The 141,270-nt window shown below is 53.1% G+C and overlaps 1 protein-coding gene, 2 long non-coding RNA genes and 1 other non-coding gene across 5 annotated transcripts; 3 read left to right on the top strand and 1 right to left on the bottom strand.

The window, feature by feature from the left end:
- The first annotated feature begins 17,286 nt into the window (after positions 1–17,286).
- Positions 17,287–17,392, top strand: LOC112204837 (U6 spliceosomal RNA). Its single transcript, XR_002938593.1, has one exon. It is a non-coding gene; the product is annotated as a U6 spliceosomal RNA (small nuclear RNA).
- A 4,584-nt stretch (positions 17,393–21,976) lies between these two features.
- Positions 21,977–90,421, bottom strand: NECTIN1 (nectin cell adhesion molecule 1). Of its 2 annotated transcripts, none has more exons than XM_016922150.4 (6): positions 89,474–90,421; positions 39,456–39,806; positions 38,596–38,898; positions 38,143–38,260; positions 36,188–36,339; positions 21,977–26,310 (listed from the first exon to the last, which is right to left on the bottom strand). In XM_016922150.4, exons 1-6 carry the CDS (start codon positions 89,550–89,552, stop codon positions 25,763–25,765), a joined length of 1,551 nt encoding a protein of 516 aa, XP_016777639.3. In that variant the 5' UTR covers positions 89,553–90,421; the 3' UTR covers positions 21,977–25,762. The 2 variants fall into 2 exon arrangements, with proteins under 2 accessions (XP_016777639.3, XP_016777640.1); XM_016922151.4 differs by lacking the exon at positions 21,977–26,310 and adding an exon at positions 35,418–35,676 and having other exon boundaries at positions 89,474–90,415.
- On the top strand, positions 70,878–80,927 carry LOC107967234 (uncharacterized). The gene is made up of 3 exons (XR_008538166.2): positions 70,878–71,009; positions 73,895–74,015; positions 74,601–80,927. It is a non-coding gene; the product is annotated as an uncharacterized LOC107967234 (long non-coding RNA).
- A 156-nt stretch (positions 90,422–90,577) lies between the features above and the next one.
- Positions 90,578–105,132, top strand: LOC101059011 (uncharacterized). The gene is made up of 5 exons (XR_001707584.3): positions 90,578–90,805; positions 94,542–94,635; positions 97,693–97,804; positions 100,415–100,672; positions 103,755–105,132. It is a non-coding gene; the product is annotated as an uncharacterized LOC101059011 (long non-coding RNA).
- Positions 105,133–141,270: the final 36,138 nt, after the last annotated feature.

A 141,270-nucleotide genomic window follows, 5' to 3' on the forward strand; every position in this document is an offset into this window, starting at 1 on the left:
TGCTGTGAGGATAAAATGCATCTTTATGAAGCCCCTCTGAACTGGGGCGGTGCCTGGCACGTAGCAATCGCCACTCAGGAGGGTCAGCTCTTCCTGCCAAAGGGTTAGTTCCTGGTCCCCCAGGGTGGGGAGGCCCCAGAAAGGCTCTGAGCTTTCACAAGTTTAGGTGCTTTAAGTCTGGGGCTCCCAGGGTGGTGGGGAGCAGACCAGTGGGAGTTTAGTGGGCAGAGTCCTGCCTGGCTCACCCGGCCCCATCCGTCTCCAGTGGGCTCTTCTGCTGCCGGTTGTACAGGAAGAAGACAGTGAGCACAGCACCTAGGATGAGGAACACGGCCACGGTGCCCGCCAGGAGCCTGACTGCACTTCCCAGACCCCTCTGGGGGCGGGGCTTTTCTGGAAACAAAAGACAGGGAAGAGAATTAGAGAGAGAAACTCAAGTGACCCAAAGAGATTCAGAGATGTGAGAGAGTCAGACCCTGAGGCAGTACTCTGCCCTTGACATTCCACCCCCAGCTCCCCTCCCCATGGTGCTCCAGTTCTAGGAGGGGCTCCCAGCCAGTGTGGGATGGAGGCTCCTCCTCTACTTCCCTATGACCCTGTAACCCCAGACCCTGCTCTGATCCTGGGATCTGGGGCATGGAGGTAGAACGAGGGTGAGGGTATCTCCTGGACAGGCAGCAGGTGCTGAGATGGGGTCCCCACCCTGTCATTCCATTTCTGGCCCTGCAGGGAAGATTCCTGTTGAGGAGTTTAATTTCTTTCCCCTCCCTGTGCAATTAAACAAGCAAATGAACTAATTGGTGCTTCACCCTCCCAGCTCGGGACAGACGGTGAGGATCAGGAGGGAAAGGCAGGAGCTGGGAGGGTCGATGAAGAAGGGGCACCTGGGGGTGCCTCCCGGGAAACCAAGCCTCTTCAGTACAGATAGGTGAAAAGCCCAGAGGGCTGTGGTCTAAGGTGAGGGGGCTGAGCCCACCTTCTGGACCCACCTGGCCATGGACCCAGAAGATTGCTGGGCTTGTTGAGGTATTTCACAGTCTGAGCTGGAGACACTGGTCTGTCCCTGAAGCCCAGGAGGCTGCAGAGACTGACCCTGTGGCCAGGGGCACATGCTGCTTCTCAGCAGTCCAGGCTTGGCTGTGAAGCCACAGCTGGCCCTTCCAGTTCCTCCTTCTGCTGGGCTCGATTTCTCACCTCTGACCTTTACAACCCCAGCGTGGAGTTGGGGGTAGGGACTAAGGAGAAAATCACACACTTATGTACTCCTTTCTCTCCTTCCTCTCCACTACCATATTACATATAATTAAACACGGAGAGCACCTGAATAGAGATGCCAAATTGCAGTTTGCTGTAAACATCATGGAGCCAATTTTCCTAAAGTGGAATTGACAAGTCCCTTCCACTCACTCACTCACTCACTCACTCACTCCTCATTCACTCCCTCACTTTCTGTCTCTCTCCCCTTCTCTCTGCTCCATTCCAGTGCCCGGAAGGAGGGGGTATCTTGCTCCCAGTAAATTTGCAACCCCTCTCTGGCCTGTCTGCAAAGGCTCTGGCCCCAGCATCCATCCATCCACAGCTGGTGGCTGTGGCCGCCTTTGGAAGGCAGTTTCCTGTGTTGTCCAGGCTGGTCTCAAACTCCTGAGCTCAAGTGATCCTCCCGCCTCAGCTTCCCAAAGTGCTAGGATTACAAGCATGAGCCACCGTGCCTAGCTCCAGAGTGATCGTTCTAAACTACAAATCAGATCAGGCCACCTCCCTACTTAAAATCCTCCAAGAGTTCTTCCAAAGGTTTGTGGCCTTTATCAAAGCGTTAAGGGCTGAGGCCTTTCACGACCTGGTTCCTGGAGGAAACGCCATGCCGCCCCCAGCCTGGACCACTTGCAGCTCCCAGACAGGGAGCCCCTGCTTCCTCTCATCCTCAGGTGCTAGTAGGAGCCACTCTGTCTGCCAGGGTCTCTCTTCCCTCCCCCTTGTTTGCCAGGCCAATCCAGCCTGCAGGTTTAAGCTGGACGTGCTTCCTCTAGAGAGCCCTCCCTGCCTCCTCCACTGGAATGGGGGTCCTCCTCTGGACTTCCCCTGCACTCTCTTTCAGTCTCTTTTCTTTTCTTTTTCTTTTTTTTAGACGGAGTCTCACTCTGTCGCCCAGGCTGGAGTGCAGTGGCGCGATCTCGGCTCACTGCAAGCTCTGCCTCCCGGGTTCATGCCATTCTCCTGCCTCAGCCTCCCGAGTAGCTGGGACTACAGGGACCCGCCACCAGGCCCGGCTAATTTTTTTTTTTTTTTTTTTTTGTATTTTTAGTAGAGATGGGGTTTCACTTTGTTAGCCAGGATGATCTCGATCTCCTGACCTCGTGATCCGCCTGCCTCGGCCTCCCAAAGTGCTGGGATTACAGGCGTGAGTCACCGCGCCTGGCCTCTTTCAGTCTCTTTTCTACAGACTGTGATTGCACGTCTGACTTGTCTCCCCAGCCCTGCACAGTGCCTGGCATGCAGAAGTGCTCAGTAAGTGTGAATGAATGAAGGCTTGACTGAATGTGCAGTGGGCAGTTCTGGGAGAGGGTCCACTGGGCCTCTGGAATCTCACCTTCCACTAGGGGGAGCTCTCACCTTGAGTCCAGCCACCTCCACGCTGGATGCTACGAATTCAGTTTCCCTGGACACAACTCAAACCTATATCCCCTTTTCTTCTCAGCACAGCTGAGGCAGGCTGGCATTTCCAGAGGGCTAGGGTGGGAGGGGGAGCAGTAGGGAAATGAACACATACCCTGTCCGGCTCACAGAGTTCAGGTTTCTCTTCTACCATGGTTGGCCCCACATGGGATCCGAACAGGAGGAAGAGACAGGTTCAGGACAAAAGGTTGGGATTTCAACCCCTACTCCCTGCCTCCAGGAAACTTCTCTCAGAGGCTTTCACCCATCATCCCCTCATGGACTCTGCAGCTACTTTGCCAAGAGAGGGTGGCAGCTGTCTCTATAAGGGCCCTTTCATCATCCTTACAGTGCAAACAAAAACACAGCCATCCCTCGGTATCTCTGGGGGATTGGATCCAGGACCCCTAGCGAATAGCAAAATCCAAACATGCTCAAGTCCCTTATATAAAATGGTGTAGTATTTGCCTATAACCTATACACATCCTCTCATATACTTTAAATCAGCTCTAGATTACTCATAATACCTGGTACAATGTAAATGCTGTGTAAATGGTTGTAATACTGTATTATTTAGGAATAACAACAAGAAAAAGGTGTACATGTTCAGTACTGACACTACTCTCCATTTTCTTTTTTTCTGAGTATTTTTGATCTGCAGTTGGTTGACTCCACGGATGCAGAACCCATGGATGGATACAGAGGGTTGACGGTATAAGAAGTGAGTCTGTGAATGCACTCGTGTGGGCATTAGGAAAACCAAAGGCTAAACAGGGTGGGATGTGGTGGGCAAGGCCTCACACGTGCCAGGGCCACAGTGGATGACTCTGATTTTGTTCCCTCCAAATTGCCCTCACTCCCTGTCCCACCCTCTCAATATCTGAGTGCAACTTCCATTGTCACCGTGGGCCTTGCCTGATGCACCTGGAGGGTCGCGCCCTGGTGGAAGAAATACTAGCGGAGAGAAAATGAGATGTGGGGACAAGAAAAGGGAAATCCAAGGAGGAGAAATTGGCCTCAAGTCTCTGGCATGCAAGGCACTGTGCCAGGTGCCTTTGCTGATTTGGGGCATATTTGATCCTCATATTGAGCCTGCAAAATGAGATAATGTTATCCCTGATGAGCAAGATAAAGCTCAGAGAGGTTAAGTAATTCGTTCAGGATCGTCCAGATAGTCAGTGGCTGAGGGCACTGGGATCTGCCCCTGTGTGCTGTTCTCCCTGCCTCAGGCTGTGGGGTCTTAGTATTCCTCATCCCTCACTTGGCATGGGCCTGCCATCCCCCCTTTCATCCCTTATCAGACATAGCCCTGCCTACCCCCTCCCTGAATAGGGGGGCCCTGGTTGCTTTGTCTCTGAGCCTCCCCTTGACAGCTGTGAGGAAGAGGCCTGGTGCTGGCCCCAGCCAGAACCCTGGCATTGAGCCCCCAGACACTCTCTGGTTACACCGTGACAAATTGGTTCCCCCGCTCCCAGCTCCGCAGGCTTGAGGGCAGGCCCAGTCACCTGCAGGCAGCCGGGTCTGGCTGTGAGCCGGGAGAGCTGGAATCAGTGTCAGGGGGTGGGGGTGGGGCCTCCAGGGAGCACTTATTGCCCACCAGGCTCCGGGCTGGACCCTGTCCTTACAATGATCCTGGGAGGTTGGCTATGTGCCTCTTGCTGTACTGCAAAAGGGCAGAGCAGTGAAGTCAGCAGTCCAGGTCCCACAGCTAGGGCCGCCACAGCTGGACTTGGGTCCAGTTGACCACTGAAGTCTCTGTCCTGTTAGTCCTCAGGGCCTGGGCTCCTCTCAATGGCTTCCCTGGGAGAGCCCGCACTCGGTCCTGGCTCACGCCGCAAGGATGGCCTCTGGGGGTCACACCAGTGACACTCCCTGGGCCTCAGTTCTCTCACCTGTCACATGGTGACAGTGCATCTGGTTTTCCTGTCCCTCAGACTGAGATAGTGAAATCCATGGTTAGGGGGTAAACACAGACGGGTTCATTCTGGGGGCTGCAGGTCGCGTGCTGCTGGGGCTTCTTTGCTCTTCCAGGAACAGCTCTACTGGATTCACTGAGGCCTCGTGGTTGGGGAGCCCGAGGAGCTTTGGGTCACACTGAAGTAGCCAGCAATCTTCACCTGCTTCTCCCGACCACCCCCCTCTCAGCCAGATGTCAGTGTTCCTGCACCCCAGGCTTCCCTCAGGGCGGGAAGCGAGCCCAGACATCCAGCTTCACAGCGTGCTCCCTTGCCCTACCTGTTGTTCCTCCTTCAGTTAGACAAACGTGTGCCTCACACGTCTATGTGCCAGGCATTGTGCCCGGTGTGAGGGGCTTGCCCCCTGGCTAATGGAGGAGTCATACACGTACGCAAATAAGTATGCTATTTTGTGATTCATGCTGCAAGAGAGGTCTCTTCCCACAGAGCAGGGGGCCTTCTGAGCAGGGTTTTGATAGCATAGTAGGAGTTCACCGCGAGAAGAACATTGTAGGCAGAGTGAGGAGTGCTACCGGGGCACGTGTGTGAAATGTGGGGTATATGAGGGAAATTCCAAGTATTGGATATAGCTGGGAAATGGGCTGCAAAGGGAGAAAGACAAGGAATCAGGGGGCTGGGAGGAGGGGGCAGAGCATGCTCAGAGGTTTAGATTTCTAATAGGTGGTATTAGGTAATAGTAATGCCCTCTCTCCTGCCGCCTCTCCCTGGGGACACAGACACTACCTTTCTCATGAGCTGGATTGATAAGGGCTGTCCTGGAGTCACCTCCTCCAGAGCTCCCCAGGGCAGCCACTTGGCACTTCTGCCCCTGAAGCTGTCCTGGGTTGGTCTGCCCTCTGCTTGTCTCCTCTGATGCAGGCCACACAGGTGTTTGCGGGGAGCCAGGAGCTCAGAGCAGGCTGGGTGTTTGGACTTGGTGCCTGGAGGTCAAATTGGCTGGAGGAAGGGCTGATTTTACCACCCAGGGCCCATCCAGTGGCTGAGTCTGCCTGGCCATGTCTCCAGCCCACGTATGCCAGACTGACCTTTCCCCCAGTGACCAGAGAGGCAAGGGCTGGAGGCAAGTCTTCCTGGCCAACCCTCCTGTGTTCGGAAGGTCTGGGGCAGACTCCAGCGGTCTCACTGCTGGGAGGGCTCCCAAGTCTTATCTGAATGTCATTGTTATGTTGAAACCCAACTGTGAGAGCCCAGGACCCCATCCACAGGGACAGGAAGCTTCTGACTTCATAGGCTGGAGCCAGGGGACCTTGCAGGCCAGCAGGACTTCTGGCACACCCTTCATGCTCAGGGACCAACAGTGGCCATCCCTGCACTCCTGTAGCATCAGCATCCAGGCTAAGCTCCTCAGCCTGTCCCCGAGGGCCCAGTCAGGCCCACGTTTTGTCCCACACGTGCCTTGCTGGATGTTTCCAGCTTTCTCTGTCTCCGTCTCAACATCGCATTTCCATTCCATCTCCCCAGAACTGCAAGCTGGGCTGGCTGCTGCACCGTCACACGTGGGGGTTGTGGGACTCTCCCCTCCCCTTGCTCAGGAGGGGACATACCCCTCTCCTCCTCAGTTTAGCTCATACATGAGGGAACTCTTTCAACTGCTTTCCTCTGAGCCAGGGTGGCGAGGGAACCCACCTAGAGATTCAAAACCGAAGAAGTCACAGAGTTCTTTCCTTGGCTCAGACTCAGCCAGGCCTCTGTCCTCTCCTTCTCTTAGGCTATAGGGCTAGGAGGCTCAACCCTCTTGTCTACAGCCTGAGGTGGCCTTCGGTGGGCTCTGTGCTGGAGCTGCTGGGAGTCCCCTGCCTCCCGGCCTTTTCCTTGAGTTGGGCTCCCGGTCTCTTCCTCTAGCCTGGACTGGGTTGCATTTCAGCCTTGTGTCTGTTCTGGTGGGCCCCTCAGTGCAAAAAGCCTTTTCTCCTTGGCCACACAGAATTTGCTCTGGTTCTGAACTCAGGTGGAGGTCATCTTGAAGTCCCCTTCTTCAGACCTCCTGGATGGAGGCTGGAGGCCCTGGGCTCTGCAGTCCTGCCCTCTTTCCTCCCTTGCCCGACTTCCAGTCTGTCTTCCTGGAGCTGATGTAAAGTGCTTAGTACAGTGCCTGGCACATAGTCAATATGTAATACATGGTTGCTATTTTTGTTATTAGCTGTTCAATAAACGGAAATGGATGAAGTTGCTGCTGACGGTGACGGGGATGATGTCGGCCCATCCCCCCTCCATGGAATCTCGGCTGCTTCCCTGTGCTGGCTCTCTGGGCCAAGTTAAACCCGTGGTTACATTATCATAATATAAATTATAGGTTTCATGTGCTTTTACTTAAATTATTTTATCTGATGCCCCCACCCCTTTGCCTCTGTTGACAGATGGTAACTGGAGCTCAGAGAAGGTTGGTGAAATGCTCAGGGTCACACAGCTCACTGATGAGGGGGGTGAGGGAGGAACCCAGGCATCTTGGTTTTCAGTGCAGTGCCTGGGGCCATTTTCATGCCCCCCACTGCCTCCGTCTCTCAGTTTATCTGCAGAGGAAGATAGCTCAAGGTTGAGCTGGCCACCTTCTTAGCTGTCTAATCTTGGGCAAGTCACTCAAACCCTTTGAGCCTCAACGTTTTCGTCTGTGAAATGAAATAAGAGCAGGACTGTTGTCGGCCATGAGTGAGGTAATACTGCATGTTAAAGCATAGTGGCTGTGGACAGTCAGTGCCTAGTGAGCGTTGGTTCCTGAGGGCAGGGACACGCCTGCTCCTGAGGCAGACCTGCCAAGCAGCTGGGGCTCGCATCCCTGATCTCATCCTGCCTGTCGGCCTTTCTCGTCCCTGCTCTCAGCTTTCCTTAGTCCCTTCACCATCACCATCCATGGGCCACACACCCCCAACTGGTCTAGGCCTGTGCAGGCCTCAGGATGAGGGGCCAGAGCTTGCGCGCGGGTGCGTGTGCGTGTGTGTGTGTGTGTGTGTGACCGTGACCCCCTTTGGAAAGGGTTGAGGATTGTCACTTCCCACTTCACCTAGGATGTTCCCTCTATCTGGAATGCTGTCTCCAATGTCACCAGCACCCCCGCCCCACCACTCCCTGCCCTCCACACCTTGAGTTGTCATTAGGAGTAAGAAGGAACCTGAGCAAGGCCGACTCTGAACCCCCTGCAAGCTCAGGCCCAGCTGGAGAGAGTTACTGGGATTTCATGCACATTCCTGAGGGGAGAGGGACTATCTCCCTGTTAGGGACCCTGCTGCGCAGGGACCTGACCCCCAGTCCTCTTGGAGGGGGTGGCTGATCTGTCACACACCCAGCCTGCCCACCTCCTCTGGGTGCCCTCTTCCCTCTCCTCTGCCAGCTCCTAACTCTTTCCTCCCTATCTGCTTCTCACAAAGACCTTCCTTAATGGAGGGGGTGGGGGATGGGAAGCACCAAATCTGCAAAAGCACAAAGTGTAGTGGGAAAGTCATGACTGGATTCTCCCCTCACTAGCAGTGTGACCTTAACTGTGCTGAACCTTAGTTTTCTGTAAAAGGGAGAAAAGGGACTGGGCACGGTGGCTCATGCCTGTAATCCCAGCACTTCGAGAGGCCGAGGTGGGTGGATCACCTGAGATCAGGAGTCCGAGACCAGCCTGGCCAACATGGAGAAACCCCAACTCTACTAAAAATACAAAAAATTAGCCAGGCGTGGTGGTGGATGCCTGTAATCCCAGCTACTCAGGAGGCCGAGACAAGAGAATCACTTGAACCCGGGAGGTGGAGGCTGCAGTGAGCTGAGATCGTGCCACTGCCTTCTAGCCTGGGTGACAGAGTGAGACACCGTCTCAAAAAAAAAAAAAAGGAAGGGTAGAAATAAATGAGGTAAGCACGTGAGAGCCTGGCACTGAGCGGCGCCCAGAAATAATAGGAATAGGGTCAGGGTGGGGTGATGGTGGTGGTGTGATAGTACTGGTGCAGTGGTGGTGGCAGTGATGATGGTGGAGATAGTGGTGGTGATAGCGGTGGTGATGGTGGTGGTGGTGATGGTGGTGGTGGTGGTGGTGATGGTGGTGGTGATGCTGGTGGTGGTGGTGATGGTGGTGGCGGTGATGGTGGTGGTGATGGTGGTGGTGATGTGGTGGTGGTGGTGGTGGTGATGGTGGTGGTGGTGGTGGCGGTGGTGGTGGTGATGGTGGTGGTGGTGGTGATGGTGACGGTGGTGGTGGTGTTGGTGGTGGTGGTGGTGGTGATGATGATGGTGATGGTGGTGGTGGTGGTGATGATGGTGATGGTGGTGGTGGTGATGGTGGTGGTGGTAGTGATGGTGGTGGTGATGGTGGTGGTGGTGATGGTGGTGGTGGTGGTGATGGTGGTGGTGGTGATGGTGATGGTGGTGGTGGTGGTGGTGATGGTGGTGGTGGTGAAGATGGTGGTGGTGGTGACGGTGGTGATGGTGGTGGTGATGGTGGTGGTGTTGGTGTTGGTGGTGGTGGTGATGGTGGTGATGGTGGTGGTGATGGTGATGGTGGTGGTGAAGATGGTGGTGGTGGTGGTGGTGATGGTGGTGGTGAAGATGGTGGTGGTGGTGATGATGGTGATGGTGATGGTGGTGGTGGTGATGGTGGTGGTGGTGATGGTGGTGGTGGTGGTGGTGGTGTTGGTGATGGTGGTGGTGATGGTGGTGGTGGTGATGGTGATGGTGGTGGTGAAGATGGTGGTGGTGGTGATGGTGGTGGTGGTGATGGTGGTGATGGTGATGGTGGTGGTGGTCGTGGTGATGGTGGTGGTGGTGGTGGTGGTGGTGCTGGGCCAGCTGCATGAAGATGAGCACCAGACTCTTCCAGCACCAGCAGGATACTTCATCACCCACCATGGCTGAGACCTCCTGCAGCCACTGTCCAGCACCCAGCAGGACAACTGGGCAGAGCAAAGGGCCTGAGACTGTTTCTGTAGAAACGAAACATCACTGGTTTGGGGTTATTGTGCCCTGAAGAGCTCTAAAAACAGCCATGTTCCAGGGTCCCAGCCAATGAAACCCCTGGGGCAGAGCCCAGGAAGCTGCCTGTTTAGGGAGGGCTGTGGGAGTGTCTGGGGTCTTTGTCAGGTCTCTCCAGCCCCCTTCCCTCCCTCAGTTGCTGGCCACTGCACAGGGACTCCCCACACCCAGGAGGCTTCCATTTTCCCCGAGAGTGGGAATTCCAGTGGGTCTAGGTGGCCCTGAGGGAGCCTCCTCTCACCTAGGCTGGCAGGGCTCTGACACTCCTGGCCTCCCTTCCTGGGGTTTGGGTCTGAGGCTGGGGCAGGAGGGCATGGGTGGCAACAGCACTAGAGTAGCCGAGTGGGACTCCTGCCTCACTGGCACTGTGTGCAGAGTCAGAAAGATGTGAGTTCAAGGCCCACGGAGACAATCCCTGGGCATCTGGGAGCTGGGCCACAGTGCTGGATTCAAAAGCAGGCTCCAGGCCGGGCACGGTGGCTCATGCCTGTAATCCCAACACTTTGGGAGGCAGAGGCGGGCGGATCACGAGGTCAAGAGATCAAGACTATCCTGGCCAACATGGTGAAACCTTGTCTCGACTAAACATACAAAAAAATTAGCTGGGCATGGTGGCGTGCGCCTGTAGTCCCAGCTACTTGGGATGCTGAGGCGGGAAAATCGCTTGAACCCAGGAGGCAGAGGTTGCAGTGAGCCAAGATTGTGCTACTGCACTCCAGCCTGACAACAGAGTGAGACTCCATCTCAAAAAAAAAAAAAAAAAAAAAAGAAAAGAAAAAAAGGCTGGGCGCAGTGGCTCACGCCTGTAATCCTAGCACTTTGGGAGGTCAAGGCGGGTGGATTACATGAGCTCAGGAGTTCAAAACAAGCCTGGGCAACACGGTGAAACCCCGTCTCTACTAAAAATACAAAAAAATTAGCCAGGCATGGCAGTGTGGGCCTGTAATCCCAGCTACTTGGGAGGCTGAGACAGGAGAATTGATTGAACCCTGGAGGCGGAGGTTGCAGTGAGCCAAGATCGCACCACCACACTCCAGCCTGGGTGACAGGGTGAGACTCCGTCTCCAAAAAAAAGAGGAATGTTACCAGGAAAATAAGAAAAGCAGAAAATATAAAAACACGGGAATGGCAGAGTTTCTGGAGCACCTATTTCTTCTCCTGATGTAATTGATCATCCAGCCGCAGACTCACTAGAAATCTGTCAAGGTCAGCCCCACCAGCAGAGTTGGGCTACTCAGGAGGAAATGAAGTTCTGGCCACTGAGGGTTTCATGCGTGTCTGTGTGAAGAGACCACCAAACAGGCTTTGTGTGAGCAACAAGTCTGTTTATTTCACCTGGGTGCAGGGCTGAGTCCAAAAAGAGAGTCAGCGAAGGGAGATAGGGGTGGGGCCATTTTATAAGATTTGGGTAGATAAAGGAACATTACAGTCAAAGGGGGTTGTTCTCTGGCGGGCAAGAGTGGGGGTCACAAGGTACTCGGTGGGGGAGCTTTTGAGCCAGGATGAGCCAGGAGAAGGAATTTCACAAGACAATGTCATCAGTTAAGGCAGGAACAGGCCATTTTCACTTCTTTTGTGGTGGAATGTCATCAGTTAAGGCAGGAACCGGCCATCTGGATGTGTATGTGCAGGTCACAGGGGATATGATGGCTTAGCTTGGGCTCAGAGGCTTGACAGAGGTCTGTGCTCCTTCCCAGTGCTGTGTATTCTACAACTTCTCCAGATCACTTCTGTTCTACAAAATCATCTTCCATAGCATCTTTTCCAGGAAGTCTTTCCTCATGAGCCCGGCCTGCCTCTGATGACGCCATTTGATACCAAACACCGTTCCCACGAGCTCAGGTTTCACCCTACCTGGGGCATTTGCTGATTCACGGGTGTACAAAAACTTGTATGGGGCCTGGGATCCCCTGTGGAGTTAGGCTGGTGCAGTCTCCTTCCTCCTTCCCTGATGCCAGGGCATATATGGCTCTGCCCTTCACAGTTTCTATGGCAGCAGGCAGAGGGTAGGGTTGCAGAGTGGTTAGAGACACGGATTCTGGGGCCAGACTGCCTAGGTTTAAAGCCCAGCTCCTCAGTGGCTAACTGTGGGACTTTGGGAAACTCTCTTCATGTCTTCATGTCCCTGTGTTGGGAATGATAGTAAGAGTAATAATACCTACCTCCAGGGTTGGAGGTGAGGATTCAGTGTTATAAAGTATGTTGAACACTGCCTGGCACTTAGGGAGTGATATTGTTAGTCTTAGCTGTTTTTAAAATATCCTGAGTCACTTTGTAATTTCCAAACATCATATAAATGTAAAGAATTCTTACTGTTGTTAGGCTCCTGGGACTCAATTTCCCCATTTGAGAGTTGGGGAGAATGATCTTTGAGGTTCCATCAGGTTCCAAAGGTCTGTAATTCTTGGATAGGTAGTTAGACCTCTTGCTTGGGGTTTGCATGAGTTGAACTACAGGGACAAAAGAATAGGGCGTGGAATAGGACACCCACGAGCCCAGGCTTTGGAAGGGAGAATTTGACCTCTGGGAGGTAACAGCAGAAAACAAGAGGAGGCAGAGTGTTTCAGAGGGAGAGCCTTCCCAGTCAGGGAACTTTGGGTACTGTCCTTATCCCAGAGCCTGCAGGAAGGCCAACACCAGCCAGCTGGGGGCTCCAATTCCCATTGGGGCTTGGGTGTGTCTTCAGAAAGAGTATTATGTGAGAGACCTATGGTTTTCATTGATCAAGCCCCCAGATCTTCCTAGGGTGAACAGATACTTCTGTGGAGGAAATCCTGGAGACGGACAGCCCCAATCTTTCTTGGGGGGATCTGTCCTCGCCACCCCATACTCCTTAAGTAGGCTGTTGGAGGAGACATGGGGAGCCTGCTCCTACCGTGGTTTTCCCTGGAGCCCCTTCTCTGCTCCCCTCTCGTGGGGGCTTGGATTGTTTATTTCGTTAGCAGGGGAGCTCCTTCGCTTCTCTGCAGGGAGGGCAGAGTGGGTCACTCTCACAGTGAGGGATGAGACCATGCCCACCCCAATCCCCCCACTCCCACTGCAGCTGCCGCACACCAGGCTTCTCTGGAAGCTGCCCTTGGCCACTATCACCCCAGGCACCTGGGCTCAGGATCAATTGCAGTAGATCACGGAGATGGAGTGGGGTGCGGTGATTCATCACTGTCAGTGCTGTCTAAGAGCTCTGGGGCGGACCTGCTACCCAGCCCTGCTGCTTTGTCTTCAGGAGCAACTTGGGAGAGGCCACTAGGCGCCCATCTTCCATTGCCCAGGCTCTTTGTTCCACATGCAGAGAGGGGTCATGGAATCAGAGAGGCAAAGGGCCTTGCTCAAGGTCACCTGGTGAGAAGTGGCAGAGCTGGTTGCAGAGCCCAGCCCCCTGCCTCCTAGTCCAGGCCTCTCGCCAGCATATTACCTCCCTCCCGTCGGCTGCCATCCAGCCCTGACTGCCTGCCCTTCTCTTCCAACCCATTATAGTCAACAGGGAAAATCCCATTTGGTGTGCCTTGCTGTCCCCTGTCCTTCTTGTCATTAACGCCCCAGGAAATTTCCATTGCTTCGGGTCAAGTGTGGGGACCAGAGGAAGGTTTTCCGGCGAACCCCACCTGGTGTGGTCACCATGACACCTCGCGGCCTCATGCCAATCACTCTGTTGTGCCCCACTACTCCTGTTTCCTGATGGCTGGCTTGTCCTTCCTATTCTTCTGGGAATCCCCCCGCCCCAGCACATCTCCTCCCCCTCCGCCTCTGGCTCCACCCATCCTGTCCCAGCCTCTCCCGTGCCTCCTAGGCCACCGGAACAGGATTTTCTTCTACGAGGGCCCCCACCTGGCAGACCAGATACACACCAACCCTTCCTCTTGAGCTCCAGGGAATGTATGACAATAGGCCTTCAAACATTCTTTTTTAAAAGCCTTGGAAACTTTCAAAATCCTACATCTCTGATAGTCATATGAAAAAGTGCTCAACATCCTTATTCATGGGGAAATGCAAACCGAATCATAATAACATACCACTATGCCCTTGCCAGAAAGACTAAAAGATTAAAGGACGGATGGCACCAAGAGTGGGCGAGAAGCAAAGCCATGGGAACTCTCATACGCTGTTGGTGGGAGCGACATTGGCACAACCACTCTGGAACACTGATTGTATCTACTAACCCTAGTTCCACTCCCAGCAGAAATGAGGGTGATGGGCCCCAAAGTTACATACAAGAATGTCTGTAGCAACTTTAATTGTCCCAAACTGGAGACTGCTCACATCCCCACTGATGGTACAAGAGAGAGGCACACTGTGGCCTTTTCACACTTTGGGATAATAATACACAGCAATGGACAACAGACCTCATGGATGAGGCTCACAGACATCATGTTGACTGAAAGAGCTGCAAAAATAGTATACTCGATTCTATTCTATGAATAGAATAGACTAGGTATGACTCCATTTCTGTGAAGTTCCAGAATGGGGGTCATGCCTGGGAGGGCGCATGAATGACTCACAGTCTTGATCCGGGGGTGGTGACATGGGTGTGTACAAATGGAGCTGAACCCCTAAGATCTACGCACTTTACTGTTGTTACCGTATTCCTCAATAAAAAAGCTTGAAAATGAAAAATAACAAAGTACCAAAACCTTACACAGGATCCCGGTAAGTAAAAATGATCACGGTTGAGACCTATCCTCTCGCTTCCCATGTCAGGTGGCTCCTGGGGCATTTCTGTGGATTAAACTGTAGAAGGCACTGGAAGCCTTTGCTCCGGGGTGAATGTGGCCTCACGTTCCTGCAGCTGGCTTCAGTGTCCCCTGCAGGAGGGTGGCCCAGTGCGGGGATCCCAACCCAGCCCTGCCCTGAGGGACACATCCCCGTTCCTCCAGACCCGCGCCCCTCCAACAGGCTGGTGGGTCGTGGTGCGAGACGACGTCAATCAGAGAGAAAATAAGGGAGTGGTGCTCACCACGTAGCCAGGAAGGCACAGAGCTGGGATCCTACCTGGAACTTGGCAAGTGTCTTACTTCTTGATGTTGTTTCCATGACGAGTTCTGTTTCCCTGCTTAGGGCAGATACCCAGTGGTGAAAATAACAATAAGTAAGAATACTATCCTAGTTCAACGCAGCTGAGCACTCAGTCTGTTCTAGGTGTTCTGTTGAGTGCTTTACAAGGAGACAATTCTCCTTTAATCCTTATAGCCGTCGGTGGCAAGTATCCCTATTACCTGTTTTACAAATACCTTACTCCGTATATGAACTATCTTTATTCATCCCAGCAGTCTACACACGTAGATTGAGAAATAAAATTCAGAGAAGGCAGGCACCTTGCTGAAGGTCTGCAGAGCTGATAGGTGGTGGAACAAGGGATTGATCAAGGTCAGTTTGACTCTAAAGCCCTGTCTCTTTCCTTTCACCAGGTTTTCTATAAATGTCTGCTGTGGACTGAACTGATGGAATAAGCATCCAAAAGGAATGCCACAGGCTGAAATGCTGACCCTCATCACCAAGATAAAACATTGCAGAGATGCATGAAAATTACATTTGGGGAGTAAATAGGCAGCCCAAGTACAGAGTGAAGAAGACCTGCTTAGAGGTGGCACACATGAAAACAACTCAAAGGTTTACTTGCCCATCCAAATATTCATCCATCCATCCATCCATCCATCCATCCATCCATCCATCCACATATCCATCCATCCATCCATCCAACTATCCAACCCCCTCTTGCCCTCAGGAGTTTAACCACCAGGATTGAGCCCCTCTGTGTCCCATGCCAACCTCCTAAGCTCAGATGGGTTGGCTGTGCCCACTGTGTAAGAGGGGGTAGGCCAGGTTCAGGGAGGACACACAGACAATTCCTCACCCCTCCACCCCCATTCCCTGCTGGTCAGACCAGTTCCAGGGATCAGTATTTAATACCTGGCCCTCAGAATGGGAGGGAGATGACAATGTGTGTGTGTGTGTGTGTGTTTCTTCAGGAACACCTTTTTTTTTTTCTTTTTTTTTTTGAGATGGAATCTCGCTCAGTCGCCCATGCTGGAGTGCAGTGGCACAATCTCAGCTCACTGCAACCTCCGCCTCCCCAGTTCAAGCAATTCTCCTGCTTCAGCCTCTTGAGTAGCTGGGACTACAGGTGCCCACCACCATGCCCAGCTAATTTTTGTATTTTTAGTAGAGATGGGGTTTCCCATATTGGCCAGGCTGGTCTCAAACTCCTGACCTTGTGATCTGCCCACCTTGGCCTCCAAAAGTGCTGGGATTACAGGTGTGAGCCGCTGTGCCCAGCCCAGGGACTTTTCTTTAAAAATAGACTTACATCTATTTTTTATTTTTTATTTTATTTTTGAGATGAAGTTTTACTCTTGTTGCCAAGGCTGGAGTGCAATGGTGCAACCTCGGTCCACTGCAACCTCTGCCTCCTGGGATCTAGCGATTCTCTGGCCTCAGCCTCCTGAGTAGCTGGGATTACAGGCGCCCACCACCATGCCTGGCTAATTTTTTGTATTTTTAGTGCAGATGGGGTTTCACCATGTTGGCCAGGCTGGTCTCGAACTCCTGACCTCCGGTGATCCACCCACGTCGGCCTCCCAAAGTGCTGGGATTACAGGCGTGAGCCACCATGACTGGGTAACAGACTTTTTTTTTAAAGAGCAATTTTAGGCTCACAATCAGATTGAGTGGAAGGTACAGACAGTCTATGGGAAATAGACTCCCTACCTCCACATAGGTATGGCCTCTCCCACTATCAAAAATCCCATACTAAAAATAAAAGAAAAAACATTCTACACCAGAGGCGTCCATTTGTGGTAGTTGGTGAACACACACTGACACACTGCGACTGGTCCGTAGGTAAGTGGGGTTGTTTGATGTTGGTGTGAGGGCTTGCTCTGAGCTGGCCATTGTGACAATGCTTTCCCACAGCTACTGATCAATGGACTCAAGACTTGAAACCACGTTTGCCTGACTCTGAAGCCCAGGCTCCTAACAGCTGTGTTGCTAAGTGGCCTGATGACGATAGCATAGGTTTAAATATCTGAAAAAGTGGTTTGGTGACGAGTAGCCATCTTCCAATATTTGAAGGACTATCCCAAGAAGGCTAGGTGGAGTTATTCTGTGTAGCTTCACAGGGAAATACCTAGGCCAATGGGTGAAGCGTAGGGGAGGGAAATTTTGTCCGCATAGAAGGGTAGCCCTGTGGCATCAGGGCTTACTTTGAGAGGTAATGAATTGCCCAGCACCAGAGGCTGGGCACATTTGAAGGAAAACCCCTGTCTTGGGGAAGGTTGGGCTTCACCACCTGAAAGGTCTCTTTTATTTTGATTTATTTATTTTAAGACACAAGATCTCACCCTGTCGCTTATCCTGGGGTGCAATGGTACAATTAGAGCTCACTGCAGCCTCCAACTCCTGGGTTCAAGCGATCCTCCCACCTCAGCCTCCCAAGTAGCTGGGACCACAGGTGTTCAACACACCTGGATAATTTTTTAATTCTTTGTAGAGATGCAAGTCTTGCTGTGTCACTCAGGCTAGTTTCAAACTCCCGGTCTCAAGCGATCCTCCCACCTCAGGTCCCCAAAGTGTTGGGATTACAGGCAGGAGCCACCACACCCAGCTAAAAGGCCTCTTTTGACTCTCATTTTGATCAGTTCAATTTGGTTCAGCCTCTGTTGAGCATCCACTCTGTGCTAGCTCTGGGCTGGGTACTGGGGATGAGTAACACATGATCCCAGTGCTTGCTTCGGCAGCACATGTACTAAAATTGCAACGACACAGAGACGATTAGCATGGCCCTGTGCAAAGATGACATGCAAATTTGTGAAGCATCACATTAAAAAAGAAAAAGACAAGATCCCAGTCCTCAAGGAGCTGCCAGCCTAGATTGGAAGGCAGCTTGTGCCGTTCTGTTACTTGCTGTCCCTTTTTGCCCTGGATGCCATGGGGGCTTTCAGGGATGAGGGTCCCAGGAGCGTTGCAAAATGAAAAGAAGCTGGCTACTGAGGGGATGGTGGGCGTGAGCAGGAGGTCAGGCTGGGGGACCCTGGCCAGCTAGTCTCTGGGTCAGTCATCCCCAAGGAGGTCTTTACTTACTGTGGAATGGAAGAGGCCTTTGTTAGGGATCTTCAGGCCCGTACTCAGGCAGAGAGCGGAGGACTCAAAGAGCACAGGCCCTGTCACCCTCCCCTTCCGCCTCTCTCCGAGGGTCCTCCCTCATCTGCCTAACGGGGATATAGGGGAACTGCCACCTTCCTTCATGAAGCACATTCACTTCTCCTAGGTTGACAGCAACATGGAGCCAGGAGCTCCACTCAGAGAGGGCTATGGGACCTCCAGCCTGGGCTCTTTCATAATCCCTCTTCCCCTTCTGACAGGTGCCCAGGGAACAAGCGCCTATAGGTGGTCTAAACCCCAAAAACCTGCTTCACGAGGATTACGGGTGTGGCTCCGTCCTGCCCCCTACTTGCCTCAGGTGGTGACCTCCATTGCAGTCACTGTCATCTGGGATCCCAAGTCTCACAGGTGACGATGATGATGAATACGAAAGTGATGGATGACAACAATAAATAGCATTGTTCGGCACTCAAACCCTATGTGTGTTAACTCACGGAATAACCCAACTTCCTACCCCTTCAGTCCTATTTTCCTGTCTCAAGACCCACCTCTTCCTCATGACTGACACCTGGGGCGGCCTCTGCCTCCACGCTGGCTGTCTATTGGAATCTCCTGGGTAGCTTATTAAAAATACGCCTGTTAGGGCCAGGTGCGGTGACTTACGCCTATAATCCCAGCACTTTGGAAGGCCGAGGTGGGTGGATCACAAGTTCAGGAGGTCGAGACCATCCTGGCCAACATGGCGAAACCCTGTCTTTACTAAAAATACAAAAAATTAGCTGGGCGTGGTGGCACGTGCCTGTAGTCCCAGCTATTGGGGAGCCTGAGGCAGGAGAATCACTTGAACCAGGGAGTCAGAGGTTGCAGTGAGCCGAAATTGCACCACTGCACTCTAGCCTGGTGATAGAGTGAGACTTTGTCTTAAAAAAAAAAAAAAGCCTGTTACGGGGCTCACACCTATAATCCTAGCACTTTGGGAGGATTGCTTGAGGCCAGAAGTTTGAGACTAGCCTGGGTAACATAGGGAGACCCCTGTCTCTATAAAATAATAATAATAATAATAATAATAATAATAATAATAATAATAATAAGACTAGCTGGGCATGGTGGCAGGTACCCATAGCCTACTTGGGAGGCTGAGGCAAGAGGATTGCTTGAGCCCAGGAGGTCGAGGCTGCAGTGAGCCGTGATTGTGCCACTGCACTCCAGCCTGGGTGACAAACCAAGACCCCGTCTCAAAAAAAAAAAAAAAAAAAAAAAAAGTCTGTCTAGGCCCCAATCCCAATCCCAGAGGCTCTGACCCTATTGGCGTGGGGCAGGGCCTGATTTTTAAAAATCCCCAGATGATTCTGGAGTGTAGCCTGGGTTAAGTTCTCTGCGCTCAATGGGGCCTGTGATGTATGTTGATGCCCTGCGGCTGGTTCTCAAGCCGAGAGGCCAGCTATGTGCTTTTCTCCATGGAGCTCAAGATGAGCTTGGACGCAGAGTTGCCAGAGGGGCCAGCATAGATGAGGCCCCAGCTCCTGGAGTGTGTATGTGCTGTGTGTGTGCTGTGGGAGGTATGCGTGGCAGAGGGGAGGCTGGGATGAGGACTTTGACTGCAGCGCCTCATCTGGGAGTAGTTCTGGGGATGGGGAGTGGAACCGCAGTCCCCCATAGAGCAGGACTTGGCCTGGCTCTGCCATCAAGCCGGTAAACCCGGGGAGAGAATAGGCTCTGGGGTCCAAGAAGCCAACAACTAGGTAGAACCCAAGGACTGCTCTGCATCATGCTGCTCAGCATAGTGTCTGGAGGATGTGGGGACAGAGCCTCCAGCTGTGGGCACCGGTACAGAGGTGGTTTCAGAAGCAGGTCTAGCTGGCACTCACCTCAAGCGTTCAGAGGGCTTTCCTCCTCCAACTTTCCCACCCAATCCATGTCCTTCTCATTCTTCAAACCATGTCAGATAGCACCTTTTCCAGGAAGTCTTCCCTGATGAGCCCCATGTGACTCCGACAACTCCACTTAACACCAAATATGGATCCTGCAAACTCAGTTTATATCCCATTGGGGGTTCTTGCTACTTTGTAAGGGAACAGAAGTTTGTACCAGATCTAGCATCCCCCCAGGAGTCAGGCCGGTGCCACCCCTTCCCCTGGGTTCCTCCCCTCCTGCTGCTCTCAGGATGTGGCTGTGCCCTTGAGCGTGATTGGCGCATGCGTGGGCCAAATCATAGTTTCCTCTCTAGATTTTCATTCTCCATGTGCAGAATGAGTGTGTTGGGGTAGGATGATGTCTTTTAGAACAACTACTGTAAGATGGTAAATTCTCAAGGCTGCCCGAAATACTCTTAACAGGTCTCTGTCTGGAGAACTCCTGCACATCCTTCAAGGCCCAGGTGAAATGTCACTTCAGATCCTCCCAAACACAATGACCCACTCCCGTCCTGTGCTACCCCAGTGCTTTACACACAGCTCTGCGACAGCCTGTGGCCGTTTTGGAATTGGGGATACCCAGCGTTCGGAATTCCTTAGAGCTGGGATGCTGGGTGTGGCTGTCACAGCATTGCAGTGCCAGAGTGGCCAAAAATGTGTTGTAAGTGAATAAATGAATTCCTCAATTCATCAAGTTTATCTCCTTAACCATCTGCAACCAGGAGTGGGTAGGATTGGGAATGGAGAGAAAGGCCTCCACGGTCTCCAGAGAGGAGCTTAGTCCTGGGTCCACCAGCCAAGATAGGGATATGGTGGGCACATCCCGGGGGGGACCTTAGACACTCAGACAGGTGCTGCTTCCAGGCCTTTGGTCCTCTGCTCTGCTGAGGGTGGTGCTGGAGGGATGGAGGCAAGGGTTGTGGTTTGGGCAGAAGGAGCCACAGCCTGGCAGATAGTTCTTCCAAGGCCCAACTGGACTAGAAGACTAAGAGTATGCCCTTGGACTCCCAGTATCCTTTGGGCCGGGATGTCTGTAAGGGGACATCCTGGCACCAAGGCCTGGGGAAGGGACTGAGTCTGGCTTCTCCAGCCCAAAGCTCTGTCCAGAGGGGTTGTGCCTGAGACTAATTGGCTTGCCCTCCTTCCGCTGCTGGAGAAAGTCTTGGCTAATTTGCCGGAACGCTCTAGTTAAATGCCAATTAGGACGTTCTGTCCACTGCTCTCTTCCAATATATTAATAATGTAATTACGCATTTATTGCCTGCACAAATTAAAAATTAACTTAAACGGACAGCCTGGAAAACTGAGGAAGTGACCGCTTAAACAACCAATTTGCATCTCATTCGAATATCAACATCTAAACACAGCCCCTTCTAGGATGCTGGGTTTGGCCTTCCAGCGGGGGCTCAGCCAGCTGCCAACAGCTGCTGGCTTCTCCTTCTGCACGCCTACTTCTGCCCATCCAGCCCCAATCCTGGGTGTGGAGGCTGTGGCCTTGCCCACAATGGGCAGGAGGGTTTTCCGCTAAGCAGCCATCTTGGCTCTATCGTTTCTACCCCCTCCCTTTCCCAGGGGTCGTTGGTGTGGATTTCAGTGAAAGGAGATGCTACTGGGTGTGGGGGGTGACGGAGGGATGGCTGGGATGGGGCAGTCTCTGAAGCCCCTGCCACTCCCACCCCCAGGATCGATTTGTCCTGCATTCCAGCCCAGGAGATGGGAAGCAGATGGTGCTGGTGGGGAGAGCGGGGAGGTAACTAGGGAACAAGAAGACCTTCTCTCCAAACAACCAGCCCCCTGGAGAGAAATGGGGGGCACAGGAGGGGTGGGTCACAGGGAGAGCTTGCAGGGGATGGGGCGGGGCAGTATCTTCGAAATAGAAGATGAAAGGATAAAGCTCTCAGCATTTCTCCGTCCCCAGGGACCTAACACGGCAGGCGTGACACTGCTGGTTTTCTTCTCCAAACAGCCACGGGAGGGGATGTGGCAGGAACAGGACAGCAGGAGTAGGTGATAGGGGAACTGGAGTCTGGGGCAGGAGGCACCCGTACCCCCAGGAGGGCACCAGCCGGCACAGGGCTTTCCCTCTCTGCTGTGTGCACCCCCAGCCCTCTCAGGCCTTACTTTCTTAAAGGCCTCCCTCCTGTGTCTGTGGATGCCCACTCCTCCCTCTGCGATGCTGTCGTCAAAGTCCACGGTCTTCTCACTTGCATGGAAGATGGTTCCAGGGCAGCCTGTGAGCAGTCTCCCTCAGGGCTCCTGCTCCTCTTGAACCCTGGAACCTGGACATGGGGTGGGGGGGTCCCTTCCCCTCACTATCCCTCTGTGCCATCCCCTCCAGCTCCACGCCTTCCCTGCCCCCACTGCCATGGAGCAGGGCAGTGATGGGATGCAAACCAGTTTGTTTTAAACACTTTATTTATAAAAAAGTACATTTTTAATCCTCAGTACATTTTCAACCCATCATTTTTTTTAATACAAGTAAAAGGGGGTGATGCAAACACCCCCCAGGTCAGAACCAGGAGGATCTGCTGGGCTGTCCCTGGACCAAAGGCGGAAAGGGCGACAAGACGCCGAAGCAAGGTAGCGCATCACGCTGGGAGGGGAGGGTGGCAGCTTCTCCTGGATTCTTTTCGTTTATACAAAAAAGGAAAACCAATTTTTTCGACCAAGAATCCCATTCCTCACAGCAGGGGTCAGAAGAGCAGCAGCACCGAGTGGGACAGGGGCTCCTCCTGGCCTCACAAGCTGGGCAGTGTTGGCAGCAGTGGCAGCAGCAGAGGCCTGGGCACCCTCACCACCTGGGCCGCAGCAGAGGGGCCTGCCTCCTGGCATCCCCGGTACTGGGCAGTGTGTGAAGCCTCCCTGTGGGTGTGGGGACCTGGGGCGCACCCACCTGCCCCTCACTAGGAGCGGGTTTCTGTTGGCAGTCAGGCTTTGGGGGTCTCTGTCTGGACTCCTGAGGCCTGGGAGCACTCCCCTCCTCCCAGAAGAGGGGACACCCATGTCTGCTTGGCTCAGCAGAGCTGCCCACACCCACCTAACACAATTCCCAATTTCTCTGCTCTGAGGAAGGCAGAAAAGTTATTGCACCAGTGACTTGGGCAAGTGGGGGTTGGCTGGCAGAGGAAGCGCATGCCCAGGAAACAGGGCCCCTATAAGGCTCTCTTGCAGCCCGGGCACTGGGAAATCTTCGTTTCTCCTTAACGGCTTTCAGCAGGATCAGACCATTCCCTCTGCCACATCTGTGCTGAGTGGCCATCTGGCTGTGCATGCATGCGTGTGTACATGCGTGTACACATGCCTGCGCGTGGGTGTGTTGGAGGTGTGAGTGTGTCCACTGTGGGCACACGTACTGGGTCTGAGGTGGTCGCACTTGCAGGCCTGTGTTCACCTACTCTGTGCTGCTGCTTTTCAGACCCTTCTGATAAAAGGGGACTCGGCTGGTTCTATTACACATTAGAACAATATCAAAATCTGTAAGGAAACAGGGGCATGGGTGTGGGGTGGGGGGCAAGGACAGGGAGGGCAACAAGAGGCAGGATGACAACTGGGGAGGCCTTGGCACAATTCATACCAAGTTTATTTCATTTCCAGCAAAGCAGAAGCTCAGCTCATGCTGTGGGCATGAAGGAGAAGCAAAAGGTCCTCATCTCTCTGCTGGGCTAGACCTCCCTTTTGCCAGCTGGCTGTGTCTGTGGGCCCAGCAGTAGTGCCCACCTTCCCACAAACTTGGGGCACAGAAAACCTCACATCCCTAGGTCCAAGTGCTGACCCCTGCCTCATGCCCACCCTCAGCCCAGGCTGGCAGCTGCTCGGTGGGTATGCTGAGGCTGGGCCCCTGGCAAGTCAGGAGCCTCCTACGTGGCCCATGCTACATGGACCCCAAAATTTGTGCTTTGCTTGTGGGGAGGGTGTGGAGGTGTCTTGAGGGGGAACTCAGTGCTTTGGCTGGGCTTGGGGCCTTCAAAGTCCATCACAGAATGGGGAATAGAGGGTGGCAGTGCAGGATAAAGGAGATGCAGGAGGAGACAGGGACAGGAAATGCCTCTATCAGGCAGGCCCCTGGGATTGCCTCCTGCCTGGGGGAAAAGGGGACCAAGCAGAGGGGCCAGAGTGTTGTAAGGTGGGATGGGGCAGTGATGTAATGTGGAAAAGGTCCCCTGTCCTGGGGGACACTAATACTGCTGGGAAAAGCAGCCCAGCTCCTCCACCTCCCTCTGCCCTGTGGCTGGAAAGACTCCACAATTTTCTCCCCTAACTTCACCCTATCCAGTACCCCAAATGTGTAGAGGGGAGAGCCGCACCAGGGCTGGCATGGCTTCAGACTTCTGCTACGTGGCTACTGGGCAGCCTGGGCTGGGGCCAGGGCAGTGAGGGCCAGACAACGATGACCCACCTGCTGGGCCCAGGGTTGCCGGGGCAGAAATGGAGCTGGCTGGGGGTTCAATAGCAGCACCAGGGAGGGGAGGGGAGGGGTTGGGGGGCTCCCTTAGGAAGCCTATGGCAGGGTGGGTCAGTGCCCGTGGGGCACAGAGTGGTCTGCCTCCCTCCTCCCCAACACTTGCCATCCTGCAGAGCCCCTGACACCCTGGGGTGAGTTAACTGGAATCCCAGTGGGCAGGCATGAAGGGCCGCGAAGCCTGCCTCTCCATCCCAGGGTCCTTCCCATGGGCATGCCTGTCTAGAGTGCCAGGGGATCTGGGAGCAGATGGAGGAACTGAGGCACTTTGAGCTGGGGGACTGAGAGAGGGCTGGGAGGGGTCTTCCTCCATTATATACATGGGAAGACCCAGTCTGGGGTGGCTGATAGGAACTCAATGTCCCATTCAAGAAGGGAATCTGCACTGAAAGGGAGGGCTTCTCCCAGGCCCTCCCCTCATCCCAGAATGAGGACCAGGGGTGGCTGAGCAGGAGGTGGCCTAGTGGCCCCACCCCCCTCACTTTCTGCCAGGCCCGAGGCTTTGACAATGGCCTTTGTGTGTGAGGCATTGTATGGACTCCTCAGTCCCTCGGACTGTGTTTGCAGAGCTTCTGCCATGTGGGCTTCCTTCTCCACTACCCTCCGTGTGGATGCTTCTTTACCTCTGACTCCTGCAGGTGGATCCCCCTGGGATCCCAGCCCTGACTAGCCAAAAGAACCAAGTGTTGCTAGATAAGGGAGAAATCAGAGAAACCTCCACGCTGTAAGAAGCAGTTTGGGGCAGGCCTGAGATCCTAGGGTGGAGGCACCGGGGACCCAGTCTCAGCTGTCTCTGGAAGCTTCTATAGGCAGACCCCATTCTCAGCTTAAAGGGGGAATGAGGTGGAAATAGACGGGTGGGCCTTGGGCAGTGTCTGGATGGGGCAGGGCATGGGACTCCAGGGGAAAGCAGGCAGAGAGGAGCAGTGTGTGCATGTGTGTGTGTGTGCACGTGTCAGCAGAGGCAGAGAGCAAGTGTCGGCTGGAGCCCACCTGGAGCCCCTAATGGAGGGGGCACATTGGGGATAAAGAGGGGACGCGTCAGAGCTAGGCCAACTCCACTCTCTGTGGGCCAATGAGGAAAAAAAATGTAAAACCACCCTCAGCAGGAAAACACTGCCCAAGGCCCCGCTTAACAAACAAGACTCCCTGGGAACTGGGGAGAAGCCGCACCCCTCCCCCCACCTCTTGGGCGCACCGGCTGTCTAGACCCAAGGTCCCAACTGCATCAGCTTTCACTGGTGGGTGTTGGGTTCCCTCTAGCCGGGAGGAGGAGCAGCATCTGGGGGTGTGGGGAGCTTTTCCCTCTTAGAGCTCCTTGAGCCCTCCACCCCCAGTGAAGAAACACAAACAAATTCCAGTGTTGGGGGGCGGGGGAGGCTGGCTCCCCAAACCCTGGAGGGATGCCCAGGTACACAAGACGAGAACAGGGCTCCCTACACAGAGGGCAGGCAGGTGGGGCCCGTAAAGGGAAGATACAGTAACACTAAAGCCACAGTCGAACACAACACCATGGGGAAGGGCGGAGGAGAGGGAGGAAATAAAACACAAAGCCAAGTCGTGGCTGCCCTGGGCTCCCCTGGCCCCCCAGGAGTTCGGGGCTGGCTTTGGGCAGCTGGGCAAGTCTCTGTTCAGCTCCTGGAGTGGGAGGTGGGGGGCGGGCAGGGGGCGTGCGGGGAGGGGCTGGGGAGGAGCGGTTACAGACAGAGGCTCTGGAAGGGGGGCTACACGTACCACTCCTTCTTGGAAATGAAAGACCCGTCGTTCTGAGAAACCATGTTCTCAGCCAAGTCCAGCTGCTCAGGGTCGTACTGGTAGCCCAGAGTCCGGTCCCCGTAGCCGTCCTGACGGGCCTCGGCCTCATCCACGGTGAAGTAGGGCCGCTTGGCGTCCTCGTCATATTTGGGGTGGGGGCCGCCCACCTTGCGCTCGCCCCCTCCACCGCCCTCCTCCTCCTCCTCCTCCTCACAGCTGCTTCCACCCAGTGGGCCGGCCTTCTTCTCGTCGTCTGAGTCGTCAGGGTACTGCAGGTTCTGCGCCATTGGTGGGTGGTGCTGGGGGATGCCTGCCTTGCTGTAGCCGTTGCCATACACGTGCTTCTTGGTGCTGTAGTCACCCTTGAAGGTGTGCCGGCGCCGACGCAGGGCGACCACGATCCCGCCGACCACAATCAACACCAGCAGGATGCTCCCCGCCACGCCCCCAATGATGGCCGTGGGCACCGGCCCGGCGCGCCGCCCATGTTCGGGAGGAGACGGGGTGTAGGGGAATTCTGGGTGAGGAAAAGAGATGGAGGGGACAGCATCAGCGTGTGCTCCTGGGGTGTAGAGGGGGTGGGAGGGAGGCAGGGAAAGGAGAGGCCAGGAAGGACAGGCTGTCTGCACCCCAGGTTTGAGCAGCTCCAGTTCGAGGCCCCGCAGCACCCCACCCATCCTGGAGCCCTAACATGCCGCAGCGTTGGTAGCTGGAGTGAGAGACAGACAAGAGGAGAGGCAGAAGGCAGTACCCACAGCACCAGGGTCTTCCATCCCCACTGTCCTTGGTGTGGTGCTGGCCCAGCTCAACCCCTATTCGTGGTGCAGTGAGACACGTGTGCCAGTTCCAGCTGCAGCACACTGTCCACTCCATGCCATTCACAGCCACAACCCTGAGGAGGTATGCCATTCATCCTCATTGGATATCTGACGAGCTGAGGCTTGCAGAGGTTAAAGAACTTGCCTGAGGCCACCCAGCAATGATGCAACGTTGCTTCTCCTGCACATAGAACGTGTGCAAATGTCACTGATACCCCTCTGCCAGACACCTGGCAGTCACTCTGCCCCAACACTATCAACTTGGCTTCCAAGACCCAGAACCAGGAGCCACCTAGGTGTTCTGCACCTGATTTTGTCTGCCTGCAGGGCACAGGGAAAACAGGTTCCCAGGCACTGGCTCAGGAGATGCCCCGTGAGTGCCAATCAGCTGCCAAGGTGCCAGAAACCAGGGCTGTGGTTCTTGGCTGTGGTCTGGGCCTGCAGGGCAAGGTGGGGGCCTGGCAGTGCTGCCAGCCTGGGTTATAAGTGTAAGACACCAGCATGGCAGGGCACAAGCACAGGGCAAGGACGGCAAAAAAGGGGGGGGGAAGCATGTGCGTGTGTGCGTGCGTGCGTGGCAATGTCGAGTACACACAAGTGGGCACATGCACAGGCACACATGCTTGCTGTCATAGCAAGCCTGCCACCCAGAGAGCACATGCTGGGAGGGCCTGCATGCCTGTGCCGACATGATGAACATGAGTGTGCAAATCTGTATGCTCCGTGGACACAGCCAAAATGAGGAGGCAGGAAAGGTGAAAAGAAGAGAAAGGAAGCAGGTGGGACAGGAGAGAAGGCTGGGTGGGTGGCTTTCTGTGCCAGTGGGGCCGGGCCACAGTACTGTTCTTTGGCCAACACTGCCCCTTCCCTTGCCTTACAGGGCCTGGGAAGGTGGCTGAAACCAGGGCCATGCCACGGGCCAAAGAGGCCCTAAGGTGAGGCTAAGGGAAATGGTTCCTGGCACCACCACAGGGTGGCACCGGAGACCACAGCTGGCCTCGGTCAGAGCCACTAGGCTGTGGGTCTAGGGCAAGCCCAGAAGGCTGACCTCAGCCGCTCAGGCCCTCCTTGCTCCAGGCCCAGTATAAGGGCCAGTTTGCCCGTATACTGTTTGCCTGTATACTGCTGCCGGCTCACTCTCTGATTCAGTATCTCTCACTCCATGGGAATCATGCTCCTCCCTGAGCCCACTCCCTCCTCCTGGGGCGTGTGTGGGGTGCTGTCCCACTCGGCAGGCTGCAGCAGGGTGGAGATTCTAGGAAAGAGGAAAGGCCTTCCAGGAATTTGGGCGGGAAGGGCTGACGAAAACACAGGGCCCAAGGAAGGGGAGGCCACTCACTCATCCAAGGTCACGCGGCTGAGCCGGGACCGCCCAGGGGCTCCTATACACGTGGGCACTGGCAGAGGAGCACCGCCATGGAGGACCCCGCTCCCCACCTGCCACCACCATCCTTGGTGCAGGTCAGCCAGCAGCTGCCCAGTACATATTCACGGGATCTTTGTCCTGACCGCCTGTCTCCGCAGCAGCCTCCCTGGAACCTCAAGCATCTCCCGGCTCACCAGGTCCCATCTGTTTACCGCCCTCAAAAGGGCCCCACAACTGCTCCCCATGAGATGGGAGCAGCCTCCACCGGGGTACCCCAGAGGCAGCTGGGAAGAACCTAGCCTCCTCTGTACTCAGCCTGCCTGCCCCCCTCCTCGGTTCTCACCCAGATCTGAATGATCTCTCCTGTCTACACCTGCCTTCCTCTCTTCATCCATCCCTCCCATCAGCAAACATACTTAGCATCTATCCTGCTAGTCACGGGATATGAGAAACTCAGAGCCTCCCCGGGGAAGCAAAGGACACTCAGAGACAGCACATGCAGATGTCAAGGGAACTGGCAGGGAAGTGCGGGGTGCAGGGGAACGGGGTGGTGTGTCTTGGCATTAGAGAAGGCTTCTTGGAGGAGGCCGGACTTGGAGAGGCCAGGAGGATAAGGAGGCATCCAGATGGAGGGAGCTGCCATTTTTCTGAAACATGTCCCTTGCCTTCCCATACAAGATTCCGTGGTTCTCGGCTTTCCTCTCTGAGTGCTATCTCTAGCTGTGTTGCTCCTTTTCTCTGTTCCAGCTGTCTCGCTGGACGCTTTGTCCTGGGACCCTCAGCCTTGACCCTCTGCTTTCTTTCCTAGTGACAGGCTAGTATCAACTTCCGGAGTCACCCTTATCCTGCTGGCTGTCCAAATTATTTAGGGTACATAGTTCTCGCCCAACTCTGGGACTATATCTCCACAGCATCTCCCAAACTGTGGCCCATGGAATCTCAAACCATTGGCTCAAAGGGTCAGCAAAAATAGGGGGGTCGAAATGTTGGCTTAGACAAAAGCATCAGAGCCTGTTACCTTCTCGTGCACACTGTGAACTATTAGAGGGACATGTCAAATGCCATGTTTCCCAACATACTGGAACATGAACCCCATACCTCCTGCCTCCAAGACAGTCTCACATAACTGATATCTAGGTGGACACATTAGAAAAACTGACCTCTAGCACATCCTCATCTGGAATTCTCACCACCACTTCAAAACCTATCTGTACCAACCTGGTTTGCCATCTTCCTTCTAAACCCTCTCCATTCGATATAACTTCCTGTCGCCACTGTCACCACCATGGAACTTATGCCAGGTTTTACTGCTGTGGTCGATTCCTAAATCTCCCACTTTCCTTTTGCCTCTGCCTGCCTTGAATCACCCCACCCGCAGTCACCAGGTTAATCTTCACTGTGTAGACACAACCACTCGCTTTCTCAAAGACCAGCAATGGCTCCCCAACTGCCTGTTGGGCTGTGCAGTCTGGCCTTCAAAGCTTCCATCATGCAACCGTATCTTGGGTTTGGTCAACTCAACTTCCTTGCTGTCCTTGTTATCCAAGTTGATTCCTTACTGCAAGCCTTTACACATGCAGTTTGCCCCGCCATGAGTGCCTTTCCTCATCCTCCCTCCCCACTGATTGCACTTCTCCAGCCCCTTCTTCAGGAGCCTTCTCTTCTCCAGTTTACCGTGATCTTTTCCTCTTTCGAATTTTTATGTACTAATGGTCTGCACCTCTCATTCTGGTTGCGACAATTGCTAAGGTCATTCCATTAATCACATACTGACATAGCATAGTAAAGCCTGTATAAATTGCAAATAAATGCAAATTAGAAGTTACCATGGCTGGCTCTGGTCCTTCTGCCAGTTTTCAAATGGCTAAAGTTCTTCTCTTCTGCAGGAATGAGGACAGGGTTTGAGGAAGTGGCAGCCTCATGATCATTTGGGATTGACTCATTTCAGTGTGTTGCAGTAGTCTATAAGCTCACTATTGTTACTTTTGTGCTTTCTTCAACAGCAGAGACCCAATAAAAAATAAAGCTCTCCTACATTTTCCTCAACTAGGTTGAATTTTCTGGACCTCTCAAGCCACATCATTGCAGTATGGTAGAGTGTACGGTCTTATCTGTTTCACAGGAATGACTGGTGTCCCAACTAGTTTGTAAGTTATAATTGAAAATGCAGGCTGGGCACAGTGGCTCATGCCTGTAATCCCAGCACTTTGGGAGGCCGAGGCGGATGGATCACCTAAGGTCAGGAGTTCAAGACCAGCCTGACCAACATGGTGAAACCTCGTCTCTACTAAAAATACAAAAATTAGCCAGGTGTAGTGATGGGTGCCTGTAATCCCAGCTACTTGGGAGGCTGAGGCAGGAGAATTGCTTGAGCCTGGGAGGTGGAGGTTGCAGTGAGCCAAGTTTGTGCCATTGCACTCCAGCCTGGGCAACAGTGCAAGACTCCGTCTCAAAAAAAAAAAAAAAATGCACCTTGAACCTGATCTCTTCTCACTGTCTCCATCACTACCACCCTGATCCAAGATACTCTCATCTTTCATCTGGATTATTGATTGCAATAGCTGCCTAACCTTTCCTGATTCCACCCTTTCCCTCTGCGGACTGTTTTCCACACAGCAGCCAGACAAATCCTGTTGAAGTGTAAGTCATATCTGCTCAGAGCCCTCCAATGACTCTCCCTAGAGCCTTAACATGCTCTGCGTGCCCTACGCCCCGCCCCACCTCTGAAGTCATCTGTTCCCGCTTTCCTGCAGGCTTGCCCCACTCCTGGCACACACTGCACGGGCTGCCCTGCCCCCTGGAAGCCACTTCCCCAGGGGCCCCAGGTTCACTCCTTTACCCTCTTTGGGACACAGCTCAAATAGCCCCTTCTCATCAAGACCTTCCCCAACTACCCTATTTAAAACTGCAGCTCATAAGCCCACTCCACCTGTGTGGTCCCCAGCACTTGGGATCCCCTTACTGTCTTTTTTTCCTCCTCAATGTCACCTTCAAAATTACTACTTTTTTTTGTTTGTTTTTTGAGACGGAGTCTTGCTCTGTCGCCCAGGCTGGAGCGCAGTGGCACCATCTTGGCTCACTGCAACCTCCGCCTCCCGGGTTCAAGCGATTCTCCTGCCTCAGCCTCCTGAGTAGCTGGGATTACAGGCATGTGCCACCATGCCTGGCTAATTTTTGTAATTTCAGTAGAGACGGGGGTTTCACCATGTTGGCCAGGCTGATCTCAAACTCCTGACCTCAGATGATCCACCCGCCTCAGCCTCCCAAAGTGCTGGGATTACAGGTGTGAGCCACCGCATCCAGCCTACATATTTTTTAAAAATGTATTTTATCTATTGTCTTTCCTCCTATGCGAAAACGTAAGCTCCACAAGGATAGGGACTTTTTGTCTGTTTTGCTCATGGATTTATACCAAGCACCTAGACTGCTTGTCATGTGGCCAATGTTCAAGAAATATCTGTTGACCGACAGAATGAATTCTACAATGGCAAGATTATGTCTTAGAGATAAGCCTTGTTCTAGGCAGAGCAAGTATTATAAGGAGAGACTCGAATAAACCTGCATGGGGCCCACTGGGACCTTGTTTCTCTGGAGTGGGTGACAGGAGGAGTGGTGTGGTGGCTTGGGACCAGATTACACTAGGCTTTTTTTCTCCTCCAGGCCTTCTGTTTAATTTTTTTTCCTAAGTCCTTTTTTTTCTTTTTGAGACAGAGTCTCGCTCCATCACCTGGGCTGGAGTGCAGTGGCACGATCTAGGCTCACTGCAACCTCCGCCTCCCAGGCTCAAGCAATTCTTGTGCCTCAGCCTCCTGAGTAGTTGGGACTACAGGCACGCACTGCCACACCCGGCTAATATTTTGTAGAGACGGGGTTTCACAATGTTGGCCAGGCTGGTCTCAAACTCCTGATCTCAAATGGTCTGCCCACCTCGGCCTCCCAAAGTGCTGGGATTACAGCTGTGAGCCACCACACCTAGCCAACTTTTTTCCTTAAGTCCTAAGGAGGTTTACTCTTTCCTGGGGATCTTTTGGGACCAAAGAACCCTGGTTATTTTGTTTAGGGCTGGGCCTGTGTAGCAGCAGCAGAATGGCTGGGATGACCTTCCAGCATCAAAGACTTTCGAGTGAGGATACTGAGTGAGGGAGAGAAGCAAGGAGAAGCATGGGGATCTAACTCATTTGCAAGCAGAAGGGGCTGCCTGGCGTGGAGTGGAGCGTCCTCCCCTCCCCCTCCATCCCTCCAGCTGTTACACTCAGCCAGTAGCTCCTGTCTCTGTGCCAGGAGCAGAGCTGCAAGGGCCGCAGCTGGGAGGAGAGAGAAGAGCCAGGCCGCAGGGTCATTTGTGTTTGCTGGCAGGGGCCCAGCCAGCCTCCCTCACATCCTCTTACAAAGGGAGCAGCTTGTCCCTATTCCTGAAGGGTTGTTACCTCTCTTCTGGGGTCCCTGGCTGGCCAGGACAGTGGGGAAGTGGGGGCTCTGCATGCCTTTGGGGTCCTGGTTCTCTGACTGAGGTGGGTGGGCTGGTGCTGGGGGCTTTGGATAGATCTGAGGTGGGGTGAAGTGTTAGGGCTTACAGTCTGGATCTAGGATCTGGAGGTTTGGGGTCAAAGAGAATGTTTGGGTTTGCCTCCAAAACCAATGCCTGGTGCTTCCTCAGGCAGGAAATGCTCCGGCATCAGATTAGGCCTGGAAGCTGCAAGAACTACACCTCCCAGCATGCAGTGCAGCCAGCCACAGGGAGAGTGGGGAGGCCTGGGGTCCACCTCTGGGAAGCCCTTCTGTCCATCTGCAGCTGCAGCAGCTGTGCCTCGTGTCAGACCATCAGGCAGGGCCTCGGCAAGCTGGGGGAGAACCGAATCCTCCCAGAGGCACGGATGCAGCTGCCTTCTCAGACCTCCCAACACACTGCCATTCGCTGGCTCAGAGAATGGCACGTTGCCACGGCACAGTCACGGGCTCCCACATGCACACTCAGCATGCAGACGGAGCCTGCTCACACTGGTTCACATTTACATGCCCAGAGACACATGTCCATACCCTGGCTGGGCATGCACACTTGCAGGCTCACACCTGCCTCCCTTCCAGGACACTGGCCTTCAAGGCCCGCAACTCTGGGTCTGAAGAACTCCAGGACTGATGGGCAGACTGTGACCCTCACCCGCAAGGGATGAGCCCGGGCTTCACTGGAAATGTGAGTTGGGACAGACGCCCTGCACCCTGGCATGGGGGTGGGGATGGACATCCTACACCCTGGCAGCCTCCCTGTCCTGCTCTTGGGAATGGCGAGAGGCTGGGTCCCAGCTGGAGAGGCCTGGCCTGTCTCCTCCCGACACCCACAGGCACAGAGGCTGCCTCATTTGTTTTTTTTCAGTCTGGTGGAGGCTGCACCCTGGGCCTCTCCCCACCTTGTCATTACCCCAGAGGGAGAAGGGAGGGAGCTTCATTTTGTGACCACTGGGCCCACCCCATGAAACTGCTCCTCTGTGTAAGGGCCTCTGAAAGGGGTTCTCTGGGGCCTGGGCCCACGGAAGCACACACAGATTCTGTCCGGTCCATCTCCTCGGTGCCCCCATCGCCACAGCCACAGCCCGGGCCTGTTGTTTCCCACTAGGGACTCACTCATGGTGGCAGCTCCTAACGGGTGTCCCGGTGCCATCCACACAGCCCCCTGAATGCTCAGTCTAACCCACACACCTCGCCACGGTGCTTCCTGGCTGAGAGCCCTTCAGAGACTCCCTGTGGCCAACAGAGAGAAGGCCTTGCTCCTTCCTCCCTGCCCACTCTGCTCCAGCCATTTTCCTTCCCATGCTTCCCTGGCCTGGGCATCCCGCCCTCCAGCCCTGCCTACTCACTCATCTCCCAGCAACCACTCAGTGCTCCTTCCTCAGGGGCCCAGGTCCCCAAGAAGCCATGCCAAAGTGAGTCTGCGCAGGTGTGCAGTGGCCCAGCACACACGTGTTCTGCATATGCGTGTCCCTCCAGCACACCCCCTGCTGCCCACCTTCTGCCCTGCCCCAGTCACTCCTCATTTCCCTTTCCAGATGTGCCCAGGGCAAAGTTATTACCCGAACGAATGCCCAGAATGAAAAATTAAATTTCCACTTATCCCTCTCGCTCATGCATTCCCTCTGGACCAGTGGGGCTTAGAGCAAGGGCATGGCTGTGCCCTGCGGGGTGGGCTCCCCAGAGAATGTGGCAGGCACGGGCCGACGTGGGATGGAGGGTGGTGAGGTCAGCCGCTGCTTGGAAATTGCCTGAGAGCACAAGAACAAACAGCCCTGAGAAGGCTCAGGCCAACTCCCTGAGTCCTCTGGAGGGGGCTGAGAGTCCCTTCCGAGAGAGGCCAGCCGCTCAGTGCCTGGGCCTATCAATGATTCAGTGAGTGCCATGCGTCCCTGGCTCCTGCCTAACGGGACTGCCAGCAAGAGCCATGTTGTGTCCCTCTTCCAGCTGGGACCCTAGGTGGCCCGGCCCTCCTGCCCCCAGCCCACACCCCTCACATGTTGATAGCCCACCATCAGGGGAAGGTATCACCACGCAGGGAGTACTGCATGATCGTAAGAAGCCTGAGACAAGTGTGAGTATCCCCATATCCGAGGTTAGGAAGCCAAGACTCAGAGAGGTGAAGCACTTGCTCAAGGCCACACAGCTAGGAAGAGCCAGTGTGTGAACACTCAGGCCAGGTCTGTGCTGTCCCCCATGTGACAGTGCCTCCCTGAGGGGTGGTCATGTTCCCTATGGCCACTCCACATGGAACACAGGCCCTGCCCTTCCCACCTCCCCCTTGACTCCCCCAGTGTCTCAGAGCTGGAGCTTGGGTAACCATGAGGCTCATTTTGAGCTCTACTTGGACCTTCCCCGCTGGGGAGAAGTGTGTGACACCGGCCCCTTCCACCTGCCAACCCGTGGAAACCCCCCAGCTTTCCCCAGGCTCCAACCCTGATGCTCCTCCTCCTATGACCAGTCTCGGGGCCAAGTCCAGAGATTGCAGACAACAGCAGGTGGCTCCACACTCCCGCCCCTGGGTGAGAGACGTGACAGAACAGCTCTGAGGATAGGTAGGCGCAGACCCTGGACAACTTCACATGGCTCTTTCTGCAGCTGTGTCCTAAATATACCCACAAATGAGGTCTCCCACTCCCGAGACACTGGCTCAGAGCTCATGAATCCTCGTGGCTTGCAGGTGTGCAGTGGCTTTGTGGCCGGAGCCCAGCAACTGCCGACCAGTCTTCTGTGTCCCTGAGCATGTTACTTCCTATATCTCAGTCACAGTGGGACACCACTTCCTTTTTTAAGACACTCGGTCACCTTGTCACCCTGCAGATAGCTCAGGTCCACTGTAAAAGACGCTCCCCATGTGAAGTTGTGATGGCAGTTTACCCCTGTGTGGACTTGTTTTGATGCTTCCATTAATAATAATGATAATGATGGAGGTCAGGGTAATAATCACGGAGCATTGGCCATTTATTGACAGACTGATCTGTGCTAGGTGCTTGACCTACATCACGTAGAATTCTGACAACAGCCCTTCAAGGTACATCGTACTGTCCCCGTTTTACAGATGGGGCGGGGGGCCCTGTCCAGGGTCACAGCTGTCTGACATCAAGCCCGTGCTCCTTTCACGTCCCAGGTGAAGTCTCTCCTCAGAACATCCTAGCTCTTGTCCTCCCTTTGCCCGGATAGATAAGTTGACAGAAAGCTGCAGGGAAAGCTCAGTTGCAGGGCACACAAAGCACTATGGCTTTGGGCTACATCTTCACTTTCTCTCCAGTCTCCCTGCTTGAGGTAAGCCTCACTTTCTGGCCCATGAAGAGGTCCTTGACCACAGGTGCAGAGCTTGGAGGAGATGAGCTCCACCTGCAAACCTATCCCCACCACGCCAGCATCCCACAGCGTGTTCTGCTGGCAGATCCACGGGCAGGCTCTGTTGGCCCCCAAAACAGCATTGCTGTAAACAGCACTTCCTTCTTCCCTCTCGGAGCCTTCCTCCTGCCTCTCTCTGATTGGGGGTCACCCTGACTGTCTCATTTGCACCCTTAAATGAAAGAAAGAGAAAAGCAAAGCAAAACCAATGGCCAGAGCTCAAGGGAGAACTAGAGAAGCAGGAAAAGGAGATAATCTTCCTGCAGTGGCATTGCTCAAAGGTGAGGGATGCAGGTGGCGAAAGAACCCGTGGGTGCGGAGAGGCTGGGGAGGATGCAGCTTCCTACCTGTGATATTGACCTCCACCTGGCCTGAGCGTGTGCCGATGGGGTTGGTGGCCTCACAGATGTAGGTCCCTGCCAGGCTGTAGTTGATGGGTCCCTTGAAGAAGAGGGTTCTGTTCTGGGCCTCCACACCCTTGGGGAGAGAGCCATTCAGCCTGTGGGAAGTGGGAGACACAGCGTAGGGTTATGACTCTCCAGCCTCAAGAAGCTGTTCCTGGGTCACCCACTTGGCTCCAGGACCCCTAGACCTTTTGCTGAGCTTGTGTGGTAGAGTCTGTCTTTGAAGGAAGAAAAATAATAATAATAATCTCTTTCACTTGGTAGTTTTATATTATTCAGCTTTTCATATTTGATCATAATATGGGAATATAGGCAGGCTAGGTAGGTGCCGGTCCCACTTAACAGATGAAACCTGAGGTTCAAGGCCAGGGAACCACAGCTAGCAGGCAGCAGCATGGGAGCTCCAGCCAAATCTCGGGACTCCTGGTAAAGTGCTCTTTCTACTTTCTATTCACGTCTCATGGTTGTTGGTCCTTGGTCTCCTGGGCAGCTGGTTAATAATACAGATGCCAGCCGGGTGTGGTGGCTCACGCCTGTAATCCCAGCACTTTGGGAGGCCGAGGCAGGCGGATCACATGGTCAGGAGTTTGAGACCAGCTTGGCCAATATGGTGAAACCCCATCTCTACTAAAAGTACAAAAATTAGCTGGGCGTGGTGGTGCACGCCTGTAGTCCTAGTTACTCGGGAGGGTGAGGCAGAAGAACTGCTTGAACCTGGGAGGCGGAGGTTGCAGTGAGCCGAGATTGCGCCATTGCACTCCAGCCTGGGTGACAGAGTGAAAATCCGTCTCAAAGAAAAAAATAATAATAATAATAATAATACAGATGCCTTGGTTCTAACCCCAGATCTCCTGAAGCAGAACCACTGGGGCAAAGACCTGGGAATCTGTATTTGACAAGCCACTCAGGTAACGAGATAGGAAGTATGTTCCATTCCACTACTTTGTGTTTTTGCTGGGAAGGTCACAGGACCTTTTCATGTGGGAAGTGACTTGCAAATTTGCCAAGGACAAAGGATCTTCTTCCTTCCTCCTGACCCTCAAAGGCCACAAAGCTATTCTGTTGAACCTAGCAGCTCCTGGGTCCGCAGAGCTGAAACCAGCCAGCAGGCTCTGCCCACTCACACCTTCAGAAGCACTTTTTATTCCAGGAAGTGGAGGATCATAGGTAGGGCATACCAGTGCCCTCTGCTCCCCAGAAAAAGAAGACAGACTCCTTCTGGGCAGCTGTCTCCTGGCCACCCATATCAACCTTCTCCTTGGTTCCCCACGTCCCTGTCTTTCTGTGTGTTCCATCCAGCTCTTCTCTGGGAAGAGCCTTGGCCCCAGCTGTCAGAGCCGGCTGGAGGGGAGAAGGTGAAGGCAAGGCAAGGCAAGGCGAAGACCGTGAGGCCAAGAAGGGGATGGTGGGCCACAGGGCACGTGCTCCATGAGCACAGGCATTCTAGGCTGGCTGCTGCCTCCTCCCCAAGAATCTGGGGGTGCCAGAGAGAAGGAATAGGAACAAAGAAAGAGCTGAGATGCTCCAGAACACCGGCTTCCCTGGGGACACCTCGATAAAAATAAATACTGGGGGGTTGGGGTGGGAGTGACTCAGGCTGAATCACCAAAGGAAAATGACAAAACTCTTTATTAGGAAGAGGGAGGGAAGCAGATCACAAGGGAAACCCCTCTGGCAGAATGGCTTGTTCCATTGACCTTGACACTGTCACACATGGACGTAATGTATATGTGTGTGTTGGGGGTGGGGGTTGTTCTCTCATGGCCCTGCTTCTTACTGAGCCCAGACCCTAATTTCTTCCCTGCCTAAAGGCTCCTGGAGGTAGGATGGTTGCCCCTCATCACCCGTGGTCCAGTCAGCTGTCTTCCAAGGTGACTGGTCAGCCCTGCAGCACTTACGTGGTCCAGTGGTACTCAGTGGCTGGGGGGTTAGCATCAGCTTTGCAGGTGAGCTTCACATCCATCCGCTGCAGGTACCAGTTGCCATCAAACCCCTCAATGGTTACCTCAGGCTCATCTGTGGGGCAAGGGATGTTTGAAGAGGGTGAGGTCAGGAGAGCGGGACTTATAACAAAGGAACTTCAGCCAGGAAGGGATGGAAGGAGCAGTGGCATGGAAACAGACAGGAGAGAGGGAAGTGTGGGTGGGAGGGTGGCGATCACAGAGCCTGGGAGTGGAAACAGGAGGGGGACAGGGAAGGAGGAGAGAAAACGAGCAAAGGGAGGAGATAGGGGAGACAGGAGGGGAGAAGAAAGCACCCCCAGAAAAAGAAAGGGAGGAGAAAGGAGAGGAGGAGGGAGGAGGGACAGTGGCGCCCACCCCAGGAGGCCCCTGGCAGCCAGCCCTGCTCACACTGCACGTTGAGAGTGAGGCTTTCCTTGAAGCGGTCCATGTGGTAGTTGACGATGCAGGCCAAGGACTGCTGATGGGCTTCCCTGCTGGGCACCAGGCGGTAGCGGCTGATGACCGTCACTGTGCCATTGGGGTTCCGGATCTCCTGGTACTCTGCCTCACCTTTTAACCGAGTTTCCCAGGATACCACACTGGGAGGCTTCCCATTGGCTGAGGTGCAGGTGGCCACCAGGACCTTGTCATCCTGCCCCTTCTTGGCTCGAAGCACTGCCTGGGTACCCTCTATCCAATTGGTGGGTTTGGCTGCGAGGAAGCAGAGAGAGTGATGGGACTAGCCCTGTTGACTTGTCCAAGATGCACCAGCCAAAAGGGCGTGGCGTCCGTCAGGCCTTGTCTTCAGGTCCCCTTGGCCAAACCTGCCTCTCAGCTGTGCTGCACCAAAGACTGTCCCAGAACCTCTTGCAAGAAGTTCATCATGTCTAACGTTATGTCCTCCCTGCCCTACTAGTCATATCCCTGTCATCGAGCTTAGGCCTCCTGGAGTCCCAGCACGTCTAAGGCAAGCAGCGCAGGTGGCTCCTTTCCTTACTGTGGTGTCTGATGCTGCTGCCAGCACAGTGCCTTGTGGGCTTCAACCTGAAGAATCACGTTCCCCACTGTCTAGAGATAAGCCCCTGCCCCTAATCCCTAGTGAATTGTGGGGTGGCCTGGCTAGAAGGGACTGGAAGCCTCATGCCTAGAATGATGGCAGCATGCCCACCCAAGGGGGATGTCTGGGGTCATTGAGGCATCCTGAGGATGGCCACGCCCCGAGGTCACAGGCCTCTGGATGAACAGGGAGGGGGCCCAGGGCAGCTTACCCATCACCGTGAGATTGAGCTGGCTTTCTCGATTGCCCGTAGGGAAGGTAGCAAACTCGCAGATGTAGACACCCTCATCCTCCAGCTCCAGGCGGGAGAGGCGGATAGTGCCATCGGTGAAGGAGGGCCGCAGGAATTCCACACGCTCACGGTAGGGAGCCAGCACGGACACGCCCATGGATGGGTTGTAGATGGCCACGTTCTGCTTGGAGCCATTGGTGGACTTCTGCCATGTGACCTGGGTGATCTTCACGCTGGGAAGCGGGTTGGCAAAGCTGCAGTGCAGAACCACGTCTGTGCCGATGAAGCCATACATGGAGTCGTTCACCTGGACCACCTGGGAGTGGGCGCCTAGCCAGGAGGATGGCAGGAAGTGGTCAGTGTCAGGCACAGCCTCCCCCCACCCACACAGTTCCCTGTGCTCTGGCCTTGTCTTTTATAGCAGTCATTATTGTTTTTATTCTGATTGTAAAAATATTAATTACTTGTTATAAAAACACTCTAGGCAACACTGAAAAATCATGAGAAGAAAGTGACAACATCCCATGATCCTTCCGCTCAGGATAATCTTGAAGGATCTATCTCCTTTTACTTTATATCTGTGTATATCCACATAACCATCTATCTATTTTAAAAAGTCAGAATCATGCTGTACATATTATCCCATAAGCTGCTTTTTCACTTAGGGATAGATTATAAACATCACTCTGTGTTAGTAAACATACGTCTGCACCCTCATTTTTGGTTGCTTTTCGAGCAGAGCCCCAGCCTAGGAGCCATGCACTGGCTGCTTTGTCTTCCTGGGCCTTGGTTTCCTCCTCTGTTATATGGGGTGGAGAATCCAGTCCTCTCTACCTCACGAGGTTACTGGGGGAAACAAATGGCGTGATGGAAGAGAAGGTGCGTCAGAGGCAGGAGGCTCTGGATGAGCTCGAAGGCCCACGGTGGCTGTCATCATGGCCACCCCTGCTGTCTTCTCCCTCGCAGCTGAGTCCCCATCCCCTGGGGTGCACTAGCTGGGCCCCTCTTACCCAGCTAGGCAGAGGGAAGTGGGCACTGCATAAGGCCAGGCCTCCGCTGGCTCCCCAGGGCCTTCACAGCCAAATGTAAATGCCTTCCCTTGGCAAGACCTCCTTGCACCTGCCTCTTGTCCACATCTCTCCATCAGCCACACTTTCCCACCGTACCAAACTGGGCCCATCCTCAGAACATGCCACATTCCCGGTTTCCTTCCCTCTTCCTCCCATTTATTCAGCCACGATTTGCCGAGTGACATATTCCAGGATCTAGTGTGAGCATTTGGGTCATATCAAGGAGCAATTGAGTCCCGGCCTCCATGGAGCACAGAGCCTATCCACCCAGCATTCCTAGACTCTTACCCAGGCAGCTCCCTCCACCTAGATGGCCCTTCCCCTTCTCCACCTGTGGATGGCCCCCTGAGGCCACCTCCTCCTGGGAGCTTCCCTGATCTTCCTCACCAGAGCTAACTTGGCCACCTCTAGCTTGGCTCTTTCCTGCCTTGGAAGGTGGTGGTTACACATCTGATTTCTCCACCAGACTGTGAACTCCTCCAAGGGCAGGGTCTGTCCTTTCCATCTCTGTATCCCCAGTGCCCAGCGCAGCATCTGGCACATAGTAGATGCTAGTAAATATTTGTTACTACACAAATTGCAATGGAAGTCAAGAGAGCAGACATTTGCAAGAAGGAGGGAGTGAAATTCCCTCCAGTCTCCACATGGGTTGTGTTTAGAATGTCCTTTTTTTGGGCTTCCTTACCCCTGAACTTGGCTCAGCTCCCTTAACGTGGGGCAGCTGTCCTCAGCACTAGGCTGTACCCTCCAGCTTTCTCCTGAGTCCTGCAACTCCCCACAAGCCGTGTCCTTGCTGTCATTTGTATACACTTCATGTCTTTGTAGCCTTACTTCACTCACTTTATTGAGCGTCATCAATGGCATTAATAACACCAGGACCTGTACTGACCCAAGGCAGGGGGAGGATCTAAATGACCCCCCAAGGGAGTCTGGGATCCAAGAGTGGGAATTTGGGGCTTATGCTCACTCACCTCCTCAGCGTGATGGGGATATTGTAGCAACACAGGCTCCTCTGAGGGCCCCAAAACCCATGGTCAGTGCAGTAAGTTGCTCCCCTCTCTTCCGCTCGAGAGGCCACAGGCCAGGTCTCTAGGTCACTGCAGTATCCCTGGTGCTCAGCATAAAGTAGCTACTCAAGAAATGCTTGCGGAATAAGTCTATCTTTGGCTTCACCAGGCCAGGCCAGGCCCTGCCGTGTTCTAAAAGTTTCCCTGAGGTTCCCCCTTCTCTGTGCTGATTCACATCCACACAGCCCTTCAGGGTCCATCAGGCCTATCCCCACCCCTCACTCCTCCAGCTGTGGGGTGCTTCGGAGCTGATGCTCCCTGGGCAGAGGCCCCATGGGTTGGGAATACGATGGGAGAAGTATCCAGCCACGAGTTGGGAGGGCTGGGCTGTAGCCTGCCTCTGCCTTTAGCAGGCAGTGGGACCGTGGCCAGTCACCTCCCCTTTCTGAGCCCTATCTTCCTCCTCTGTAAGGCAGCAGGCTGGCCTCCCGAGTCCCAGTGGTCCTCCTGGCCCTAACTGTCTGATGGCAGCCCAGTGCAGCTGTGGCCCCGCTCCAGATACAGTTCCATGGTGAGGTCAGTGGGCCAGACGGCCCAGCACTCTTGCTGACGGGCTAGTTGGCAAGCAGCTAAGCCCTAGGCCCTCTCCAGCAGGATAATTGGGTGCTCCCCACCCCTCCCCCAGCCTGCTGGAGGCTGCCCAGTGGCTGAGATAATGTGGGCATAATTGGGGAACTTGCGCCACACAAAGCTAGGAACAGGAAAAGCCAGTTGGGAGGGCTTGGGCCCCAGGTGAGAGCACAGGGAAGGGGTGTGGGCTCCAGGAGCCATTTTGGGATTGGTGCCATGCATGGATTGGTGCCATGCATGGTGGACCCGCACCGGGACACGGCCCTCTGAGCCCCTGCAATCCTGTCTCCTCTCATCCCCTGAAGGTGTGGAGGCAGGCAGGGCACAGTCCCTGGGGCACAGGCTGACATTCATTGTCTGAGTCTTCAGTGGTGACCTCACCCTCAGAGCTGTGTCAATGCCAGGAGGGGAGACGGCTGATAGCGGCCAGGCATGGGGTGGGGAGGGTGCTGCAAGGTGGCTGGGCACCCCAGAGGCCCCCTTACATCTACCAATCCCTCACCAGGCAGGGGCGGCCCACGTCTATGTTGGGGTGGAGGTTGCTCTTTTCTGTCCACTGCGGCACTCCCAGAAGCAACCACATGGTGGGGAAGTGAAGGACGTTCCTAGCCTCTCTCTTACTGGGCACCAAGTGGGTGCCCCTCGTCCTGGACATTTTTGCCCTGGTGATGGGCAGGGTGGGGCAGGGCAGGGAGGATCTTTAAGGAGCAGGTACAGACTCACTTTGGTGTTTGCCTCTTTGCTACATCTGACTGCTAGCAGGGCCAGGGGAGGTGACCCAGGGGGTGAGCATAAGGGAGCTCTTGGAGCAAGGGGCTTAGGGTCATTGAGGGTGGGGACTGGATCCCAGAGTTCTGGAGTTGGGAGGTGCTGGAAGATTGGAAAGGCCTAAAAACTCCACTTCTCCACTCCAGACTTAGGGACCGGGAACCCAAGCCTCTTATCAGGGGCTGCCTGCCTTGGTCCAAGGACTCAGGGTTGGGGAGAAGGCCCCTCATTCTTTAGATTGGGAGGTTTTCAGAGGGGAGCAGAGTCCAGGTGACTCTAACAGGCGGGTTAGAATGTTAGAGTCAACAGAGGAGCAGGGATCACCACCGGAAAGAGAGAAAGAGCTGGATGGGGGCAAGAATCCTGGAACAGATGGGCCATGAGAAGGGACCAGGATTGATAAAAGGCAGCCTGCTCCAGGGACAGGCAGCAGAAACAGGGGCTTAAAGACTGCACAGCCCCTCTCCTTGCCAAGCTTCTCCAGACACTGCAGCCTTGACAACCTGAAAGCTGAGCTAGCGTCTCCCACCTTCTGAAGGGCTGTTCCGTCACCACCCTTTCAGGCAGCATGGCGGGGCTGTTAGGAGCCAGGCAGTAGGGGGTTGCATTCCACCTCTGCCATTGATGAGCTGTGCAACCTTGGCCAAATGACTTAACCTCTGTGTAGCTCAGTTTGCACCCAGGTTGCACATCTGTAAGATGGGGATTATAATAGTTAATACCTGCCCTATAAAACTGCTGTAAGGATTAAAAGAGGGAGTCCATGGGAAACTCAGAAAGCAGCACTTAGGACAAATGAAAGGCTCATTAGATGCTAGCTTCCATCATCATCATCACCATCATCTTTCATCTATGAAGCAACAGGCCTCCCTCCCTGGAACTTCATTCAACAAATATTTGCTGAGCACCTACTCCATACTGGACACTGTAGGGAGTGCTACTAGGTGCCCCTCTTCCAGGACGCCCTTGTGACTGTCATCTTTTCCTACTCAGCTGACAGTTCTATTAATACCCCAATAACATGTAACACTGACCTGTACCCCTTTATTTTCTACTTCCTGGCATATGTGTCTAGCCTGTCTACTGTCTCCCAACCAATTGTAAGCCCCTGCAGGAGATGAAAGGAGCAGGCCTGGCCTTGGGTTGAGTTGACCATGTCACGCCTGACACTGGCAGGGTCCAGGGCTTGGGGAGTTCCCTGCTGACTTTGTCTCATTCCCTAAGCAGTCAGGGCTGGTCCACAGAACACATCCTGTCTCCTTCCCCGCAGGTTCCCTCTTACATGAGAAGCAGAGGCTGGCCCAGATGTGGGAACTGGGACCACTAAAATGGTAGCATATTGGAGCTTGATGGACCATGCAATCCATCATTTACAACGACTGGAGGGATTAGGTCACCTGCCCAGGGACACAGAACAGCAGCACCCAGCCCAGTGCTTTCCCACCCTGCCACAAAAACAGACTCTGGCTCAACCTAACTCCCTGGGGCCTCCATTGCCCCTTGTGAGAAATGGCACAAACACCAGCTACAATACTGGGGTGGCCACTGCATCTGCAGGTCACCTGACTGGGTGTCAGGTGATAGGTCAGAAACAGGGGCTTTGGGGATCCCGGGTATGTGTGTGTATGTATGTATGTATGTGTGTGTGTGTGTGTGTGTGTGTGTGGGCACTTGCAGGAGGTTGCTATGTGCTGAGCAATAAGAGCTAGAGAGGTGGGGAGTGAAGGGCAGAGGCATCCATAGAACCTGTGCCCTCAGCAGAGGGGCTCTTGCATCCCACAGATATCAAAAGAATCAGTCTTTTTTTTTTTTTCCTGACCTCAAGCACTGCCTATATTCTCCCTGACCACCCTATGAGCTCCAGGATCTGGGACCCATGCCCCTGGGGCTTGTTCTCAAGTGCCTCAGTTTCCGCACTAGAGCTCAGGTTGGGCAGTTCAGGCTGCCTCGCTTCCCAGAAGTGCTGAGCCAGCATGACGGGCCTCAGGCCGGCCCCCTGAGACGTCACAGACCTGCAAATGCCTGAGCTCAGCAACAAAACACAAAGGCTCCTCAGTTGTGGCGGACAAACCTGCTCCCCAAGGCCCTGCCTGCCGTGGAGCTCATCCGCAGGCCAGTGCCACAGGTTCCCACGCAGCCGGGTGTGGCACACTTCGCTCCCCACATACCCACTTAAAGCAGTTTCTCTTCCTGCCCTTTTAAACCCCAGACCCCTCTCTTCCTAGCCAAGCAGGCTGGAACTGGGCTCAGGGGTAGGTGAAAGTGGGTACCTAGGTGAGGCGAGGGGGATTCGGGGCTTCCTGGCATAAACCACTTCTTTTGTCCTGGCTGTGCCAGCCCACCCCAGCCCCTCCTTTCCTGAGACTCTGCCTGGGGGCCTTGAAGTGGCTGGGCAGGGGCAGCCAACTTGGCCTGGAGTAAAGTGGCGGCACATTGCAGAGAGGGAGTGGGTCTGTGTGCACGTGTGTGTCTGAGGTGGGTGCTGGGCTCCCCCATAAGGGCCTCTGTGAAATCGATATCCTTCGGGATGCATTTCTAGGGCTTTCCAGGGATGCTCCCACCCCCACCCCAGGAACTGGCAGAAGGGGACAGGATGTCCGGTGAGAAACCGGCTAAGTGGTAAGTGGGAGTGACTCACCCACTGGGAGGTGCAGGGCCTCCATCTGAAACCCTGCTGAGGCAGCACAGTGACCTAAAGGTTATAGGCCCCCTCCTCCCAGTGCAGCCGCTTCCCCGAATGTCAACTCCCAGGGCTGGCCAACTCCATACCTTCTGAAGCCAAGGCCAGCTCTGCCTGGGAGAGAGGCCGGTATGGAGGAGCGTGCAATCAGGACACCCGCTCCCTTTCTGGGGTCCCCTCCTTTCACAGGTTTTGCCAATCAGTGTCACCTAGACTCCGATCATTCTGTCAGCAAAACCCAGAGGGACAGGGCTCTCACTGAGCTTGTCCTGTCTCATTTCCCCATTAGTCCAGGAGATTCATGGGTGCCCAGGCTGCCCCCTCCTGCCTCCAGACTCCTCTCTACACTCAGGATGGGGAGGAGGGCTCAGCAAGGAAGCAGAAGCAGACCCAGCAGACCTAGTTCTTGTCCTGGTGCTCCAGCCACCTTTCCCTGGGGCTGGGCACAGTCTGGACTTGAGTCCGGCCTGGCCTTGCACTGCTGTTAGTCTGGCATCTCTGTCTCCCCTGCTGCCTGCAGTGCAGAGACTTTGGCTGGTGGGAGGTGCTGATAACATCCCATGAGCCCACAGTCAGGGGCTAATTGCTACCATCCAAGTCAGTGCCTCCGCCCCTCCTTTGGGGTCACAAAAACTGCGATGTTTTCCTCTTGCCTGATGACCCCCCAACTCCCCACATGGAGCTGTTTAATGATGGGCTGTGGAGCAGGCGCCCGGCGCCTTGGGCGGGTGAGCACAGTGCGTGGGAGAGGAGGGGGCACGGCGGCCTGGGAAAAGCCCCGAGAAGGAGCCAGCGCAGGAGCCCAGGATCTTCCAGACAGGCCAGGCTGGCCCCGCTCTGCTGCCCCGGGGTGGCAGCAGTGATGGGGGTGCTCTGGCAAGTCCCACCTCCCTCCAGCAGGACAGGCTGGGGTCAGAGATGAGTCAGGGAGCTGAGTTTTGCCTTCTCCCACCAGGTGGCTAAGGACACCTGGATTCTGTCCTGCAGGCCTGTTTCATGATGGCTGCCCCATCCCCATGGCCCATCATGGGGCCAGTCCTGAGCCAGCCTCTGACTCCATCGTGGCACCCCAGGAACACAGAGCCTCTCTCTTGGCCCTGCCTGCCTCTAGCCTTCAGGACATCACCTCTTGGATCACTCTCCTGTACCTGCCACCTTTGCTCTGCTCACCTGGACACTGAGAGAGGCGAGCTCTGGTCCCTACTACTTGCTCACTGTTTTTCTGTATGGCCTTGGATAGGGTGGTTTCCTTTGCTGTAAAATGGGGAATATTGGCTCTGATGACCTTGGGGGACTGCACTTTGGACATGACCTGTCCAGCTCTCTCTGACCCAGCTGTGCCTTTGCCTTGGATCAACTTCTAGGGACCTATCTACCAAGTGGCTGCTCTGTCTCTCTACACTGCCCAGCTCTTCCAGGAAGACCTCCCAGGTTAAGTGGGATGCCAGGAAAATCCAGGCCACAGCATGGCAAAGCTGGAGCACACAGGGACTCTCCTATAGTCAAGTAATCACCAAGTCTTACTGATGCCAGCTCCTAAACAGCTTTTGAATTCCTCTTGATTTTCCAGCCCCGCTGGTCCTGATTCAAACTTCCTAAGCCCTCTCCCACTAGTGCACACCTCCCTCCACCTCACCTCCGGCAGTCTCCCTTTCTTATTTGCTCAATACTCCCGGGCTGGGACTTTGCACTAGCCCTTTCCTTTGAACCTTAGCACCTGCCATCTCTTGCCTCCCTCCATTTCCCCAAGGCTTGCCCCTTGTCCAGGCCAACATCATCCCTTCCCTAGTCCACTGCTGCATCACGCTAAGTCTACAGTCTCCTGCCTCCAGCTCCACCCTGAAACTCCTTCACTCAGCTGCCAGAGGGATCTCTGTAAAATGCAAATCACTTACTACTTCAGACCCTCCCATGGTATCCTGCAGCCCTCAGGATGAAGTTTTTCCGGGCTCTAGACCCTATCTTGGGCATCCCCAACCTCCAGCCACTTCCTCTCCCAACTTTCTCTCTCTTCCTTGCCACACTTAACAATCCGGTCGGTTGAGGTTGCTGCCTCGGCGAAAACCGCACCACTCCTACCTGCGCAAGTCCTTTTCATTCCTCCCGGAATCACCTTAGAGTTGACTTTCAAGGGGGAGGCTTCCCGGAGCCCTCCTCTTCCCACCTTCATGGATTGCGTGTTCCTGCACCCCCAGGGTCCCAGTATCTCGGCGCACACCTGTCCTAGCGTTTCTCATACTGAGTTTGGAAAAGGCCAGGACTTGAATGAACCCAGTGCCTGGCACATGGGAAACACAGGGGGCCCAAATGGCCGGTGGAAAAGGCTGTGAGCAGCGGGGGGCCTGAGCCAGGGTTAGCCGTTTCTCAGGTCTGACTGCAGCTTCCTGGAAACTGCATATTATCCAAAAGGCAGAAATGGAAAGTGAGGCCTCACACCTGCATGGAAGGGAAGCAGGTCAGGGTCCGAATCTTCTCCTTCCTTGACTGAAAGCAGGAAGCCACATCCCAACAGGGGGAAGGTTGGCCCGATCCCTCGCCCACCTCCAACCCCACGACTTCTGCTTGCTTCCCCGAGACATTTCTCAATTGCTTTCCTCTCTCCTCTGCCCCAGTTCCCAGCACCTAGGCCCTCTTCCTTCCTCACGCCAGACCATAAGGTGACAAACATTTTTCTCACCCAAGCAAACTCCATCCCTGAGGCCCTGCTCTGGAGATCTTAGCCTTGTTTGTGTCTGCACTCCCCGGTTCATCGCCCCTCCCACCACCGCTGGGGCTTCTGCTGTCCCAGCCTTTCATGGTCTGGCCAACCTGGAACCCCCTGGCTCTGAGGCCAAGATTCAGGCAGGTCCCATTGTCTGCCGCTGATGCCAACCCTCTCCACCCCAGCTGCAGCAAACGACACTGTCTTGTAGCAGACACGGCAGCCTGGATTTCCCTCGGCAAGTGTGCATTTTTAATGACACATTTTGGGGAGTGTAGGCAGCAGCCTCTTTGGAAGGCTAGTGTGGGGGTGGGAGAGGAGGGGGGCTGCCGAGAAAGCAGAGGGAGAATTCCCCAGGCTTCCCCGGAGAATCTTTTAAAAGCTCAGTATTGACATCTGCATTGTCTCAGCCCTGCAGGCTTCATGCTGATGTTCAACACCTGTTTGGAAGCAGAGGGTTCTCGATCTGCCTCATCCCAGGAGGGGCCTGTGGGGCCACCCCAGCGCCCAACCCTCCCGATGCCCTGTCCAGCTATGGGCAGCTGCCTGCTCGGATGGCCGGCGGGGGGTGAGTGGAAGGCAGTGGGGGAAGGTATACAATGCCTACCTGCAGGGAACACTCATTCTAATAGGGATGGGGTGGGAGCTCTAGGGGTTGTGTAGAAGGCCTGACAGATGAGAGATTAAGAGGAACATGGCGGGAGGGGGGAGGGGTAGAAAGTAATCTATGAGCGCTGACTTTGAATTCAGATAGACCTGGGTTTTTGTCTGCTGCTTTTTAGCTGGTTGACTTCGAGAAAGGTGCATTAATCTCTCCATGCCTCAGTTTCCTCATGTGTAAAATGGGGCCAATAATAGTACTATCTCCTAGGGCTGATTTGAGGATCCAATGAAATAATTCAGTTTTGCTCTTGGCGTAGTGCTTGGCCCATAGCTATGCTACACAAGCAGTTGTATTATTTGCTAGGAGAAAGAACCTACCTAGAAATCATGTGCTCTGGTTCCCTGATTCCCATCCCGGCTCTAAGCCCACCCTGTGATCCTGAGCAGACCCCTGCAGTGATGAGGCTACTCCCCCAGGGCACGAATGAACTCTGCACCAATGACATTTTGGAGGAGGGGACTGTCCTGTTGTGGGGGGCTGTCCTGTGTGTTGCAGAAGTTTAGCAAGATCCCTGGCCTCTACCCAAGTGCACCCCCTCCATTTGTGATGACAAAATAACCACAGACATTGCTGCATCTCCCATGGCAGGCAAAATCATCCCCGGGTAAGACCACTGGCCTAGAGGAAGGGAGTAAAGCTCAGGCAGGGATGGTGGAGCTCACGAGGGACATGCAGGGCTGGCTGTGGCAAGCTGGTGCAGAGAGGAGTGGGAAACATAGTCGGGGGGCACTCTGGTGGGGAACTGTCCTTGTTTGTCCAGGGACAGAGGGTCCAGAAGTGGCTGGGAACAGGGCTGGAGAGCCTGGGCTCTGTAGGAGGGGCAGTGAGTTGTGTTTGGGGGAGACAGGTAGAGAGAACAGGGTCCTCTGGGGAGCTGGCTGTCAGAATATGGGTTATAGAGTGGCATGTGTGTCCTCAGAGGATGCAAGAGGGTGGGTAGGGGCAGCGAGGGGAGGGACACAGGGGACACGCGGTGGGGTGTTGTGAGCACCTTTAGACAGGGAGGGGAGGGAGGCTGCCAAGGTAGGGGCTGCGCTAGGTTTCTAAGAGCTGAAACAAAGTCAGGCAGTGTCTTCCTTCGGCTGGTAAACTGCTATCATTTTGGAAGGATTTTCACCTCATTTGGTTTCTGCTTAAGTGAAATCCACAACATGTGTTCTGTGCATTAGTGGAGTGTTTGTGCTTAATTAGTGGCAAATTCTTTCATATTAAAGTCATTAAGTTTTGCCGTTTGCACTCCTCACCCTGGGCCTGGTTCTCCTGGCTTTTCTTTCAACACAGGAGGGCCTGATTGCAGACTTGCAGGTGGTTCCAGCCTCGCAGCCTCAGGAGCAGCACACACATGTGCACGCGCACCTTCCCTGTGGCATTCAGACCCTACAGCATCAGCCCTTGAGCCCGTCCCACCCAGGGCTGGCATCTGGCACTCCCAGCACTTCCATCCATGCCCCAGGCACCTCCTGCTCCTAGGCAAGGCTTTGGAGTCAGAATTCTGCCTGCCCAGAGGCACTCTGCCGTGGGAGGGAGCTGCAAAGTGAGGGACTATCGGTTCAGGCTTCAGGGTGTGGGTGGGGCCCTGCTGCTGAAGGGGCAATGAGGAGAAGGCAACCTGACTGTTCAGAAGGTTGGCCCCGCACATTCCAACCAGGCAGCAGGGCTAGGAGCTCCGTGCGCACTGCCAGAGCAGCAGGTGGGGGCCACTGGAGCAACATTGGGACGGAGGGCTCTCGACCCCATCCCCTCAAGAAGGCCTTGGTCTCACCAATCCCCACTGCAATGACCCCTGAAATAATACTTTGTAGCCACAGCACAGTGGTGACCTTGAACTCTTGGACAGCGAGTGGGGATCAGTGACCAGGGCCCCAGAGCAATCTCTTCCCTCCACCTGCTTCCAAAGCAGCTTGAGAAGAAGGAGGTATCTGCATAGGCACCAAACCTGCTATTTCATTTCTGGGCAGAACTCACTGGTCTGGACCCAATGATCGATACTGCATTCAAATTGCACGTAAGGTCTGGGTTAGACATAACATTCCCAGGTGGGGCTGGGCCTTCTGCTGAACCCTTCCCTGTATGGATGATACAAGAACTGCACCAGGGCTTGGCACAAGGTGCTCAGGGCCTCTTCTGTACCTGGACTTAGGCGGTGCCAGGAAAGGGAGCTGTGATACTGGAGGAGACAGCCGGAGCTCCTTTCCTCGCAGCCCCTCCTTGGTGAAACGTCACCCTGCAGTGTCTCAGGTGGCACAACCATGGACTGAGACCCCAGCAGGCCAGCCTCTCTTTCCATGTCTCCTGGCTCAGGGCTGTCTCCATCCAAAAAAAAAAAAAAAAAAGGCTTCCTTGCTTCCTTGCCACCCTATGAGCTCTGCTCCTGGATCACGGACCTCAGAGCTGGGGGGTGGCAGTCTTTATCCGATGTGCTTCAATGACCAGGGGCTGGGGCCAGAAAAAAAAGGGGATGGGAAACGGAACTAGCAAAGGCTTAAAGTTGAGTTTTCTCTTGACTTCTTCAGCTAGTGTGGCCCCAGCAGCCCCCACCAAAGGGTCTCCAGCAGCGCTGCTGGAGGTAGGCCAGGAGGGCAGGTCCCCCAGGCACCAGCAGATCAGGGCCTCAGGACTGCTGGGGTAAGAGGCAAAACCCCGGCCCTGTGTTCCCTTGGCTGATGAGAGAACCCAAACCCCACAGAGGGGAGATCAGCCCATGCCCAGATGTTCAGGCTTATGTCTGAGTAGCATCTGGGTGGGGCCTGGGGTGGGGAGGGTACCACATCACAGGATGCCACAGAGGTGGGGGAACTCGGGACAGGGGCAGGGACTCTGAGTGGCCCTTCCATCACTGCAGAAGCCACTCACTTTTCACGCTGCCCCCCACCTACCTCAACCTACCTTCCGGCTCAACTACCACCCCAACCCCGACTCTCTCCCCTGGCCAATGGTCCTGTGAAAATGGGCAGTTATCCTCCAAACATAAGCAATGGCCTTTTGTTCAACTAGTGCTGAGCCTCCCAAACTCATCCACCCTTTCTCAGGACACCAGCCTGAGCTGGAATACCCCAACTCAATGTGCTTGCCCCAGTGTTAACCACCAAAAGCATTCTCCCCAACCACTCACAGAAACCCCAAGAGTAGCCCCCGCCCAGGTCTCAACATCAGTGCCAACCTAGACCACAACACAAACCCGGGTCATGACCCCAACTCTAGTGTTAACCTCTTCCTGGTTTAACCACAGAACGAAGCAAACTCCATGCAGGGCCCTCAGTGCAGCAGCAGGCCTGAGCTCAGCTCCTCTGGAGCTCCAGGTCTAAACCCAGCCCCAGCTTGGGGTCACCCTGGAGGGCAGGCAGCCACGGCTCACAGTTTTCTTTCCACCTGAGAGTCCCCCATCCTGAGGTGGGCAGGGAAAGTGGGATCTTCAAAAGGTGGTGACATGGGGTTTTGGGGAGAGGCCAGCTGAGCTGAAGGCTGCTCTGTGGGTGGTCTGCCTGCAGGGGGCACGGTGCTGCCCACTCTCTGCCTTGCTCTTGCCCCGCTACAGCAGGGCCTGTGGACACATCCAGGTCCCTGGGCTGTCCCTTTCCCCAGTGCCCAGAAGGCTGAAAGGGGCAGTGGGAAGGCAGAGGCTTCCTTGTTTTTCCTGGTGCTAATGTCAGCCTTGGCACTTAACTAGCAGTAGGACCTATGAACAAGTCTCATAACTTTCCCGAAACCCAGCCTTTTCACCTGTAAATGGGCCGGAGCACATCCACCTCATTTGGTTGGAGGGAGAGCTCCTGTATAAAATGACCTCCCCAGTCCCAGGAGTCTTCTGGGAGCCCTCCTGCCTGGCCTGCCCTGCTCCCAGCTCCCGGCTGTCACCCTCCCTTCCTCCCTCTTTCTCGGCAGTACTGAAATCATCACTTGGCAAAATGCTGAGGGGAGCACATCCCTCCTCTGCCGCGGCCTGTCTTCTTCCTGCCCCGCCGGGCAGGGGCATGTGGGGTGAGGGGCCTGAGAGGCAGAAGGTAGAAGCCCTGAGCCTGGCTGCATGTCCCCAGCCCCACCTGCTCCCTCCCAGCATCCCCAGTGGTGTCAGAGTTTCGAGAGTGGGGTCTTTCCCATGCTTCCCCCGCCCGACCATCCCTCTGCCCAACACGAATCTATCAGGAGCCTCGCCCAGCCCCGCTTCCAGCTCAGACTTGTCGGGGTTTCAGGAGTCACTGGGTAGGGGTTGGCATGCCAGGGCCTGCTCCGCACCCTGCCTCACGGAGGAACCAGCACGTAGGCTCGGGGCTCGCGCCCAGCTGCGGATGCAGCTCAGCCTCGGTGGCCACCTGCTTCCCTTCCCTTCCCTCCTTCCATTCCCATGCCCTCTTGGCTCTGCGCAGAGGGGCCCCTGAAAGCCGAGAAGTGGCTTGTGGCAGTGATGTGTGTGTGTGTGTGTGGGTGGCGGGGGTGGGAAGTGGACCCCATGTTTGCCACCTGCCTCCTTTCGGCCACCCCAAGGTTGGGCCCATCCCCTTAGCAGCAGCAGAAGCTGGGGCTCAAGTGCTCCCCTCCTTCCCTCCCTGGGGGAGAAAGTACAAAAGGGTCAGGTTCCCTGCCAGGCCCCTCCCAAAGGATGGCAAGAACAGTTAACACATGTGCACTGCTGATCTGTGCCAGGCCTGGGGCTGGATATTTACATACATTAATTCACTTAATCCTTACAACACTCCAGGAGCGAGATTGTCCCCGTCTTAGAGATGAGGAAACTCAGGGAGGTCAAGTCACCTGCCCACGGTCACACAGTCTGCAAGGCTGATTCTGATCAGGGCAGTCTGTCTCCACAGGTGACGTTCTTCACCACATTCGTGGCTCCACGGCCTCCCTCTCTCCCCTTCCTGGGGAAAAGAGCGGCCAGCACCCTCTGAACCAGACCTGGGGGAGCAGCCCCTGCCTGCTGGCAGTGCTGGCCTGAGGCTGACGATGGGGCTGCTGGGAGCGCCTTGTAGAGAGGGCAGGCACCATCCCCCCGCCCCTGCCTCTCCTCCTTCGTTCTGCGGGAGGCTGAGCTGACACCTCCACCTCCCCCAGGACTACAGGGGCTAGCAACCCCGGCAGCCCAGCACAAGGATATGACTGAAGACTCCAGACATGAAAAGCCCCCATTCTTCCCCTGTTCCCCCTTGCCTCCTCGTCCCAGAGCTCAGAGACTTGACTTCCAGTCCAAACCCTGCCACTCTCGGGGTGTGTGTCTCTCTCTCTGCCCCTCAGCTCCTCCACCTGTGAAACCTGGAGGTGGCACCTGCACCCTTTGCCTCCTGGAGCTGTGGGGTGGTGAGGACCAAGTGAAAAAGGAATGCTGAGCACCTCTGAAAACTAAAGGGTGAATGACAGCTGCACGCATCAAGCACCTGTGATGTCATCCATTTACATGTAAAATCTCATTTAATCTTCACAACTACCCCGAGTGGGGAGTCCCCTCAGCCTCGGGCCAAGAGAGGAGAGTGACTGCCAAGCTCTGTCCTTTCCCAAGGCCCAGGAGTGGAAGGTGCTGTTATTCTTTTCCTCGTTTTTCACTCAGCCCCTCCCACTCTGGGCCATGACCACCATGAAGCCCAGGAAGTGGCAGCAGGTGCTCATGAAGAGTCAGCAGAGGCTCCTCACCCCCCTCCCTGAGTTGGGGCACTGGGGTCCTGGGAGGCCCAGCTCAGCCTCCAAAACACGCAGGGGGCTCCAACACAGCTCTAATGTTGGACGGTGAAGCCGGGCTTCCCCAGCAGAGGCTGCTGGGATAGCACACCAAATTAGCTTAATGAGCGAGGCCCAGCTTTAGTAGGGGCCCTCCATGTTGCAGCGCTGACTCCTGCTTTCATTTTTAATGCTGGGAAAGGGTGGGTTTTCTTTTTCTCTCTCCCCCGTGCATTTTCACCCTAGCTAATGACTCCTCACTCAGAAAGGCCCCTACCACTGCTAATTAGATTTAATTACTGGGGTAATTAATGATTTGATTGGAAAACTAAAATATTGTGGGTGAATTTTGTGTATAAATAGGAAAGTCAAAGGGACAGGGAACTCAGGCTGAGACCAGTCTGGGGCAGGAGGAAAGACCAGGCTGAGCATTGGTCAGCTAGCAGCTCTGAGACAGGGACTGTCTGCTCTCGACTCCCCATTCACAGAGGGGGAAATGGAGGGGCAGAGAAGGAGAGCTCTTCCAAGATTGCCAAGAAGTTGGTGGGAATCAGGGGAAGCAGGAGCTGGCAGGGTCGAACCCAGGGAGAAGAGGGGTGGGAAGGAGTGATCTGAGCCTGGATGGCTTGGCTCCGTGGCTCGGCTGGCTCAGCAGTGTGATCATGGCCCAGGAGCACCTGGGCAAGAATCATCAACTGAACACTAGCCCATAGAAATGTACTGTGGTGGTTTCTCTTGTGGTTACAAAGACCCTGCCTCTGGATCACCAGATAAGCAAATAGCTCAAGCCAGGAGGCAGCCAGTTGTGGCGAGAAGGAGCAGTTGGCGGTAGGCATGCAGTTGGGAGGCCTGGGTCCCCTGGAAGCTCACTACCTCTCATTGCAGAAGGTTCCTGACCTTCTATCTATTTCCTGCTTGGCTCACAGCCGCCTGCCTTGGCCTGAAGTGATGTGGGCTGAAGAGGGCAGTGTGGGCAACACGTTTGCTCTTTGAACTTGATGGTGACACACCAGTTTTGTATTACTCTGGGGAGGGGAACCCTGGAGGAAGAAATAGGGGAGAGAAGGGGACGGGGATTCTGATTTGGCCCATGGTCCACTCCAGGGCAGGCCCTCAATGATACCTCTGTGCTGAGGGCCTGAACCCAGGTGTCCTGCTGCCCCCCAGGCATCTTGCCCTCCATGTGCACTGAACTCCTCTCTCCAGCTGCTCCTTCAGCCCTACCCCTCCCAGGGCCCAACCACAGTTGCATCAATATAGCCCCTTGACTCTCCTTCTGAAGGTCTAGAATACAGCCCTTCAGCTCCCTGGGCTCCCTGCAACTCCACAGGGAGGTGAGGCTCCTACTGTCTCTTATCTGGAATCACAGTACTGAAAATATCACACCTTTACTGAGCACCCACTGTCTAATGGGTATTACGCTAGGTAATCCGTCTCCCTAGTATGCTGAGAAACTGAGGCTCAGGCTCGTGAAGTGATCTGTCCAAGCCACACTGCTAATAAGTGGATTTAAATACAAATCAGATCTTGTTACACAAGTCCCCAGTCGCCCTCCACTGCCTTGGGGTAAATCTAAACTACTTATCAGGCCTTCACAATCTGTCCCTGCCCATATTCCCATCTCCCTCTCCCACCCCTCCCAGGTCCCCACCCTCCCCACCAGTCCCCGCTGCCAGTGGAAAACTCCTACCCACCCTTCAACACTCAGGTCCCACACTGGCATCAGCTCTGACCTCAGGTTCCCACAGCACCTGGCTCCTTGCTTAAACAGCTCTCCCTGGCACACAGTGTTGGCTGTGCCATGAAGACAGATGTGCTCACCCCCGACGTCCCAGCACACTGCCTGACACCCGGCACGCGGTAGGCCCTGGATCCAGGTCTGCTGGATGAACTGAGAGCCAGAGTCAAATCCCAGAGAACAAACTCAGGGATGGGGGTGCCTGGTGGCTTCTCAGGTCACTGCGATCTTTTAATCAAGACTTCTTAGGAAGCTGAGTGATCAAAGAAGGACCAGAATCCCTGGTGAGGGCCATGCTTATTTACCAAAATGAGATTCTCTGTAAGAGAAAGGCTGATGGGCTGCATATGTGGGGGCCGCATTCAATTCATGCCTCCAGTGGGAAGTGGGAGCACCCCCCTTTGCTCCCCAGGTTGGTTTGCAAGTGCTGATCCCATCACGCTCCTCCAGCCCCCTTTACCAGGAGGGTGCTGGATCCTGGAATAATCAAGAGGAAGGCGCTACCTATTTTGTAGATGTTGAAATTAAGACCCAGAAAAGTGAGGTGTCTTACATGAGGTTATATAATAAACTAATTGAAAAGCCAAAAAGAATCCAAGTCTCTTGACCCTTCTTCTACACTCTTGGTGCCAAAGGGGTGAGGAAGAGGCAACAAGGCACAGCCTTACAGTCCTGGTGGGTGAAGATGTCTGGGTAAGTCTATACATATATTTTATTTTTTAAATTTTTGGTAGAGTTGGGGGTCTTGCCTAGGCTGGTCTTGAACTCCTGGCCTAAAGTGATTACCACCTGCCTCAGCTTCCCAAAGTGTTAGGATTACAGGCGTGAGCCACTGAACCCAGCCCAAAGGTAAAAGTCTGTCTTTGGAGGGCAGGTTGGTGCCCCCCGCGCAGTGCTCAGCGACTCAGGCTGCCTAGAGTAAGGTGAGGATGGGCAGCACCCCACCCCCAGCTAGACTTCAGCATCGCAGAGCAGAGTGGGCCTCTTGTCAGTGCAATCAGGAGGTGTTCTGGAGTTCAACCCCGCCCGCCCCCCTGGGGTGGGGTTGGAGGAGGGAGGGAAGCTGAAGAAGCAGGTCAAAGCAAATCCTCCCCAGCTGCCCCACCCCCACTGAGAGCAGGCAGAGCCTGAGCCTGTAGGACCAGAATCAGGTGCCCTGTCCTGACATGTCCCAGAGACACAGCTTGAGTGGGAAATGAGGGAGGTGAGTCAGGGCTGGGTGTTGGGGGCAAGAGAAAGGGGCAGGTGGTCTGTCCCATTTCTGAGGACACAGGGACCAGGGCTGGCAGGAACCAGGAAAGGGTGGGTTCCCCAGGGTGGGAATTGCACAGGGTTGGCTCAGTGGGTCTTTGGCCCAAGGCCTCCACCTCTCCTGGGTTACAGGCTCAGGCAGGCCCCGGAAAGCAGGACTGCAGGCGGCATAGGGGCGGATGGGGCGAGGCTGGAAGGCATCTTGCCACAATGTCTAGGGAAGAACCAATGCTGAGGCCTGAGAATAGTGAGATAGCCGCGCGATGTCACCTGCACAATGCACTAAGATCAACAGGAGACCTGGCAGGGGAGGAGGGAGGGCATCCTGTCTCTCCAGCCCCCTCCCCGCCTCCTATGAGGCCTGCCCACTCTGTGTGCTGCCCGCTGCAGCGGGCAGAGGCCGGGCCTGGGAGGGGCAGCCTGCGAGCAGCTCAGGGAAAGGCCCTCTCACCCACAATAGATGTGGGGGGCGGGGAGGTCGTGGTGAGGATTAGGGCGGGGAGACGCTTTGAACCCCAGAAAGACTGGTGGGAACTGGTTCTTGACTCACAGCCGAGAGAGGGGGGTAGGGAAAGGCAAGGGCTTGCGCTTTATTATTTTTTCTTTTATGAGATGTGAACTCAAGCAATTAAAAAATATGCATTTTATTTTTGCACAATTGGCCCTGCTGTGTCTCTTCATCTCTGCTCCAGCCCTGGTCCCATCAGCACGGTTGGCATTTCACAGCAACTTTTCATCTTCAAAGTGATTAGACAGATTATGTGCCCAAGTTTTTATAAGGCTCAGCCCCTCTCCTTCGTAGGCTCCCGCAACCCTAAAAATAAATACTGGTGGTCAGTATCTGTGCTTCCTGCTTCCCAGAATTCTGGCAGCAAGTTATTTTATTTCCACCACTATTGGCTGAATACCTTCTATCTACCAGGCACTCGGAATCTCCTATTTTTCACTTCCATCTTCTGGAGCAAGGACTGATAGTCCCATTTTACAGAGGGAGAAACTGAGGCCCAGTGGTTGAGAAATTTGCCAAGTTGTGTAGCTAAAGGGTGGTGGATCCAGAACCCGAACCTGAGTCTTCTGGTTGTGGTCCACTGTGCTCCCTTTCAGACTGACACTGCCCCTTGGTTTTCTGTCTCCTCAACTGGAACCCTCTCTTAAGACCAGATTCCAGCTTTCTAGGCAGGCAGTGCCTAATCACTGGTGTGCACATTATAAGTTCTCAACAAATTCTGAAGGGTGATTTCCCCAGAGGACAGGCAGGATGGGCTGCAGAGGCTGAAGCCCTCGGTGTCCTGCCCAGCCTGAGTCTTCTCCCAGCTCCTTACCAGGGACAGGGAAGGGGAAAAGAAAGAGCAAAAACTGGGGTTTTGGCATGGCAGAGCTCTCAATGTGGATCCAACTAGTGCCCAGACAGGTAGCTGGGGACCACACCTGCCCAGGCCCAGGCCCTGCCCTGCCTGACATACTGCCCCAGGCACTAGTTGGCAAAGGCTCCCAAGTGGACTTGGACAAGAAAGTTCTTGGAAAAGCAATTCCCATGCTGGACCCTTTTGGCAAGGTGGCAGCAGACAGAGGTCATACCCCACCAGAGTTGGGGGCCTGAGCCTCTAGACCTTCCCAGCTGAAGGGTGCTGTCATAACTACCCCCAACACTGGCAAGGTTTTACTCCACAAAACCCCACCCAGGTGATTAAATTGTCTCTTCCCCTTCTTTCACGGTCTTCAGCATATGAGATTCTACCATTTCCCCCTGGGAAACTGCTAAAGTGTTCTATACCCCTGAGTAGTGGAGAAGTTCTTCCTGATATCTACCCTCAATTCCTCTTATTATAAGGGAAGCACAATCTGTCCCATGGTGTGCTTGGGCATGTGGGATCAGGTACTAGGGCTGGGGATCAGGTAGTTCCTCCCCATAAGGAGAGAGCAGTGGGGAGTAGAGAGGGAGTTCGCATGGTGGACAGACCTGGGGCTGGGCTCTTCCACTCATTGGCAAGTTGCCTTACCCTGTGAGCCTCAGTTTCCTCATCTGTAACATGAAACCCCAGTTTTTAATACTTTATCACAAAATGGCTATAAGGATTCAGTAAAATAACGTATGTACATGGTTAGCCAAGTGCCTGACACAGAATAATTGCTCTGGAGGTGGCGAAACTGATATGTGGGTACCCTAGGATCATGGACAGGGCTGCAAGCTGAGACCATTCCTCAGGGTCAGAGCAAGACCCTTTCTAGCATCCCAAAGTGGGCTCCAGGCCCTCCCCAAAGGCCACAGCTACTCCCATTGGTGTGGATTCTCTAAGCTGCCCTGTGCCAGCCTGCAGAAAAATGGGCAGCCTCAAAGCTCCACAATGGGTGTCAGACAGCTCAATTGTTTCCTCGAAAATCAGCATCCTCACTCTGGCCTGTGGTGCCTGCCCTGGTCCTGGAGTCCTATGTTTTTCAGGTAGGGGCCCAGGAGAGCTCTGCAAAGAGCTAGGATCATCATCTCTGCAGAGGATAAGGGGAAGTGCCATGTGTCTCTGCCAGCCGGCCCCCTGGTAGGTACCAGCAGAGGCCTGTGTTTATACTGTGGCATGTGATGAGCCCTAAGGATGCAGGAAAACAAGGACCAGTGCTGGAGCTTTGACCTGAGCTGAGGGGACTTTTCCCAGTCTCCTCCCTGAGTTCCTGGAGTCTAAGAGTTCCGACTGTCCTCAAGGGAACTCTGGGACTCTTTCCCACGGCCGGCCAGCAGACGCCAACTAGCCCAGCTCCTCCCTCTCTCTGCATCCTTCTCCCCAGGCTGGCCACACCCAGCTCTGTCAATGCCCAGCCCCGAGTCCTGGAGAGCAGAGGCCCCCGTCCCAGTGGCCCGCCCCACCCCTGCACTCTGGCCCCTCTGGCGGGCAGGCACGGCTGGGCCTCGAGGCCTGGCTGGAGTCACAGGATGACTGGAGGGCCCGTTCCATCTGTGCCTGCTCCCTCATCACCCACAAACATGCAAGGGAGAGTGGCAGGAGCCTGGGGTAGGGCCTTTTGAAAGACGCTCGGGTGCATTCCCTGGAGTGCTCATGAAGTCCTCAGCCTTCCAAGGCAGGTGTTAGGAAACAGCTGAAGACATCGAGACTAAGTGGCATTCGGGGTTGCCAAGGTCACGGTTAGTGGCAGAGCCAGGATTCAAACCCAGGTCTCCTGACTCCAAGTGTAGTGTGTACCCCACCAGCTCACCCTTTCTCTCCAAGGCCTCAGAAGATGGGGCTGCTTTCCAGGCCTAGCTCTGTGGAAAAATCACAACCTCTCTGGGTCTCTGTTCCCCCTCTTAAAGTGGGAACCACCACCACCCCAGCCCCTGAGGTTTGGGGAGACCATCAGATGAAACAAACTGTGGAGAGGGAACTGTGTTACTGGAGAAGAGGCACTGTAGCGACAACCGTGTTCATGATTCGAGGCCCTGAAACAGGACCCTATGTCTCCTGCTGGGGTGAAGGCCCGCCTGAGGGTTTTGCCAGGAGGCCTGGGGGAGAATCTGCCCTTGTGGTCACTGAGGCAGGGAGGGGGTGTGGTGTGACCTAGCACTGGATGCTGACCTTTGGTCTGACACCATTGGTATACACCCCACCTCCCCTGGAAGGTTGCCCGTTCTTGGCTCTGAGAGTCCCTAATGGGACAAATTCATTTAGTTACAATGTCATTTGTCAAGTGCGGACACCTAGAGTTCGTGAAAGCGGCCTGGCTTGGGAGTCAGGAGACCCAGGTACTAATACCGTTGCTGCCAAGAGCCAGTGAACTGTGTGGCTTTCTCTTTCCAAGCCTCAGTTTCCTCATTTAAAACACAGGAAGGCTGCTCGGTTGATCCTTCCTTCAGGTTCCATCTGGCTTGGCCAGTCTGGGGGTCTCTGCTCTGCAGCCACCCTCCAACAGGCTGCCGGTGTGGAAGGCAACAAGCTCTCAGGCCTGGGGGTGGGACGGTGGGTGGGGAGTGTTCACTTCCACATTGCCAGGGTCCTGTAGCTCAGCGGAAATGAAACCTCTAGGATGTGATCACAGCATGGCGGGATATGAAACAGAATGGATTTTGCAACCCTTCAAGGTGTTGTATGCAAGGCGTGGCTCTGTCAAGGGCCTCTTGCGCCTGTTGAGAGGTGCTTCTTAGAGTTGGTGACTCTCTGAAACCAGGGCTGGGCCCCTTTCTGGGATGGGGGGTATATGAGAAAAGGCACCAACTCTGCGAAACAAATCCAGGCTCTTGCCCAAGTCAAAGAGCAGCCCACAGTAGCACTGGAGCTTCTGTGGCTTGGGGTGGCTCCTGGGCTGAGACCTTGAACTTACACCCAGGAAGTGAGACATCTGTTAGTAAGTGAGACTCCCAGCCGTGAGTCAGGTCTCTGCAGTGGGGCAGATGTGGGGGTACGGGTGTGTGCTCAGGAGGGGAGGCTGGGGAGCAGGGTGCTTGCTCAGCTAAGCACTGATCCTGCTACTGCCAGCGATTCGCTGTGTGGCCTCGTAACGTATGTAACTGCTCTGTGCCTCAGCTGCGTCATCTGTGAAATGGGAACACCAATTATTGCTTGTTACAGCTCTTGGGATTATTGCTAGGGTCAAACCAAAGTGAACTCATGAGTATGAAAGAACTCTGAGAACCTTCCAGAGCTTTACTGAAGTTCTGTCTCTCAAAATAATGAGCGCTGACTTTTCTCTGAGCAGTGCTTGTCGCAGGCCATCCTCCCACCAACTCTGAATGAGGTGGGCACTGACTCTGTTTCATTGAAGTGACACAAACACAGAGAGGTAAAATGCCAAGGGGTGTCTGGGGCTCAGAACCCTAGGCAAGTGGACAAAATGCATTGTGGGGGCCCTCTCAGCTTGCAGTCCCTAGAACGGGACCACAGACCCCCTTTGAGTGACACCTCTTCTGTCCTTCTCTGCTCTGGGGTTGGTATTGTGGGGAGAGGCCAGGGCTGGGATTCCAAAGCCCAAACCTGGCCTCTCCCAGACTCTTCCCTTCCTCCTGGCTCTAGGGGGCATCTGGAGAGGAGACAAACCTAGGGGAGATGTTAATTAGTTCTGACAAATTAATAAAGAAAGCCTCATTTATTCTCCAGATCTCATTTCCTTCCCGGTGCTTTATTTTCCTGCCCAACAAGCTGCTGCTAGGGAAATGGAGGGGAAAGGTGGTGGGGGGTGGTCATTCTCAAGACAGGGGCAGCCCAAATCCACCTGCCTCTGCCTCACTGGCTCCCGCCCCGTCCCTATCCCTCCACTGCTCCAGGAAGCCAGCCCCAGACATTAAGCTGTCAAACCACTCCCAATTATCTCCCTCTATGCCCGCCGGCTCCAGGGGCGACAGTTGTAGCAAGCTGACGTTGACTCATTCTGTCACCGGCCTGCCCTGCTCTGGGAAAATGCAATTTAATGAAGTCCGATGGCAGGGCTGGGGCAGACAGGGTCCCAGGAAGAGGGTGGCACCAGCCTGGGGACAGCTGACAGTGCCCTCTTCCTGTGGGACAGTGTTTTTGATCTGTGTGATGTGATCTCATCTCTAGACACTGGAGGGGTCATCCTGGACCTCCCCCTGCCCCACTCACCTCTCCAGCAGCTCTGAGCAACCAAGGCATTAACCTTTCCCACCAGGGCCTCCACCTCCCTCGGCTGCCTGTTTTAATAGCGTATGGTCATGACAGCTGGGAAATTCGTCCTGTGGTTTCATCTCAATCCCTTCTGCTGAAGAGCAAGTCCATTCCCCTAAGCCTTTTGATACAGAGCCTGGGAGTGGGTCAGCCACCGCCAGATGCCATCAAGGCGAGTCCAGGGCTGTGGCTGAGGCCATCTGTGTACTGCTAGGCTAACTCTGCTGCTGGGAAGAAGCAGATTGTTCCTTCTGCTTCTGGTTGGGCCTAGCCTGGCCCTTCCACTTGCCCCCCTCTAGTCCTACCTCACCAGGGGCATTTGCTGAAGATCCCCGTTCTCTCTAGTTATACAGCAGAGAAGCCTCTGACTCCAGGCTCCTGGGTTCAAATCCCAGCTCTGCCACTTGCAAGCTCTGTGACTTTTTTTTCTCGTCTATAAAAATGGAGAGAGAATAATCACTCCCTCAAAGGCTGTGGGGAAGATTAAATAAAGCTCTATAAGCAAAGCCCTGAGAGCTGACCCTGGCACATGATGGCTCAGTAGATGGTAGCTTTTGGCGCTGTGGCCCCAACACCTTTGGCAGATGCAGGGCCTTCCCAGGGTCTCTTCCTCTTTTTTTCCTCTTTCTCCATGGCCCATTCATTCTTCGTGCCTTGAGTAACATCTCTTACCCTGGGAGGCATCCCTGTCCCCCAGTATGGGTTAAACCCCCCTTGCTCTATGTTCCCACCAGGCTCAGGCCTTTGCCACACTTAAAAAGCATATTCAGTGTCTGGCCCCCACCAGCCTGTGAGCTCCATGAGAACATGCATGGCACCTGTTTTGCTCAAAGCTGATGCCCAGCACTTCCCAGGGCCTGCACATGGGAGGTGATCAACAATTAAGAGGTAACTGACACACGGCATGACCAAGAGACCAAGGTGCCTCAAAGCTTCCCCAGCTCCAGTGGGAGGGGTTGGGACCCACGTGGGTTTGAGAAATGCTCCTGGCAGAGGATCTGACCACGAGTTTCTTCTGCCTGGCCCCACTCTGTGTCCCACATGCTGGAGGCCCAAGTAGTCAGGAAGGGCCTTCATGCTGGCACCAACGGGACAGATAAATGTCTTTCAGCAAGGGGCAGTCAGGCATCTCCAGAGCTCAGAGGCTGGCTGGCCCTCAGAAGTCACAATACCACGCTGTCTTGTACCCTTCTTGGTGTTTGCCTTGGACTTGTCCAAGTGGTAGGATTATAGTAGCGGGTCCCACACAGATCCCCTGTGCACCCAGGATGGGCCAGAAGACTCCAAGAGTTCCCCAGGAGCAACAAGCCCAACCTACTTGCTGTACAGATAAGGCAATTGAGGCCAGGGAATGCCTGAGGTGACCCGACCCACAAGTGGCTGAGGCAGGACTCCCAACAACGAGGCTGACGCTCTTTCATGAAAGCACACCTGGCCCATGTTAGCAAAGAACCTCCTGTCTGCCTCGTACCCTGAATTTCCATCACCCTGGATTATTGGTAAAGTCCTCTGCCACCCACACTCTTCATGAGATCCCAAAAGGATTGATCATGGAAAATGCAAGGTAGCTTATTGCTAGAGTAATGAGATGCCCGGCTCAGCCTGTTCAGCCTGTCAACTCCACTGCATCCAGGATGCCGGGCTCGGAACTGGCACACAGGTGCTCAGGAATGGCGCTCACAGGGAGAGAGTGGCCTTTATCATGCCCATCCTTTCACACTCGGAGTACGCGTTAGTGTGCCTTTTTGCCACCTCTTCTCCAAGACAATGGTTCCTCCTGGCAAATCTCCCCAGCTTTACCCAAGAACACGGTTCTCCGGGCAAGAAGCTGCCTCAAAAGGCTCACCCAAGGTCACACAGCTGGGTGCACCCCTCACGCCCCACCATCATTTTCCTGCACACGAACCTGCGGGCAGGGGCTGTCTGCTTCCTCCTTCTGGGTCTACATCCAGGACCACTCCAGTGTTTCCTTTTTTTTTTGTATTTGAGACGGAGTCTCACTCTGTCGCCCAGGCTGGAGTGCAGTGGTGCAATCTCGGCTCACTGCAACCTCCACCTCCCAGGCGGGCAATTCTCATGCCTCAGCCTCCCAAGTAGCTGGGATTATAGGCACCCACCATCACGCCCAGCTAATTTTTATATTTTTAGTAGAAATAGGGTTCATGTTGGCCAGGCTGGTCTAGAACTCCTGACCCCAAGTGACCCACCCGCCTCGGCCTCTCGAAGTGCTGGGATTACAGGTATGAGCCACTGCACCCAGTCCACCCCCATGTTTCTTGAAATGGAGAGCCCAGAGCTGGAGGGAAGGGCTTCCCAGAAAGAGGCTGTGGATTTCAGCCCCTTGCCTGAGGGTAGGAAGAGGTCCACTGGGTGCTCCCAGCTTCTACCGCCCCATCTGTAACTTGGTTTTCTAAGTGTTGGGAGGGCTCAGAATGAGTCTCCCTCTCCTCCGTGGGGTATGAGGCAGGCCTTGGTGGAGGTGAGAATGCCCCACTCCACCCCGGGAGGCTCTCTCCGGGCAGGTGAGCAGATGCAGAAAAAGGGCTGAGAGCTCAGCCATGACTGCGCACGCCAGGGAGGGGGAACCAGGTGTCCTGGGACCTTGGGCAGCAAGGGGACAGCTCTAGCTAAGATCTGGTTTGAGTCCTGGCCCTGCCACTTACATGTGGTGTTATTTTCAAGTAAATTAGTCACTAACCTCTGAACTTTCTTTTCTTAAATGTAAACCAGGGTGATAGTCCTGACCTCAGAGAGTGCTAGGAAGATAAGGTGAGAGAACTGTGTAGATGCCATAAAGCTCTGCAGGATGATAAGGCTCTACGGGAGGCCAGCCCACATCACAGGCCAGGGTGGAACCATAAGGGAGATGCAGTGTGTGCTGGCCAGGCAGGGCTCGAGATGAGGCCTTCATGAGCAGGAATTTCAGGGAGACTTCATGTGATTGCATGCAGAAACAGGGTGTGCAGGCAGAGGAGGCAGCAGCTGTCCATTAGGGTATTCATTTATTAAAATATTCCTGCTGTCATTCAGTACCTGTTAGGTCCCAGGCATACAGCACTGGACAAAGCAGAAAATATTCTCTGTCTTCATGGAACTTATGTTCTAGCAATGGCAACCAGACAATAAAGAAGATAAAATGTATGTAGGATTAATTAATTTTAGATCAAAGATGCCCAGAGAAGATCTCACTGAGAAAGGAGACATTTGAGCAAAGAAAAAAACAAGGTGAGCAAGCCAACCATGTGGCCACCTGGGAGGAGATATTCCAGGCAGACGCAGCAGACAGCAGGTGCAAAGGCCCTGTGGCGGGAGAGCGTCTGGTAACTGTGGCCGGTGTAGCTAGACAGAGGAGACTGATGCAGGGGCCAGGCCTCTCCCCTGAGCTGGACCATGCTGTTGGAGGCCATGAGTAGAGGGATGAGATCTGTGACCCAGCTTTGTTTCAACAAGACCACTGACAACTGCTGAGAATGAACAGGAGGGAGCGCAGGCCGGGAGACTGGTGGAGGCGACTGCAATCATCTGGGGCATCTTGGCGGCCCCTGCAGAGCTGGGGAGGGAGCCCCAAGGCCAGAGGCGGGGCAGGGGCTGCATCAAGGTCTACGGAGCCCTCCTCTCCCACCCCTCCAGGTGAGACAGCTGGCAGCCCACTCTTTCTCCCTGCAGACAAGCTGTCTTCCCATCCTGGGCCTGAGAGGGAGGCGGGGAGGGGCAGGGGTGAAGAAGCCCTGCACAAAACAATGGCCTTGAGCCAAGACAAGAGAGATGCTTGTTCCCCTTTATTTATGATTGTTATTGGGAGAAATAAAGCCCTCAGCTGCAGCCTCCCCTCGGCCGCCAGCCAGGCCCTCGCTCCTCTCTTCTTCCACCTTCCCCTTCCGTCCCCACCTCTTCCCTGGGCACAGGCTTTCCTCTGACACACAGAGATCAAATAACTTTTCACTCAAAGGGAAAGATATGATCTCCTTTTACTATTCAGCACCAACACCAGCGGACCGACAGCCCAAGATTAAAGGCAATTAGACAGGTTTGTTTTTGTAGGGGCAGAAGGTCTGTTTGGCACCCTCCTTGGGAACTGGATCCCACAGTGGGGAGGGCCAGTGGCTCCTGTAACTCCCAGTGGAGAAAGCTTTGGGCCCACCCCAACTCACCCCCCAGCGCCAGGAAGGACCCATTTTCCTTTGCTCTGAGAACTGCTGGTTGCCTAGGAAGAGGGAGGGACCTTCTAGCCAGGCACCACTGTATCTCCTCTCTGCACGCATTGCACCCTTGGAGTAAGGGTGGAAGCTAAATTTGTGTTTCCCCCTAGAAAATATAGTATTGATTGCTTTCAAGTCGATTTCAAATAAACAGCATGATATTGCCCCCACCAGGGCTTCTAATCGCTTGGAAATGTCATCAAAGATAACAGCACAAAAGAGGGCAGGGGCCTTGGTGATTCCTTCAAACTGGAGACCCTGGGCCTCTGCTTCCTTCCTTGTCACCTTGTCCTAACAGCACACAGGAGAATAAATGCTGGAACAGCCCTTTCGGAGCATTTGTATATACTCTTATTTAATCCTCGTGAACTCCCTCTGGGTTTATATCATTATCCCACTTTTGTCCTCAGTGGGTCAGTATTCACGGAAAAAACTGAGGACCAGAGTGTTGGTGTAGGGCGTTCAAGGGCACAAAGCTAGTATGTGGCAGGGAACCCAAATCTGCCCCTGTCCCTCAATTCTCCCTCCCGCTGGAGCTGGGTGAGGAAGGAGAGGGGTTAGAATCTATCATTTGCCTTCTGGTAGCTTCCATCTGGCAAGGGAAGTAGGCCCACTACTGCCCCTGCTGGCTGGGGTGGACAGGGAAAGGCCGTTTCATCCTTAAGTGACCCTTGAAGGACAGGGAGGTTTTCATCAGACACAGGTGTAAGGGCCACCACCCTCGCCTTGTCCTAAAGCTCTCTGCGTGACCAGGCTGCTGCTCACTCCACCAGCCCAACCTCACCACTGACCTCTCTCCCCAGCCCACACTGGGCTCCACTCCTGGGTCTTTTAGGCACTGGCTCTCACTTGCCTTGGGGCCTTTGCACAAGCGGTTCTGTCTGCTGGGATCACCCTCCCCTGTACCCACCACTCCCCTTTTCTTGCTAAAGGTCACCTCCACCTTCTCTTTTATGGCCGTTCCCCATTCCCCTCCCATCCCTGCCAAACCTTCCACCCCATCTCTCATGCTAGTGACCACCATGACACTCCACAAGGTTGTCGAACAGGGTGAACGACCCCTCCCCACCGTCTCCCCACTCCAACTGCCCATGTAGGCAGTTCCTAGGTCCAGTCATACCCCACCTTGTCCCTGCTATGCCAAGTTGCAGAATCCTCTCCTTCCTCCAGGTTCCTCTATAGGGTTGCCTCTCTCAGCCTAATGTACTGTCTCTGGTTCTTCCCCTTGCTTTTACTTTTTTTGGATTTTTAATTGATATATCACAGTTGTACATATTTTGGGGGTACATGAGCTTCCAGCCCTGATTTGATAATTATACATTGTAGGCAGGTATCAAAATATCAAATCAGGGCTGGGCTATCCATCACCTCGACATTCTTCTACCCCGCTTTAATTCACAAAGCATTACTACACCTATACAATGTGTCAAGCATGGTGCTGGCATCTTTTGGGTGAAAGTGACAGTGGTAGTGGCAAGAGGAAGGAGCATGGAGGAATAAGAAAGACTAAGACATTTTCTTTTACCTTAAAAGCTCTGTCTAGCAGGGGCCCCAGACATGAAAACAAATAATGACTGAGTGATAAACGCAGTTTTTGTTTGTTTCTGAAAAATATAAACCCAAAGCAATGGGAGCTCAGAAGGGGGAGTGATTCTGTCTGAAGGTGACGGAGGCGCCACAGAAGATGTGAGATTTTTTAGCTGGGTCCTGCAGGATAAGCAGGAGTCCTTGAGACAGACAGACAGAGACAGAGATAGAGACAGAGACAGACAGAGAGAGGGAAGGGAACAGGAGGGGAAGAGGAAAAGAGGAAAGAGTGTCTTTAAAAGCTTGGATGTGGCGAAAGCACTGGATATTTGGGGCAGAGGAGAGGGGAATACAGGGTGAATGGAAAGCAAGGTAGGAGCCAGTTGTAAAAGGGCTTTGTATTAGATGAGAGTCTGAACTTCACCTTGTAGGCAACTGGGAGCCACTGACGCCTTTTAAGCAAAGTGGTGACATGGTCGCATCTGTGCTTTGGAAAGAGGCACATGGAATGCTAAGTAGAAGATGTCAGTCACAAAAGGCCACATACTGTATGATTCCATTTATATGAAATGTCCAGGATAGGCAGATCCATAGACACAGAAAGTAGATGAGTGGTTGCCAGGGGCCGGGGGAGGGAAAATGGGGAGTGACTGCTAATGAATACCGAGGTTCTTTCCGAGGTGATGAAAATGCTGTGGATTAGGCAGTGGTGACGGCCTATTGTGAATATACTAAAGCCACTGAATCGTATACTTCAGGAGGGCGAATTTTGTGGTTTGCGAATTATATCTCAACAAAGACAAAAGAAGAAAAGAGGCACATGAAGAAGGATGGATGATGGCAGGGCTAGGCTGGAGACAAGCAGGCTACCAGAAGACCTCTGCAAGCCTGCAGCACCCCCAAGCGTGGGGGCCCTGGGGTCCCACGGCTCAGCGCAGTTGCTAAGAGCACCGGCCTTCTGAAGTCCAAGACTCAGCTTCCCTCCTCAGGACTGCCCAGGACTGATTCTGCCCAGGACTGATTTTGCTGGGGGAGGGGGCACCGGAGAGATCCTGAGACACTCTACCCCCCACGCCCGCCCACATAGCCAACATATCGCACATATCCTGCATGAGATGCCTGGGACCAGAGCGACAGACGGTCACCTGACAAGCCACACCACCTATTTTTGAAGACAGGCGGGTCCCTTGGTAATAGAACAGGCATGAAGAGGCTTTGCCATAGATGGGGAAATTAGGGCAGAAAATAACACCGTGAAAACAGAACTGTCTGTTCAGAAATAAGAGACCCCCTCACTCATATCCCCAGTGTACCAGGGCCTGTCTCAGCCCCTGAGAATCTGGGATCACCAGCTCCACATCCGGGCCCAGGGCGCCTCTGTCTGCCACGCACTTGCCTGGGCCACTCTGCTACCTGGGGCCGGGGGAGAGCCTGCAGGGGCAGGGGCGCAGAGGAAGCCGAGACTACCCTCTAAAGAGTCCTTTCTGTGGGGACCTGAGCGTCTGTAACCAGGCTGTGAGGAAGCACTCACTTCCAGGGGTGGAGGTTCAGGGGTTGGGGAAGGGAAGGGCTAGCTCCCTAGTCTGTAAGGGCAGAAGGTGCTCTTGAATGGAAGCAGGGAGGGAGGGGAGCCCCGTGTGGGAAGCCTGAAAGGAGCCTGGGAAAGACTGGGGCTGGGGGCTGGGGGCTGGGAGAGGAGAGTGATGCTCGGGGACTCCCCAACTCTCAGGCAGGGAACAGCTTTATTTTAACTCCGGGTTTGTGGAGAGAGGGCAGGGCGAGGCGGAGCGGGTTTGAGGGGGAGGACCTAGCTGGTTTTTCCCAGCATCCCCCAGGCCACTTCTCTCACCACAAACCTCAGTCTCAAGCCACTTGGTTGTCATGGAAACAGGCCGGAATAGAACAGATGGTCTCCACTAGCCAAATTCCAATTAAACAGGGCAGAGATGGATAGGGAAGGGAGTGTGATGTGACGAGGCCGCAGAGAGCTCAGCCCCCAGGATGGACGGGAAACCCTGGGTCACCGTTCTTGGAGGGGGACATCAGGTGGGTAGAGAAAGCTGCCTGGGGGAGGTCACCACCCAGTCACCCCTTCAGTCCTCAAAGGTGGGGGCGTGGTGCTGAGGGAATGTCAGCTTGGGGAGGGGCAGCCACAGCTTTCCATTTACAGAAGCGCTGAAACAGAGCCACATGCACGCACACACGCGCACCCAAGCACACATGTGCAGCTGAACGCTGCGGTATGCACACAGGTCGACATGCTCAGGAACACGCGGGAGCAGTGCGGGAAGGTCAGGCAGAGTCATTGCACAGACACATTCCTCTAACACAGTACAAAGAAAATGCTTTGGAAAAGCAAGCAAGCAATTTATTCTCATTTATTTAATAAACAAGTATTAAGAACCTACCAAGTGCCTGCCAGTAGGGCTATAAACACACACACACACACACACACACACACACACACACACACACACACACTGCATGCGTGTGTATGCATGTGAAGGATATCAAGGACACAGGATAAATTCACTGACATGATCACTGCTACGGTAGGACTGTTCACAAAGTGCCATGATGATACAGGAAGAAATGATGAATGTGGGGAGGAGAATTAGAGAAACAAGAGGTGTCCCACAGGAGGTAAAATTTCACTGGGCTTTGAAGGATGAGTAGGAGTTTGCCAGCTGGTGAAGTAGGGTCCTCCAGGCAGAGGAGACAGGAACAGCAAAGGCATGGTGGACTGAAAGGTCAGAGCTTATGGAGGGGATAAGCCCAGTGTGAGAGGAGTTTGAAGTGTAGAGGAGTTCATGGGAGAGAAGACCCCATACAAGTCCTGGTGTGGAGAGTATAATTTCTGACTCAAACACTAACACCCCACACAAAGAACCGTGCCATCACACAGCGCCCGCCTGTCAAACCACACATCCACGCACAACTTCACACACACATAACCGCAGACCTTCCTGGTGCTGATAAATATTGAGCAAATGGAAAAAAGATGATTTTGTTTACTGCAAACAAAATGAGATGGGAGGGGAGGTGTCAAGTAAAAGGAAAGCATCAGAAGTTTTCCTTTCTTGGCATGGGGGTTAAATAGGGTTGCCAAAAAAAAAAAAAAAAAACAGAAAGAAAGGGGCACGGGAGGCTGGGTACGGTGGATCATGCCTGTAATCCTAGCACTTTGGGAGGCCAAGGCAGGTGGATTACCTGAGGTCAGGAGTTCGAGACCAGCCTGACTAACATGGTGAAACCCTATCTCTATTAAAAATACAAAAATTAGCCAGGCGTGGTGGTGGGTGCCTGTAATCCCAGCTACTTGGGAGGCTGAGGCAGGAGAATCATTTGAACCCAGGAGGCAGAGATTGCAGTGAGCTGAGATCGTGCCACTGCACTCCAGCCTGGGCAACAGAGTGAGACTCTGTTTCAAAAAAAAAAAAAAAAGGCATGGAGAAGGAAACCTCACAGCTTATCAGGGTTGTGAAGCCAGCCAGCTCCCATCGGTTTACTGTACATTTATGGGACACCTACTGTGAGCAAGGTGCTGAGCTAGGGCCTGCAGAGATTTTAAGGCTGGGTCCTATCCTTCAAAGAGCTCAGGTGCTGGGTGAGGGGAGGAGAGAAAGTAAATACTAAACAACACAGAAGGGGAAGGGGGGCTGGTGTCTGGGAGCCTCGCATTTCACAGGTGGGTGTGTTGGGGCTCAGCCATCATCAGGAGCCAAGGCCGAGGAGTGCACTGGCGAAGCCAGGAGCAGTTTATTTTGACTGGAACCTAAAATAGGTCCGTGTAAACTTGTGGGAGTGTAGAGCAGTCAGTGGAAAAGCAGTTTTGGAAAAAGAGGCTGGTTGCAGTGAAGGCCTAGACCAGTGTTTTCTCAACTGGGGTGCTATTGTCCTCCAGGGAACATTCGGCAATGTCTGAGGACACTTTTTATTGTCACCCTGCACAGGAATGGCTGGATGGGTGTGGTGGTGCTAGGACTGGGGAGGGGTCCTGCAGAAATGGGATAAGAACTCACAGCAAATCAGAGGCAGGGGTGAAGGAGGGAGCCAGGGCTCCGGTGCACAGCAGAACTGGGCTTTCATCACAGAAATGGGAAGAGCTCAGGGAGGGCTGTGTCTTGGGAAGAAGAGGACAAGGGTGGCTCTGGACAAGTTGGGCTTGGACTGCTCACAGGTCAGGCTGAAATCAGAGAGAACAGATTTGGGGGTTGTTCTTTTCAAGTCCCAGTCCACAGGCTGCGGAGGCGCTGGTTTTCTTCCAGGCATGCTCGTGGCTGGGTCTCCCTTGGCTGTCCTGGTCACGTCCCAGCCCACTCCTTCTCAGCCTCCAGGTTTCAGAATCAAGGTCACGGTCCCAGAGAAGCCTCCCCTCCCCTCCCCCAGTTCAGGCCCCCGTGTCTCCACCATAGCCCCGGGCATAGTTTAATCACCTAAATAAATCTCTGGGGGCTTTGTGCAAAGATCACTTGGGAGACAGGGGCCTCACCTGTTTTGAGGCCAGTTCATCCATCACTACTGTACTCTCAGCCCCAGCACGTGCAAGGCTTAGGACGGGAGAGGGATCCCTCATTCTTTTGCCTCAACCCTTCAAAAAGAGGGAAACTTCAAGATCTTCAAAAAAAAAGGGGAAGGAGGCAACTCCTTTCCCCTTTTCTTCTTCCCTCCCTTTCCCCAGCCACCGCAAGGCTTACAAAAGCAGATCTCTGCCCTTGGTGCAATCTTGCAAAAGGGACAGAAACCCAGAAAACAGCCTGACCTTTAACAGAAGCATCCCGGAGTTAGAGATGAAAAATGCCCAGCATCCCCTTTTCTCCTCACCCTAAACTGCCAGTCCTGGAGTCTCCTGGTCTTCAGGTCCCCGCTCACGTGCATCAGCCTTTAACCTCAATTCCAGTTGCTTAAAGTATTTTTTTCTTGACACATAGTGCCTGGCACATAGTAGATGCCCAAAGAACATCTGCTGACTGACCTCACCTAAAGCATTTGGGCAGTTACCCACAGGTGCTCCATGACACCTTCTGGCCAGCATAAAGGGCCTGCAGCCAAGTGAGTCAATGGGTGGGGCGGGTGGCACCGTCAAGGAGGGCACCTGGAGACGCTCTCTGGGTGGCCATGGGGGCCTGCCCTTCCAGCAGGGAATATTTAGGGGCATCCAAGCAGCCCGTGGGGGAGGGTGGTGAAAGCAGGTCACTAATCTCTCTTGGAGATTAAACACCACACTGGCTTTGGAGACCAGAAACCAGCTGGGGGAGGGGGCAGAGGCCTATGGAGGGCTGTGGAGGGACAGAGGGTGAATCTTGCCTGGGAGGTGACAGCCCAGGGCAGGGGTAGGTGTGGGGGCTTCTTTTCTGAGGCCTGGGCAGAGCCTAGAAGGATCTCTAGGGTTGTGGGGTGGAAGGAGAAGCTGAAATTAGGAAGAAAAAACCATCCATGATTTATTAACCAGAGTCACTAATTATTAACCAGTTTGACTCCTGGACTTGAGGCCCCAATTCCTGGCCTCCCCTAGCTTCCCGAGTGTTGAGCTCCCCAACGTGCCCCGCCTCCCCCCTTCCCCTGCCCCCTCCCCACCCTTACCCCCGACTGTGACTGTCTCTGCCCAGCCTTGCCCTTATCTCCTCTTATCTCCAGGTGCCCTGGTGGCTGCTGCTACTGAACACCAACCCCTACTCCCAGCCTTGGGGGTGTCAGGAAAGAATGGGACCGCAGTGATTGAAACTTATTTGGGGCAGGAAGCTTGGCCTGGATGACCTGAGGGGCAGTCATGTCCTCTGGCCCACCCAGTCTTCACTTCTCACCTCCTCACCCCCCGCCCTCTGGAGGGCAGCTCCCATCTCTCCTGGGTTAGCCTCAGAGTTCGGCGAGGGGAGGCACCGTTTGGGGCTACAGTCCTGGGCCCGGCGTTGCTTGCCAGTGAGATGTCTGATGCCAGGGGGGTGCCAAGGAGCAGCAAGCCTGGGGACTTGGGGAGAAACTCTAAACAGAGTCTCCTGGGCTTTGGGGGCAAGGGATGCTGCAGACCCTGAGTGGCCCCCCCTCCTTGGTATTCAGGACAGAGGCTTCTGAGTTGCTCTGAGGGTACATCGAAGCTCAGATTCTCCAGGGGTAAGAGATTCTTTCAGCCATTGCTGCAGGAACCCCAACTCAGTCAGTCCCACCAAAGAAGCAAAGAGGCAGGAGCGGCAGCCTCTGGGTGGGCCCCTTTTGAGGGGCAGCCAGGGCCTGCCTGGGGGTTGTGTTAGAGCCTGGATGGCACTCATGAGCCACCTGTGGGGTGGTGGCCCCTGGACTTCCAACTGCAGAATGTGCCTCTGTATCCCAATGCCAAAAGCGGGGTGCCTCACCCTGCCACATGCTGTGGCTCGCCCTCCCAGGGCCATGACATGCCACAGAGCCACTGCACCATGGCACGAAGCAGCAACAGGTGACACAGGAGGCTGCCAGGTCACCCCACCTGCAGGATCCCTGTGATGTACCTCCTTCCACGAGTCACCACACCCATCCCCAAGCAGCCCCACATCCATCCCCCATGACGGTGCAGGCAGGTGGGGAGCACAGCCCAGCCCACCGCAGGGTGAACTGATGCAGGCAGAGGGGAATGCTCCACATCCCCGCTGTCCCCTGCCCTGCCCTGCCCTGCCCACGGTCCCTCTGCATCCTGACCCTCTGCAGTATGCTCCCTCTCCCTGTCCCCTCTCTCCCCATCGCCAACTTAATTCCTTAATTCCTACTGGAGATAAGCGGATCTTTCACTGAAATTTATCATTAATCCTAAGGAAAACAGGGGTGGGAAGGGGGTGGGGGTGGGAAAGGGATAGAGGGAGGTGGGGAAGCTTGGAGGGCCCACCCACACTGCCTCCTCCTAGATCTGGGACAGCTGTGGTGGCTGGGAATCCTAGGCTGACATCCCTGGGCATGGCAGCCCACATATGGAGCTGTTACTGGGGATCCGAGGGGAGCACCTGAGATGGTGAGGTGTGTGAGACTCAGGAGAGGTGAGACGGGGGCCGAGGCTGTCTGTAAATGCCTGCAGGATCACATGAGCTCCATGCGATTCCAACACTAATGGGAGGGAGCTTCAGGGGGAAGGGGGAGCTGGGGGCAGTCAGGGCTGTCCTGGCTTCCATGGAGGGTGGTGAGTACCCTGTCAGTGGAGGGATTCAGCTGCAGCTGGAGGATGACCAACAGGCCAGAATGTGGTTAGGGGTTTTAGGAAGTGAATGGGGTGCTACAGCATTTGATTTCCCTTCCAATGCTAAGACTCCAGGATTCTCTGACATCCTCTCCACCTTCCCCTGCAGGGCAGGGAGGTACCTTCAGCTGCAGGCCCAGCTGGGAGGCTCTTTCCAGACCTGGGTCTGGAAGAGGAGCAAGTGGGCTCAGGTTAGTTTTTTATTTTTATTTTTTTTAAGATGGAGTTTCACTCTTGTTGCCCAGGCTGGGGTGCAATGGTGTGATCTCTGCTCAGTGCAACCTCCGCCTCCTGGGTTCAAGTGATTCTCCTGCCTCAGCCTCCTGAGTAGCTGGGATTACAGGTGCCCACAACCATGCCTGGCTAATTTTTGTATTTTTAGTAGAGACAGGGTTTCACCATGTTGGCCAGGCTGGTCTCGAACTCCTGACCTCAGGTTATCTACCCGCCTCGGCCTCCCAAAGTGCTAGGACTATAGGTATGAGCCACTGTGCCCAGTGGGCTCAGGTGTTTAACACATCTTTGCAGAATGAAGGAGAATGCAGGCCCCTGCCTAGTGTCACTGTCCCTTCATGTCCAAACAGGATGGCTTAAAGAGACTGAGGCCTGACCCACAAGGCCCTAGCTCCATCTCTCCACCATCCACCCAGGCCTCAACCCGACTAGCATTCCTGCTTGAAAGAGCTGACACCCTCAGGGATCACCTGCTGTGTGTGAGGTCAGAAGTCAGAGCGTGGATGCCATGCAGTGCTGGACTGGATATTATGTTTGTTGCTGTCTACAGCTCCCACCTCTGTGCCTGGCACATGTCGAGTGAATGCCGGGATGAACCTGTCTGCCTCTCCCACAACACATCCAGGGCAGTGGGATTCCTACAGGGACTGGCACTGGGCGCTTGGGGCAGCCAGAATTCTGCACCTTGAGTGAAACCCTTGCTTTCCTTTCAGAAGGGAGCACAGGAGGCACCTGCCCAGGTGATCGTCTGGGTTGGGGGGGCGGATCTCCAGTAGCCCAGGGGCCTGAGACTAAGACATACCCTGCTTGCATTGACCACCCTGGAGAAGTCACAGGAGCCCAGCAGAGGGGCTCCCCACAGCGTTCTGGGGCACACACAGCCAGGAGGGTTCCTGGGCCTGGCTTCCCCAGCCCCAGGGAACGGACCCTCCTTCTCCAGACTGGGAGTCCCTCCCAGTGGTAGCTCACAACAGTCCAGCGGTGCGAAGGCTTTCTCTGGATCAAGCAAATTATTGCTTGTGCTAAGCACACCACATATGTTATTCGCCCCTTCCAGCCTCTTATCATCTCATCCCATTGTACAGCTAGGGGAACTTGTTTAGAGAAGACACAGATACACCCGCTGACACAGGTAAGTCATAAAAGACTGAGATCATTTGACTCCAAAATAACCACTGGGTTCAGTCAATTTCTTGGGGAAAAATAGTCAAACTAGTTGTTTGTGACCCTGTAGACAAAACAATGATCTAAGACTGACCTTCGCCGGTTCTCTAACTGGCGGCTGGGGGGCAGTGTAGACCTTGCCCGGACAGTCATCATCTTTGATTGGCTCCCCCTCCTTCTCCACCCACCCTTAGTAGCCAGGCTGTGCCCCCAACCCCAGGAGGGGGGTGAGAGCCCCCTACCTGTGTGTGGGAGAAGATGGCGATCAGAGTCTAATCAGAAGCAGGCGCGTGCACACGCGCGCGCACGCACGCACGCACACACACACAGCACGTGACCTCATACACGCACACACACCATAAACCTTCCTCATACACACACAGAGGACATAAAAACACTTGTAAAGAAACACATAAACCAGCACAGATTATCATTACAGCGCAAACTGTGTACACAAGTGCCGAGGGGCTAGCAGTAATAGAGTGATGGGAGATGAGAGAGGGTAACGGGGATATTTCCTGGGAAGGGTGTTTGTGAGCAGAGCTTGGGGAGGAGGCCAGAAAGACTCTGCAGCAGCACTGAGAGGTGGGCGCCGAGGACTGATGCTCTCTCCCTCTTCCATCATCACCGCCCCTTCAGGACTGGCCACGAGGCCCATCATCTGACCCCTGGGAGGGTGGGGAACGGTGCTGTGGTCAGGGCAGAGGCAGGCCGGGAGCAGGGGGCTGTCGCACACGTTCCCCCAAAGGCCTATCCATCACGCCAGTGGAGACCATCAGAGTGCTCTGCCGGCCCAGGACACTGATGACTCTCCAGGCATCATAAAGACAGGGAATAAATCTGGGAAGTTGCTGGGCAGGAGGGTGCCTCAACGGCAGGGCTGGCCACCCTGCCCGGGAAGGGAGAGGCAGCCCCTCCATCATTCTGAGAGATGCAGCAATCTAGGCCAATGAGATCAGGACAGTTCAGGGGGTGGGGGAGGTGGGCAATCATGATAAAATAATCCAGTGCAGTGTGGCTGCTCCGCTCCAGTGTTATTTACAGTGTTATTTACACTCAGGGAGATGCCTGTCCCTGCCTCCGCTCCAATTTATGCCTAGGAGTTGCTGCAGAAAGCCTCTGCCACTGATTCAAAACCCTCAAAGGGGCCCGGTCCCAGAGGGCAGAGGAGAGGGACATAAAAGTGGCTAAGCTTGGGAGCCCGGCAGGCACCTGCAGGCCCTGGGGTAGGGGGGCTCTGGGCAATGCTGGTCCCCTCGTGCTGGCTGGGCAATGCTCCGGCTTGGATGGGAGTCAGGCAGATCCTATGCCCTCCTTCCTCCTGTTGCTTCCAAGCACTTCCTAGGTGCAGGGCAGATCCAGCCCCAGGAGCTGATCACATAGCTCTGGCTTGTGTCTGGGCCACAGAGGCCGCGCGGTAATTCAAGCTAACGGAGCATGGATAATCTAGAACAGCGGAGGGTCTAGGAGGAATTTCGCTTTGGCGTCGACACAGATCAGATGACTGTTTTGCAGCCGAATTACCTCCCTAATTAAGCAAGAGAATCTGTGAGGCCTGAGCCTGCATGGTGACCTGCAGGGTCAGGGTGTGCTGGGAGGAGCATCACCCTGGGTGACCCTCGAGAGGACAATCTGCACAGGGACTGTCTGAAGTCAACTCCCAGTCCTCAGCCACAACCCTGGGGAAGGGCTTTGATTTTTCTGCCCCCGTGATCTTCTTCCCTGGGATAGTTCTCTGCCCTCGCCTATGAAGCTGAGGACGCCTGGACCCAGGATCAATGCCTCTCTCCCCAGCTTGCTGTCCTGATCCTGCCTGGGGCAGAGGAAGCACCAGCCCTTTCATCCCAGGAGATCAAAGCAGCCAGCACAGGAGAACACCCTAAATCCTTTTCCCCATCCACACTCCCTGGTAGGGGCCCTCCCTTGCCATCTTTTGGGATCTCTGGGTGAGGGCAAGAGGGCCTGAAACCTTCCAGAAGTTTAGGACAGGCTCTGGCACAGGATCAGCTTGCTAAGCCCTGGATCCACCCAGGATCTGGGGCTGGCCTGGGAACACGCACTGGGGTACCAGGCAGATTCTCTCCGAGGAGATACTATACCTGCCTCTGGTCTCACCGTGAGACATGGTGTGTGTGAGGGGGCCCAAATGGTATCAGTGATGCCCAAAGACTCAGGAGGTGCAACAGTGATAACATCAAGACATTCCACTCTGGCACAGCCACACGAATACTCCCAAGACACAACAGTGTCTGTGGCAGGATATACCAGTAATACAGGTTGAATATCCCTTATCCCTAATGCTTGAGACCCAAAGTGTTTCAGACTTCAAATTTGTTCAGATTTTGTAATATTTGTATACATGAAATGTTATCTTGGGGATGGGACCCAAGTCTAAACATGAAATTTCATTTCTATTTCATATACACCTTATACACATAGCCTGAAGGTAATTTTATACAGTGGCTTTAATAATTTTGTGCATGAAATAATGTTTTGACTGCCTTTGGATTGCGACCCTTCAGGAGGATAAGTGTGGAATTTTCCACTTGTGGCGTCATGTCGGCGCTCCAAAAGCTTCGGATTTTGGATTAGGGATGTTCAACCTGCGCCAAGACTGTCTGAAGATTCAGCACTAATAACTCCCCAAATGCATCAGGCATGGACAACTACAACACCAGGTTATCGCTGCACCATTGAAGGGACAGGAATGTGAATAAGAAGGTGCTATGCAGGGGTGGGAAGAGATTCTGGAAGCAAAGTCTTGTGAGGACTCCAGGCTTAGGAAATGGTCTTCCTCCATCACCTGTCTGCCACCTGCCAGGAAGAGAGGCAGCTCAGCCACATGGTATAAACATGGACATGAGGCCTGACTTCTGGAATCAGAATCCTGGCTCTGCCACTTACTAGCTGCGTGACCCTGGGCAAGTTACCTAAGCTCTATCTGGGCCTCATTTTTCCATATATAAAACTGGGGAGAACAGAAGTACCTTCCATATGAGTTGTTATGAAGATTAACTAAGTGATTACATGTAAGATGTTTACAACAGTGCCTGGCATCCAGGGATTCTCAATACAAGTGTGTTATTATTATCCTCATCAATGGTTCAAACAAGCAACTGTCTATCCACCCAGCATGGCCTACTGGTCCCCTATGCCAGGCCCTGGAGAAACCAAGCCTCATCAGCAATGGAGCTCTCAGTCTTATGAGGAAGATAAATCCCAGGCCCAAGTGACTGGATAGCAGGATGGAGAGTAATTGGTGGCAGGGGGTGGCATGGATGAGGCGCTGGGGGATTTGAGATGAGAGAAGTTATCCTTAGCTTGTGGGGGGCGGGTCATGAAAGCTTCACAATAGAAGTGGCTCTTGACTTCAGTATTTAGATTTCATATTTATGGGAAATAAGCGGGAATGCGGGGAACAGCATGTGCAAAGGCACGGAAGCAGGAAAGCGCTGGGCATGGAAAGCATGGTGTGCTGGGGGGGGCAGTGGGGGACCAGTTAGGGTGGTACTGTGCCCCCTCAGGTGTGCTTTAGGTGGATTCACCCAAGGAGCAGTGTGGGCAGACTGGAGCAGCAGACTGAGGATGTGCCACCATCCTCCCCTGCAGTGGGACCCACATGATGTGGTGGCAGAGCTGGCTAGGACCAGAGGCACCTCCTCCACTGCCCTTGTCCTAGCAGCTGACAGCATTTGTCCACAAGATGCCGGGACTGAGGGAGAGGGTGCATGGGGCACAGAGAACAGTCACAGCAGCTGCCTCCCCAGTCCTGCCCGGGGCATGTACCCCAGACCAGCTGCTGGCAGGCCCTCACAGGGGCACTCCACGAGCCCACGCAATCCTTCAGTCCCCCTTCCTCCACAGCAGGGCAGACTCACATCTGCCCCAGCAGATTGGCGCTCCCATCTCCACTGACTCATTTGGCGGGCACCTGCGAAAGCGTGGGCTGACCCGTGTGACCCCCCCCCCATGGGAGCACCCCGAGTGAGCCTGTGTGTGCTAAAAGCCAGTTATTTGGGCGTGGTGCTCATTTTCCTTCACAAGCCTGAGGCATCGAGAAGGGACACGCTTGCCTTGGCTCCTGTCTTGTTTTTCATGGACACCTCCTTCAAGCCATGGCAGTGTTCTGATGACCAGCAGGTATGCAGGCTTGCAGGGGAGGGACGCAAAGCAGAGGGGAAGGTACAGGCAGAGAGAAGGCTGCTGGTCAGCAGGCACCAGAATCTGCTAAGAAAGAAATCCTCCTGTCTTTGGTGGGAAGAACCACAAGATGGAATCCAAGGCCCCAGCACAATGACTGAGGACAAGGTACTCGAGCCGGGGAGGGGTGGGACTAGGAAGCCCCTGCCAAGGCTACCTGCTGGCTCTCCGTAGTGGCTGGCTCTTTCAGCCATCGGTGAAACTCCATCTATAGGTGAGGGGAAATGCTTCCTCTCTAGGGTCCCCAACTCCCTACATTTGCTTTTCAGACAGAAAGACAGGCCAAGATTCAGGCCAAGGCTGTTGCGAGGACTCCAGAGTCCATCTCTGGTGCTAGGGCGTATATCTCAGAGCACATCCAGATGTACCGAGTGTGGGAGGCTGTTCTGTCCCCTGTCCCCAAGGGCCTTCCTCCATGGAATGATGATTTGCTGAGCTTCCACCCAGCTCCTCCCAGAGAAGGCCGGCTCCCCAGAACAGCCCTGGAGGGAGCCGTGTCCTCCTCTTCAGGCAGGGGGCAGAACTGAGCATCCAAGTGGGTGGGCAGGACACGCATTTCCAGCTTTGGGAAGCAAGAATTCCAGGACTTTGTGGGGAGGGACTCCATTTAAGCCCATAGCTTGAACTCAGACTCCCAGTGGGACATTCTGGTGCCCAAGGCCACTGGCCTGTTTTGCTGCCTGGGCCACGCCCGCAGCTGTGTCCCAACTCCCGAAGCTGTGTCCCTGTGGAGCCACCAGCCAGTGGAACTAATGTCCTCTAATGAGATCCAGGCCAGAGTGGCCAGGAGGGTTTTATTGTCTGTGGTTTGGTAATAAGACTCCTCATAAACTGAGAATGAAATTGGGGTCTGTGCTGACCAGAGTGGGTGGGGGATAGTCCAGGAGAGGGCCAGCCCCCGTGCCTCTCTGCTGCTCTGTCTAGTCCACACCTGCTCTCTGCTCCGGGCCAGGCCCACACCCTGGCACTGTGCCTGCCTGTGCCCCAGGGCTCCGTGCTCACACCTCAGGGGCCCTGCCCATGTCTCAGCCCAGATACCCAGAGAGAGATGCTCCAGGACACTGCTTCCCTGGCCCCCAGGAATGTTCCATTGTTAGGCATCCTCTATTCTACACCAACCTGGGCTCTGTGGTCACCTCTGGCTGGGCCACCCTCCAACCTATATCCTCAACTTATTACTCACTTCCCCAGGGAGCTGCCAGGCTCTGCCCTGCTGTAGGAGGAGTGTGAGCTGGTGGTGGCTGGTAAAGTGGAGGACCGTCCCATGGACACTTTCTAACATCCTACTGGCCTGATTTATCCTCTTCCGTCCATTCCCGATCTTTTCATCCTTCTGGTTTACTGGATTTGCAGTCAGAAGACCCAGTGTCTAATTTGGCCACAACAGCATAAGACGGTCAGCAAATTACTAAACCTAGGTCTTACTCTCCTCATCTCTAAAATGGAACTAATACAACACTAATGCCATTCACATGGGGCTCCTGAGAGGCTCAGCTGAAACTGTGGCTATAGAGTGCCACAGACAGTATTATGACAATTTGCAAAAGGATTCAGTCTGTAACAGGAGGCTGAAGGGACTTTCTGCCAGTGAGAAGGAGGTGACCCCAGCAGGGATTCTCTACCCATCTGGCTGATACCATCTCACGGGGTGAGTGGAGTCCTGGAGGGAGGGTGCTGTTGTCCACCTTCCCCTCAAATGTGGAAGTGAAAGAAGGCAGGGGCTGAGTCCCAGGCCCTCTCTATGGCCACGGCTAGCCTCCAGATGGGCAATGGTGCCCCAGCTGGGCCACAGCCAGGGAGCGAGGCAGGTGCCGGGAGAGCCCTCAGTGACAGGCGGCAGAACAAAGGCCACCCAGCACCTGCTGCCTAGGTAGCCCTCAACCACCTCAGCTGAACCTGTGCATTACCCACAGGCAGCCAGGCTCCCGAGTGGGGGCAGGAACTCGCTTCCCAAGTAGCACCTGGCTGGGGACACGGGAAGTGAGGTCAGCAGTGCGCAGGCAGCTGAGTGGCTCTTTCTCAAGGGAACACGAGTAGCAGACTCAGAGGGGCCAGGACCATTGAGAGGGAAGGCATAGGGGATAGAAGTTCACTTCACTGCATGTGCTCACATGCCTGGCAATGTGCTACGCACTTTTCATACAACATTCTCAATCTCATCTTCACAAACCTCTTTGGGAATCTGTATTAACAAAAACCTATTTTAAAGATACGAAAACTTTGGGAGGCTGAGATGAGCGGATCATGAGATCAGGAGACTGAGACCATCCTGGCTAACAGGGTGAAACCCCGTCTCTACTAAAAACACACAAAAAATGAGCCAGGTGTGGTGGCACCTGCCTGTAGTCCCAGCTATTCGGGAGGCTGAGGCAGGAGAATCGCTTGAAACCAGGAGGCAGAGGTTGCAGTGAGCTGAGATCTTGCCACTGCACTCCAGCCTGGGGGAGAGCGAGACTCTGTCTCAAAAAAAAAAAAAAAGGGAAAACTGAGGCCTATAAAGTGACTTGACCAAGGTCACTCAGCTAGTGATTGGTAGAGGTGGGATTCCAACCCAGGCCAGTGGGCCCCAATTTGCAATCTCATCATGCTGGGCTGCCAAGATGGAGTGATCATCAGGTTGTAGGGAGAGGAACTGAGCTGTCTGCTGCTCTCCCTCCACCAGGGCCTGGGACCACTGCTGCTCTGCTCTCTCCTGGGAGGCTGTGAAAGGCAGACCTCCCACTAGCTGCCCCTGCCCGAGAATACATACCTATTGCCTCCCCAGCCCCCACCCAGGGCAAACCTGGGATAATCTATTGCCCTGAAGATTCTACAATCTGCTGTCAGAAAGTCTGTCTTTGTGTCCATCTCGGGTCTCTCCTGTTACACTGAGTTCATCTCTCCTTGTGGAATGGGGTGAGGTACAGATATTATGTTCCGTGTGTTTTCTCATATCTCTTCCCTTTCTCCATCTCCTAGCCCCCAACAGCACGAGAGAATCCAGAGCTTAAAGAGTTAACTGGACTAAAGGGTGTTATCTCCAGCTCAGGGCATTCCGTCTGCAAGGTGATCCCTGCTCAGATCTTAAGTTACCTCCTGCCCCAGCTAGCACATCTGCTGCTGGCTCTGCAGACCTGGTCTCTGTGGACAGCGGTGGGCATCATGGGGAAACGTTTTCTAGTTGGGCTTGGGCACAGGGTGCTGGGCTCCCAGGACCACCCTCTTCCCCACTCCTTGTCCCTTATTCCCACTTCTTTTTCCAATAAGGGGGCTCCTGCTTTCTGCTGCATGAACCCAGGATGCTTCCAGGCACACGTATGTTGCCCACCTGGGCACACACAGCTCTGCAGGGCCCTCATGGAGGACCAAAGCTCATGCTCACACCCTTTTTAATTGCCCAGAGTATGCTACCTCCCCTCCCCACACACACCATGATTCTTTTTCTTAAGTACCCATGTAGGAAGCAAAGATGCCAAATTAGGAGCTGAAAAACTGCCTCCCTTTGCCCCTCCCAGCCGTTCATGGATAAGGAGAACTCGTGGGGCAGGCCAGGCCCCAGGTAATGCCAGGTTCCAGTGCTGCTATGCCTGCCAGGGAGACAACAGAAGGCTGACAAGAGAGGAATATCTCTCCCGGTGTGGTCAAGGTCTTCAGCATCTCCCTGCGAGCAGGCAGAGGCCCAGTCTAAAGCCAAGGGCAGAACAGAAAAAGGAAGCATCATAGAGGCTTCCCACCCCCCAAAGGACCCGGTAGTGTGTCCTAGAAGAGCTAACCAAGGGCAAATCCTAGGTGCCCTCCCAAAGTCACCCTCACCGACACTCTGACACATAAAATAGGCATTCTCAAGTCTGGACCACTCACAAAGTCCTAGTCAGAAAACTCTAAGCAGTCAGTTATATGTGAATATACATTCGATGTTATATATTTATGGCCCTAGTCCCATAGTGACCCACAGACACAAGCACATACACCTTCTACTCCTAGTCCCCATAGATGCACACACACACAGTGAATGGTAGATCACCAACACAAACACACAAAGCCCTGTATACCTGTGTGCACACACACACTTTATACTAAAGGTGAGACCCTATGCAGACTGTCAGAAATGTCACAGCTTAAGTTCCACAGCTGGCTCATGACCATTTGAGCCTGGCACACTGGCTAATGTTTAAAGTTTTTTGTTTTTTGTTTTTTTTAAATCAGCAAAACAGGTGAATATGCTGACACCTCTCTGTCTGTCCCTCTCTGAGGTAGGAGGCATTCAATTCACCAGGTTAACCAGGAAAAGATACAATCGGAAAAATTGAAGATACATTCACACCTCCCTTGGGTATTTTCTGTTTGTGCTGAACAATGAACATTAGTCAGCTGCTAAACAATGGCAGTATCATAGACACAGCAACTGGAACTGACCCTCTGCCCCCCAAGCCTGGTCCACTTGCTCAGTCATCAGCACTAGAGTTCTGGCCGGCTCAACCATCCTGACAACATACAACAGAGTCCGGGGGTCAAACAGTAGCCAAGGTGGATTCATTGTACAAAGGTGAGTGGCTGAGAAGGGAACCGATAACACTCTTAGCCTCAGCCAGCCTCAGGCAACAAGGGCTACCTGTCCCATATGCTCAGAAGTTCAGGTTCAAGAGATGCCTTCCGGGCCACTCAGCCAGGGCAACTGGGCCCAAGCTCTGCAGTATCTCCTCTTCCCCTCCAGCCTTGACTACGGAGGCCTAGAATCCAATTCCAAGGCACTCCACAGTGCTGCCTTATAAATGGGTAAGGAGATTCCCATTTACACATGCTGCAAACCCCAGGCCAGCAGAATTGGGTTTGCCATAATGCCTTGCCCAGCAAGCTGAAGCACACCACTGTATGTGAGAAATAGAGAGAGAGGAAGGAAAATAACCCAATAGCCCCGACACTTGGAATTTCGAAGACCACATGGCAGCAAGCTCTGCACAAGCTGCAGAGAGAGGCTGCTGAGAGGGGTGTGCTGTGACCCGACAGGTCTTCCGAGGGTGTGCATGACACCTGGGGTGTGTGTTCTCTTTCCAGACAAAAGGTGTGGGGAAGCCAATTAGGGAGGGTGTGGTGTAGGTGGGACAACAGCTCAACACACCTGCTTCTCAAGCAGGTCCTCTGCCTCCTCCTCGGGCTCCCCCTATCTCTTTTTGGGATGTAACCCACCTGCCCCACTGACCCTCTCCTCTAAGTTAACAGGAAGAAACTGTGGATTGTCATCTCAGGAAACAGAAGCCTGTGGGGCTTCACCACACTGCTTAGTAAAGTCTGTGTTGTTGAAAACATACTTCTGTGTTTACACTTCAATAGCCAGATTGGGAGTGTTTTGAAGTTGGGGGCAATCACACACACTCCAGGCCCCTCCCTCTTCCTCTCCTCAAACCCCCAGACCCAGGTTCCCTGTCACAGCCCAGGAAAACCCTGAAAAGAGCATCAGACTGGCAAGTCCCTAGAGAGACGCTATAGCGGGCAATGGGGAGGAAGCCAGCAGGTGATGCAAAGTAGGGTGTGGGCTTGCAACTTCTGGGCCAACCAGCCTCCATCCAAGTGTCAGACTGGGCACAACCGTATCCACCTGCCTCCCTGCACCCGTGGACCCTAGAGCAAGCAAGCAGAGAAGGCACCAGGAGCCCAGCCACTGGGCAGAGGAGCTGGGCGGTCCGGGAACTTCGGCGCACGGATGCTACCCATCAGTCAATTACAGTCAATGGAAGAGCATTTATTAAGTACCTCTCTCAACCCTGGTTCCTTTCTCTGCATCCCACCCTTTCACGTAGATTTTTGGCAGGGGTTGAATCCACCTTGATCCAGGTGAGTTCACCTCCCTGCTCCCATTTCCTGAGTGGGTGGAGCACAGCAGGCCTCTAGCCCCCAGTGAAGGAATTAACCATGAAGGAATCACAAAGCTGGGGAAAGAGAATAACAAAAGGAAGGAGAATAGGGTGAGTTCCTTCCCCTTCTCCCAACCCTTCCCACCACCCTTTGTCCATCCCAGGATTACGTTAACCCCTAGTGTGCTGGACCAACCAGAGCTCTGGGAAGCTCTCCTTTCTCTGGGTTCCGGATGTGGACATATGTAATTGAAGGGTTCCTGGAAGCTCAAATCCCCATGGCCAGGCAAGTCCTAGAGCCCGAACTTCTGTATCTCTGGCTGGCTTCCCAGGCCATCCAGTGTGAGAAGACCTCTCACTCTCACCAAGACCACCCTCTGGGGGCAGGGTGGGCAGTGACACCTGTGAGCCCTGGATTTTCCCCACCCCCCACATCCAGCAGGGCAGCACCCCAGGCTTCACGGGTGGAGGCACCCCAGTACTGGCTTTCACAAACTGCTTCCCAGACATCCACCACTTAGTGAGATTGGCGGGGCCCTCGTAGTGAGCTGGCTGGCAGCAGAAGAGGCATAGAAGGGAATGAGGCCAGGCTTCTGCCTTCCAGGAGTGCACCCTAGCCCCGGAACTAGGCAGCCAGACTGGTCCCTCGATAACAAACTGTCTGGCCATTCTGCGGCAAAGCACATTGCAGGAACTCGGGATCTAATATTCCTGCCCCACGAGGAGATGGTCTCTGTACACTGACCCCCTATTCTGCCACCCCAAGGCGGGGACCACGTGCTCCAGTCAAGCTCCGCCCCCCTCCCCAAAATCCCATCTTGCTAGAGCTGCAGGTCGTCTCTGGTTTCTACCCAGAGAGCTGGAGGAACTCCCCACACCCCTTGACCCACGCTTGGTGTCCAGTCAGCCGGCGAGCTCGGCAGCTTCCCCAGGGACACAAAGGGTTAAATCCAGGCGAGGGGACTCGGTCGGATTTGCCTCCTAAACGCATTTTCCAGTTCATTCCCCAGCACAATATGCCTGGGCTGGTCCCAGCCTCCGTCCCCACCCCACCCGTCAGAATGGGCCACCAGGGCCACCCCGGGGTCGGGCGCGAGGTTAACCCCTCGGCTGCCGGCAGCCCGCACCTCGAGGAAGGACACGCGGGGCACCCTCGGGAAAGTGGGTCATGCAGCTACTTGGATGGCAGGAAGCCCGCGGTGTCTCCTCCAGGGAGAGCCCCCAGAGCTGGGAGCAGAGTTCCGAGGGGGAGCCCGGTCCCGCGCCAGGCCGGGAGGAGGCTGCCCCGGCCTCACCCTCCAGGAAAGGAACCGCAGGTGAGCGAGGAGCCGCCTCTGCCGCAGCAGCCGACTCTCCGCGCCCGCTGTGGGGCGGTGTGGGGCGGGAGGGGGCCCGAGCGTCCTGAGCCGTCTGGCAAAGGGGCCGCCGAAAGAGACGAAGCCCCCCCGCCATACTCCAAACCCGCAGCTCTGAGACTGACGCCCTCCCCCTGGGGCTGTTGTCTCCCACCCCAAGACGGTGATTACGGTGATTATTTTGCATTTATGTAACACGCAGTGTTTCCAAACTGCTTCCCGAGCAGAGAGCTGGTTATTAAATAAATAGAACGCTATTACATATTATTATTTTTTGTGAAGAACTGAGCGGAGAAAGTGCTTTCATGCTACATAGAGACGTGCATCTGACTGCTTCCCTGCAGGGCAGGCGGTTCGGCTTCTCAACCTCTTTCTCCGCCGTGCCACCTCCCACCCCCTTTACCCAAGCCGTGACCCAACTTTTCTGGCTCCTTTCACTCCCCACAATCCAGTCGTGCCCGCCATCCGGCTCCCAGCCCCGGGGAGGCATTGGATGGGGGTGGGGACAGCAGAGGTGAGCGCTCTTACCTGGGAGGAAGAATGCGGTCAAGCCGAGAGCGAGTCCCCACCAGCGTCCAGCGGCGCCCGCAAGCCCCATCCGAGCCATCGGGGGCCGGGGGGCCGGCGAGAGGGGCGGCGAGGGCAGCGCTCCTCGCGCAGCAGAAACCAGCCCGGAAGATGAGGGAAGATCGCTGGCGGTCGGCGGGCGCTCGAAGGATCCAGGTCAGCTGCAGCCGTCGGCCGGGGCGGGGTGGGCTGGGTGGGATCCGCGCGGCCGCAGTCCGGGCCCCGGGCCGCCGCCGGCTCAGAGGCTCGGCAGATGCCCGCCGCAAGTTGCACGAGTCATGCCCCTTCGCCTCCTCCGCTCTCCTCCCGGCGCCGGTCCCCGCCCTCTTCTTCCACGCAGAGCGGGGCTGGGGAGAGGGACCCACCCCCGGCTCGCCCGGCTGCCCGGTTGCGCGGCGCGGGCTCCTGGCCCCGGCGCGCTCACACCCTCCCGCTCGGCTCCAACTTGCAGGCGTCCATGGCCGGCCGTCCTCCGAGGGTGGCGGGACGCACCCGGGCGGCGCGGAAGGCTCGGGGCCCAGGCGGCGGGCGCGGGGCTCGGTGGTCGGCGGCCCGGGTGGCTCTGGCTGCGCGGCCGGGCGCGAGGAGAACGGGTCGGAGGCGCCGCGCGTCCCAGCCGCCGCCGCTCTGCCGGGTGCCGGCGATCCGCAACAATGTGGAGCCGCGCTCGCTGCTCTCGCTCTCTTTCTCTCACTCGCCGAGCTCCAGCCTCTCACCCGCTCGCCCGTGATGTCAGCCAGAGGGGAGGGGTTAGCGTTAACCCCCTCCTGGCCTCGATGCGCGCCCGCCGGGGCCCGGTCGGAGCCCGAGCGCACGCGCCTTCCCGACCGAAGCAGAGGCGGATCGCGAGCGCGGGCTGCGGGGTCCGGCTCAGGACCCTCGCTCGGGAGCTACCCCTCGGCCGCCTGCCAGCTGGGGAGCCGGCTGGAGCGCGGGCTGCCCTCCTCCTCCGCTGACAAAGGCAGGCAGTGACCCCTAGCGGCCGGCGGCGCCGAGGCGCGGCGGGTGGGGGTGGAGTTAGGACCGGGCCGGGGGCGGCGGTGGAGGAGAGGGCGGGATGGAGAATCCCGGCTAGCAGCGTCGGAGCTGGCAGGGCTTCTGCAAGCCCTCTGCTCCCACCCTGGCCCCATTTCACAGACGAGGAAACAAAGGCCCAAAGAAGAGTTCCGCCCGGGACGGAACGTGGCATAGCTCGCAACAGAACCCAGTCTCCGGAGATCCCTCTCCTCTGCACCACTTGGACGTTCCACGGGGAGGCAGCGGTGCGCGGGGCGACGGGGAGCTGCCAGAGAAGTCAGTGGTGGGCATGAGTGGGTGAGACGGGCCCACTGAGGTTTCTGGTAGAGTTTCTTTTCTAATCCCTGCTCCCTTCGGGGGTTCCTTTTCCAAAAATTGAAGCACCCCGCGCCCCGCCCTTGCCCAAACATAGCCTGAAAACGAGCTCTCCTCCAGTTTCCAGGACCTTAGTTTTGAGAGATTTGTGGGATTCCCGCGAAAGTGGATCGTCCAGTCAGTGTCCCTGGCAGGGCAGGGACTCTCCGCCCCATCCCGTTCACCACCCACCACATCCGGGTGTGGTAGGATTTCTGCCAAGGCGACTGCGCCCTCCGGGCCTGCCCTCTTCCCCTTACTCTGGTCCTCCTATCCCCATCCCCTCCCCCTGGGGGAGGAAGACAGACAGAGTTTCCCACTAAGGAGAGCCGAATTCTCCCCAGACCCTGGCCGGACACTGCTCCCTCTACCCTTTGCCCAGCCCTCTAGGCGGGCAGGAGCAGAGGGGAAGTGGCTGTTTCTGATAACACGTAAATTCTGGTTCCTCACTGGAGAAGGGGCAAAGACAGCGCCATATTCCCACTGTCTGGAATCCGGCCCTGGAGTGTCTCGGTTTCTCGCGGAAGTAGTCAGATCTGGCATTGTCATGAACACTCACCCACTCACTGTATGGTCTTTTACATTTAACAAATGTAACCTGGGCTTTCTTTGTGTCAAAACACAGCGCCTGGCTTGGGGATACAGAGACATCATCATTGTCCTGAAGGAACTCAATCTAGTTGAAGGGTGGGGGAAGACAGACATAGAAACGGATGTCGTAAACAAATATTTAATATGGGATTGTGTGGGTTTGGTGGGTCACAGAAAAAGTGCCCAGTTTAGCCCGGGGTGGGGTTGGTGTAAAGGCTTCAGGGAAGTGAACACAGGGTCTCGGTGAGTCATCTATCAGACCAAGGTAAGTGCTGGAGGGCAGAGATATAAAAGAGACTGGATTTAAGGTAGAGGGTCAGCACGAGCAAAGGAATGAAGGTAAGCAATGGTCAGGTGAGTAGGGGGCCCACAAAGGGTTGACTGGTTTAGCCTGAGCCTAAGACTTGAGGAAAGGAGAGGTCTGCAGATTCGTGAATCATGCCCGGTAGCTGCTACGAGGGTTTTAAACTGGGGAACACGCTATCAGATTTAGTTTGTGGCAGCTGGGAATCTCCCATCTGGCTGCTGAGTGCTTTAAGGGCCAGGGTTGAATTGAATTCATTGTGGTGGCCTTCAGCTCTGTGCCAGGCACATTGTAGGAGCTGAAGGCATGGTTTGAAGGGGCAATCCCAGATGTACCAAGGTCTTCTTGTTCCCTGCTCTTACCCTCCCATCCTCTCCATCTTTTATTTTAATTTAATTTAATTTAATTTAATTTTATTGAGACAGAGTCTTGCTCTGTTGCCCAGGCTGGAGTGCAGTGGCGCGATCTCAGCTCACTGCAACCTCTGTCTCCCAGGTTCAAGTGTTTCTCCTGTCTCAGCCTCCCGAGTAGCTGGAATTACAGGTGTGTGCCACCACGCCCGGCTAATTTTTGTATTTTTAGTAGAGATGGGGTTTCGCCATGTTGGCCAGGCTGGTCTGGAACTCCTGACCTCAGGTGATCCGCCCTCCTTGGTGTCCCAAAGTGCTGGGATTACAGGCATGAGCCACTGTACCCGGCTGCACTCTCTCCATCTTTAGGTCAGGCTTCTTTGATCCTCTGATCTTAAATGAGCTTCCAAAGAGGGTGCGGCCAGCAGGGAAGATGTGGCTGCCTGGGGATTGGTTGGGTGGAGAAGATGGAAGCAAGTAAGTGATATAGTATGGTTGTTCACTCATCATCTTTAAACAAGCAGGGAAGGTTGCTGGGGGAGGGGACATTTAACTGAGACCCTGAAGGACAGATCAGATTTGGACCAAAAGAGGCAGGAGAGAGACTCCTAAGTGGAAGGAACAGCTTGTACAAGAACATGGAGGTGCGCGGAGGTGGGAGAGGTGACACCTGTGTTAGGACAGTAGGCATTCCAGTTTGTTTTGCGTTTTAGAGATGTATAAGAGAAAGGGACAGGTAGGCGCAAACAGAAGGCAAAAGGACCAGAAGATTTCCTTTAGTGACAGGGAAGAAACACAGGACCAAGCATGCAGGAAAGCAGGCTTTGGTTCCTGCTCTTAAGCTGTGAGCCCAGGAGTCACTCTTGCTTCTTACCTCTTCCTGAACCACCATGTTCCAATTTTGTTGATTCTGCCCCTGAGATATATATATATATATAGTCTAGTGACATTGATATGCCCCTGATATGCCCCTGAGATATATATATATCATATATATATAAAGTCTAGTGACATTGCTCCATTTCTCCTGTTATTAATCTAGTCCATGCACTCATGATTTCTACCTGGTCTTTACAATACTTTCTGACAGTATAGCCAGTCTGCACTGAGATGGGGAGTAAAATGTAACGGTCCAGCACATGGAACTCTGGAGAGCTAATCTGCCTGGATTGGAATTCTTAAACTCCAGCTCTGACACCCAATAGCTATGTGTCCTTGGGCAAGTGACTTAACTTCTCTGTGCTCAGGTACCTTCTCTGTAAAACAGGGAGAAATAAGAGCACCTACCTCTTGAAGTTGTGAGGATTAAATGAGCCTTGAGCCAAACATGTGAAGTGCATGGAACAATGCCTGGTGTACAGTAAAAACGGTCTAAGTATTAGTCATCATTATTATTGTCATCTGTCTCTCCACATCCAGCTTTCCCCTTCCTGAAAATGGTTTATATATATTTTACAAGCTTTATTTTGAAATAATTTTGGATTTGCAATAGAGTTGCATAAATGGTACAGAGTTTTCATACGCCCTTCATTCATCTTCCCTGAATGTTAACATCTTATAGAACCATGGTACATCTATCAAAACTAAGAAATTAGTGTTAGTATAATACTATTAACTGAACTACAGAATTTATTCAGATTTCCCCAGGTTTTTTCCCACTAATGTCTATTTTTTGTTCCACAATTTAATCCAGGATACAACATTACATTTAGTAGTGGGTTATTTTCAAATGCAGATGGTCAATGCCCAGGAACAATTTCTTGGCCTGCCAGACTCTGAGACCAGTGTCAAGTCCTCAACAAGGCCTAAGGGGCCCATGCCTGCTTCTGCAGCCTCATCTCACCCTGCTCTGAGGCTTCAAGGAGGAGCCACTGGGATTTCCAATCATCCCCTGCTATCGACTTTGCATACTTGGGACCACTTTCGTGATGGTTTATAGTGCCTCATTCACTCCCCATTAGACTGTCAGCTCCTCCAGGGCAGGGATCATGTTGCTGTTGTTCTCTGCTATATCTCTAGCACCTAGAACATGCCTGGTACCTGATAGGCTTGTAATGAAAATGTGTTGATTAACTCACATCCTGTGCCACTTTCTGCCAATCACTTCCCCTCTCTGGACCTCAGTTTTCTCATCTGCAGACTGAGGAGTTTAATTTGTTCACTGGTTTTCCAGTTGTGTTTTGGAAACCCTAGAATTTCCTGGGCTCAACAGGAGCCATATATAAAGAGCATGTGTTTTCATGTGCTTGAAAATTGGGCTTCTGAGAAAGATATCTCTTAATGGATTTTGAAGATTCTGCTGCTTAAAAAGGTTTGAAAACGTGACAGATTATTGTATATTATGAATTACATATAGTTGCGTGATTTTACAACTCCATTATTTATTTATTTATTTATTTATTTATTTTTGCAGGCAGTGGGGAGCCATGGAAAGTTTCTGAACAGAGAAGCACTTATTGGGAACTGTCAGAGCTATGCTTCAGGAGATGAATCTGGCAACAACGTGGGTAGGATGGACAGATGATGATTGGTCAGTGAAGGAGGAGGGGAGTGAGGAGAGAGGGTTGTCATGGAAGCCAAGTGAGAAGAGGATTTAATAGAGGAGGTGGAGGAGGTTGCTAACAGTGTCTGATGCTGCAGAAAGCAGGTGGGGATCAGAAGGGGTCTTTGGAAGCAGTGGCAAAACCACCAGTGACCTTTGAGAGAGGGATGTTGGTGACTAGGCAGGGGCTGAACCCAGATCAAAGTGGGAGGAGGAGCAACTGGAAGGTGAAAAAGCAGAGGCAGCAGGTATCCTCTCTGCTTTTGAGAAGTTTGGTGGTGGATGGAATGAGCAAGGTGGATGAGAAGCTCGGAGAGGGTTAGCAAGACAGACCAAGAGGCTTATTTTCTCCTTTTTCTTCGGAAATCAAAAGCTACTGAGCATCTTGTAGTCAGAAGGAAAAGAGCTAGTGGACAGTGAGGGAGTGGAGAAGCAAGTGTAAGAAGTGAAATAGGGTGTCATTTATGGAGCAAGTCCTGGGTTGGGGGGCACTGGGGGTGGGAAGGGGTCAGCCTTGGAAAGGAGAAGACCCATCTTTCTCTGAGCCTGGAGGGAAGGTGAAGAGAGTAGTGAAGGTAGAAGTTTTGGGGTGGAGTAGTGAAGGGGGGAAGTTTATAATAAGGTCATTGCAGTACAGTGGGAGCTGAAGTTATCTGCAGAGAGAGGTTGGAAAGCGGCTTCAGACTTCACAATTGAGAAGGCCAAAGGGAGTGTTAAGTGGGGTATGACTACCAAGCTTCCAAAATCTATAGGGAGAAAGGAGCAAGCATCATCTGTGTGTCTTCATAGGGAAAAGTCAGGACCAATGGGCATATTTTTGGGGGAGGTAGATTTCAGTTTAATCTAGGCAAGACTGTTGAGGGATCTTAGTTGACCGACAATGGATTGACCTCCCAGTCACTTTTCAGACTCAGGCTGCAAGCTCGTTCATAAGGCATGCTGTGCATGGGCTTCTTGCCCTGGCATGGAGCATGGATGCAATGAGGTCCATGTTCCCTCCTGGCCCTGAGACTTGATAACTGCAGGAATGACAGCCCACTTGAAGAGCAGGCAGTTGGGCTCACCTTTCTCACCCACCTCAGGGCTGGAGGCATGAGGTGGGGAGACTAGACGAGATCAGCCCTGGGGAACGTACCATCCCTAGGAAACTCTCCTCTGAGCCCTCCCTTGACTTCCACAGGTTCTTTCAGAGAGGCGGCTGTTGGGCTTGGAAAAGGCCCAAAGTCCATACAGTAATGACTTCCCCTCCTGGTCATATCCCAGGCCCCTCTGTGTCATTCAGAAATTGGCTAATAAAGTTCACTTTGATGTGAGAGGAGCCCTATTAAGAATTCCCCAAGATTCCCCAATCCCCTGAAATCTGTCAATAGGAGAAGATATGTTGGAGTGGCATGCTGGATGGGGGTCACCCCCTTTTGTGTCCCCAGTCCTTACCCTGGTGTCAGTTGAGGCTGAGAGCAAGGGGAGAGGAAAGGAGGAGGAATCCCATGAAGAAAGTATGGCTGAAGCCTTAGCCAACCCCGAAGAGGACCCAGCTGGCATGGCTACCCTCTTGCCCTAACCTGAGGCCAACCTCACCTCAGGCAGTGCTCCCAGGGTAGATGGGAAGCCACAGCACCTAATTACTATGATCATCACGCTGGTGGCTGTGGTGATTATGATGGTGCCTCTGTATCCCACAGCGCTTAGCAACATTTAATTACTGTTATTCCTATGGAGATCACTGCAGAGTCTTGGCTGCCATTGCTCTTGGGGATGGAGCAACTACACACAGCTGCACCCACTCCCCAGTCCAATGATCCACTGTGTTGAAGTGCTGCCAAGATGGTTAACAGACACCAGCCTCTCCCTTGTGGGCCATGGTGTCCCAGCGATCTGCATGGCTTTTGGGGCTGAGCTCTGAGAGGTGATAGGAAGGCCCAAGTTCCATCTTGAACCATCTAACTCTCCAGAAAGAAGGGAAATTGTTCTATGCCTTGTGTCTGGTCAGAAGGCCCTCAGTATACTTCTGTGAATCATGACGTCCCAAATCCTAAAGAATTCTGGTTGTGAGTGGAGGCGGCATTCCTGATTAGGGATGGGAGCACTTAAAACTCAACGGTGATACTGAGAAGAGGGTTTCATCGAGGATCCGCATAGACCAGAGAGCTTAGGTCATGAAGATGGGAAGGGACGGAGTGGAGCTTCTGTGTGGAGCATGCCTTATGTAGAAAGATGAAAGGGAAAAGGGCTTTGAGAAAGGAAGATACTCAACCTCCCACCCACACTTTCCTCCCTTTGATGATGCTCTTATATCCAGGGATGGGTGTTATGGTCAGGATAATTATCAGGATGGACTACTTGTCTAGAGGAACCAGATTTTTCTTGCAAGTTATGTGAAAACCAAGAAATAGAAGGTATTGTTAGGGAAGAGCAGAGTTCCTGGATCAGCCCAACCCCAGCAGAAAAAGCTCATGGTTGATGCCTGCCTGGGAGTGGGGATGTAAGGCTCGGGCTGTGGAGCTGTGGGTCTTGACTCTTTGGTCTCAGACCTTTTCGGGATCTGATGAGCACTGTGTCCCTGAAAACTGCACATACGCACAAGGACAGTGTTTGCATGGCAACTTGCTGAAGCCCAGCTGGGGCCTTGAGTTAGGAATCCCTGCTGAAGAAGGAGTGCTTTGGGAAGGAGGCAGCCCTGAGCCCAGACTCCCTGTGATCTGGGCTAATGACTGATGCTAATGACATGGAGAACCCCAAATGAGGAAAGTCCAACCCAGACACTTCTATAATATGAAGTGAAAAGAACAAGTATTATCCATAGACTGCATTATAATTCTGTAAAAATGTACACTTATAAGGAGAAAAATGTGAAGGTGACATGGAGAAATGAAAATAATTTGTGGGTGAAGAGTTTTTATTTTATTTAAAATTTACTTTAATATCATTATGAGGCTACTTTAATAATAGATTTAATTTTATTTCTCTATTATGTAAAGTGCTTTTCCTGAAGAAATGAGCTTTCAAATTATATTTGATTTAGGTTAATATTAATGCCCTGTACATCCTGAGTACATGTTTCCAGAAAGAGGTGATCCAGGAGGCTGCCAAGTGGCCTGCAGGTGACATCCGGAGGGCAGAAAATGCCCATGCAGGTAACTGAATTCTGAGGAACATGAGACCACGTGCTACCCAGGAGGCAGCCAAGGGAGAGGATGCTGTGTTCTGGAGTTAGGTCTGAGTCCTGGACCTGCCATTTACTAACCGTGAAACCTGGAGTTTACCTGGGGCTGAGGAGGGGGTGGTTCCCAGGACACGGGACTTTCAGTGCTAAAACTGGGAAGGTCCTAGGCAAAGTGGGACAAGTTGGTCACCCTATTAATGAGCTATTAATACCTCTCTCAGCCTCAGTCTCCTCACTTGTAAGATGACACTGACGACTCCCAGGATCTTTGTAAAAGCATTTTGTATGCCATCTTCATACCTGTTGGGGATGATGATTATCATTGGTAGAGTGGGATGGAGGAGGGGAGTGGGGAAGGGGGTGCTTCTCCCCAGCCTTGAGATCTGAGAGACCAAGAGCCTGTCTGGATGGGTATCATGATTTGTATATGGAGAGCTTAAGACAACTGGTCTCTCACAACTGGCTTTTAACAATAATTCATTCAAGAAATGTGTATGGACCACCTACAATCAGATCTGTGCTAGGCATTTGGATATTCCGTGAATGGCTGCAACACGCTGTCTTCCTTCCTGGGACCAAAGTCTAATGGGGGAGGCAAGGATCCATAAGGAAGTGGACAGCAAGGAAAGCTAGGGACTTCAGGAATGTCAGGTGTGCAGGGACCCTTCCCTAGTCTAGGGGGTCAGGAAGGGTCAGGGCATGTTCCTGCAGAGATGAGTAGAGCTCCCTTGAGGGATGAGGACTGGCTGGCCAGGGATGTCATGTTGTAGAGAAATCAGGCACAGGAGAAGACAGCAAGAAGGCCCAGAGGCTGGGTGCTCCGAAGGACTGAGAGTAGTTCATTCAGTCTGGCTGGTGCGGTGCCAGAGGTGAGTGTTAGAGAGGGGCCTGGGGAGTCACGTGCCCATGTCATGAGGGCCTTTGTGCTGCATTATGGAGTTTGGACTTCATCCTGAGGGTCACAGGGAGCCGTGCATGGTAGGGCTGTAGCCCAGCAAGCGTGTTTTATACCTGGCCACTCAGCAGCCCCAACCCGTATTGTGCTCAGATGGCATTCCTGGTCCAGGCACTGGTTTGCCTGTTCGGCCCAGGTCCTCTGGGCTCTGTCTGTCTTGCTCTAAGGCTCTGAGCCTAGCCCATCTGTGGAGCGCTTCTGCAGCTCCAAACCTGGTGTAGTCAATCTGGACATTCCCCTGGCAGGGGTCTGCTGCCTGGCACAGACTGTGACTCCAGAGAGCAGAGTGGCACTCCCTCCCAAGCATGCTGCTGTCACCACAGTGTGTCTGTGTGGGTTTGATGGCTGCGTGGCAATGGCGCTCAGGGCATGCCGGGGGCTCACACAGCCCAGGCAGCTGATGATTAACAAACAATTATACTAATCGGCCTAGGAACAGGAAGGCAGGTGTGCACCCCTATGCATGTGAATGCACACACATGCATGCGCACACACATTCAGATTCACTGACATTTATGCCCATCCTTTCATTGAAACTCAGACGAGCACATGGAGAGATTCCCTGCTACCTGGATGAGATGAATAGGCATTGCGTTAGTTTACATGCCATTACCTTCATCAGAGACATGCCCTTTCACCACTGACACATGGATGTCACAAGTGCTATATACACAGCCTCACATAGATGCCCGCACACCTACACTGGCCCAGACCCCTTCTCATGCCTTTACAAACACATTACAAGAATTAAAAAGGAGCATCCATATCAAGTGTCTAGCACAATGCCTGGCATATAGGACTATTATATTCTATTTTAATATGCTATTATTATATTAAGACACTTTAATATGTGCACATGTACTGATATACTCATAGATGCACACACATTGCCCCATACATTCTTTTAAACCCAGGTGCACACACAAGAGCTCGACCCTTCCGCAAACTGACACATACACTTCCGTGTACACAAACAAGCTCACTCTCAAAGACGTGCAGGTTGCCATAATGTGTTTTCCCATTTGCACCTACACACAATCACCACCGCAATAATAATAATAGCAAAACCAGGGTGGATGATTGCTTCATATTTTTCAAAGGGCTTTCAGGCCTGTAATCTCATTTGATCCTCGCAGCAGCCCTGTGAGACGGGTGGGTGGAGCAGGCATTATTACCCCAGGTTTATGGTTGAAGCAACAGAAGCTAGAGGGGTGAAGTTCGCCATCTGGGAGGCGGCCTGAAACTCAGATCTGACTTCTTGGTAGTGAGCTTCCCATGCCTATTTGACAACTTCCAGCCCTCACTACAGAAAGCAGCAGCCAGGGCAGGGGCCTGCTAGATTCTTGATTCCTGGTCAAAACATTTCCCCGAGTCAACCCCAGCTGAGAAGTGGGAATTGGAGGCTGATAAAGGGAAACCGCCATCATTAGAAATCCCATAAATTCTCATTTACAACTCCCTGCCAGATGAAAGGAGCAATTGACCGTTGGAGGGAAAAGCAAATACCGATTTCCTTTAGGACTGCCCAGCCTCAGACAGCTGGTCCTGGAAGGTCCTGAGGGTGGGGGGATCCTGTTCCATCAGGGCTGTCCTCAACTCTGTGCACTTTCTCTCCCCTCTGTCTAGGTCCACATGTGGGTCCTTAAGCCCCTCGAGGAAAAGGGAGGAGAAAAGGACAAAGAAGGCTCTCCCTTTCCCTTGGATCCCCTTCTGCTCCCACATGCCTAGTGGGAGCCTCCCTCTTCTGCTTGAGCCTTCAGGACAGGTTCAGGACCCTGTCTCCTACCTGGCTGGGCCAGAAATGAGGAACATGTTGCAAGCCCTCCTCCACCTGACTTGCCAAGTCCATACAGGCTGGGGCCTTAGATCCAACAACTTAGAAAGGTAATGAGGGCAGCTTCCTTCAAAGGGCCATGTTCAGTGGGGAGGTTGCCTGATGATGAATGGAGAAGTGGAGTGATGGCCCCTTAATCTGCTTCTGATGCTGCTGCTGCTTCACTCTGGTTTCATCATTATTGTGTGCCTTAGTTTCTCTATCTGCAAAATGGGAATAGTAACACCAAACTTACAGTGCTACTGCGAGGTGTGTAAAGTCCACGGCACAATGCCTGGCACAATGCTGGGCCCCACAGGGTCAGGCCCTGTTGCCTGCCTGGGCAGCTTCTGGAGGAATGCCTCCACTGCCAGGGCTGGAGGGGTGGTGTGGCAAGAGATGCCTCCCCAGCCTCCTGGGTGTGCCAGCTGTGGCTAGGAGGGAGGGGCAGGGAGGGGACATCTGTTTGACACTCTTATCAGCATCCATTACCTGGTGTGTATTTTCCCAGGAGCTGATTACATTACAGCATGTGTTGATAAACATTTGGAGTCGGAGTACAGAGGAAACTGAGCAGAATGTTAAGCGGGTGGTGCTTTGGTCAGGAGATGCAGAGAAAGGGCTGGCTGTGATGAGCTGGGAGTGGTGATGAGGACCCCAATCTGGAGGCTTCTTCACCTGCCCAGCCCCTTTCTCTTTCTGATCTCCCTCCACCCTACTGCTCTGGCCCTAGCAGGGCATCCAGACGTGGTCCTAGAGGCAGGCTGTTATAGCAGAAGAGGTATGGGACTTGGGCCTGAGGCGGTTATGGGGTCCAGTCCCAGCTCTGTCATAAACTGGCTCTTGGCACTCTGGGCCAGTCTCTTACTTCCCTGGGCCTCAATGTCCTGCTCTGTAAAGTAGGCTTAACATCCACTCCACAGAGTGGACCGAAGGTTAAAGGAGTAACCATGCACCATGCCCCGCACATAGAATTAAGCGCTTTGTCTCCAGGCTCTTTTCCTGTGGTCCCCAGTTTACCCCCGAAAAATGGTCAGTCTTGCCTTGACTGTGCCTCGGATGTTAGACTACTGCTCTTATTTCTATTTTGAACTAAGAGGAAGTGATTTATGTTCTTCATAAGGCAAACACCCCTATTTCCAACCTTAGTTAGGGCTGGAGCAGGCAACCCAGGGCGAGGGTTGACTCTTCTCCCCTTTTTCTACACCTGTGCACGTGCAAGACAGCTGTAGCTAGGGAATTATTTGTGTAGTTATCTGCCTGATGTCCTTCCCCCACTAGTCCATAAACTCCCTGAGGACAGGTCACAATTGAGTGTCTGAAGTCCAGCCCAGGGCCTGGCACTGGCGGGAATGAATGACTCTCCCCCATTTGATTGGTCTGGCGCAGAATGGTCAAGATAACCCATCTCGGGGTTCTGTGCTGTCGAATTCCACGGTTGTTTCTGAACTTAGTGCACTGGGTATACCTCTCGCTTGGCCTTTGCCATAGATGACCTTGGATTCACTTTTCCTGTGGGGTATCTCTCTAGTCTCTCTGAGGTTTGGGCATTTAGACCTTCAAGAGAAGGATGTGCACCTGTCCCTCTGTCCGACTGTCCAATTCAGTGGGCATGGACAAATGCACGAATGAATGAGACTGCGGGAATGCTGCCCCCACCTCCTCTCCGCCTCCCCACCTCGCCTCCAGGTACCCTGGGCGCCTGGGACCCTGCGGGGCCTCCTGGAGGCGGGACGGGCACGGCGCCACCTAGCGGTCGTGGGCCGCGGAGAGAGCGTCCCTGTCCTTCCCCGTGTGGGACCTGCAACCGCCCCATAGCGCAGAGTCCGGGAGGCTCCAGCCACCGCCTCTGTGGGCCCCATTCTCTAGGTCCGCAGAGGGTAGAGACACTCGGGGGAACGTACTTTTACTGGGGTACGGGGAGCCCTGCCCCACGGCTGTCAGCTTGGGTCGGGCGCGCGGGGTGCCCAGGAGGCAGCCTCCCACCCTCCCCCGCACACATCGTTCCAGTCCCTCCGCCACAAAGAGACCATTGATTGGGAAGAGCGGCCGGGTTGTGGTAGGAAGGCTGGTGGGGACACGCACGCACACACACGCGCGCACACAGAGGCATACACACACACACAGGCACACACGCACACACAGAGGCACACGCACACACAGGCACACACACACAGAGGCACACACAGAGGCACACACACAGAGGCGCACACACACACACAGAGGCACACACAGAGGCACACACACCCAGAGGCACACACATGCGCACACACAGAGGTACACACACCCAGAAGCACAAGCACACATATACAGAGGCACACACACACAGAGGCACACACACGCAGAGGCACACACAGAGGCGCACACACACACAGAGGCACACACAGGCACACGCGCACACACACACACAGAGGCACACACAGGCACACGCGCACACACAGGTACACACAGAGGCACACACAGGCACACGCGCACACACAGGTACACACAGAGGCACACGCACACATATACAGAGGCACGCGCACACGCACATGCACACACAGAGGCACACACAGGCACACCCCGCCTCCTGCCGCGCCTGACACTCCGCAGGGCCCGGGGGTGGGTGGGCAGGGGTGCGAGGGGGCGTGAGGCTGGGCGCGCCGGCCTGGGGGGAAAGCCCCGCCTCCCGGATGTCGTCTCTTCGCCCCCTACTAGCTCTTGTCTCCTCCCCAACCCCTCGCCCCACCCCCTGCCTAATTTTTGCCAGTGGATCATCGGCCTTTGGATGAATCCGCAGCAAATGGCTCATTCGGGGCGGGCCCGCCTCCCCATCCCCCCAGTGTGCGGTCTCCTCTCCCCAGCAAAGATGTTCGGTGGCACTTACGGCCCCTTTTTAACACCAGGCGAAGCCAATATTGTTAGGAAGGAAGAACTGCTGTGGCAGCGGCTGCAAAGACAAATCATATGCAGTAATGCATCACGGGCTGAGGGAGGGTCTGAGTGTGCGGCAGCGCGGGCTTATCAGCGCGGAATGGCTAATGGGGGCGCGGCTCCCAGCGGAAGGAGGGCTGGAAACTGTGCGCGGTGCGGCGAGGAGAGGAGAAGGCCAGGGCAGGAGAGTTTAGGCAGCAAGGATTTTCGCAATCTCTCTTCTTATCCTACCCCTAAAAGGAAGCTGCTTGGACCTGAAGGTGGAGCTGAATTTGAGCCTTTGCTGGAGGTGGGGTGCCCGGCCTTTCTACAAACGCCTGCTTGATTCCCTCCGTGATGGGCAAAGGCCTTCCCTCCCACAACACCTGAATTCTGGGCACCCTGATCTTTGGAGGCCAGGACTTTCCCAGGTTCCCTATCAGTCCACCCACATCAGAAGTAGAACGAACACCCTACTATCTAACCCGTTCCTGGCTCCTGCCCCCAGCCCTGCCTCGTAGCTGGCCTGTGGTGGGTGGGGTGTGGCTGGCAGTTGGTACCCGTTAAAAGAGAGCCAGGAGTGATATCTACTTGGTACCTCCCTCAAAGCTCCCGCTCACCACCTGGATGCCTGTGTGCACGCAGGAATTGGCTGGGGGCTGGGGAGAGCATGGGTGGGGGTGCTGGTTTGCTTGGTTTATAACACTTCTTCTTGCTCCTCAATGCCAGGGCAGAGAGTGTGCCCCTGTACATGCATCCTCATTTGTGGGCAAGGCTCTGTCCATGCAGGTGCCTGGAGATGTGGGTTTACTCACACATTCCCAGGCTCTCAGGGTTGGAAGGGACTTTGGAAGAGGCCTTCCCCCTCCTCCCTCACCTGTTCTGCCATATCCATGCCAAATGCTCATCTGGATTCTGCTTGATCACTCCCAGTGACTGGAAGCTCGCTTCTTCCCCAGGCAGCCCATCTCTGCTGACTGCTGGAATACTGAGCTGGAAACTGTGCCAGCAACCTGGACAATTCCCCACCCCCTACCCCATCTGCAAGAAAACCGGACCAGGACAAGATGCCAAAAACACAGCACCCTAAGATAGTTACAGCTCATGCTTACAGAATACCTCCTTAGCCAGGCACTGTACTAAGTGCTTTACGTATCTTCACTCTCATAATCTTCATGAAACTCTATGAGGTCATGTTTGTTGTTATCCCCGTTGTGTTGAAAAGAAAACCGAGGCACAGAGAAGTTAAGACACTTGCCTGAGGTCCCACAGCGAGGAGGTGGCAACACCTGATATACAATCAGGAAGCCTGGCTCTTCCTGAGTTTAATCACCACATTATATTGCAGGCACTGCCCAGAGAGAGAGAGAGAGAGAGAGAGAGAGAGATGGAGACAGAGAGAAAGACACAGAGACAGCACGTAAGAATGAGCAGGCATGAGTGTGTATCTTCACCACCATTTCTGGGAAGCAGAGCCCAGTGGTGTTAGAGGCAGCTGGGAAGACTGGATATGAAATTAAGACATCAGGAATTGCCTTTCTTCTTCCTCCTCCCCACCTTTTCCTTCCCCTCCCACCCCCTTTCTTCTTCATCACCACTGCCCTCGCCTTCATCTGAATTAAAAGCCATCTTCTCAGCACTAGTGTGTTCAGGGGTTCCTTGCAAGCTGGAAACTCCATCTGGGTGCTTCCAGGCCAAGACAGATACATTGGCCTAGACAGACATACGGGCCATACTCACAATGAAGTAGCATGAGATTAATGTGGTTGGTAGGTGGGTAATAAATAGGGAAGATCTGTATTTACGTTCCACACCAGCCAAGGGTTAGGTGGTACACGGTTCAGAAAGTTTTATGTTCAATTTTATGTCTAGACAGAGCTTGAGATGAGGTTATCATTTCTCTTCTAATTAGCGCAAGAAGGCTTCCCCAGGCGCTGCTTTCATGGGTTCTGCTGTCTTGGCTTTGCCATTTGTTCCCAAGAGTGAGACATAGGTGGAGTGGGGAGAGGGAATGAGCACTGGATTGGGAGTCATTATACCTGGATCTTCAACCTTGACTGTGCCACCAGCTTGCCATGATACCATGGATAAATTAGCCCACTCTCCTGGGTCTCCATGGCTGGGCTGTCTATCAAGGCCCTTCAGTGGGTGCACTCCCTGAGTCTGTCAAATGGGGCTGCTGTGTGCAGGTGGCTAGGTTGTGCACTGTGCAAGGACACCTGGCCAAGAAAGAGTTGGGGGCTGAAATCCAGCCTATGCTTTTCTCATCAGGCCTGCATCCACCTGGAGAAAGAGGCATCTTTTCTAATTTGCACAAAGTTATCACAGGGACTAGCAGTGGTCCTGTGATTAGAGTTGGAGTTGAGGTGGAGATGGGAAGGGGAGTTTCTTTAGCAGAAAGTGAGATTGTGAGTTCGGGGATGGAGGATAAGGGCTATGGAGGGAGGATCAGGGAGAAGTGCTGTGGTTGGTGAACGTGGAGGTGGGGCAGAGAGCAGTGGGAATGTGTCAAGGGAGGTTGGTGGGGAGAAGGGCGGGTTCATGCTGACAGTGGCCCCTTTAGCTGCGTTCAGGGTACCCCTGGGAGTGGTGGTTCTCCTGCCCCCCAGCCTTGCTCACTCCTGTGGTGTAAGCAGTGGCCTCTTTGGAGTGGCTCCTTCTGCCAAGTTCCCCTCTTGGGAGAAATGGCAAGGGGTTAGGTTTTCTCCAGGGCCCTCTCTGAGAGGCTGCAGGCTCTGTAGTGGGTGTTCCCTTACTACCATGGGCCTACTAGAGAGGCATGGACCCTGCCCTCAGGGAACTTGCCATCGAAGGGAGCTTTTGTGCACAGGTCTAATGCCAGTGGCCCTTGTCTCCTGGGGCAGGGTCTGTGGGTATTGCAGACAGTCTGGTTTCTGTGTTGGGCTCAGTCTGGTCTGAGGCGAAGGCTCTTACCCTAGGACCAAGGACTATGAGGAGTCACCAAACTGGGCCTCGCTGGCCCTTCAGAGGTAGAAGATCTGTTGGGGACAGATTTCTGAGGACCCCAGTAGCCAGGGAGGATGTGGGAGCCACTGAGGAGGAAAACTCGGGATGAAAGGCTTCTGCAAGGATGAAGGGGAGGTGGGCAGGCTGGAGGTTCTGTGGGAGCAAAGCCCTTTCCCTTGGTCGGGGGGTGGCAGAGTGAGGGGACTGTAGGAGTGGGCATTGGGAGGGGCTTGCTCTGTGTGGGGGACCCACAACCCATCAAGGACTGGACCTCTGGAGACCGTTTTGTCTGCCTGGCCCCACTGCCAGCCCGCTGTTGTTCAGAAGCAGCCCTTCCCATTCTCTTGGATCTTCTGAGGAATCCCACGTTCCTTCTGTCTGACTCGAAGTCCTTCCTACTGTAGGCCTTGCTCATCCCCCCATAGTCCAGCTGGCACAACGTTTGGATGGCAAACCATTTAAATGGCCAAGCCTGCCCCAGCCACTCTGTCTCCTTGGTAGTCCCAGTTTTGTGAGGATGGGGTAGGGTGCAATTAAGCCCTGGGGCTGTCCTGTCTGCACTGACAGCTGTAGGAATGTCATCATGCCTGGGCCAGGTACTCCCACTGCTTTCTTCCAGGGTGCCCACACTCCTGTTCTTTAGAAGAAAGGGACGGCAGGAGTCTGATCATCTGTCCGATGCCCACACAGTGGCTGTGCTGAGTGACGTGTTGTTTTGAGGATGTCCCTACCCCCTGGTCTTGCCGTCGGTCTCCAGTACCCAGAGAAGCAAGCTGTGGGCTCTGAGGAGCTCACACCAGGGAGGAGCTGCCCTGGAGTGGAGCAACAGCATGTCCTCTCCCCTGTGTGACTGCAGTGCTATAATAATAATAACAGAAAGCTGGCATTTCTTGAGCTCTTACTGTGTGCCAGAGACACCGCTCTAAGTGCTTACACATATGTATTCGTTTTCTGTAGCTGCTGTAACAAATTATCACAAACTTTAAACATTGAACTTATGGCATAAAGCAACACAAATGTATTATCGTGTAGCTCTGTGGTAGGTTAGGAGTCTGACACAAGTCTCACTGGGCTAACAATCCAGATGTTGGGGCCAGGCGCGGTGGCTCATGCCTGTAATCCCAGCACTTTGAGAGGCCAAGGGGGGGGCGAGGGTGGATCACAAGGTCAGGAGTTCGAGACCAGCCTGGCCAACATCGTGAAACCCCGTCTCTACTAAAAACACAAAACATTAGCCGGGTGTGGTGGTGGGCACCTGTAATTCCAGCTACTTGGGAGGCTGAGGCAGGAGAATCGCTTGAACGCAGGAGGGGAGGCGGAGGTTGCAGTGAGCCAAGATTGTGCCATTGCACTCCAGCCTGGGCGACAAGAGTGAAACTCTGTCTCAAAAACAAAAACAAACAAACAAAGATCCAGATGTTGGAAGGGCTGTGTTCCTTTCAGGAGGCTCCAGGGGTGATTTCACTTCCTTGCCTTTTCTGGTTTCTGGAGGCCACCATCTTCCTTGGTTTGTGACTCCCCTCCCCACTCCATTTTCAAAGCCAGCAAATAATGCATCTCTCTCTCAGATGCTTCTTCTGTTATCACCTGTCTCTCTAACCCAGCCAGGACGGGGTCTTTGTTTTAAGGACTCATATGATTAGGTCGGGGATACCTAGAGCATCCAGGATCCTCTCTCCATATCAAAGGTCATTCTCTAAACACATCCACAAAGTCCCTTAGCCACGCAGGGCAACGTATTCACAGGTCCCAGGGATTAGGGTGCTGACAGCTTTGAGGTCCATTATTCTGCCTACCACAACATACTTGAAGTTTTTCACACAAAAGATGGATGTAAGGTGGGTAATGTTATTACCCCCATTTTAAAGATAAAGACACTGAGGCACCGAGAAGCTAAGCAACTTGCCCAAGTTTACTTTGACAGCAGCATATTCAGGATTCAGATAGAGGCAGCCTGACTCCACAGTTGTACCTCAGTCACTGTCACAAGGAAATGTCCAAATTTCACATGGTATAAGGCCGAGTCCCCTGTAGGTCAGCGGAGCAGTGGAGGATCATGTATTTATTGAGCACCTACTATGTGCCAGGCCCTAGGAGGGGCTCCCAGAGGTACATGACAGAGCTCCAACCTGAACCCAGGTCCCAAGCGCATCATCTGTCCTCATTCTATTGTTGTGTGAAAGGCGGCAGGACCCTCCTGCAAAGGTGAAACAGGAGAAAGGATGGAGCTTCAGTGGGGGCTTGTGGCCCAGGGTTCTGGATTGGGCCCAGGAAGAGGAGGAGAGAGGTGGGTGCCCGATACCTTGCAGGACCCAGCCAGGCCAAGTCAGAGCCTGCAGGGGCTGACTCAACAGGCTGACTGTGCCTGCCCGTCCATCACAATGGGAAATGGGCCCTCCATGAGCCTGAGACCTGCAAATCATAGAAACTAAGAGCAATTAGAGAGGGAACCAGCAGCCCCTGGCAGCACTTCCGGCCACAGAGGCAGTTCGGCAACTTTATGGGATGTTTCCTCCCATTTTGTGGTCCAGCTGGGAGGCAGAAACAAGCCAGCTCAGCACAAGGCCTCCTCAAGGTGCTTTAGTGCAACTTGAAGGTGGGACCCACAGCCCCTCCACAACCTGCCTCCCGCCCTGCCTTCCCATCCTGGGGCCCTGTCCCAGCCTCGCCCTGAGGGTTTCTTTTTGTCTGTGCATCGGCTCTGTCCTCTGCACTAGACCTCTGGAGAGCTGTGTCTGGGGACCTGCAAGAGAGACAGAAACAGTCAGGGTCACCTTGACGGGCTGTGGCACGTGCTGCCTCCGCTCCTGCGTTCTCTCCCTCTGCTCTACCTCACCTGGCCCAGCTGGAGGGGTCTTTCCACTTCCTGGCCAGGGGCAGCTCTTGAACAAACCTTCCTCTTATTCCCCTTGCCCCCTAGGGAAGAGTTGGCTCAGCTCGTGGAAAGCATGCCGACCAAAGTGGTGGAGACCCCATGGGTTTCAGGTGGCGGCACCTGGATGGTGCCATTGGCTAAAGGCAAAAGCTAGAGGAATTCTCTAGTTTCCCAAGTATTTTGCTGCCTTTAATCCTTGCCCCTTGCCTGTGTCCTTCACCCCATGCCCTTTCCTAAGCTGTGGTGAGAAGGACAGAGAAGGGCCTGTGCTCCTGGGAGAGGGACTGGCTCTGAGAATGGCAGAGGTGCCTCTGGAGTAGGTGGATGGGGGAGAGGAGGTGGGGTATCTGGGACAAGGAAGAGTCGTGGTCTGTACCCTTCTCTGGGTGGAAGCTATGATATTGCAAGGGCACCCTTTGCCCCTCTCTGGGGCCCGTTTTTTTTAGGATAGGCCCACTGTGCTGGGTCTAGGTCACCTGGAGAGAGAGACCCGAGTGGAGGGGCTCCTCTGCTGCTCTCCACCACCCTTCCTGAGGCCTCTGAGCTGGCCATGAGCTGACCCTTCTCCTTCACCTCTTCCATCACTGTGGGTGGGGCAGCCTTGGACTCGGCCATACCTGACTCTACTGCCGAGGGGTGTCTCTTGATGGGGGCAATAGGGCTGGGTGAAGAAGAGATACGGAGTGGGACAAGGCAGTGCCCTGCCCTCACTAGTGTGGGCAAACTGAAGGGTGAGGGAAGGGCAGACTCCAAGGGCAACCTAGACCCCTGCATCCTTGGAGACAGATGGGTCAGAGAGGCAGCCTGTGGAGCAGCAGGCGCCACCAGGGGTGCAGGGTTGCAGGGTTGCTCCACCACAGCCTCAAGTCTGTCCTGTCCTCCCCCTGGGCCTCTGACTGAGGGCTGCTAAGGCCGTTCCCAGCGCCACCATTCTCTGACTCTCCTCATGGTGACTCTGCCTTATGCCCCATCTAACTGGCCTTGGGCAGGTGGCTTAGTCTCTCCGTGCCTCAGTTTCCTCACCTGTAAAATGAGAATAACAATAGCATCTACCTCATAGGTTTATTATGAGGATTAAATGATTTAAATATATAAAGTTTATAGGCTGATAACTGTCATGTAGAAAGTGCTGTAGAAGGATTGTCTATTATTATAGTCACTCATGTTATTTCAAAGATCATAATCAAGCAGACCTGGGTTGGAGTGCTAGCTGTTCTACTTAAAAGCTCTGTGACCTTGGGAAAGTGGCTTATCTTTTCTGAGTCTGTTTCCTCACCTGTAAAATAGGTATAATAATAATAATCACAACACTGACTGCATGAAGTTGTGGTGATAGAATGAGACACCTGGAAACATTTGCTGAGCAAACAGTAAAGCACCTCGGACAATCCATTGCTTCATCTTCCTGGCTTGGGATCAGATTGAGGACAGTCTCTACGGAAGGTAGTAGGACTCCTGAGGGGGAGCTGGGACCTTCAAGGTGGCCAAATTGTGCCAGGAAATCCCACAGGAAGAGTGCCTGTTCTTGACTGGACAATGTGAGGACTTGAAGCAGGAATCCTGGTTCTGTTCCCAGGCCACCTTGGGACCCAGAAGTGGGGTGGTGGCAGGTGGCAGGTAGCATGTAGGAGCATTGGTGCTGCCTGGGCTTCTCACGCTGAGGTTGTGAGCAGACACATGCTGTGGCCAGGCCTGTGAAGGGCACAGGCTGGGCTTTGTCCCCACTGGGTGCCTGCTGACGCTGATGGCACCCTCAGGATAGTCAGACATGGCAGGAACATGCGTCACCCCCAAGAGCTCCTCTCCGACCTGCAAATCTCAGTTAGTGCCCTGCAGGTCCTCAGGGCTCTGCGTCCTTGGTCTTTGTAGCTCTCGTCACGTTATATATGGACATTTTTACAGGATTAGTGAAAGTTTGTCTCCCCCATGAAACTGTAAGCTCCATGAGAGCAGAGGCTGCATCTGGATGGCTCATTATGGGATCTGGAGCCTGGAACCGACCCTGACATATGTGCTCAATAATTTCTTGATGACCGAGTATGTGACAATAGCAGCTAGCACAAGCTTAGTTTTTATTACATGTCAGCCATTATTCTAAGCGCTTGACATACACATATACACCTCGCAATACTCCTGTGAGGCAGCTATTGATAGTTGCTATTTTACAGATGAGGAAACTGAGCTACAGAGAGGTTAAGTAAATTGCCCAAGGCAACACAGCCATTAGTTGGTGGAGCTGGGATTCAAGCCAGACAGTTTGGCTCCAGAGTCCATGCTTTTAGCTGTTGTGCTCTACTACCTCCTTAGAGGCATGAAGGAATGAATGAAACACTTTATTTATTTATTTATTTATTTATTTATTTATTTTGAGATGGAGTCTCACTCTGTCACCCAGGCTGGAGTGCAGTGGTGCGATCTCAGCTCACTGCAACTTCCACCTCCTGAGTTTAAGTGATCCTCCTGCCTCAGCCTCCTGAGTAACTGGGATTACAGGTGCATGCCACCACACCTGGCTAATTTTTGTATTTTTAGTAGAGCCAGGGTTTCATCATGTTGGCCAGGCTGGTCTTGAACTCCTGACCTCAAGTGATCCACCCGCCTCAGCCTCCCAAAGTGCTGGGATTACAGGCGCGAGCCACTGCACCCAGCCCACATTACATATTTATAATGTATGCCGCTTTTGACAAATGAGTTTTGGGGAGGAGTGAATGGTGCGGCTCCTCTGCATTAGATCACATGGTGCTGATGAGCAGGACACCCCTGGCTCCTGATCATCTGCACAGGGAAAGGAAGCCCATGAAGAGCCCTTTGGAGAAAGCCTCCTTCCCATTCCCGTCTCCTCCCCAGTCAGGTGCTGAGGAGTATGGGCTGACTGTGCCCTCAGATATGTCTAAGTTGGGGGTGGTTCTTGGCTCCCTCTTTTTGGAATTAAGGAAGTGCAAGGAGACCGGGCATGAGCACACCAACCCCTGAATTCCCTTCCTGACCTCTGCCTCCTCCCAGGCCTCCTGTGTCCCTGGAGGCGCTGCTGATGGGGCAGGGGTTTCTTGGTCACTGCAGGAGGAGACTGAGGAGGTGAGTCTACTCATCTGGTCCCTGGTTCCTGTCATATTGGCCCCCAGCGGTGCCTGCTTCCTGCCTGCTTCCTTCTCTGCATCCCCCTCCACATTTCTCTTCCTAGCTGCTTGATTCCTGGACCTTCAGGATTTCAAGAAGATGCCGCTACCTGGGAAGCCCCTGGGACTTTTTAACAGAAACTTACCCGATTGGAGCATGACTTAAAGAGACCAGGAAGGGAAGTACCTACTTTATGGTTGGCACAATGCCAGGGGCTTCACATTCGTTAACTCATTAGATCCTCACAAGAACCCTATTCTTCTTCTTCATTAACAGAAGAAATGGGGGCTTGAGAAGGCCTAAGCAACTTGCTCAAGGTCGTGTGGCACAAGAGGCAGAGGTGAACTTTGATGTCAGGATTGTAGGACTCAAGGTCTGTACTGGATCCACTGCTTGGAGACAGAAACAGGTGAGGTGGGGTTGGGGTCTAGGGTTGGAGCTGTACCAACTGGGATGCCATCCATTGTCCCCAAAGCAGAGATTATTGTCCCAGGGCTGGGACTGTCATATTCTGGTGACATTAACTCCTGGGGAGGAAGAAGGAAACTCCCTAGCAGAGGGGCAGGGTGGCAAGCGTGGGAGGCAAGGGCAGGAGAGGACCTGGGTAGTAGCTGGGGGTAGGGGGGCTGTTAGAGAAGATCCCAGGAAAGGGACAGTGGGGAAGCCTGGCCCCAGAAGTGTGGGAGCATGCTTTTGGGGGTGTCCAGTCCTGTGGGCTGTTGAATGCAAGGGTGCCCATGGTCTTCTTGCCCTCCAGATTACTGGGGCATGCACCCACACTGCACACATGCACAGACATGCTCCGTCGTCCTCTGTCATAGCCTGTCATCACAGACAAAAACAGGCCTGCACCGGGCTCACTCTTACAGCCCTTCACCTCCTGGTGCTCCCCTTGGCTCTTCTGTTCCCAGCCTTATCCACATCCAGTCTCTCTCTCTCTCTATGTGTGTGTGTGTGTGTGTGTGTATGTGTGTGTGTGTGTACGTGTGCATGTGTGTGTCTCTTCTTCCTAAGCCTGCATAATTTTCTGCTGTCTGTTGGCCTCTCTTAGGTTTGCACAAACACATGTACATAGTCTGATAACTCTGTTGTGTGTCACACACACACGCCCAGGCATACACATGCACACACAACCCTCAGTCTGTCCCTCCCTCTGCTTCTTAGCTGCTTATCTTCTGGTCTTTCACTCCAATCCATGCACAGCTCTGGGGCCTGGAGAACCCCACTGATCTTTAAAGGGTCTGGGCTATTTCTTCTCCTGTTTCTTTCCCCACTGCCTAGTGCCCTCTGCCTTCCCGTGAGCTCTGACTGTTGAGGGGGCTCTGCCAGGCCTGCTACTGACCTCTCAGTCTGTGTAGCCTTTTGGGTCCCCTTCCCAGCCTCCATGCAGGCTCTCCCAGCTGGGTACAGAGCTGGGCAGGCCCCCTCCTGGAAGTGGCAGCCGCAGGAGCAGCTGGCCAGGGAATGGCTACATGGGTGGGGACAAGCAGGGCTGGAAAGGGATTAGTTTGCCTTGGATTCTTTTCTGTGAAAATTTTTGTCCATTTGCCATGATCCATTGATTTCAGCTGATGTCATTCTGGTACGTGGGAGAGGCTTTGACATCCATCTAGATCAGGGGGCCAGAGCCTGCACCCAGGAGTCAGAAACCCTGGTTCTTGCTCCAGAGGAACCTCAGTTTCTTCATCAGATATATCAGTTTGGAATTAAAGGTCTTTAGTTTAAATTTTGAGCATCTAGGAGACTTCTACTTTATTTAGAGTCTAGCTGCACCCTGATCATTCCAATCAAAATCTCCCTCTCTGTGACTTATTTGTTTATACAGACGACAGATGTGCAGACATGCGGACACACACATGCACATGCAGATGCAGCTTTAGCTACTCTGGGTTTTCCAGGAACTTCCCCAACTCAGGTGGGACCTCGCCTCCTTCTCAGGATGGGGGCTGCCTGCAGTGTGTGCTCACTCCACTACACTCTATGGCACATCTCTGGGCTGAAATGTGCCTACTGATGACAGTGACCTAGGACAATGACCCACCTCTCCATCCGTCCCCACACCCCCTCCCCTAAGATTAAAGACCCAAATCCTGAGTCTTGCTCTTGCACCCCCTTCTTGGCTGTGAGAAAGAAAAGGGAAGTAGGAACAGCCCAGGAGGGGTGTGGAGTGATCATGGGACCCTGGAATGTCAGCGCTCGAAGGGACCACCCTGACTCCTAGCCTAGTCAGCAGGTTTCCAAACATTTCACTTCATGCGTGGAACGTCGGCTCTGACCACGCTTACCTGGACATGCAAACAAACAAAACTGATTAAAGCCAAAATGCCTGTGTTAAGGTGGGTGGGAGCTCTGCACAGCACCCTCACCCCCGTGACCACTTCTGCATGCCCCTGAGTGAGCAAGCATCCTGCAGCCCTTTTTAACTCTGACAAATGCGGCTTAAAATCCAGCCAGCCAGCCCACTGGTTCCTGGTGTGGTCCCCGAGACCAGAAGCATCAGCATCACCTGAAGACATCTTCAAAATGCAGATTCTTAGGTTTCGCTGAGTCAATAATCTGGGGGTAGGCCCAGTGACTCATGTTCAACAGGCTCTCTGGGTGACTCTGACGCACACCCCAGTTTGAGAACTGTTGGTCTAGTACAACCCCCTTGCCTTACAGATGAGGAGTTGAAGCCCAGAGAGACGTGTGCCTTACCCAAGGTCACAGAAAGTACGTCACTGTCAGGTTATGACTCTGGGCCAGACTGCCTATCTGTGGATGTCTTTGTGGTGAAGCCACGGATTTTTTCACTTGTCCTTCCCCTTAGCTGGCGTAAATACTCAGGGATCAGGGATCCAGAAGCCAGAAGGTAAGAGAGCCTGGGAAATGCACAAAACAGGACAGGGAACAGCAGGCAGTGGATCTGGGAGCCACAGCAGATGATCAGCACGCTTGTTCAACCTTTCACTCCCTCACTCATTCATTACATTTCTGGAGCACCCAGGTGCTGGGGAGAAAATGACAAGAATTCTGGGTCCCGTCCTCGCCAAGCTTAAAGCCCAGCACTGCCCATCCCCTTGGCCAGGAGCACTCGCTCACTTCATCTGTGGGTAAGGGGGAGACCTTTTCCCTCAGGGAGGCTATGCCGAGTGGTGACCAGCGAGGGACCCCTGGGCCTGGACACATGGGAAAGGATGTGGAGAAAAGCCAGGTTGAGGGCAGAGACCCAGGTGTGGCTGGTCATCATTTGTGTGTTATGTCTGGGAGGTCTCCTTGGAAGAGGCAGATTCCAGGAGAGGACACAACTTTGGGAAGCAGAGGTGGGTTGAGCACAGGCCAGCATGAGGGAGGAGGGGTGAGCTTCACGTAGAGGAGCAGCCTTCAGAGGGGACTGGGCTGAGGTGAGGCTGGCGTGAGGTGGGGCGAGCAGGAATGGAGGCACCCAGCTCACCGGCCCTGCTACCAGTTCCCCAGAAGCCTGGGGACTTCTGTGAATTAGGGAGCGTTTAACATCTCCCACTGATTAGCCGCTGCCTGCTACGGTTAAGCGGGGAGAGGGGAGAGGGCAGATTGGAGCCCGGCAGCTTTGAAAGGCAATGCTGCTCCTTGACAAAGCCGGCCTGGGGAGGTTTCAAAGGCAACTTCTGAGCAGCCCGCACGTTTTATGTTCACTAGATCCTCGCTTCCCAGGCTCCAAAGACAAACAGTGGGATTTAAGGGTTTTTTTCTCTTTTTGGAGACATTGTGTTCCAAGCTGAGCTTTCAGCTGAGGAGGAGGCAGAGCCGGCTGGGCTCCTTGCTCCACCACATCCACAGCCTAAGCACAGCCCAGCTCCATCTTCTCTGTACACCGGGAGCTTCCCAGGGGCCCCCGGAAGCTTTGCAGCAGCCCTTGCCCCCAGGCTAGGTGAGAGGGCGCCCCTGGCCAACAGGGATGGGCAGTGAGGGTTACAGTCCAGGCACTGCTGGCCTTAAGCTTGGTGAGGACAGGACCCAGAATTCTTGTTTGTCATCATGTCCCCGGCACCTGGGTGCTCAATAAATGTCGACCGAACGAATGAGGGAGCGAAAGGATGAATGAGTGGGCCGATCACTTGCCGGTGGCTCCAGATCTGTCTCCTGTTCCCTGCCCTGCCTGGTGGTGCTGGGAGCTGCATTTCCCAGGCTCCCTTACCTTCTGGCTTCTAGATTGGTTCAGCCAATCAGAGGAGGCACTGGAAGAAGGTGGATGGTGGGAGGAGGGGAAAAGCCAGGATATATTTCTTCCCTCTGTCTGTTTCAGGCCATGTCCCTGCAGTATCTGTGTCTCCTCTGGCTTCTGCTGATCAGCTCTGTCCTGCTGTGCAGCTCCCTGTGGGGGGCCTGCGGTGGCTCCAGTTTCTGTCTGATGGCCTCAGCATCGAGGCTCCTAGAGATATTGCCTCCTTCCAGCGCCAGGAAGGGGACAACTTCCTGCTGTTGCTAATCTGGGTTGCTCTACCTATTCTGTTACCTGTACAACCAAATCCCTTGTTTAAATCCCTCTGCTTGAAAGGCCTAGAGTGGTTTCTGTTTTCCCAGTGGACTCAGTGGAATGAAGAGTGAACACACTGCTTGCTCCCTTCAGAAAGAAGATTGTGTATGAGTGGCCAGGCCTGAGTGGGTTTGATCTGCCTGGGCCTGTGAATCTTATAGATATGTGCAGCCTTGCCCTGGACAGGACACCCCATCCCACTGCCAGGGCACATGCCTCTGCATGTGAGTGCTGCTCTAGCCCTGGGGACACTGCCCACCTATGCCAGTATTGTTCATTTCCTCTGAGCTTGGTTCTACTGCGTGGTGCAAAAATATAAGACGTGGCCCACCTCACACCCATGAGGATGACTACTGGCAAAAAACCCCAAAATGACAAGTGTTGGTGAGGATGTAGAGAACTTGGAACCCCTGTGCACTGTTGGTAGGAATGTGAAATGGTGCAGCTGCTGTGGAGAACAGTATGGCAGCTCCTCAAAACATTAAACATAGAATTGCCATGTGACCCAGCAATTTCACTTCTGGGCATATGCCCAGAAGAACTGAAAGCAGGGTCTTGAAGAGATGTTTGTATACCCACGTTCATAGCAGCATTATTCACAATAGCTAAAACACAGAAGCAACCCAGATGTCCGTCAACAGATGAATGGATAAGCAAAATGTGGTCCCTACATACAATAGAATAGTCAGCCTTAAAAAGGAAGAACATTCTGACTCACTACAACATAAATGAACCTTAGGACAGTATACCAAGCAAAAGCAGCCAGTCACAAAAGGAAAAACACGGTATGATTCCACTTATATGAGGCAGCTAGAGTAGTGAAAATCATAGAGACAGAAAGTAGCATAGTGGTTACCCGGAGCTGGGAGGAGAGAGAACAGGGAATGATCATTGAATGGGTACAGAGTTTCAGTTTGACAAGATGAAAAGAGTTATGGAGGTGGAGAGTAATGATGGTTGCACATTATGTATTTAGTACACTTAATAATGGCTAAGATGGTAAATTTTACGTTTTGTGTATTTTTGTGTTATACTGTATATACCACAATTTTTTAAAAGTGAAAAAAAAAGCATAAGACATGGCATAAAGGCACAGCAAGAGGCAAGGAGGAAAAGACCATCTACCACCTGTCAGACCCTGTTCAGGCCTTTTAGCCTTTATCTCTGCGAATGCCCACAATGACCCTGTTGTGCAGATCATCTTATCTTCATTTTATAGAGGCAGAGACTGAGACTCTGAGAGCTTAAATGACCTCTTTCCTCTCTCACAGCCAAATGGTCACTCGGTTCTGCCCATTCCATGTCATGCTTGTGCCTCTCCTCGCCTGCCTGCTGTCCTCACTGCTCTGCCCACTGGATGCACCTGAGTCCCTCACCAGCCTCCGGACTGGTGTGCTTGTCCCCAAGCTCACCTTCTCCCAACCCAACCTCCACACTCGTGCCAGGGCCATTTTCTAAAACACAGATTGAATACATACTCGATTGCTCAGCATCCTTCAGTAACCCCTGTTGCCTAAGGAATAAGGTCCAATCTCCCTGGCATGGCAGTCAGGGCCCCTGGGATCTAGAACCAGCCCCCATCTCCAGCTGTGTCTCTTTGCCTCCCTCCACCTCACCTCCCCCACCCATAATTCAGCCCCACAAAGCCATGTGGAGTTTCTCCATGCACCCACATACTAGAAATATGTGTCCTAGCTTTGGGATGGGGTGTCCTGTCCAGGGCAGGGCTGCCACATTTGTAAGATTCCCAGGCCCAGGAAGATCAAACCCACTCCAACCTGGCCACTCATACAGTCTTCTTTCTTTCTCTTTTGTTTTCTCTTGAGATGAGGTCTCACTCTGTCACCCAGGTGGGAGTGCAGTGGTGCAATCATGGCTCACTGCAACCTGGACCTCCTAGGCTCAAGCAATCCTCCCACGTCAGCCTCCCAAGTAGCTGGGACTATAGGCACATGCCACCATGCCTGGCTTTTTTTTTTTTTTAGTTTTTGTAGAGATGGGGGTCTCGCTATGTTTCCCAGGCTGGTCTCAAACTCCTGGCCTCAAGCTATCCTCCAGCCTCAGCATCCCAAAGTGCTGAGATTACAGATATGAGCCACTGTACCCAGCTCAGTCTTTGTTCTGAAGGGAACAAACAGTATATCCACTCATTCATTCCACTAAGTCACATCTCCTTGCCTTTGCAAGGGCTGTCTTCTTAGCCCCAAGGGCCCTTCATCCCCATATCCGTGGGAAGCTACTGTTTTTTCTTCAAGACCTGGCCTCAGCATCTTTCTCCCAGGATGCCTTGCACAGCTCCCTGGATGGAGGCTGTCTTCTCATTCCTGTTGCATTCATCACACCATATTGCAATCATCTGTTTATATCTTGATTTCCTTGCCTGGACAGCAAGTTCCACGAGGGCAGGAGCTATGTTTTATTCAGTCACTCATTTAAAAATATTTACTGAGCATTAACTTCATGCCAAGTACTCTGCCATACCCTGAGATACTTGACTCATGTCATGGAATATATGGCCTAGTGTAGAATAATCACACCAAAAATACATATACTCTAGGTTATGAAGGAAAGGTAAAAGATGTGCCATCCCCAGTGTCTGGCACTGGTAGGAATGCAATGCATGCTACTTTTTGGCCTCTGCCACATCCCCAGGCACCAGTGGACCCTAAAGGCCCAGCATAGTTATAGTGCTGCTCCCTCAACGGCCTGTGAGCTTCTTATGGGAGAGACTTCGTCTCTTGATTCATGTCCCCTGAGTGTGGCACATAGGAGGTGTATGATAAATGTAGGTTGAGATAAAGATGGAATTGCCCCCTTGTGTGTGAGTCAGGATGGGCCTTGCTATCAGAAGGAGCCCAGGCCACCGGACAGTGGGGTCAGGGTTTTGGACAAGGCTGCCCTTCCTCTCTCTAAACACTCCCTCCCCCCTGCTATGGGAAACCAGAAAACGGGAGTCCTTTAAACTCTGTTACTTACTAGTTATGTGACCTTGGGTGAGTCATGTAGCTTCTCTGAGTCTCAGTTTCCTCATTTGTAAAATGGACGTAATAGTATTAGGTTGGTGCACATGTGATTGCGGTTTTTGCAATTAAAAGTAATAACTATGTCATAAATTTGCTATGAGCAGGTTTAAGTTAATATTACAGAAAGGATTAGCGCAATTCCTGGCACAGAGTGCCTGCTCTGTAAATATGAGCTATTGTTATTTTACTGCGGGTTCCCGATGAGTGCCCCACTGTCATGCACATGCATCCCCCCGGATCCCACACCCGACCCAGCTCCCTCTGGATGGGCACACCACCAGAGTCCTGTCATCTCCCCGGATCCCACACCCGACCCAGCTCCCTCTGGATGGGCACACCACCAGAGTCCTGTCTTTTCCTCTTGCTCAGAAGCTGTGGGTAACTGGGGCTTAATTAAGCACGCTTGGCTGGGGTGTGATTAGTGGCTGCTGTATGAGTCAGCAGAGAGGGCCAGGGTTGGAGGAGGGTTGAGGGGGCTGGAGAGAAAATGGAGCAGGAAGAAGGCTTCTGGTGCCTGGGGCTGTATTTCCAGGCTCCATGAACCCACTTTGTTCAACAATCGAGGGGGATAGGGTGAGCAATCCCTCAGTCTCTTGAGTTCCTCTTACAGCTCCCAGCAGACACCCCACCTTCACATTGAGAGCTGTAGCTATGTCGTTGTACGATTCATTCATTCTTTTCTTTGGCACATATTGCTTGCTTGCTGTTGCTGGACATTGTCTGAGGTGCCGGAAACAGTGTAGTGGACAAATGGACACAGGTCATTGCCCTCATGTAACATACAGACTTGGGGAGGGCACAGATAAGTACACAGAGATTGTGACACCCTTTGACCCATGCCACCATGTGTTGGAGGGAGCACACAGAAAACCCCAGAATAGCTCGCTTTTCTTTCCTCTGGGTGTCCTGTCCTGCATAGCCTCCCACTATGCATTGAGGTGACATGATTTGCTTACCTGTCTCCCCCACCAAACTGCAGGCAACTTGACGGCATGGAGCATGTGATGTTTCCCTCCAGGTCTTGGCACAGCACTTGGAGCATAGCAAGTGCTCCAAATATTGGTTGGCTGATTGAATGAACCCCAGCTCAGGAAGCAACTGGCTACATGTTTTCCTAGAACAGAGTTTGGCAAACTGTAGCCTGGGGGCAAAATTCTGCCTGTAACCAGCCTATTTTGTGTAGCCCTTAAGCTAAGAATAGTTTCTACTTTTTAAAAGATTGGATTATTTTAAAAAATCAAAGAATAATATGCTGTAGAGACATATATGCAGCCCGCAAAGCCTAAAATATTTACTCTCTGGCCTTTTACAGAAAAAGTTTGCCTACCCTGCTCTGCAAGCCTGTCTGCACCTCGCTCAGTTTCCTCATCTATGAAATGCGAGGCCTGAGTTAGATGCCACAAAGGGGTGAAGTGCTGTGAGTCTGCATCCCACAGTTCCCGTCTTTGTCCTTGATTGTCCGTGTTGCACTCATCCCCATATTGCAGGCATCTTCCCCGATACCCCACGCACAGCAGGTGCTCAGGAGATGCCGGCTGGCAATATGGGGGTGTGGCCACCCTCCCTCCCTAGATCTCCCAGGAGGGGCAGAATAGCACGGCTCAGACACAGACAGAATGGAGCCCATGCTGGTCTCTGGAAACTTCACGGCTTCCCAGTCCAGATCCTCTCTATTTAGGAGGTGAAGCATCTGCAGGGTTCTGTGAGGAACGTCAGGGGCATTAGCGATGCATATGGGGTTATGGTGGCTGGAGAGGGGCTCAGAGCTTGCTTCTGTTGCTACACAGCTGTGTAAGCTCAGGCAAGTTATTTAGCTCTCTGAACACCCCCATTTCCTCAACTAAAAAATGGGGATCATGATTCACCACCTACCTTCTAGGGTTGCAGTGAGAATTAAGGAAGGCAATTAAACAGGCAGGTGCCTTGTAATTCTACAGGGTGTCCAAATGCTAGTAATGATTGTTACTGTTATCACAGGACATTATGGGGACTCGGCTTTGTTACTTGGTTCCACTGGATACAATGGAACATATCAAGTGGTTCTGGTAAGAATGATGGTTTTATTCTTGAAGGTCAAAGTGGATTCTAAAGCTGCTCATCAGAAAGGCCCAGGGTGAGTGGGGTCGGGGTGGGGTGTTTATGGCCCCGAGGTACCCCCTGCCTAATCTCTGCCTGCTCCTTCAGTTGTGAAGCCTGAGAAACACTGTGGGAAGAGACTCCCCCAAAGTCTTGAGCCCCTGTAGACCTCAAGGTAGGGAATGGGGCCAGACCCACATGACAATCTCAGCAAGGCCTCCCCCCCACCACCTTTGTCTGCTGGGAGGGAGAGTTTGGTCCTGCTGCCTAGCCCAGCTGCCCCTGGCCACCACTCCCTGGTGGCTCATACTGTCACAGGCTCCAGCTTCATCCCTCCACAACCTGGACTGACCTCTGTTTAGCATTTCCTTTTCTTTTCTTTTCTTTCTCTCTCCCTTCCTTCCTTCCTTTCTTTTTTTTTTTTGATGGAGTTTTGCTCTGTCACCCAAGCTGGAGTACAGTGGCACAATCTTGGCTCACTGCAACCTCTGCCTCCCGGGTTCAAGGGATCCTCCTGCCTCAGCCTCCCGAGTAGCTGGAATTACAGACACGTGCCACCACACCTGGCTAATTGTTTTGTGTTTTCAGTGGAGATGGGGTTTCACCATGTTGTCCAGGCTGGTCTCGAACTCCTGACCTCAAGTGATCCACCCACCTCGACCTCCCAAAGTGCTGAGATTAGAGGTATGAGCCACCACGCCCGGCCAGCATTTCCTTTTCAGTGAGCTCTCCTGTATATCATACCCTGTGTTTTCCACAAGAACCCTATGTGGTGGGAATATTATTTTCTCTATTTTATAGATGAAGATACTGAGGTTCAGGGAGGTTAGATGATTTACCCCAAGGGAGTGTCCCAGCTGGGATGAGACCTGGGCTGCTTTCTCTCAGGGCTTTTTCTATGGCACCAAACTGTCTTTCTTCAGCTGCCTCAGTTGTCCCCACCCTGAAATCTGCCTTCTTGCTCCACCCACACGCCTTCCCTTTGCCCCAGCTGACTCACAGGCCTGGGAAAATCCCTTTCTCCTTCCCACCTGCGCAGGTGTAGGTGCACGCCAGCCCCTGCAATGTAAACCCCCTGGACCATAGCGGGTCTTCAAGGCCATCCTTTGGCTGGCCCTGACCTTCCAGGGTCCTGGGGTAGAGGAGGCTGGGAAGGTGTGTGCCGAGGGCACCAGGGAGATGTCAGACTCAGTTACCATGATGTGGACTATCCACGCTGCCTCGGGGGCTTGGTGTCACACTGCATCAAGTGGGTACTCAGGGCTTACTCCCTCTAGCTAAGAGATCCAGCCCCACTTTCCCTTCCCCCTGCTTGAGACCACTCAGAAGCATTCTCTATCCCTGGGGATGCAGTCAGGGCCTCCTGGATGTCCAGCCTTTGGGAGGTGCCACTCCAAAGGGACTGAGTGTTCAATGTGGGGGGCGGGGGTGGGAAGGCTTTTCCCTCAACAGTTTCATCTGGCCTCCCCGGGGGGCCGGGCTTCTATTTCATGGTTTGGTGGGGAAGAGTCCAAGCTTTGAGGACCCCTGTCCATGGGCTCAGCTCAAAGGTGGTGCTTGGCAGAAGCCCAGATGCAAGGGTGGGCTGCAATGGGGAGAACCTCAGATCTTGCTTCTGAAAGGAGACCCTCCTAGGCCTGCAGGGAGACCCGGCAGCCCATTCCTACCACGGTGGCCACCGCTGTACCTTGCTCATCTCCTGTTTTGTCTCTGCAGCTCTTCCCATTTCCTCCATACACAGCATTAAGTTGAGGCTGGAGGTCGGGGCAGTAAAGGGAGGGCAGAAAGGACTTACGTTCATACCCCTGAGGGAAGGATGTTTTGGGCTCTGTGGGGTGCCCAGCATGCAGAGTGAAGGGTGGGAGCAGAGAGCATGAGCTGGGCACAAGCTGAGCCCCAGAGTGCAGGGGCCAGAGCTGCCCCACAGGGTCTGCCCAGCGCTCTCCCTTCCAGCTCCATTGCTCTGGACCTCATGGTTGCCCATCAGGACACAGGTCTCCTCAGTGCCCCCACCTCCCACCTTACACTCTGGACCCCATTGCATCCACCAGGCTGCCGACACCCTAAAATGTTGTCCAGGTCTCTTCCTGGACACTAGCTCCCCACTGCTGACAGAACGACATATGAACATTTGAGCACAGCACTCGCTGCCTGTCTGGCGTCATGTTCCCTGTGTTCCTCTGCAGCCCGCCTCTCCCTCCCCACATCGAGGGCGGTTCTCTGGCCATGAACTTGTGCTGCCGCTGATGTACCATGCTCCCTTGGTTCTTGAGACCTTGGCCTGTGCTGACCCCTCTGTTGGGATTGGCTGTACCCCTTAGCCACTGAGAGAGATTCCACGCATTCTTTGCATCTCCTCTGAGATCCACCTCCACTGAGAGGTCTGCCAGGCTTCTGCTCCACTGAGAAGTCTCCCAGGCTTCTGCCTCACTGAGCTGGCCACACATTTAGGCACATCTCTTTGTTTTAACAATTAACTGCTTATGGTTTGGCTTTTTTTTATTGATGTTTCTCTCTGACCTTTGATAGTGAGCAACTGAGAGTGGAGGCCATGTCCTAACCACCCAGCCCCTTAGCAGTAGCACTGTGCTTGACCTGCCCTGTGGATATTTAAATGTTTGGAAAATACATTTTTTTAATTAATTATTTTTTCTCTTTCTTTCTTTCTTTCTTTCTTTCTTTCTTTCTTTCTTTCTTTCTTTCTTTCTTTCTCTTTCTCTCTCTCTCTCTCTTTTTCTTTTGTAGAGACAGGGTGTTTCGATTTTGCCCAGGCAAGTCTTGAACCCCTGGCCTCAAGTGATCCTCCTTCCTCAGCCATTGTGGGAGCCACCACACCTGGCCAGAAAATGTTTGAATTCACAAACTCATTAATGACTGAAGTCATTGGAGAGGTACTTGAGGAGCTCTTCACATCCCCCTGGTCCTTCCCCAGTGTTCCTGACACCTCCCCACGGGACTTGGGAGACAGGCCTCACAGCGCACAATCCAGGTTGCCCTTAAAAGGGCTTGAAAACCAGGTCCAGGTGCCCAGAAGAGAATAGTGTCTCCAAGGTGCTACTAGTCCTGCCCTTAGTCCTGCCCCCATCTTTCTCTGATATCCCTGTGGACAGCATGCTATCCAAATTTCTGGCATTTAAGCTGAATCCAGCCTCAGAGCCAGCTCGCTAAGCCTCAGTCTGAGGAGCTGCATTCTCTGTGACATCATCCTCCTCGGCTGGCTCTCAAACTAGGTCAGGGCCTGCTGGCAGGAGCCGGCTAGCACTGACTGCCCAGCAGCCTGCGACGCGGTTGCAGCTTCTGGGTAGACAGAGCAGCAGGGCTGCTGAAGTTGATGGGGAGGTAACTGGGGGTGGGGCAGGGCAGGAGAAGGTCTAACACTGAGGCCAGAGCAGGTGGGAATGTCTTCCTTACCTCCCTGCTCCCGTGAGTTAATTATTAATAGCTCATCAGCCATTCGTCCTTTCACTTGCTTATTCCACAAACAGGTGTTGGATGCATGCCTTGTGTCAGGCACTGTACTAGGTGCTGGGGTAGGAAGAAGAGATCTTTGTCCAGAGAGGGAGGAAGACATAACCAACCACAGGTGGCTAAGCCAGAGAGTTCTGGGTATGTCCCAGGTTCTCTGGGCTGCCCAGGGGAGGGAATGATGGAGAGGGTCTATGGAGGTCAGAAGGCAGCCACGTCCTGAGGACCAGCTGCACACACATATGCAGGACCAGCCTCGAAGCCCCCTTTTTCCACCACGCCCCTCTCACCAGTATGTGCTCTAGACCCTATCTCAAAACCAGATTTCAGAGGCCCCCTCCCACCTCCACTGCCACCACTCTGGCCCCAGCCTCCTTCTCCTGCCTGGTGACTGCAGTAGCCCTTCCACGGAGCTTCCTGCTTCTACTCTAATGCATTTGCAATCTATTCTCCATATGACAGTGAGAATGATCTGGTTTTAAATATGTATTTTATTTTTAGTAGGTAATACATGGCTTTTATACAAAATAATATTTTATACAAAATAATATTTTAGTAGGTAATACATGCCTTTTATACAAAATAAAATGATTTTTTAAAACTCCGAATAATCAGGAACAGATCATGTCACTCTTCTATTTAGGATCCACCCAGTGGTTTCTCACCTACTTAGAACGTAAACCAAATCTCCTGCCTAGTCTGCAAAGCCCCACTGTCCTGGGTTCGTCTGCCTTTCTGACCCCGCCTTGCACCACTTGCCCCTCCCTGGAAATGAACCTGTCTCTTCCTCAAACAGGCCAGTCTCCTTCTCACCTCCTATGGCCTTGCCTGTGCTGTTCTGCTGCCTGGAATGCTCTTCCCCAGACCCCTGCTTGGCTGTTACTTCTTGTCAATCAGAGCTCAGCTTAATGTCATCGCCTCAGGGAGGCCTTCCCTGATGAATAATCTAAAATGGCCACCAGATGCTCTATCCTATCACTGCATTTGTAAAAATAGCTTTATTGAGGTATAACTGACACACAGTAAACAGATGTATAACACTCATTTGGAGACATTTTGACATATGCATATACCTGTGGCCATCACCACGATCAAGATAGTAAGCATAGCCATCACCCTCAAATGTTTCTTCATCCACCTTTGTAATCCCTCCTCTTCTCTCCACCCACTGCCCCCCACAACCACTGGTCTGCCTTCTGTCACTGTAGATTAGTTTGCATTTAATAGAATTTCGTATAAATGGAATTATACAAGATGTACTCTTATTTTGGAGGGTCTGGCTTTTTTCACTTAGCTCAGTAGAGATTTATCCATGCTGCATGTGTCAATGGTTTATTCATTTATGTCTCTGAGTAGCACTCCATTATATGGACTTACCACCATTTTGTTTGTCCATATTCACTGGCTGATGAACATTTGGGTTGTTTCCAGGTTTGGCTATTATATATAAGGCTGCATGAACATTTGTGTACAAGTTGGTTCTCTTTGGTAAATACCTAGGAGTGGAAGGGCTGTATTATACTTAACTTTTTTTTTTTAATTGTATTTTTTTGAGACAGGGTCTCACTCTGTTTTCCAGGCTGGAGTGCAGTGGCGCCATCTCAGCTCACTACAACCTCCGCCTCCCTGGCTCAAGCGATTCTCCTGCCTCAGCCTCCTGAGTAGCTGGTACTACAGGCATGCACCACCATATCCGGCTAATTTTTGTATTTTTGGTAGAGACAGGGTTTTGCCATGTTGGCCAGGCTGGTCTTGAACTCCTGACCTCAAGTGATCTGCCTGCCTTGGTCTCCCAAAGTGCTGGGATTACAGGTGTGAGCCACCACACCCGGCCCATACTTAACTTTTTAAGAAACTTGCCTGGACTGTTTTCCAAAGTGGTTGTACTATTTTACATTCCCTCCAGCATCCTTGTATGTATGAGAATTCCCATTCCTCCACATCCTTGACAAAAATTGGTACGGTCAGTCTTTTTATCTTTAGCTATTCTAATAGCTATGTAGTGATTGCTCATTGTGGTTTTAATTTGCATTTCCCTAATGACTAATAATGTTAAGGATCTTTTCATTTGCTTCTTTGCCATTTGTATATCTTCTTTAGTGAACTATCTATTTATATATCTTGCCTGCCTGTTTGAAATTGTTTGATTTCTTACTATTGAGTTGTAGGACATACTTTTAATATCTAGATACAAGTCTTTGATCAGATATGTGATTTGCAAATATTTTCTTCAGTATCTGGTGTGTCTTTTCATTCTCTTAATAGTGTCTTTCAAAGAATCGAAGTTCTTAATTTTCTTGAAGTCTAATTTATCAATTTCTTCCTTTATAGATTGTGCTTTTTGGTGTTTTATCTGAAAAATCTTTGCCTAACTCATGGTCATGAAGATTTTCTTCTAGAAATTATATAGTTTTAGTTTTAGGCTTTACATTTACACATATGATCCATTTTGAGTTAACTTTTGTATTTTGCATTTATCGTACAAAACAATTTTGCATTATGAATATATGGTATGCTGTACGGATAGTTCTCTTTTGCATATGATAGCCAATTATTTCAGCACCATTTGTTGAAAGGTTGTCCTTTCTTTACTACATTGCCTTTGTACCTTTGTAAAACAGCAATTGACCAGACAGGTATGAGTCTATTTCTGGTCTTTCTATTCTGTTCCATGAACCTGTCTGTCTGTCTTGACGCCAATACCACGATACTGTAGTTACTTAGCTTTATAACAAGCCTTGAAGTCAGGTAGTATGAGTCCTCTAACTTTGTTCTTTTTCAAAGTTGTTTTGGTTCCTCTAGGTTTTTTGCATTTCCATATGAATTTTAGAATCAGACTGTTAATTTCAATTAAAAATCATGCTGGGACTTTGGTTGGGATTGCATTGAATTTATAGATCAACTTGGATAGAATTGATATTCTCACAATATTGAGTCTTTTGATCCATTAACACAGTGTATCTCTGTTTTTATTTAGGTTTTCTTTAATTTCTGCAATGTTTTGTAATTTTCAGTGTACCTGTTTTGCACATCTTTGGTCAGATTTATCCCTAAGTATTTCATATTTCATGATGCTATTGTAAAAGATATTTTTTAAAGTTTCAATTTCCAAATGATTGGTGATGAAATACAATTGATATGTGTATTGCTGAGCATATATCCTGCAACCTTGCTAAACTTGCTTATTAGTTTTTGTGGATTTTATTGGATTTTCTTTTCTTTCTTTCTTTTTTGTTGTAGCCCCACTCTCACCCACTATTGGATTTTCTACACAGATTATCCTGCCAACTGTGAATAAACATAATTTTACTTCTTTCTTTCTAATCTGGATACCTTTTATTTCTTTTTATTGCCTTATTGCACCGGCTAAAATCTCTAGCACATTGTTAAACAGAAGTGGTGAGAGCAGATATCCTTGCCTTGTTCCGGATCTTAGGGGGAAAGCAGTCAGTCTTTCACCATTAGATATGATGTTAACTGTATTTTTAAAAAGACATAGGTGCATTTTATTGGTTTGAGGAAATTTCTTTCTATTCCTAGTTTGCTCAGAGTTTTTTTTTAAATCAGAAATGGATTTTGGATTTTGTCAAATGCTGTTTCTGCATCTATTGAGGTGATAATATGGTTTTTCTTTTGTAATCTATTAAAATAGCAAGTTATGTTACTGACTTTTTTAAAAGAGATGGGTCTTGCTGTGTTGCCTAGGCTGGAGTGCAGTGGCCATTCACAGGCACAGTCATAGTGCATTACAGCCCTAAACTCCTGGGCTCAAGTGATCCTCCTGTCTCAGCCTCCTGAGTAGCTGGTATATAGGCATGCAACACCACACCCAGTTAAATGATTGATTTTTGAATGTTAAATCAATTTTGTATTCCTGGTATATACCCCATTTGGTTATGATATATTGTCTTTTTATATATTGTTGAGTTGTATTTGATAGAATTTGGATTAGAATTTTTGCATCTATGTTTATAAGGGGTATCAGTCCATCATCTTCTTGTAACCTTTGTCTGGTTTTGTATCAGAGTAATGCTGGTCTCATAAAATGAGTTTTTAAGCAGTTCCTCCTCTTTAATTTTTTGGAAGTGTTTGTGTAGATTTGGTATTATTTCTTCCTCAAATGTTTGTTAGAATTCACTAGTGAAACCATCTGGGTCTGAGGTTTTCTTCATGGAAAGGTTTTAAACTACAATTTCAATTTGTTTAATAAATATAGGACAATTCAGCTTATTTTTTCTTCTCGAGTGAACTTCAGTAGTTTACCATCACACTATTATAAATTATTTGCACAGCCCTTTGTATTATCTGACAAATTCTTGTTTTCTTAATTAATTACTTTTTAAGTGTTGCTCTCCTACAAGATTGAATTCCAGGACAGGGACTGTCAGGTTCATCTTTGCATCTAGCACAGAGTATGAGCTCAATGTATAATAGTGGAGTGAATAGATGCTATTTTAATCTTTCTGAAAATACAGAAACATGGATGTTCTCAGGTTATGCCTGTGAAAGCTGAGGCTTCGAGAGAGAGGTTAAGTAAATTGCCCAGTACCGGATAACCTACAAAGTGGGTCAAACCCATGATCTTGCTCGTACATGGTTTTCCCTCTTGCTCAGTATTTACTTGGTAGCAAAGTATGAGAGTGATGGCTGCAGAGAAACTAGACAGGGCTCTCAAGCTTTAGTGTGCATGAGGCTTACTTGGGGCATTTATTAAATGAGCCAGGAATCTGTATCTTTGACATGGCCCCCAGGAGAGTTTGATCTACATCATCAAGAGACCACAATTTAGGAAGCTCTGACCCAGCCTGTGCAAAATGCAGGGAAAGGGAAAATGCTACTCTGTTCAGAGAGGGAGGGGACATGGTATGGGTGGGCCTAGGGTCACTTTTTAGGGGCTGGCTATGAATTCAGGACCTCAGCCTGAGGTGGGGCATTTGCAGACATGTGCAAACAAGCCCCAAGGGCAATAAATCAGCCCCAGGAAGTTCTTTTTCAGGGTCAGTGGCTTATGAACCAATTCCTTTCCCCTGTACCCCTGTTTCTCAAGTGGCCAGAGGTAAGGCCAGTGCAATTTCTCTGCTTTTAATAAAAGGATAAACTGTAGGGGTCTTTCAAGCTGTCTTTGGTTAAGCTTTCAGAAACCTCACTGCCCCATCTAGTCCCATTCCTTACTTCTCATCTGGCTTCATGGGGAGGTGGGACCAGGATTGAAAGAAGGAAGGCAGGGAAACAGAGAAGTCCAGGGCTACTTACTAGAGGAAGGTGTAATTAGCAGATGTCTCTCTCAGGGGCTTGGGGACAGCAGCCCTCTTGCCATATTCAGGGGACGGGGGAGTGGGTAGGTGAAGAGACTCCGGGCCCTGGGAACTGTGCATAGGTTTCCTCACCTCCAGAAGTTCGCCCTGCTCACCCTCAGCCTGTGTGAATCAGTGAAGGAGTTGGGCTCCACATAGGAGGAAAGGCAGGGGCTGGGGGAGGCGCTTGGATAAGGGGATAGGTCACGTGCTCCACCTGCACACCCTCATGTGCTCCACCCACAGGAGTTTCTTTTCTGGAAGCCTAACCAAAGAGAGCTTCCCAGGGCCTCCGTACAGGACATTCCAAAGCCTCTGCCGGTTTTCTGCCCCCTGCCCTCCAGTGTCACATTGGCTGAGACTCCTGATGTGCTAGGGCAGAAGTGGCAGGCAGAGGCAGAGAGGGCTTGTGTCCCAAAGGGCAGGCAGACAGGGAGGGCAGGAGGGAGGACACAGAGGAGGAAGGGCAGAGGGCAGGCCTCTGAACTGGGTGCTAAGGTGCTCCACTGTGGAAGGTGGGAGTGGGACACCCTCCTGGAGGCAGTTGACATAATGCCTGGCTTGGCTGTCAGTTGGCCTGGAAGCTAATGGAGCCATTTGCCTGCCATCACCACATTGGCTGGGAGAAGTGGAAGGGCACTTGTCCCCTGGGGTAGTCTCTGCCATCCTGTGTTGGCACTGGGCTGGACAGATGTCATTGCCTTCATGTGGGAAAAGGCAGCCTGTCCTGGGTAGAGGAGCCACTGTCTTTGTGGCCTAGTCTCAGCAATTAGGGTCGGAGGGAGGGGTCCTGGTCAGCTCCCAAACAGCAGGCACGGCAGAGCACTTGTACTTGGCATCAGAGAGGATCCAGACAAACTCCTACTGGAAGATGCTATTTGGGTGGTGTTTTATTTGATTAGATATTAGTGTTTATTTTCTATGCCTGAGTAAGGAATGACCACAAACACAGCAGCTTAAAATGACATCCATTTTATCACCTCACAGTTTCTGTGGGTCAGGAGTCCAAGCTCAGGTCAGCAGGGTTCTCGCTCAGGATCTCCTAAAGCTGCCGTTCAGGTGTCGGCTGGTCTGTACTCCTCTCTGGAGCTGGGGGTCCTCTTTCAAGCTCATGTGGTTGTTGGTAATATTCAGTTTCTTGTGGTTATAGGAATGAGGTCCCATTCTCTTGCTGGCTGTCATCCCATCTCTCTTGGCTTCTAGAAGCTTCTCAGAGTTTCCCGCCATGTAGCTCTCACAGGCTTCCTCGCCTGGCAGCTCACTTCTTTAAGGCCACCAGGAGACTCTGTCTGTCTCCATTCAGGAAGGGCCAGTTCCTCTTTTAAGGGCTTTCACCTGTTTAAGCCAGGCCCACCCAGGATAGTATTCCTTTTAAGTGACTCAAAACAAACTGATCTGAGACCTTAATTACCTCACCCCATCATACTCACGAGGCCCACCCACACCACAAAAAAGGGGATTGTGGTAGAGCACCTACACAAGGAGGCAGGAATCCTGAAGCCATCTTAGATTTCTGCCTTTCACAATATTCAACTTCATTCGTTCACTCATTCATTCATTTATTTTGAAAGACAAAAGGGGAGAGAGAGAATATAGACAGAGAGTATGCGAGAGAGAGATAGAAAGAGAGAGAGAGAGAATGTGTTTGGATGTTTAAAGATGAGAGGGAGTGGCCAGGCGTGGTGGCTTACACCTGTAATCCCAGCACTTTGGGAGGCCAAGGCGGGCGGATCACGAGGTCAGGAGATCGAGACCACCCTGGCTAACACGGTGAAACCCTATCTCTACTAAAAATACAAAAAAAATAGCCAGGCATGGTGGCGGGCACCTCTAGTCCCAGCTACTCGGGAGGCTGAGGCAGGAGAATGGCGTGAACCCGGGAGGCGGAGCTTGCAGTGAGCAGAGATCGCACCACTGCACTCCAGCCTGGGCGACAGAGCGAGAATCCATCTCAAAAAAAAAAAAAAAAAAAAAAAAGATGAGAGGGAGTGGTAGGTACTTGCTCCTTGTTAGCAGAACAGAATAGCTGTAAAGAGTCCACCTGCAATTCTGTGCTGCTCTGCTCTCCCCTTCCTTGCTTATAATGAAAACAGTTGATAAATCAGAATTTTTATTATAAACTGTTGCATGGATAGGAGCCAAAAAGAGCATTTGCTGTATGTGCTCATTTCTTACAGGGAATTGGTGGGAACCAACTCAACCAATGACTATTGCTGGTGGCCATCTGCTGGGACATGCAAATAGCTTATAGAACCAGAGAATCACAGACTCTTAGAACCAGAAAGGGCTCTGGGGATCTTGTAATCCAACCTAGTCACTGCACAGATGATGGAACTGAGGCCCAGAGAGGAGATGTGAGTTGGGCAAGGTCACACAGCTAGCGGGCAGCAAGTTTTACTGGGAACAAATCAATGCCTACTCACTCAGCAAGCAGGTCTTGGGTGAGGATTAGGAGGGGGCACACATGTCCTAGGCCAGCTCATGTACTTTCCACTACAACAGTTTGCCTCATTACACAGTCTCTGCTTCTCTAATGGGACTGGCTTCATAGAATTCTTAATGTGTAAAATATTAATCAGCACTTGCCTTCCTTGTCCTCCTGGCCATGGGGAGTAGACAGAGGGGGCTGCAGCCTGAGCACAGATGGGGTGGCAGCAGGAGGAGGGGGCTCTGCAGCCTGTGGAATGGCAATGTTTGTGCGTGCGTGTGTGCGTGCATGTGTGTGTGTATCCAACTGAGATTAAGCCCTGAAAGCAGGACTCAACCTTGCCTCCCCCTCCCCCATGCAATCACATCCTGCCTGTGACTGTGTCACCTCCATCCCTCCAGCAGCCTTTATCAGTATCACAGATGCTGATTCACAAGATGCAGGTTGCGATGGAAGGTGATTAATGATGGCAGCTATAGTCCCTCTTACTCTCCCAGCCTCCCTGACCTTGTTCTTCCCCTCCTCTTTCCACTTCCCCTGTCCCCATCATCCCATAAGAAAAGAGATAAACATTCAAGACATGAAGGGAGTTGGGTCTTTCTGGAGCAGCTGCTATGAGCCAGGCACTGTGCCAGGCTCTTTTGTTTGTTCTCATTTAACAATGGACATAGAGAGATGCTGTGGGATGTCATGGGATGGGAGGAAGGCAGTGTTCTTCCCATGTCTCCATAGAGGGCAGTGGCAGGCTGATTTCCAGCAGACAGGTTTGGCATCCTTTGGCACACATGTTGTTCGTGTTGTTTCTGATGTGTATGTTGTCAGCGTGCCAGGCTTCAGGGTTACACATGGACTTGCCCTCTGAAGCTGGGCATGCTGACAACGTGCACATCAGAACCAACATGAACGGCATGTGCCAAAGAATGAGGCTGTCAGGAACCCTAGCAATCATTCACTTTACTAGCAGGGTGAGATGGAGGCCCACAGGAAACTTGACTTGCTCAAGGTCATGCAGAGCTGGCCTCTCCTGATTCCCATTCTAGAAGCCATTCTTATATCCAGCTTCCATTTCTCTTGCTGCACTTTTACTCTACTCTGGAAGCAGGGGCATGGTCACTGAGCATCTCAGAGCTTGCGGGTGATAAGGGCACAAGTCTTTAGTGAAGGAGATTTAAGCCACAAGGACAGCCTCTCCCAGTACCATCTCTGAGCAGCTTTGCCCAGTTTCCTGTCTAAGTGATGGGCCTTGTTGTCATCATGACTGGAATGGATTGCTAGCCTATTGACTGGGTCAGGGATGTGGCAGAGCCTCTGACATTTAGGCAACCTCTATACGATGGGCTGTTTCCTCTGTCCCTTTCATTGTGTCCATGTGTGCCCATGTGAGTGGAGTGGGGTGGGCTGCAGAGTGTGTATGGCTGAATTACTAGTATACATGCAGAACTCCAAGCCCAATTTCTGATTTGTAAGATATGACAGTGGGGTCTTCCCTTCCTCTTATATTTTTGAGATGTCCAAGGAATCATGTAAATGAGTGACAGACTCTAACTCAGGAGGACCCAGGGGTGCTTTTTCCTGCCTCTGTTGGCTTCCTCTGGGTCAGGCTGGGAAGCTGGGGAAGAGGGCTGAGCCCAGCTCCTGTCATCCTGCCATCTGTTGCTTGGTCCTTCAGTGAGTTTGGTTGAGGGAGAAATTAGGTCAGAGGAGATAGGTCTGGGAACCCAGATCTGGCAGATGTGAGAATGTGGGCTAAGGTCTGTGGGCTCTGTTTTCTTGAGGCATATTGGGTTGGGTAGCAGAGTCAAGCAGTATTTCTTTCCTTTGGAGAAACCAGTCAGCTCAGTGAATTCAGCACCCTGGACAGAGCCTAAGAAGGCAGGGAGGCTCTTCATGCCCTTTGGTGCCCCCACCAGGCTGCAGGCCTGGTGGTCATGGGTGCCAAGGCCCAGAGTTCCCAGGTGTGGGCCCCCAGACTACAGAGAGTATTGGACTTTCCAGACTAGACTCTCAGAAAACTTGACTGGCTAGGACTTATCTGCAGGCAGGAGGGGGTATTGGGGGTTGGGCTGTTCCTTTGAGGAAGACTCATGGACTTGATGCCAGGGCTGAAATGGCTGGTCCTGGGTCTGGAAAGGTCAGTGCACAAGCACAGAAGTCTTCTCTCTGTTTGACTATCCCACTGTGAGCCCCTTGAGGACAGGAACCCAGTAGATCTCACTGCTGTTCTCCGCACAACTAGCAGATGGCCTGGCTGGGGGTAGGTGCTCTTCAATGACTAATTACTGACTGAATGTTGAGGAAACAGGCCACAGAGAGTGAAGTTTGGATGGAGCTGGATGGGAAGAAAGCCAGGCCCTTTGATGGGCCCCCATTGGGAGCTATCCCCCCATTCCTTTTCTCCTGTCCTCACCTGCCAACTCCTTCCCCACCCAGCCCTGTTTTCTCAGTGCACTTCACTCCCCCCGCCATGAATGGCCGCCTTTTGACATTTCCCATCTCTGCCCTTGCCTTCAATGCTTTCCCCAAGGCCATCGCCCCACCCCTTCCTCACACTGCAGTGGGCCATCTCTCTCCTAAACGTCTGGGTGCTGACTCTCTGACCCCTTAGCACTAACAGGGATTTTGTCTTTGTTCCACAATTGGGATGCCATAGTTAAAATGGTTTTCTAAAAATTTAATAATATATTTTATTTAACCCAATGTATCCAAAATAGTGTCATTTCAGTGTGTGCTCAATATGAAAAATGTATTAGTGAGCCAGTTTACATTATTCTTCTCAGAATCCACGGTGTATTTGGTACTTGCAGCCTATCTTATTTCACAGTGCTCCAGGAGCACCAGGTAGGGTGGAGGGCGTGTTTAGATAGCTTTTGGCTCTGGGAACTTGCCACCTGAGTGCATGGCACAGAAAGGTTTACCCCTGGCCTCTTTTCTGGGTGTCAACAGGTTAGAAAGCCCCAAGAGGCAGAATCTTGGATTCCTGCTTCATCTTTGCTGTTCCTCACTCTATAGCTATCTGCTGGGACTGGTCTTCATTGCTTCTGTCATCTGCTCCTGAGAAGGGGGTGAGGCAATCATTTCTGCTTCCTCTCTGTAGCACCAGAAGGCTCTAACCTGCTATCTCAGGATTCCCACAAATAGGAAGTGCTATATTTTCTTTTGCATAAAAGATTTTAGCCTATATGGCCCCACCTTCTACTTGCGTCACCCTTCCCTCCTCCCATACCACCCCCCTCGACAAGCTGTCCTAGAATATCGAGACGCTCTCATTCTAATTGGAATTGTACACCCACCGATGGGTGCCCTGAGTGGTACTGAGCTCTCCATTACTGGAGGTGACCAAAGTTAATACACTCTTGTAGCTGCCCTGACAAAAAGGGGAATCCTGCATGGTTGAGAAGTTGAGCAGGAGAACTTGAGGAAGTCACTTCCCACCTTTAGATTCCATGATTCCTTCAAGTACCTAGCATGGAGCTAGACAATGGGAGAGACTTTGGAGAGAATTGAAGTGCAGTCTCTGGCCTCAGAGTATATGCAGTTCAGTTGGGGAGATAAAACAAATGCATAAGAGATCCCTAGAAAAATCTGGGGCCGGCACAATTGCCCTAGGACACAAAGGAGAAACCTGGACAGTGGGAAGGCATGGGAACCCTGGAAATAGCACAGAGTAGAGGTGAAAATGAGTCAGACCTCTCCTTCCTCATACAGAGTTGAATCTGGCCTCCCCAAACACTTCCCAGTGCCCCAGGCTGCTGCCTTGGGTCACTCAGAACAGAATCTGCACATTACATCTGCAATGGGCTGCCCCAGCTCTTGCCACTCTGCCTCTTCCCGCTGTAGGGTGAAGACTCCCTGTTGTCTGCTAAGCTCTTCTTAGGAGGGTGGCAGCAGAGCGTGGGTTTAGGAGCATGTGTTCTGGAGCCAGATCTCCCAGATTGGAATCTTGACTGCACAACTTCCTAGCAGGATGACCTTGAGCAAGTTATTTCAGCTTGCTGTGCTTCAGCCTCTCATCCCCCGAAGTGGGCTGATAATGGTGCCTGCCTCACAAGGGCAGAGTGAGTTAATAGTTGTGCTGGGGACTTGAAAGAGTGCTCAGGATACAGCGTCACATGTTTGTAAAATTAAATACAGGACATGACTTTAGCCCCTTCCCCCACATGCTTTCATTGTTCTCCTGTGGAGGTGCTGGGGGTGTCAGTGCCTCCTTTATGGTGGGAGAGCCGGGACTGAGCATGGAGCTTCAGAGGCAAAAGACCTTGACCTCGCTCAGTCTGGCCAATATTTTATCAGTGCAGCCCCACCCAAGATTCTCATGTTTAGATGATAGTGACCTCATCATGTTCTTACCGTGTCTCAAGCTGGCTTTCAACCAAACCCTGAGTCTATTTTCCACGTGTTGCAGAGAAACGGGCTCCACCCCTTCTTGTACCTGTACAGCCAAACATTTTTTCCCTGCTTTATTTTTATTTTTTAACCTTTGTTTTAGGTTCAGGGGTTATAACAAATGTGAAGGTTTGTTGTATAGGTAAACAACACGGGGGTTTGTTGTATGGATTATTTCATCACCCAGGTACTAAGCCTGGTACCCAATAGTTCTTTTTTTCTGCTCCTCTCCCTCCTCACATCCTCCACCCTTAATGAGACCCTAGTGTATTTTGTTCCCCTCTATGTGTCCATGAGTTTTCATCAGTAAGCTCTCACTTATAAGTAAGAACATACAGTATTTGGTTTTCTGTTCCTGTGTTAGTTTACTAAGGATAATGGCCTCCAGCTCCATCCATGTCCCCGCAAAAGACATGATCTCATTCTTTTTCATGGTGCAGCCTAACTTTGTAAGAATAGAATTGTCCCTTTCCCACTCTCTGCTACTATGGGACATGTGAACTGCTACCCCAGCCTGTCAAGGTCTTTTTGGGGTCCAGGTCCTCCTGTTGGCCATACGGATGGGGTCTTCGTGCCCAGGAGCATCTGAGAGTCTACAGACAGTGGGCCACTGTGCTATCCTGCTGTGCTCACCATGGTCTTAGACAGAGAGAGGCCTCTGGGCTGGGGTGGTGCTGAGAGAACAGACCCAGTTTTTGAGGTCTTCTCTTTGGTCCTGGTGGTCTGGAAACTTCCTTTGCCTTTACCAGAAAGCTTTACATCACTCACAGATCTTGTTCCAGTGAGGGACAGCCCTCAGAATGTTCTTGTTCCCTTGAGGTCTTTCTGGCAGGTGATGACATGGCCTGCCTGCTTGCCACCTTCCCTGTTCCCAGCTGCTGGGCCTCGATTCTGGGCTGATACAAGTCTACCCTCTTCAGTCCCAATCAGCTCCTCTCTTGATCCTCCAGCAGCTTTTGGGGGGCTTTGAGCCCTTGGCAGAGAGCCTCCCCAAATTCAGAGGACCATGACCAAGCTCATCACTGCCCAACAGGGCAGGCCAGGCATGGTGGGGGTAAAAAGCTCAGCTTTTCTCTTGCTGCTTCCAGGAGGTGGACATTGCTGGATCTCCCAGGCCGAGCAGCATTGAGCGTGCCCGTTGTACCCCTGTCTGCTCCTCCAGCCCTCACTTAGCCCAGCCATCTGCAGTGCTAGGTGTGCAGCTCAGCCTTCAGCAGGCTGTGGGGCCCGAGGCTGTCAGACAGCGGATTCTCATCCCGCCTTCAGAGGTGCTGAGGAAACACGAGATGCACCACCCACCCACGCCACGGTGACATATGTGGCTCTTCCGCATGCCAGCCTTGGGATGCTCTAGTCTGGACACCCTGGGTGTAGGTACCGATATAGTGACTTCCCTACCTTCCAAGTGGAAGGATCTGGTGCCTGTAGGGTAGCCAGAAGACAAGCAGGGTGAACTGGAGTTTTCTTCTGCCACTGGCTTCAGGATCACAGGCTCAACTTGACCTCAGCGGGGAAGGCAATAGCGGGCTTGTCATGCTCAGCAGGGAGACTTCCAGCTGCTGAACATCTGCAGGGCCCACCAGATACAGAGCACATTTGTGCAGGGCATGTCCTTAAGAAGACCCTGACTTGGCACGGTTGTGGCCAGGGGAGTGACGCCAGGGGATGAAAGGAATGACCTCTCAAAGCGCCTCCTCACATGAGGTGCTCAGGTGGTGCCCGGGCAGATTCACGCCTCAATCTGTCTTGCTGGGGGAGTAGAAAGGTTCTGGGACAGACAGGGACACATGCTTCCCAAGATAGCACATCTGTCGTCTGAGCACCGTTCTGAGGCAGGTCGACACAGATTTATGCTGGTACACAAATTCAATAACCACCACCAGCCTCCTCCTTCCTGCAGGCAGCCTGCCTGGGAGGCTGAGGGCTCCACTGGGGTGAATTGGGACCCTGAGGCCTCTGTGGGAAGGGCACTTGAAGGATCCAGGTTCCAAGGGTAGGATCAAAAAAGCTGATGTGGCTCCTGCCTTCAGAAGTCCTGTGCGTGCCTCCGAGCAGGCCCAGATCTGGCTGGGTCACCTTGTGCCCTGTCTGCTCGACTGTAGCTCCAGCGCTTGTAAAATGAGGCTCGGCATTTCCAGTCCCTTCCTCTGTGGTCACTCGGTGTCCTGGAGTGATCCCTACCCATTTTCTTGTCCTCTTTTCACCCCACAGAGCCCTCTCAGCTCCTGGAAGGGCCGGGTGATGAAGACAGAACCATTCCATCCCGTCCCTCCTCTGGAGATTGTCCAGGGGCTCCTGCTCTGGAAGGGGGCAGTGAGGGCAGACCCCCTTGCAGGCCCAAGCTCTGCCCATCACTGGACGTTCTCTGTTGTGGGCTGGTGGGGTGGGCTGTGAGCAGGCCTCAGAAGTATCTGTCACCCTGCACTCAGCTTGCTGTTGGCGCAGAGAATCTGTCATGTCTGTGCTGCACTTCAGCCTTGTCATTTTACAGATAACATGATGGAGGCCAGAGAGGGAAAGTGACTTGCCTGAGGCCCCAGAGCTGTCACAGAGTGGCAGAAATGGCTCAAAACCCGGGCCTCCTGGGTCTTAGCGTGATAAGCTTGCTGGTGTCCTGGGACGCTGACTGTGCCTTCCTGCCCCGGGAGGGACATAGTTCTGGCAGGGGCACTCAGGGCAGCTCTGCTTCCCACCAGAACAGGGAAGCGGGGGTCTCACTCTATCCAGCCCCCGCCGCACTCCATCCTGACATCACTGGCCTGTGCTCCCTCCCCATCTCACCCGAGGCACCCGAGCTCTGGAGTTGACTATCTCAGAGAGGTCTGCGGGGAAAGGGTGGGTGTGCATTGCAAGGGGTGGGAACTCTGGCAGTGTGAAGGGCAGGGGTAGAAGCAGTGCCAGGGCATCAGGGCTATGGAAGCCCAGCATGCTATGCAGAGGCTGCTCCCCCAATTCCCCTCCAGACTCCAGGGCCAAGAGCTTCAGATGCCACAGCTGCTGCCCTGCCGGGTGCCCCTCGCCTGCCACCACTGATTGCAGTATGTGCCGTTCCATTTTTAACAGTCCTGCCCGGCCCCGACTGCCTGAGCCGATCCAGAGGCGGGCCCTGCTCTTGATTGCGGCACTAAAAATACCGGCGAAGCCTCTGATGAGAGCAGGGGCTTGGTCTCCCCTTTGCCTGCACATCAGCTCTTTGCTGCCTCCCTGCAGAGTGGCATGGGGGGACCCTGGAGGCAGGGGCTGGGGGGGCAAGGAAGCTCCATTACTCCCATGACCTTTGCAAGCATCTAGATAAAAAGCAGAATGGCTATCCCGAAATTTGGAGACATGGCATCTGGGGCCTTTCTGAATGTTGGGATTCCCAGGTGTTTTGTGTTGGGTAGACACAGTCTCATGGTGTTTTGAGACTCCATGTGTGTGGTTTCCTGAGTCTGTGCTGGGGAGGGAAAGCTGGAAACTTTTCCAGGCCTCCAAGCTTTTTCCTCCTCCTCACTTCTCATTTCTGGTCAGTGGCCCAAATCTGAGGGTTCCACCTCCCGCATAATCCCTCCCACCTACTGCCTCCTTTCCAGTCCTGCTGCCTCCGCCTGGCTCTGACCTCTGGCTGAGCTTTCCCCTAGCTGCTAGGAGCCCCTCCAATTGCCCATACCTGTG

Source organism: Pan troglodytes, chromosome 9 (assembly GCF_028858775.2).
Source record: "Pan troglodytes isolate AG18354 chromosome 9, NHGRI_mPanTro3-v2.0_pri, whole genome shotgun sequence".
Classification (NCBI taxonomy): Eukaryota; Metazoa; Chordata; class Mammalia; order Primates; family Hominidae; genus Pan; species Pan troglodytes.

Bases quoted from the DNA above. Each gene is read 5' to 3' on its own strand.
- NECTIN1 (XM_016922150.4), bottom strand. From the start codon at position 89,552: ATGGCTCGGATGGGGCTTGCGGGCGCCGCTGGACGCTGGTGGGGACTC. The intron at 39,807-89,473 runs GTAAGAGCGCTC...CCTCCTGGCTAG, and splicing joins GACCGCATTCTTCCTCCCAG to GCGCCCACTCCCAGGTGGTC. The intron at 38,899-39,455 runs GTAAGCTGCCCT...GCTTCCTCGCAG, and splicing joins GCTCAATCTCACGGTGATGG to CCAAACCCACCAATTGGATA.